Source organism: Lutra lutra, chromosome 7 (assembly GCF_902655055.1).
Source record: "Lutra lutra chromosome 7, mLutLut1.2, whole genome shotgun sequence".
Lineage (NCBI taxonomy): Eukaryota > Metazoa > Chordata > Mammalia > Carnivora > Mustelidae > Lutra > Lutra lutra.
In genome coordinates, this window is record NC_062284.1 from 80,364,309 (window position 1) to 80,508,487 (window position 144,179).

The window sequence follows — 144,179 nt, forward strand, 5'->3', positions numbered from 1 at the left end:
GCACGCAACGGGGCTCCCCAGCTTTCAGACTCTCTGAGTGAATGCTTTATTTATTAGAGCGGCAGTGGTTTTTAAAGGCTAGGACAGACCTCAGCCCCCCAGCTTCCTCTCTGCTCTGAGCCTCCAGCACCTGGGCCCTTTCATTAAGCTTGAAAATCTAAGATCAGGGAGACATATCATTTGCTGGCATGTCACCAGACAGAAGCGTTTATAGATCACATTATACCCCAGTGGCTATAACTAGAGAGAAAGGAATGAGAAGTCTTATTTGGGTTTCCATCCCTCCCTTTCTTCAGTTCCCCCAGTGCCCTCATGCTCCACAACAAGGGTGGGGGCTATTGCTGTAATAACATTAATAAAAGCTGACATTTATTGAACACCTTTTACATGGTAATCAACCTTAGCATCAGGCACTGTACTAAGGGTCTTCCATGCATCATCTCATTTAATCCTTATATCAGTCCTATGAAGTATTTATTATTACCATTATTTTTTAATACTAATATTACTCCCATTTTACAGATAAAAGAATCAAGGAATGCCCGGGATCACACACTACTACAACTCTTGAGGCTGGAATTCAACCCCAAGCAGTCTGAACCACCAGAGTCCACATTCTCATCCCCAACACTACACCCCCAACATAGGGTGTGTTTTATAAGGAAACAGGGAAGTGACATGTTTGTACCAATTGTGCTAACACCTTTGGCTTAACATTTTTTGTTCTTATATTTTGATACAAACTGATCTTGAAGCAAAATAATAGAATTCATCATCAAATTCCATTTTCTTTCTTAAAAAGAGGTAGGCAATTAGTGTGTTTATCCTGCTGCGTTGACGCTCTCTCCCTCATACCTTGGAACAATTCCTCTTTGGGAGATGAAGCTCAGGATGCTCACTGCTTTGTGGTGGGAAGTTCTTTCTGAAGCCATGTGTCCGTGTTCCCACTCACCAGGTGCTACAAAGGGGCCACATGGCCTTCCAAGTTAAGGCAATGGATCACAGCCTTCTTACCTTGAGGAATCTCAACTTACTGTATTTTAACATTGCCAGGGCTAATTCACCAGGAGGCTGACAGAGAATACTTAGGCACTGTAGCTCCCAAATTAAACATACATCTTGAGCTTACCTGTGTGCTGAAGTCCTCCATTCCTCCTTCCAGGCTGAAACAGACCAGGTGAGGAATCTATCTAGAACTGCTTTTCCTGATACTTTCCTTCTTCTCTCTTCCTAGATATTGACAATGGGGGAAAAGATAAATCAAGGCAAATTAAAGATAGTGCCAAATTCTTTGAATGCCCTCCATCAAGAGAGGAGATCTCTCTATCATCCCCTTGATTCTGGGTGGGCTCTGTGACTACTCTGACCAATAGAATACAGTGAAGATAATACTAAGCCCATTTCTGGGCCAGTCCTTAATAGACTCCAGCATCCAACCTGTAAAAGAAGTCCAACTACTGCGGTGCCTGGGTGGCTTAGTGGGTTAAGCCTCCACCTTCAGCTCGGGTCATGATCTCAGGGTTCTGGGATTGAGTCCCGCATCGGGCTCTCTGCTTGGCAGGGAGCCTGCTTCCTCCTCTCTCTCTCTGCTTGTCTCTCTGCCTACTTGTGATCCCTCTCTGTCAAATAAGTAAAATCTTTTAAAAAAAAAGAAGTCCAACTACTCTGATGGAGAGACCATGCAGCGAGGCCCTGAGACAACAGGGAGAGGGGTCCAGCTGAGTCATCCAAGAGACCAGATATGTTAATAAATCTGTCTTGAACTCTCCAGATCAGCCCACATATCAGCCGAAAGTCACCAAGTGATGCCAATCAAAGCACATGCGATAGAAGTGCTTGAATTCCTGACTCATGAAATTATGAAATATAATAAAATGCTAGCTGTTTTACAGTTGTGGGTTACATAGCAAAAGAGAACAGGTATAGATACATAGGTGCCTGACATGGATCACTTCAACTTTTAAGGCTCCCAGACTTTTGGCATGTACTCACAGATGGAAGGCTGCTCTATCTAGCCCAACTCAATGCATTCAAGCATAGGGAAGAACACACTGCTTTCCCCAGATAACTCTTGATCTGTGACTTGATACCATTTCTGGAAGACAAACACTGGTGTGCTGTCCTCTGGGGAAAGTCTTCTCAACTGATTACACAATATTAATAAAGTATTAATCTTTTAGTAATTTGCGCCTCATAATTCATAGGCCACTTGGAACCCAGGCATAAGTTAATCACACTGAGCCTACGCTTTGTTTTTCCTTTTAATTTCCTCAGTTAGCACATTATTTTCAACAGCCAGAAGGTAAATCTTTTCACGTCAGAAGAAGTACATAGAAAGCCCTGCTCCTAGGTAGATAAAGAAACACATTCTTTGTTGTAAGGCCTAAGAATTATGGTGAAAGACATAAAGGTAGGCACTTTTAGTTAATGGCTTCCAAATATAATTTCATTCTTCTATTTAATTATATGTATTTCAATGCATATTCTAAATGACTGTGAGAAGACAGTGTATTCTGGAAACATAATGCACTTTTTTGAGTATCCACGGTTTATTTGTCAAACCATAACATACTTTCATGGAGATGAAATAAATAAGAAACAACCCAAGAGAGAGAAGTAAAAGAGCCTTGACAAGAAGCTTGGTTTTATCCTCAAACTACAATGGCCCAAAGTCTTTTTTGAAGTGAAACAATTTACTACAGATGTGCTTATTTTCTGTACTAAAGTTTTTGTTGTTGGCTTGTTTGGTTTACTGTCCAACAGACAGAAACACAAAAGCATAAGAGAAAACTTTATTCAAGAGAATCCCATCCTAGGATTCTAGAGACAGATGTGCCAACCCTTGACCTTTCAAATGCAGGTTAGCATCTCTAGAAGTTTAAAATAGAGACATTTATGAAACTTTTATTTCAGACTTACCCTGACAATCACAGATCACAGAATTCAGAGATCTTCACTGGCATGGAGAGATCAGTTTCTGCATTTGTAAAATGAGATTGATTATATCCAACCCATAGGTTTTGTTTTAGGAATTAAATTATATTTTGGAAGGAAGAAGAGGAGTTAGCCAAAACACAAAGAAAGGAAGGGATGAATCACCAAAAGGTAATGTCACATCGAAGTTAGGGAGGAGGATAACAATGTTTTATCTGGGTGGTGGGATTTAGGGTGCTTTTTGTATTCTTTGTATTTTGTATGGCTTAGTTTTTTGTCATTAACATGTGTCTTATATTTAAAAAAATAAAAACAAGAAGTCAGGAAACTAGAAAGTCAGGAAAAGAAAATGTTTCAAGAAAGTTTGGTCAAAAGGATTTATTAAAGAGGCCCAGAAATCTAAGACAATGACTTCTCAAATGACAAATACGCCTCATTCATCCTAAACCTTTTTGTGGTGCATTGCTAGATGCAGGAGAACCCTATGAGGAGCCAAACCAAAGAATGACTGGAAATACCGGTTTCTAGGAGTCCCCCTTTAATGATTAGTTGCTGTACCTTATACTCATGAGGCTCCCCAATTTTTTCCATTTTAAACAAATCTCTGTATGGAAGAAGCTTGGCCATTGTAATAGTCCAGATTCAAAACAACTGGAGTAATTTAGGATAGTAATGCTATTTCCTTTTTATACAACTATAAAGTTTTCAAGATTTTCAAGACAGAGTGGATAAAATCTAAAAATAAAAACTTCATGTAATGTTTTTCATGGTCTGTAAATGCTATTCAATAAGTAGTTAAAACTCATTTTATCATAACACAAACATAGCCCAAATATATCAAATTCATCTTATTTTATTTTATAAAATGTTTTGTATTTTCCTCTTCCCATTAAAAAATAAGCTTTCAAAAAATTTAGGATGAACAATTTTACATATTCTGCCTTAAAATTTGCAAGAAGTTTCACAAAATTCTTTAGGCTTCAGGGGTTTAATAAAAGACATACAGGTTTTGGACGCAAAAAGTCCTGGGTTTAAGGGCCAGATTTGCCACATAGTGGGTGTGTAACTGAGCACAAGTTACTTCAACGGCATTCCCTTAAAAGTGCAGACTGAGGGCGCCTGGGTGGCTCAGTGGGTTAAGCCTCTGCCTTCGGCTCAGGTCATGATCTCAGGGTCCTGGGATCGAGTCCCGCATCAGGCTCTCTGCTCAGCGGGGAGCCTGCTTCCTCCTCTCTCTCTCTACCTGCCTCTCTGCCTACTGTGATCTCTGTCTGTCAAATAAATAAATAAAATCTTAAAAAAAAAAAAGTGCAGACTGAATATTCTTTAAGCAACAGGCATATGCTAGCCACTGACAATACAAAGATAACAGGGTACAAATGCTCCTCCCTCATAATCTCTTTGGGTCTCCCCTACATAAAACACCTACCTGATAAATGGCTGTTGTAAAGACGCAGATGTATTGTGTAGGGCATTCGATACAAAGTTGGGGCGGAAGACAAGCTATATTACTATCATTGTGATTGCCAAGGCAAAGGGTAAAAGTTCGTCCCCTGCATAAAAACCATTGATCTCCAGGATGGGAAAATACAAAGGAAAGCAGGAATGGCTTTCTGTCCCAGAAGCCTCAGCTCCTCTGAAACCACCTTCCCATTCCAGAACCGAAGCGGCAACCAGCGAAACAGGAGGAGCAGAACCACGCATGCGGCCCACACGCGTTTCCCATCTGCCCCCGGGGCTCTACACCCGCCCAGGCGCAGTCTGCACATGCCGAGCTGTTAGCCCCGGAGAAACGATTCCTGGTTGTGGGGAATGTGGGCCGAAGCATAAAACACCATGTTTTAAAGGCTCTGTCGGTAAGACCACTCAGACAGGGAGAATCCACTGGCCCACCGTGGGCACAAACCACAGTGTCATACCTTCTCTGTTTCACTGTCCCCGGTCGCACTCCTGACTCCGACCTGGATCGCTTCCCTAATGAATAAGAGGCATGCAAGTCCTTGTCTCCGGCTTTGCGTTGGAGAGAAAACAGCCAAAATTCTACCTATGGTAGGAAAATATTAACAGCAGAATTTTGTTGTTGGAGGAATATATAAAAATGGCCATGCAATGAAATAATATGCAGCCATTAAAAAGAGTGAGATTTGGGGTGCCTGGGTGACTCAGTCGGTTAAGCCTCCCACTCTTAATTTCGGCCCTGGTCATGACCTCAGGGTCCTGAGATCCACCCTGGGTGTGAAGGCTGATTAAGATTCTCCCTCCCTTGCCTTCTCCCCACTCCCCCAAAAAGGTGAGGTAAACTAATCAAGTTGACATCAGAAGCCTTTTTTTTTTCCCCCTGAGAAAGAGAGAGAGCAAGTGGGAGGAGGGCAGAAGGAGAGAGAGAATCTCAAGTGGACTCCACAGAGCTCAGTCTCAGGACCCTGAGATCATGACCTGAGCCAAAAATCAACAGTGGACTTACTGACTGAGTCGCCCCAGCGCCCCTTAATCAGAAACTTCTAAGACATACTGTTGCATAAGATAGGGAAGATGCGGGGCGCCTGGGTGGCTCAGCGGGTTAAGCCGCTGCCTTCGGCTCAGGTCATGATCTCAGGGTCCTGGGATCGAGCCCCGCATCGGGCTCTCTGCTCGGCGGAGAGCCTGCTTCCTCCTCTCTCTCTGCCTGCCTCTCTGCCTGCTTGTGATCTCTCTCTGTCAAATAAATAAATAAATAAATCTTAAAAAAATATATATATATATATAGGGAAGATGCAGAATAGTGTTACGATACAATGTCATTTTGTAATACAAAACAAAAATAGCTCCTCAGAAAGCTCCATATCTGTACATAAACATCCTTATTTGCAAATGTATATGTAAACATTTATTTTTAAATTATGTATGAATATATACTTTAAAAAGGATACATGCTAGCTTTTTAAATGTGTTTGGGTATATGGGAATAGAAGAGGGGAGGTTAGTGAAACAAAAAGAGGTCTTTATTTAAAAACCACATCTGTGACGTATTATTCCATTCAGGTAAAACCATACAAATATGAGTACGTGCTTACGACAGATGAAAGAGAGATAGTCACCAATATAATAACAATAATCATCTCTGAAACATGGGATTTCAGGTAGGCTTTTACTTTCTACCTCACACTTTTCCTGTTTTAAGTTTTTCAGTAGTTGTAGATTAATAACAAAATATGGAGAGGCAGTTTGGCATAGTGGTAAAGAGTACAAACTCTGGGACCTGACAACTATATTCAAATCTTGGCTCTGTCACTTATGGTTGTGTGACCTTGGACAGGTTATTTCATTTCTTTGGGCTTCAGTTTCCCCCTTTGTAAAATGGAGATAATATATTACCTACTTCATAGAGCTGTTAAGAAAATTAAATAGGAAATACAGGTAAAGCTTTCAGAATGGTACCTGGCACATAGTAAATGATACATAAAGACTAGCTATTATTATTTCTTTATAGTTGACTGAGAAGGAAAATAGCTGGAGGGCTCAAATACACCATTAGTTAGGCAGGGAGAAAAGATATGCCTCACTGTTATTCTGGCCTGGGTAACCACTCACATGCAGCCACTCTGCTCCTGTAAGTAAGCAGCCTCTACTTCCTGGAAGAAAGAAAAACAAAAAAAGAAAGAAAGAAAAAAGAGAGGAAGAAAGAAAGGAGTTAGAGAGAGGAAGGGAGGAACAAAAAGAAGGAGGAAGGGAAAAGGAGGAGGATGACAAGACAAGGAAAGAAAGAAAAGGAAGGAAACGACCCCAAAGGTTCCACTTGGATACTGATGCGACAGGGCAAACCCCCCTCCTCCCAAGTGTCTGGTCTAACCTGAAGGATTCTCTTTCCTGTTTCCTGGTAATCTCAGTTCTTCAAGAAGTGTGCAAGTCCATGTTGGTGGTCTATTTTTTCTTAATTGAGATATATAACTGTTAGTATATACATTTTGCTGACATTCATGTCACTATCCTAGATATCAGATTAAAAAATACTTTTAATCAGTTATAAATGAGAATGTATACACAATAATTTTAAAACTGTATCTTCATCAAAGTTTGCTTCCAAGTATGATACATGTGGCTTTAGTGCCAATTCTTATTAACTGTGCAGCGCAATGTGCTGACACCCATGACACATTTCCCCTTCTTCAGTCACAAAAATACTTCTAATTAGCCGTAAATGAGAATGTACACACAACATTTCCAATAGCTACTCTTCCTATCAGAGTTCACATCAGAGAAAACTTAAACTGTTGCCACTGAGCTGCCTTGCTCTGATTCCAGCAACTCTTATTTCAGAAATGCTTAGAAAATTGAATCTTCAGATCTTGCTGGGTAAACAGATCTGAGGTAGATTTATTTCAACCCAAGTCCTTTATTTGAGATATGTGTGCTCCTGAACCCAACTAAAATGCATACCATAGCCATTTCAAAGGCAGTGATAAAATTACTTGGTTAAATATTTTGGCTAGATTTCCTGTTTCCAGAGGCCTGGGCTTTGTATTCTGTGGCTTCTGCATTTGCCCGTGGTGTTGGGGTATATTAAATGGCACCACATCTGCCAACCTCCATAAATACCAAGTCACACAGGATAAGCCCCATCCACCCATCGCCACTGTGAGCCACACAGACAAGACAACGCCACATCTCAATTACCACCTTCAAAGTCTCAGATCTTTTTGGCTTTCTTCAGGAATCTAGGCTATAAGTTTATTAGGATATCACAAACCATAACATAATTCCTCAGTTGAGCGTGGAGTCTATAGTATCACCTTAGTTATAATTCAGATAATTCTCCAAACTTGAGGCTGTGAAGCATTCTGATCTGCTCTTAGATTTCTCTATAATCTCTCCTTCGTTTTATAACAGGCTTAGTCTTCTGTTGCTGTGTGCAAATGGCAGTCCTTTACAAGTCATCAGGCCATGATTTGTGCATGGCCTGATACATTGAGGTGAAAGAGAAGCTTTATGTGAGGGGAGGAAAAATGGTTCTATTAAACTTTGCTTACTTTCACTACCTTTAAAAACTCATTAAATAGGTTTCTGCCTTCTACTTGCCCAAGTGTTTAAAACCCTTTTTAATGAAAAATTCTAATCCTATATAATCACACCATAAGTACTTTCTTTCTGTTCAAAGAGGAAACAGTGTTAAATTTTAATGCATACCTCTGGCAAGCTATAATAAAAGTGTTCAGTCAGTTTTAAATCCGATTAGTGTAACTGTTACAGATTAGAGAAAAATCCCAAGTGATTGAAGCAAGTCCCCAGCTCAAGGAACTAATTTAAGGTCCAGGCCTATCACACCAGAATCAAAGGGAACATGAAGGCTTTTGCATCCAGTTTGCCCAAATTTGTTCAGAAGCTAATAAAATAGATATTGCAGCAATATAAAGACAAGTTTTCAAACAGGAGGCTGATAAGGCATAAGGCAACACTAGACAATGTGAAATGAGGGAAAGAGCAAAAGTGAGGAGTCCTCTAAGAGAATTCAAAAAGGACAGAATCACATGCCAGGGAGAGACTTCTTAGAGGATGTAACTTCTAAAAGAGGATTTTTAGGACAGACAGACTCCACAGATGAGGCACGGTTATCGCTGCTAAGGTGAGAAAAAGTATAAAATTTTCCAAAAATTTGAGAAACTTTGTTTAGAACTTTGAGAAGGGCAGGGAATGCCACTTTGTTGAGCAGAATGTTGAGCAGGCACTATACCAGGCATCAAGATCTGTTTTCTCATTTACTCCCCACAGCATCCCAGTGAGCTGGTTATTATCCTCATTTTGTAGGTGAAAAAAATGAACCTCAGATTGTCAAACTTGCCTAATGTTGAACAGCTAGCAAGTGGTGGCACTCAGAAGAAAAATATGGTTGAGCTTCTCTCAGTATTTAGTCTCAGGAACTCCCTGAGTCATACATTCCTCTTATTCACCATTAAGGCCTGATTTGTTCTAAAAGACTTCCCTGACCACCTGAGTTAGAAATGGTATTTCTGGTCTCTGAAATCACAACATTCTTATTGTCATTACCCAAGTGGCATCTACTGTACCCTGGCTTCTATTGTTATTTCTTCCAATGCAGTTGTTGGTTGGGCAATTGTGTAGAGCAGGAATATCAAAAACATCTGAGAAGAAATGCATATATATATTTAAATATTTATATTTTTGAGGTTGTCCTTCCACCCACCTCACTTTACCTTCTTTTTTTTTTTAAAGATTTTATTTATTTATCTGACAGACAGAGATCACAAGTAGGCAGAGAGGCAGGCAGAGAGAGAGGAGGAAGTAGGCCCTCCGCCGAACAGAGAGCCTGACGCGGGGCTCGATCCCAGGACTCTGGGACCACCACCCGAGCCGAAGGCAGAGGCTTTAACCCACTGAGCCACCCAGGTGCCCCCTCACTGTACCTTCTTCAGTTGTCTAAGACCATCTAGAGGAGAGGGTAGTTATCTAAACCCCAAGAGTTTATGCCAGAACACGTAAAGGCACCAGCAATAAGCATTTTTAAATATTCCCTCGGTGGTTCAAATTCCCACCCCATCCCCAGTGAGAACCAGTAAGCTAGGTGGATTGAAAATCAGATGATTACACTAAAAAAAAAAAAAAAAAAATTAAATTGAATTTTTAAAAAATCAGGTGATTTGATATCAGGTCCCAGCTCTGCCCCTTACTAGTTGTGTGATCCTTACCATCTTTGAGACCCACTCTTATCATGTATAAGTTGGAAATCTTTTTATCTGCTTTTTAGGATTAATGTAAAAGTCAAATGACTAAGTCTGTAAAGTCTTATATCATGGGATGGTATTAACATGTCTGGATTAGAAACATCTTAAAATCTGGACCCTGTTTGCTCCTTGCTTTTATATATACAAACTAAGTGATTGCACTTAGTAGATACTTAATAGTAGGTGTTGATTCACAAATGTATGTCTCAGAACCTTAGGAAAATAACACATTCAACTAAGATGTCAGGGAAACATACTGAAATGTCTTCCACCTGGGATACCATTTACCTCACAACTTTTCCCCAACCTGGATACATTTTAAGGACAATGCCTATTTAAAAGTCATGGCTGTCTCTGAAATGAGGAGCTTTGGGCTCCAGATTGTCATTATCTACCATCTTTCCTCTCTCACACTCTCCATTCTATACGTCCAAACCAAGATGCTCACTTATACCTCTTTACAGTCAAGGTGGAACTCTGCCTTAATAAATTAATGATTACTAAAGAATAGAGGACACTTTTTACCTTTCAAAACAAATCTCCTAATGAATGATAAGAAAAATTAATTTCCTCGTTAAAAGAGGACCAGGAAGGGGAAATGAAAGCCAAATACAAACCCCCTACAGTAAGAGAAAGGATAGCAAAGAAATAAAAACAAGGATTCATGAATGCAGGAAGAAATTAAAACAAACCTGCAGGCCCTCATAAATACAGCAATCAGGCAGCTCCATGCATGCATCCCATATTTGAATTTTTATTTTACATGAAGTATTTTTGTATCTGCTTTGCCTAAATTTGGCCTCTTACCAAAGCCTAATGACTCTACTTTATGTTAAGCTTTTCGAAGGATCTAAACTTAAAACTCGGGGGGAAAAAAACCTGTTAATTTATCTTGTAGGAAAAGGTGTTATAATTTGAATGAAAAACAGCAAGCAGACAGATAAAAAGGAGCTGGCACAAAGCTCAGGCAATCAGTAACGTTTTTTGTACCTGCAGGCTGAGAAATTGTCTCCAGTGTTGTATGATGTTATTACCATTGCCTATTTTCACTTGTACATTAGGTTCAAGCATAATTGTGTGAAGATTTGAATGTTCTCCACAGATTTACTATTTTAATAAGCTCATAATGTTAAAACACTATATGTGTTGACAGAGGTACTTACACTGTATTAAGCAAACAAATCAAATCATTTTCCTTAAAATGCTAAGCAGCCTAATTTGACCTTTCTACAAGCCCTGGTCAGTTCGGAAATGGTCCCAGATAATAGTCTTCTCTGACTCTCTGTCTTTATTCCATTCATCAGCAAACATACTTGTCCTCACAGACCATATGCCCTTATCACTCCAGAAACTGCTTCTACTTTATTAAAGTTTATGGGGCAGAGTGGAGCCATTATGCTCTATACTCCTGAATATTCATGGTAACCAGAAGTAAGCTCAGGTACCAAAAAGCAAGTGTGTCATCTAGTTCATAAATCTATTTTTTGAAGTAAAATTTAGGACTTGGTAGGATGTGGCTGTATTAAAATAGGAAACATTAAATCCATGCAACAAGCAAAAGGGAGACTCGTTGGCATAAGTAAATTCAAGGTCAGAGGCAGCTGGATGTTGACATTGAGTTCAATATCGAAACAAAGAAAAAGTAGTGTCCCTAGTTTTAGCAGGTCATTTTGGTCTCTTCTTTATTTGAAGAAATAATTTAATAACTTTTTTAAAATACATGTCCTTTTCTTTAGATTTAAAAAAACACATAAGCATGGAAAAAAGAAATCAGTGATTCTCTCTCTCAGAAATGATCCCTGTTGATTTTAGATCTTATTATTCCAGGCTTCTTCTGTGCATGTTTGAATAGGTTAATCTGACACAAACTGATTTTTAAGTTGGTGTTTTTCTTTCCACTTAATGTTTTGTTAATATCTCTCCATGTGATTAAATACTCTCCAACTTCAATAACACATTAATAGCTGTGTAGTATTCCATTAAGGAATATTGTGTTGCCTATGGTGGGATATATGGGTTGCCTTCACAACCCAATTAAGATGGTAATGAACTTATAGCAAGTTCTTTTTTAATATCAAAGCCTCCGTCTGCACTCCTCATAAGACATTTTACAGCTCTAAAAGCCTTTAACTCTTGTGAATTTAGTTTCTTAGACTTTTCTATTGACTTCCATTTAATTTTAAGGATATATTACACAAAACATCCCTTTTATCTGAAAACTTGTCAAAAATAATTACATCTGCATCAATTAACATTTTACTTCTATAATTCCATAATGTGTACTTCATATATATTTGTTTCTGCAACATCATCCTTAGAATAAATATATGAAATAATATACACACTTAAGAAGCATTGCACAATTACTTCCACCTAATCCAAAGACAATTCTCTTTTATTTACTGATTCATTCAACAAGTACTTATTAGGCACCTACTGCATAACATGTACTATGCTGCATGCCACTGGAGAAATATTTAAGCATCTACATTGGGTATGTCTTTACTTCAAAGTCAAAGCCACTAGGAAATGTTTATGTTTTTCCTATATTTTCCACAAATATCAGAGGCAATACTTAATTTATGTTATATAAAGATGTTGTTCTACTTTTGAGTGGCATGTGGACCTTTATCACTTGTTGACCAATTAACTAATAACAAGAAAGTCTAACAAATCTCTCTCTCTCTCTGTGTCTTTTTTTTTTTAAGATTTTATTTATTTGTCAGAGAGAGTGAGCACAACCAGCGAGAGTGATAGGCAGAGGGGAGAAGGAGGCATCCTGCTGAGCAGGGAGCCTGATGTGGGACTCAGTCTTAGGACCCTGGAATCATGATCTGAGCTGAAGGCAGATGCTTAACCAAGGGAGACCCCCCAGGCCTCCTGTAACAAATCTCTCTTGACAGAAATATAATCTATACCAATTTGGGCCAAATTAACAGGGATTTTCAGCAGTTCTGTACTTTCTGTGGCCCTTAGATAACAGCCAATAGATAATCAATTATGTAAGAGGCTCATCTTGATAGGTGAGATAGGCAAATGAGCAGTTAGTTATATTAACAAACTTTTAAGGGCCCCATCACCTCCACAGTAAGTTTTAGGGCCTGCCCATCAAGATCATCCAATATCTCTCTTGCATATCCTCAGGCTAAACTATGTTCCTTTATCCCATCATTTCGCTTTTTAATATGTCTACCTTTACCTTCTCATTTTTTTCAGTGATTCGGCTATAACCTAAAAATTCACCCATTCTATCTGCCATCCTTCTAACACCCTCCCAAACTTCCATCAGACTAAACAATGACACTCTTCTAGTGAACACATCAAAGAACACTCAAAGCTGGCCTCTTTCTCAAAATCTTTCCTGACTGACTGGAAGATAAAGCAGCTTTCCAAAGAGTTCCATCTCAACAGCATGCCATTCCCCATAGAATGTGTATTTGGATATAAATAGTGTTGTTACATATGTATGAGAATATGTTTTACTTATTCACCTGCCTTTTTTCAGCCTGATTGTGAGCCCCTAAAGACTAAGAACACGTTTTCTCTTTATTCTGTAATGATCCCACCCGCACAGAGTTACACTGCTAAATGTTGGTGCCACCTTTCTTCAAAGCAGCTATCAATAATTACAACATTTTAACTAGCTAGGTCTTAGAATACAGATTTTTAGAGGTAGAAGGCAATGTTAGAGGTTACCAAGTCCATCACCTTTCTCTTTTTAAAGCTCACATTTATTTAGTATTTATTACATGCCAGATACTATGCTAAGCTCTTTATGTGAATTATCTCATGTAGTCCTCACAAAAATTTGATGGAGTAGGAATTCTAAATATCCCCATTTTTGTGTGCCTACCAAAACTCTCCTTATACCTTTCCACGATAAAATATACACAAATGAATGAACAATAATAGCTTAACCTAGGATCAGGACTAGAATAAGATGGAGGGGTGCAGGGCAAAATTTGAGGAGGCTTGCTCTTTCAGGGTTGTGCAAGCACTTCCTTAAATTTTGCCCTTTAGGTGCCTCTCTTGCCTCACCCTAGTCTCAGTCCTTACTAGACCTTATTGTATGTCAGGTACTGCTGTAAGTATATTATGTAGTTAATACAACAAACCTATGAGGTAGGTAGTGTTATCCTCATTTACAAATAAGGAAATGGAGATTAAATAATAATATGCCTGAGATCCCAAGTGACAGGGATGGTATTCAAATCCAAACATCCTGGTTGCAGATAGATAATTAAATGAATACATGAAATAAAGAATGAATGACTATTAAGGGTTAGGCAGAGCTGAGCCCCAAATCCTGATTTCTGTCTCAATCTAGTACAATTCCCCCATACCTTTCAATATCAAAATTTCTTTGGTGACTTATCAAATTAAATGTAAGCAATTGTTGACTTTTCTCTAACTGAACAATTTTTTTAAAGCAGGTAATAAAGATGTTTGAATCAAGCACATGTAAAAAGTAGCAGTCTATAATTTCTAACAATACTAGACTTCTTTTTCTCCAAATTATTTAATCTCATAGTTGGGTAAAGGTCAAATTTCCAAACTATTTAAAAAATTATGAACTATAAGTATAACTGCATGCTACCAAGCTGCTAATTTTCTACTAAAAGTTGTATATCCAAGTATTAAGATCAAGTCCTTTCCTGTCCCACTTTCTAGGTAATTTCTCTGGTTCTGGTAATATTTTCATGGATTCCATGATTCAGAGCAATAGAGATTATCTTCACTAAGGGATCTAATACTTCACAGAACATTGAGTTGTTGCTGTATCTTCCATGGAGTATTTTCACTCTGCCTTAAAGCTTCCTTCTCTTTATAAGAACATCCCTACCCTGATTTTATGTTACTTTGATAATTCTCACATTGCAGGAAGTTCCCAGATGATAAAGTTTATAATACTTGCTTGTCAAAAAAAAATCAGGGAGTCAGAAAAATACTGCCACTTTTGTTACCATTGATACTAGGTTAGTTTTTTAATTTCCTAATCTTCAGTTCTAGGAAATGAATCTGATTGACCCAGATCATCTTTCTAGGCATGCAAAATCACCTATGACTAGCTGCCTATGGACTAACTCCCCTTAAATTAAAGATCTTCCAATAATCTAATCAGATGAGGCCAGGGACGGGGACCCATAGAAGAGATCTTGGCAGTTTAGGGAAGCTTCATATAAAATGGTACAGATTGGAAATAAGTAAGCAGTGAAATAAATAAGCAGAGCAAGAAATTTTTTTATACTTTGATATGTATTTCAGAAACAAATTGGAATAGGGAAGTTTATGTGAATTAGTAAGAAACAAATTGGTTTTTAAAAACTCCTCAGTGAGTGTTATACTCTAAAAACTGGAACAATGGGAAAATTTAGAAAATATCAGAAAAATGTTGTCTTTAGGAAAATGTTGAAGAGGGCTTCAGTAGCAACAACTGTCATGAATGGGTTAGAACATGTGACATGCTATGTACTGTAATACCTAGATATAAACACATGAAACTGACAGTCCTAAGAGTACATCCAAGAACTTCATGGACATACCTAATAAAATTTCACAGTTGTATTGAGTGTCTAAAACATCAGCCACTGTTTTTTTTAGACTCCATTTATTTATTTTAGAGAGAGAGACAGAGACAGAGAGAGCATGAGCAGAGGGAAGACAAGCAGACTCCATGCTGGGCACAGAGCCCAACACAGGGCTCAATCCCAGAACCCTGACATTATGACCTAAGCAGAAATCACAAGTCAGATGCTTAACCAACTGAGCCACCCAAGTGCCCCAACAACAGGCATTTTATTTGAATGAATTTATATCTGTTTCATGTCCTTTTAGAATAATAGTTTCTGAAGATAATGCTTTGCTATTTAAGATTTGCCTTATGCAGCACCTAACCCCATACATCAATCCAGGCAATAAATAAATAGAACACTATAAGATGTTGGAAAATATAAATATCTTTATTTTTCTTTTTTTTTTTTAATTTCAGGGAAAAAATAACATGAGACCCTATAGTGAAATGGAACAGCTATAGATTTTGAAGCTAGAGGGGACAGATTGAACAGTGCTTCTGGGAGGACTTGGGAAATCAATTATCTGCTTTAACCTGACTCATCTCATTTTGTAAATTTTTATGAGGATTACATAAGAGTATGTAAAGAACATGCCATGTCAGAACTTGTCAAGTCCTCAGGATAAGGTAACTTTTATTACTTTATCATATATATTTTTGGAACAGTAGAATCATAGTATAAAAACTATGACAGATACATATAATATATCTAATGTAAAATGTGGCCAACATAGACAAATCGAATATTGAAGAATTGTGTATCAGTCAGGGTAGGCTAAATCAACTAATTAATTTAGCAGAGGTTCAGCTTCAGCTACTCAGGGAGTAAGGCTGACAAAGACACTACCTTCTAACAGCTGCTTCCTCTGGAACATATAGACTCTTCAGTCACCAGCACCGTAAGAGGGCACTGGAGGGTCTCACATTGCTAAGCATGTATCAATATTAGAAATGACATGTATCACTTCCACCCACAGCCAATTGCAAAAGCTAGTCAACATGGTCCCATCTAATTGCACAATGGTAGAGAAATGTAACCCTCTCATATACTTGGAAGGAAAGGAGAATCAGATACAGTGAACATTAGAAGGCCTTACCAAAAGACTTATCCTTAGCTCAAAAGGCTTTCAGAAAGGAACCATATAACTGAGTTTTTAATAAGGTGGGCTTTTTTTTTTAAGAAATGAATTTTATCTTCATGGTGATTTGGCATATTTGGTTGATTTGAGTGTGGGGAAAACATTACAATTAATCATTGTCGGAGTTGTCCTGAGTATGGCAAAATAAAAGAAGTTGCCATCCAGAAAGGAACTTTGCACAACAAAATGTTAAATGAAATACTACCAGGCAAAATAAGGCAATACTCTTTTGCTGTCTAGCACCACACAAGATGCTAACTAAAAGAGTAAATAAAAACATTCAACATGCATTTAGCTTTCATAATTTACCTTCTGCAAGGTTGATTTAGAGTATGCAGAATATGCCACATTATTTAAGCTGTAAAAAGGAGCTGCTTTACACTACCTGCCATGTACAATTATAATAATCTGTCAGACAAATATAATTACAGAGTGTGATGTCTGTTTGAGTGTGAAGGCTTTGATTGTGTGGTATTGTCTGCTCCACACTGTGGCACAGCATAAACAATTGTACTCTGTGGTAACTCTCAGCCAGAACTGATGCTCACATCAGGGACGCCCCATTAAATAGCACAGACGGGTGGGTTTGGGTTGAAGATTGTTGACTTTGTTTGATTTTTTCCCCCCAACACTTTTCCAAGGGCAAACTTGACCACAGTAAGTTTTCTGCAGTACAGTATGATAGGTCTCCAAGATATTGTTAATAAAAGTGAGTGGGAATGGGAGGCTAAGGCAAGGTATGGCCAATTAACAAGGGCCAACCATTTTAATGATGAAAAGTAGGTTGAGAAAAGAATGCATGGGTCACTTTAATGATGAAAAAATAATTAGGTGACACTTCATGGATTTAAAAGATTAAGTTGGTATTTTATAGAGTAAGTTATTATTGTAATTTGTTACTGGACCTCACACCAGCTGACAAAATAGAAAAAGTAACCATCATTATAGCCTCATAATCGTATTAAAGAAATTAAAGATGGGTTTGGCTTTAAATTAATCGTTTCCTCGCTGTACCTTCTATACTAAGTTGGATCAAGCTATCTTTAATTTATTTTTCAACTGATGATCTCATCACTGTGACTGTGACCTTCATACTCAGATATTTTGCTGTGGGACTTCTCTACAGGGTACACCTTTTGTTTTTTAAGATGAAACTTGCCTAGAAAGGATTTAAGAGCATTGGCTTATCAAATTCTGCTCTGTTATAATTCATGTGGTAGAGAAGTTTTATATTATAATCCAAACTCTACACCTGAACACATGGTCAGTCCAAAGTAAAAACCTGGATTTGGCTTCTTGTTTTCTTTTAACTTACAAATATATAATGTTCTGATGATATCTGAAACAGCTTAGAAAGATCAAACAAATTTTCACTAACAGCACAAGTTGCTTTCATCGATAAATGAGCACTAATATCCTATCCCTTCTGGCCATATGGGAAAAGAATTCCAGAGATTAGTTAATATAAACCTGATACCTTTGTGCTAGAGATGTGAGTTTTCTGGATGAATCCACCATTGAGAAGAAATAGCATTTCTATGATGTTTCAGTGTTTGAGTCTTCCAGTGTAGGCTCCATGGACAATAACAAATCTATCATAAAATAACCACAGAATCTTGAAATCTTTGCACTGGAAAGACCTCGACCAAATAGAAATGATACTTCATTCCTTGGACCCTAATGTACCCTCTGTATCTTTCTCTCATGGTTATTGGAAGGATAAGATGCCTACTTATATTGGTGTACAAATTCCTTAAAACCAAGAATTATAATTTACTCCTCTTTGTCTCCTGAATGCTTACAATAGGACCTAGGGTAGCATGAATAGCTGAAATGATAGATGAATAGAAAAAAGAAAAAAATACTATATTGCAATAATGGATATTTGTTGGACCCTCTCCAGTATCTACTCCCTCCCTTCCTTTCCAACAGTTCCAATTTCTGTTTGAAGATTCAAGTGGTTTCAGAGAAGCTCTTATTATCTCCAACTCCAGGAGTGGAATATGTAATCTAGGTTAAACCAATTAGCACATTCCATCTATCTAACAAGTTTTTGGCTCTGCCTTGAGCACATGACCTAACTAAAAATTTTCATTCAGAGTGAATCTCAGAATTATTTCTGGGAAGGAAGAAACAAAGATGCTTTTTGCTGGGTGTAAATGTGGAAGCATGCAGTCCTAGAGTAGATGACAGCCACTCAGGACCATGAGGAAAGCAAGTCTTAGAATAGAACCAACGTTAAGAAAGGTATAAAGCAGAAACAGAAAGAAACTGGAAGCCTCATTCGAACCTAATCTTATCTCTGGACTTTTCAGCTACAAAAAAAGAAACAAAGAAAATAAAATTCCTTTATTTTTCATGTTAGCTTGGTTCAGATATTCTGTTTCTTACAACACAAAGCGTCCTGATTCACTTGTAAATAATGCCATTGAATAGATGTGAGCTGAACAAGCACCATGTACTTCAGAAATATTGGCAAGCCCTAATGCAAACCATTCCACAAACAAACTACAAACCAAAAGTGATGAACACTCCTAATTTCCATTTCCCACTAAAAGGAACCAAGGCTTCCTAAAGAAATGGTTGATTTTCCAGGTCTTGTGTAGGAAATGTACAAGTTGAGACAGGGACATCTAGTTATGTCAAAAGGCATAGTTAGTTCTCAGAAGAGATAGTTCTCAGAAGCGATTATGCTAAAGAACAAAACCAATTTGAAACGACTCCCACCAGCTAAAAGTGGGACAGCTTGAGCATCTAATAATAATAATAGTAATAATAATAATAATTACTATGGATCAAACGGATCAAATATGTTAAATATGATGCTTTCATAGTGGTACTAGAGTAAATAAACTTCATTGATCATAGAGAGTATTAGAAGACAACCTAAATAAAGAGAAACAAATATTTATTTTGCCTTTCTTGTATGAACTCTGCTTTAGGGAGTTGTTGTTAATAGTTGTTAAGGAAAAGTTTCTCACTATACTACATTTCCTAGCAAAGAAATGAAGAAAACTCCTTGTTGCAAATACTTAATGCAATAATAGATCTGGGCAATAAACATGAGTGGATGCTTACATCCCAAAAAATAAAACCCACACATTATGCGCCTCTTGATGGAAGTGTACCATACCACCCATGAAGTATTCTTGTCAAATAATCAAACCTGAATCAGATCAAGCCTCTTAGTCTAACTACTATTCCATAGGAAATAAAAGAGAGATGCAATCAACAAAATCCAAAGTGTGGGAAGCTCTACAGAGAAAAAGACCCAATTTTTATAAATAAACTGCAAGGAAAAATAGAGATATAACTTATAGATTAAAAGGTTCTTAAGAGATATAGCAATCATTTGGTAACATGCAGACCTTGTTGACATTCTGGTTTGAATAAACCAACTATAAAAAAATATGAGACAATCAGAGAGATTGGAATCCTGATTAAATATTTGATGATAGAGGGAATTACTATTTTTATAGGTATGATAATGTTACCATTGTGATTTTTTAAATTTCTTATCTTTTATAGATTCGTACAGAAGGAGTTATGGGTGCAAAGATGTCTAGTACAACATTATTGGGAAGAGGAGAAATAAAGGTGAAATAAGATTGACCATGAATTCATTATTGAAGTTGAGTGGTAGGTATATGAGGGTTCATTATACTATTCCTTCTGCTCTTCAGTAATATTTTAGATTTTCCAAAATAAAAAAATTTTTAAGTATGTCATTCCATTATCATTCAAAATCATATATACATGCCAGCCTTTCTTGCTTTCACATGAACAGGCTGTCATCCTTCAATCATGTTTTAATTCCTCAACATTGTAATTCACCCAGTCACCAATATCTGCATGCCTTCTTCCCAGAGACTGGGCATTATCCCACACATGCACACTCATCTCCATGGAAGTGTTACAGGAACTCCATCACTCTCCCAGCTTAAAAGACTTCACTTTTTTTTTGTCTTATTGTTATGTCCAGCTAGCCGACATATAACAACATCATTAGTTTTTGATGTAGTATTCAGAAGTTCATTAGTTGCGTATAATACCCAGTGATCATCACAACACATGCCCTCCTTAATAGCCATCCACCCACCCACCCCTTCTGCAATCCTCACTTTGTTTCCCAGAGTCCAGAGTCTCATAGTTTGTCTCCTTCTCTGATTTCTTTCCATTCAATTTTCCTTCCCATCCCCTATGGTCCTCCACGCTATTCCTAACTGGAGAGGATTGTGCTAAGTGAAATAAGTAAAGCAGAGGAAGACTTCATTTTCATAGACATGGTTTTCTTCCATTTATTTCCTTACACCTCTATTCTACTTTAATGGCACTATTTATTCCAATTCCTACATCCTTCTTTAGGAATGAACCATACTCCCTAACTCATGCAGACAGACCTATAGCTAGCCAGTGCTATGTTGAAAAGTTCCAACATCTACATTTCTCTGGGCCTATATACATAATCTGGTTCAGTGTAAACCTCTTAAGTGAAATGCTCTCCTGGAAATAAAACCTGCTCTCTATGTTCTTCTATTTTATTTCAAACTCAATACAAAGCAATGGTCCCCAAAGAAAAGTTATGCTGGAGTTAGGTTCACACTATTTCCCTGAAATGTAATAGGAGATTTAAACACAGATGATATGACTGGTTAATAAATGTCACCATTGAGTAGCTTTGTTCACCTAATAATATCATTCCAATCATTATAAACAAATTGAAGGGGTTCTTATGTGAAACAAACACGGCAGGACTTATTCTTGCGTAACACAAGACCAAGCCAGGGCAGCCAATCCTAACGGCCTTCAAGAAGGGGCAAGGCTGGCGTGCAGCTTTGTGGTATCCCGGGAGGATTTTATTTCCAAATATAAAATTCATGCCATGCTCACAGGCAGAACCTTAGAATAGTCATAATGATCTAATGGCAGCATTACTATGGAAGGCTGCTACTAATACTTTGAACTACTGCCGTTCTATACAGATCCAAGGATATGATTTCAAAGCTCATGTGGAATGAAGACTGCCCCAACTGAAAGCAATCCACCTGAGTAAAAAAGAGAGGAAAGAAAAGAACAGGGCAGAATGCAACCGAAGCCCACAATTTGGGATTTCTAGGATAGGGAGGTCAGAGCTGGTTCTTTGATTATGGGGTTTCTTTTATTATTGTTGTAGTTTGAAGGATTGGCAAAGAAAGAGAAATTGCTCTAAATTGCATGACTGACTTTTTGAATTACCTCTAACTTAAAGATTATAATGTGTTTATTTTCCTCTTCCAAGAAGAGAAGGATAGGAATTGCTCCATCACCCTCATGCTCTTTTCCTTCTGCTATCAAAGGAACAAGAATTCATTGATGACAACTCCCTTGTGCTCAATCTTGCTTCAATACTGACAGCAAAAAGAAAAGAAATAGCATATTAACTGCAAAAGGGGTCCAAACCCCTATAAGTCCAACCTTATAAAACATCCAAGGCCTGTTGGGCCTGTCACTTGACATTTAGACAAAAATGGCTGTTAGGCAGAAAACTGCCTAACAGTTAAATGCCTGTATTTATAGGTAATACTCGCTCTTTCAAACCTAACCATGCAATTCTTGTGGGAAGAAGTTCTGACAGAGCTAACAAGCCTGTAAAATATAGATAGATAGATAGATAGCTATAGATATAGGTATAGATATACAAACACATATACATGTATGTATGTGTGTGTATATATATATATATATATATATATATAAAATTTTTAAATGCTTTGGGAATCTCCTTTCATTCGTTCAATAATTTGCAGTTGGAATTCATAATTTTGGCAGTGTTTCTCACATACAATCCCAAATTTGGAAACACCTATTTAAAGTATATTGTAACATGTGTTTAAGATACATTGAATCTTTGGAGAAAAGTGCTATAGAAATTTAATAAATGAAAGCTCAGTTTTGAAACTTTATAAAAATACATGCATTTGAATTAATTTTTAGCTAGACAATCTCCTTGGCAGGTAATATGTAGTGATCCCATATGCCCCAGATTTTAAGGTTCTGGAGAATGGGAAGAAAAAGGTTATGGCCTAAAGAAGCTCATTCTGAGAGTGGAATAGTTCTTGACAAAAATCGGAGTGGGAATGTCAATTTTGGCCTTGAAAATGCATTCACTTATGCTATTTGGAATGTGAAAGAAATTTGAAATATATAAAAAGTAGAGTTATAAAGGGCAGCTGGATTCAACCACATGGTCAAATTTGAATCAGCAAACTGACATTCTCTGAGATAACACACATTATGTCCTTTAAAATTAAAAAAGGAAAACAAGAGCCAAGTATCATTACTCATTTGTAATTTTGTGAGCTGGTTCAACTCAAGAATACATAATTTTCTGGTTATAATGCAAACTAAGGAAGGATGAGAGCCAGATATAAACAATCTCTTCCTTCTGGAGTAAAATATATAGCTATCTAGGGAATCAGTGTGATTATGAAGAGACCAGATGCTTTGATTCTTGGCTGCTATAGGACCTGGCCTGGCAACCTACAGCTTTATCATCAGAGAGGTAAAGATGAGTCTAAGAGATAAAAAAAAAAAAAGATAGAAATAACATTCTTTATAAGTAAGCAAAAGTGGGGACAACCTTTTCATAAGCAAAGTAAGCTGATGAAGGTACAGAAAAAGGTTTCACCAGAAAAGCCACTGTGTTATCATCTTGCTTAAAGCATGACATTTGAACCTTCACATAGAAGCATCAGTTTCTAATGCATTAAACTTTGGGGTTATATATTGGACAAGTTCTGGTTCTTGTTTTTATTTTTCTTTAGTGATTTGTTGACTATTATGTATTACCAACATATACACAGCATATATAGCATTTGATTAATATGTGTATTTTGTAGAGATGTTTTATTTAAGCCAACTAAATAATGTCCTTCATACATAACTTCCAAATTTAGGACAAATATAGAAAAGTTATTTATGTTAATATCATGTATTACATTGAAGTTGCCAGATCATTTAATTTCCCTGTTTGCTAGAGTTAGAAACGTTTTACATACACCACAAATGACTTGATCTTCCAAGAAATCTTATTTTGTTATTTCGAAAGTATAATAAGGGATTGAGGGCAAGTCTGGGAAGATGACAGAGTAACCAGATCTTAAGCTCACCTTGTCCATGGATACAACTAGATAACACATTAGTGTAAATAACCCAGAAAATTACCTGAAGACTAGCAGAACAAACTCCACAACCAAAGATAGAGAAAAAGTCTCATTGAAGAAGGTAGGAAGGGTAGAGATGTGAGGGGTAGTGGGGAGCAAGGGGCATGGAGAGGGGAGAGAAACAGATTATCACACCAGGGGGTCCACATAGGGACTATGAGTCCCTATAACATTTGGCTTTGAAAGTGAGAAGGATTGAATTGTGTGAGTTCTTACAACCAGCAGAACTTAAAACCTGGAATTTTAAAAATCATTGGCTCAGATCTGGAAGAACCCAGAGGGTGATAGGAAGCCAGGTCCCCATTCCTAGAGAGATAACACAACAATCAGTCCAAGGAGATACAGTCTAGAAGCAGTAGTTTGAAAAGCACCTAGTACATATAGGAAGGAGAGTAGTTTACTCATTTCAGAGCACATCATGGAGGGGCAGGGATTGCTAAGGGACTTCTCCAGGAACAAATTTGCTGGCAGGCACAATCTCCCTTCTCTACCCACCAGGATAAACACATGGCCACCTGCAGGAACCAATGCTGAACTGGCATTCACTAACTCTTACACCAGGCCCTACCCCCTCACACTTTGGCAGATCCACCTTTCTGGTCACTTTTGCCTCAGTCCCAGTGTTGTGGGCCCAGAAGACCTGTGCAAAGCTTACCAACACCTTGTTTCCTGACCTGCATGCTTTGTGAAGCCTCAGTCCCACTGGTGGTGGAGACAGCTGGCCCCCAAGGTGGGCCCTGAGGCACACCTTGTTAAAATTGCATGTCCCACCCCATCCAGGGACCAAACACTACCCACAATTAACAAAGAGAACCTCTGCAAACAACTGGACCATAGGAAAATGTGGCCAGGGCACAACAGCAGTGTGCACACAACACACGCAGGAGACATCCCCTGAAATGCCAGGTTCACCTGAACAAGGGACACCACACTACAGGGCACATAGGACCTCATCTTCATAAGGCCATTACTTTCAAAAGCAGGAGATACAGCTGACCTTTTTTTTTTTTTAAGGTTTTATTTATTTATTTGACAGACAGAGATCACAAGTAGGCACAGAGGCAGGCAGAGAGAGAGGAAGGGAAGCAGCTCCCCACGGAGCAGAGAGCCTGATATGGGGCTCGATCCCAGGACCCTGAGATCATGACCTGAGCCGAAGGCAGAGGCTTTAACCCACTGAGCCACCCAGGTTTCCCTACAGCTGACCTTCTTAACACACAGCAACAGATAGAGAGTTAGTCAAAATTAAGAGACAGAGGAACATGTCCCAAATGAAAGAACAAGACAAAACCACAGCAAAAGACCTATACAAAAAATGTATAAATAATATGCCTGATAGAGAATTTTAAGTAATGATCATAAAGATACTCACTGGACTTGAGAAAAGAGTGGTGGATATCACTGAGATCCTTAACAGAGTGATTAAAAATAAGAACCAGTCAGAGATGAAAAACACAATACATGAAATTAAAATACACTAGAAGAAATAAGTAGAAGGCTATAGGAAGCAAAGGAGCAAATGAGTGACCTGAAAGACAGGATAATAGAAACTATTCAAGCTGAGCTAGTGAGGGGGAAAAAAATTATGCAAAATGAGAATAGACTTCAGGAACTCAGTGACTCCATTAAGCATATTATTTGCCTTATAGGGATCCCAGAAGAAAAAGAGAGAAAAAAGAAGGCAGAAATTTTATTTAAGAAATAATAGGTGAAAATTTCCCTAATCTGGGAAAGGAAACAGATATACAGATCCAGGAGGTACCGAGATCCTCTGACAAAATCAACCCAATGAGATCTGCACCAATACAAATAGTAATTAAAATGGCAAAAAGTAGTGGTAAAGAAAGAACTTTAAAAGCAGCATTAGAAAAGAAGATAGTTACATACAAGGGAGATCTCATAAGTCTATCTATGGATTCTTTCAGCAGAAATTTTGCAGGCCAGAGGGACTGGAGTGATATATTCAAAGTGCTAAAAGGAAAAAAATCTGCAGCCAAGAATACTCTATCCAGCAAGGCTATCATTCAGAATAGAAGGAGACATAAAGATTTTCTCAGACAAATAAAAGCTAAAGGAATTTATGACCACAAAACCAGCCCTACAGAAATGTTCAAGGGGACTCTTTTAGTGGAAAGGAAAGACCATAAGTAAGAGTAAGAAAAGTAGGAAACATAAAAGCAGTAAAAATAAGTGTACCAGTCAAGGGATTCACAAAATAAAAGGATGTAAAATATAACACCATATATCTAAAATGTGGGGTGGGGAGAGAATAGTAAAGAACAGGTTCAAACTTAAGAGACCATAAATTTAATATAGACTGCTATATGCAGAAAATATTGTATATAAACCTAATAATGGTAACCACAAATCAAAAACCAGGAATAAATATGCAAAAAATAAAAAGGAATCAAAATATATCATTAAAGAATATCAGCAAACCACGAAAGAGCATAAAAGAATAAAGGAGCAGAGAAGAACTACAAAATCAACCACAAAACAAGAAACAAAATATCAATGAATCCATATCTGTCAATAATTACTTTAGGGGCGCCTGGGTGGCTCAGTGGGTTAAAGCCGCTGCCTTCGGCTCAGGTCATGATCTCAGGGTCCTGGGATCGAGTCCCGCATCAGGCTCTCTGCTCAGCGGGGAGCCTGCTTCCCTCTCTCTCTCTCTCTGCCTGCCTCTCTGTCTACTTGTGATCTCTCTCTGTCAAATAAATAAATAAAAATCTTTAAAAAAAAATAATTACTTTAGAATTTAAGTGGATTAAACACTCCATCCAAAAGACATAGGGTGACAGAATGGATTAAAAATAAGACCCACCTATATACTGCCTACAAGAGACTCATTTCAGACCTAGAGACACATGTAAATTGAAAGTAAGGGGATGGAGAAACATTTATCATGCAAATGGATATTAAAAAAAAAAGCTGGGTAGCAATACTCATTTTGGACAAAATAGACTTTAAAACAAAACTGTAACAAGAAACAGAGGACACTATATAATAATAAAGGGGACAATCCAACAAGAATATATAACAATTCTCAATATTTATACACCCAACATGGGAGCACCAAAATACATAAAAACAGTTAATAACAAACATCAAGAAACCAATCAGTAGTAATATAATAATAGTAGAGGACTTTAACACCCCACTTACAACAGTGGACAGAATATCCAAACAGAAAATCAGTAAGAAAATAGTGGCTTTGAACAACACACTGGAACAGATGGATATAGCACATATATTCAGAACATTCCATCCCAAAATAGAATACACATTTTTTTTTCCAAGTACACACAGAATATTCTCCGGAATAGGTCACATATTAGGCTGCAAAAAAGGGCTCAACACATGCAAAAAGATCAAAATTATACCATGCATCTTTGTTGACCACAATGTTATGAACCTAGAAATCATCCACAAGAAAAAATCCGGAAAGAGCACAAATACATGGAGATTAAATAATATGCTACTAAACAATGAATGGGTCAACAAGAAATGAAAGAAGAAATTAAAAATTACATGGAAACGAAGGAAAATATAATGGTCCAAAATCTTTGAGATGCATCAAAAATGGTTCTAAGAGAGAATTTTATAGCAATACAGGTCTACCTCAAGAAGCAAGAAAAATCCCAAATAAAAAACTGAATCTTATACCTAAAAAGGCTAGAAGAATAAGAATGAACAAAACCCAAAACCAGCAGAAGGGGGGCACCTGGGTGGCTCAGTGGGTTAAAGCCTCTGCCTTTGGCTCAGGTCATGATCCCAGGGTCCTGGGATCGAGCCCCACATCGGGCTCCCTGCTCGGCAGGGAGCCTGCTTCCTCCTCTCTCTCTCTGCCTGCCTCTCTGCCTACTTGTGATCTGTCTGTCAAATAAATAAATAAAATATTTTTTTAAAAAAAGCAGAAGGAAGGAAATAATAAATATTAGAGCAATAATAAATATTATGGAAACTAAAAAACAAAAACAATAGATCAATGAAACCAGGAGCTAATTCTTTGAAAAGATCAACAAAATTGATAAACCTTTAGCCAGACTCATCCAAAAGAGAGAGAGAGGGAGGACTCAAAATCATAAATGAAAGAGGAGAAATAAAAAATGACAACACAAAAATACAATGATTGTAAAAGAATATCATGAAAAATTATATGACAATAAATTGTACAACCTAGGAGAAATGGTTAAATTCCTAGAAACATATAACCTATCAACACTGAAGCAGGAAGAAATAGAAAATTTGAACAGACCAGTTACCAACAATGAAATTGAATCAGTAATCAAAAAACTCCCAATAAGCAAAGGTCCAGACCAGACAGATTCACAAGGGAATTCTACCAAACATTTAAGGAAGAGTTAATGCTGATTATGAGAGCTTTTCCCTGAAGATCAGGAATACTCTCACCACTTTCATTCAACATAGTGCTGGAAGTCCTAGCTACAATAATCAGACAACAAAAAGAATTAAAAGGCATCCATATTGGTAAGGAAGAACTAAAACCTTCACTATTTGCAGATGGCATGATACACTATATGGAAAATACAAAAGACTCCACTGGAAAACTACTAGAGCTGATAAATGAATTCAGTAAAGTCAAAGGATGCAAAATCAATGTATAGAAATCTGCTGAATTTCTATGCATTAATAATGAAGCAGCAGAAAGAGAAACAAAGAAAACAATCCCACTTATAATTGCACCAAAAATAAAATACCCCAGAAAATAAATCTCCCAGAAAATAAAATAACAAAGAAATGTATAGTAGGAAATAAATGAAAGAAAATTAAAGACTTGATCCAAGAGGTCTGCATCTAAATTCAAAAAGAACAGAGAAAATAGTGTGCTAGAAATTACAAAAAAAAAAAAAAAAAAAAAAAATCCAAACTGAAGTAAGTCTAAAGATGGGAAATTGCCTCTGAGTGTCCAGCAAAATGAGTAACAACAAAGACTCAGATGAAAGCACATCATCCTGAAATTTCAGAACAATGTGAATATTAACACTATTATAAACAACAACAAACTTCATTAGAAAATAAATGTAGAGGCATATGGGTGGCCCAGTCAGTTAAGCATCTGCCTTTGGCTCAAGTCATGATCTCAGGATCGTGGGATCAAGCCTGGGATCGAGCCCCATGTCAGTCTCCCTGCTCAGCGGGGAACTCTGCCTCTCCCTCTCCCTTTGCCCCAACCCCCTGCTCATTCTCTCTCTCTCAAAAAATAAAATCTTTTAAAAAACGTAATCGTGACTTTCTAGGTGAATAATTATGGTGTCTGACTAGAAAAAACAACGCAGGGGCGCCTGGGTGGCTCAGCGGGTTAAGCCGCTGCCTTCGGCTCAGGTCATGATCTCAGGGTCCTGGGGTCGAGCCCCACATCGGGCTCTCTGCTCAGAAGCCTGCTTCTTCCTCTCTCTCTGCCTGCCTCTCTGCCTACTTGTGATCTCTCTCTGTCAAATGAATAAATAAAATCTTTAAAAAAAAAAAAAAGAAAAAAGAAAAAACAACGCAAATCTGCCAGAAAGTTTGCTTTGCATCAGCTCAAGGATTAATACTACCACAGGTCCCCATACATGCAACCTCCTGTTCTATCTTACTTGCTGGTAGTCAAGTGTCCTGATTAACTGGACAACATCGTTAGTCAGCTAACATCTGAAATTCAGTATTTTAGGAGTATCAATGTAGGATGTGTGAAAGCATGGGTCATATGTGAGACGATTATTTTACGGAAGTTAAGGGTGGTCTGTAATAATAACACTAACAGTTACTGAATTACTGCATTCCAAGTGCTTTCCTTGATTTATTCCCAAAGATGAACCCTGCCTATTATCAGCTCCATTTTACAGATGAAGAAATTGAGCTTTAAAGAAGCCAGGCAACTTTCTCAGAGTACTATGGCTCAGATTAGAATGCAGACAGTGTAGTTTTAGAGCCTGCGCTCTGGACTACTGATCTCTTCTGCCTTAATACCTACTTAAAGAAATGCTGAAGGGGATAGAAATTTGGAAAATCGAGGAGGAAAGAAGTCTTCTCTGGTGGAGGTTGTGGTAGAATGAAGTGGAGTAATGCCAGACAGCGGTAGTCAGGAGGGAGAGCAGGCAATGTGTCAGAGTTGAGGACTCAAAAGAATTGAGAACTGATGTGATTTCGTTAATGATTCATTTAACTATGGAGATATGCTGATAAGCTCCTTTACTGAATAGGGCAAGAATATTGGCATCAAAATGGATCTTTCTTCTGAGACTCTCCCTTCATCCCTTTCATGTCTTTTTACTGCCATTTCTTTCCCTTCTCATTCCCTTTAATCACCAGGCTTCACATTACAAGCAGAGAAACCCAGGCTTGGGTTTCTTCTGTTCTTCTGTTTTAACTTTCCTTCGTTTATATTTGCCCCCAGGAGTCTTGGCAACTAGGCACGGTGACGGTGACAGCAACCTGAAGGCAAAGAGGACCTGGTTCTCCCTCCCACCCCCGGCCTCATTAAATATGGTGCAGTTCCTACCAAGAGGGCTGGGGGTGGAGGCTGTGTGGGCAAAAGACACAGCTTCCAAATGTTCCTGTAAATATTCATAAAAACATGTCAGTGTTGCTAAACCCACAGCAAACGATAATCATCCATCCCCCTCCACCCTGCATCTTTTTGCTGTTAATCCTTTTGTCCATGTTGAAATCCTTCCCACAATTGCTTCTTTATCTAGCCTTGTGTTTTTGAATTGCTGCTAGCAACCCCAGCCTTTGCAGCCCTTCATGCAAGTCTGTGGCACCATTTTAAAAGCAATGGTCCTCTGCTGCCAGCAAGGGATATAAATGACATAAGCCATCCTAGGGATGTTGCTTCTTCTCATCTTGATTCCTTGCTCTTGGGGAACACAGCAATTATTCTGCCCAGGAACTGATGGGAATTTCTGAGCAACCTGGCACATCTGAAACATTTTTCTGACTCATTGAGCTGGCATATACTGCTAGATCAGCACTGGCCCTGCTCCACACAGCCTGTCACCAACAGTGGGTGTTGTTGTAAGCACTAGTTTTGATTGTGGCAAGATGGGCTCTCTGACTCTCCTCTTGTTCTGTTGAGTTCAGAAAAGGCATCTGGACTCCATTCACATTACATTTGACAGGAGTCCAAAACCTAAATGAATGTTTCTAATAAAGAACTGTAAGGAAAAAACATGTTGAGAACTACTGAGTGTATTCAACACATATCAAGCTTGGAGCATGGGGAAGGGGAGGAGAATAAATGCACTGGGTTAGGATCACCAACTGGAGGGCGAGAGCTCCGGGCTCTGTTCCTGGCTCTATCCAAGAATTGTGCCTCGGATTGCCTTCTTTAAATTGAGAATGCTTTATGGTACCATAGAGACTCCACATAAACTTGCAAATGTTTAACTCTGCTGTTGGTCAACTAAGTCTCAAATGAACTAGTATTAATTGAACAACCACTCTGTGTCTAAGTCAATGGCTGCCAAGGGGTAGCTTTAACTCCTGCATAATCTTTACTGGCTCCTTCTCTCCAAATTCTTTGATCTGGATAACTGGCATGTCCTCTTTCTTTTATATAGTACATTCAAACTTGGCCTATACCCGGGTCCCTTTTATCTTTCACAGGCATATCTTTTGTATTTCAAACTCTATCTTGGTACCAGAAGACAAATGCACAGAGGAGGGTTTTTTTGTTGTTTTTGTTTTTGTTTTAAGATTTTTACTTATTTATTTGAGAGAGAGAGAGAGAGAGAGAACATGAGCAGGGAAAGGGGCAGCGGGAAAGAGAGAAGCAGACTCCCCACTGACCAGGGGGCCCCATACAGGTATCAATCCCAGGACCCTGTGATCATGATCTGAGGTGAAGGCAGACATTTAACCACCTGAGCCACACAGGTGACACAAGAAGTCACCTAAATGTTGACTAAATGTCTAAATGGAGTTGGTCAGAGTTGGCTGAAAAATGTAAATACATGTAAATTTTAAGTATCAACAAAGACCCCCTTGAACGGTGATTATTTTCTGTACTATCTTCTAAATCTGACTTATCTGCAAAATATACATATACCACAGTAACTAAATGAGGAAACTTTTAAAAGACTATCTTGAGTTTTAGGATAATAATAATATATATTATTATAGTTAAAATTCTTCTTTCAAGTAACATTTAGCTAAAATAGAATAAAATAAAATGATGGAATCTAGATCACCTTAGATTGATAAAAATCATATTATCTGTATGTGAAACATTGCCTGCCTTTATGTTATCTAATATAGAGGAAATATGCCTTGGTCATTAAGAAGTGGTGTCACATGGGGCGCCTGGGTGGCTCAGTGGGTTAAGCCTCTGCCTTCGGCTCAGGTCATGATTTCAGGGTCCTGAGATCGAGTCCCACATCGGGCTCTCTGCTCAGCAGGGAGCCTACTTCCCCCTCTCTCTGCCTGCTTCTCTGCCTACTTGTGATCTCTCTCTGTCAAATAAATCAAATAAAAATCTTTAAAAATTAAAAAAAAAGCATAACTGTCTAAAACTGATCATTTCCAGACTCTTCTTCTAGACAGTGTTGATGCTTTTATTTTTAGAGAGAGTGAGGGGGGAGGGACAGAGAGAATCTTAAGCAGGCTCCATGCCCAGCATGTAGTCCCATGCAGAATTTGATGCCATGACCCACTGATCATGACCTAAGCCGAAATCAAGAGTCAAGAAGAGCCTGCTTCCTCCTCTCTCTCTCTCTCTGCCTGCCTCTCTGCCTACTTGTGATCTCTCTCTGTCAAATAAATAAATAAAATCTTTAAAAAAAAAAAAGAAGTGGTGTCACATGAATAAGAAACAAATATTCCTGCTGAATATTTTTAACTGCTTTGTCCAGAGAAAATTTCAACCATCTAAGTTTTTGCAGAAATATTATGATTAAAAAGTATGTTTTTAAATGGATTACCAGCCTGTGCTATAATGTTATGATTATATTTGTGTTAAGACTCTTTAGTTTTAGCCCATACCTCTGAGACCTTAACCAAATCAGTCTGAAGACTAGGAAAAGTAAAAAAACAAAAACAAAAACAAAAAAAAACCTACAAATAATCTAATGCTGCTCTTGGTAGATTATTTTATGGTAGATAACCATGTCAGCAGCTTTTCTGCTCCACAGGTGAAAAACTGGGCCAGGAATTCAGAGTTGTGATGTGTCAAGCAAGCATGTAGTACACAGTGTTGATGGAACATATAATAAAGTATTAGCATATTATTTTGGGATAATAGAAGGTTGCCCTTTTTGAGGATGGAATTTCTATGCTTAGATATAGCCATGCGTAATTTACCCTATCTGAACAAGCAAGGACTGGAGCACAACATTCAGAACAACCTGCAAATATCTCTATAGGTAAAAAGTTTTAGTAAAGTTGGAAAAATATATTGGCTGACTTAAAGGGGAGAATAGTAATGAGTACAATTGCACATGTGTTAAGTTCCAGGTGTTGGTGAAGCAGTCAAACATCAAAGACCCTGAAGTCAGCTAGAAAGGTAAAATTACAGGTTGAGGGATAGATTTGGGATTCAGCTGCTGAAACTGTGTAAGCTGAGCTCTTAGAGAAGGAGCATATGCAGGACAGAGCAAGAGTCAAATGACCTGAAGTTTGTGGGATTCTTGTGGCTATAAGTCAAGAAAGAAGTTGACAGAAATGTGGAGACAAGTCAAGGAAGAGGAGAATTGAAGAATGAATCTCATATTTGGATTAGAGCAGATCACTCATTTAATCATTCAGACATTAAACCAGTATGTAGAGTACTTATTTGTACCTGAACCGGTGTCAGGAGCTGGAGATATAAAGAAGGAAGTTGTGTGTCTTGCCTTTTAGTACTGGCATAGAAAACCAAACAATATTACATGAGGTGACAATTGTTTTATTATAGAGATACTCATGGAGAAATTGCATGGAACTTTTTGGGGGAGTCTCCTTCAACCCTCGATTCCCTCCCAATTAACCAAATCCCCTCTCTCCATCCAGACAAATTTTGACACTTGCTATTTCCATTTCTTTTTTTTTTTAAGATTTTATTTATTTATTTGAGAGAGAGAGAGAGAATGAGAGGGGAGAAGGTCAGAGGGAGAAGCAGACTCCCCATGGAACTGGGAGCCCGATGTGGGCCTCGATCCCAGGAGTCCGGGATCATGACCTGAGCCAAAGGCAGTTGCTTAACCAACTGAGCCACCCAGGTGGCTCAACTACTTCCATTTCTTTACCTCTTACTCCTCAGCTCACTCTATGATAACTTTATGCAGCCACCACTCCACCAAAGTTGCTCTCAAGTTTCTCTGCTAAATTCCAGGATAATCTTCAGTCCTTATATGCTTGACCTCCTGGCAGGATTTGATACCTTTAATCATTCTTTCTTGTCAAAATCCTTGCTTTCTTTAGCTTTCCAAGATGACACATTTTCTCCCACTTTATTTATTGAAGACCCTTCTTCCTCTACCCACACCATAAATATCAGGGATCTCTGGAGCTCTCTCTCTTATTATGTGTATGCAAATTAGTTCTTCACCATATTTATTGTTATTGTTATCATTGTTATTTCATTGTCCTTCCTGCCAGTCACTGTAAATTTGCAAGGCCAGGATTATATCACTGCTCTATTTCCAATGTTAGCCCTAAGCTTGACACAAAGTTTGTGCTTAATAAATATTGAGTGGAGCTCCTGGGTGGTTCAGCAAATTAAGCATCCAACTCTTGATTTCGGCTCAGGTTATGATCTCAGGGTTGTGGGATCAAGCCCCACGTCAGGCTCTCACTCAGCACACAGTCTGCTTGAGATTCTCTCCTTCTGCCACTCCCCTCACTTGCTCTCCCTCTCTTTCTCTTTCAAAAATAAATAAATAAATCATAAAAATAAATAAATATTAATTGAGTAAATGAATAGTTAATTGAGTCTAAGAATCCTTTACCGTAAGGTTGTACTTGAGTTGGAGTTTAAAAGAAAAGTGGAAGTATCAAGAAAGAAATAAACGATAGATGATTGTAGACATTTGTGGATTTTGAGCAGATGGGTGATATACCAAGATTTGATAGTTGGATAACTCCAGTGGCAGTGTTGGGGAAAAACAGGAGAAGGGGGGTTAGGACAACTAATATCACAATATTTTTAGCAAGAAGGGCGATGGTTATAAAGTAAAAGGTAATGAATGGTTCAAGGCATAATTAAGAGGTTGAACCAATAAACATTAAAGATGGATTAGCTACAGGGAGTGACAGAGAGGAATTTTGGATGCCTTGGATTCCTTCACTAGCATAGGAAGCACAGGAGAAAAAGAAATTCGGGAGAAAAGATTAGGACCAAATAAGCCTTGAGTTTTTAAGTGTTCCATTATGGGTGCAGGAGTTAGAATTCATTATAAATTCTAGGAGTTCAGGAACCATGTCACTTTAATCACATAGTTCATCCTAATGTTGGTGCTTGATAAATTCCTTTGATGGTATTGATGGAATACCACATTGCCAATACTGCATTACAGTTCCATCTAGGGGATCCCCTTTATACAAAGACGTGTGTTTATTTACTCATCTTTGTGGGGCTTTATGACTAGGTTGCCCTTTAGATGAACATTATCTATTTTTGCAGATGCTGTTTCAAAATTGATTAGTTCTCCGACCCGCCCACTGGAATCATCCAACCTATTGAAGAAGCAGAATGGGATGTGGATTATAGGGTTTCAGATAACACCAAGTCCCTTGTGAAAGGTATGTTATTTCATTGCTTTGTTCTGCTTTTGGAAGAGTGTAGCTGTGTTTTCTTTTCTCCAACTGTATAGGTCACAGCAATTTTTTTTTCCACCAGGAATTACAAGCTATACGGAAGATTTCCAGAGTAGAATCACAGTCTCACACAAATGCTAAATACAACTAATCAGGGCCTGGAAGGTACACAGAGGGTAATTAGTAGGTTATATTTGGGTCAGCACTAAGGTCATTTATGAGATACTACAAGAAAAAGACTGTTTGTCTTTCTGTAGGGAAAAATAGAAATATCTTCATCTTGTGCACTGTAATAGATGCATTAAAATGGGTTAAAGGCATTTTTGGTAATTTCACATGTATATGTATCTCTGTATGTAAGATGGTTTTAAAGTACAAACTGAAACGTTTTACCGTATTCATAATGAGTATTAAAATTGGTAACAAGAAATTGCGTAAATTTTCCCACTATGCTATAACTAGTAGCATTGACTAGTAGCATTGCTAGAATTGACAAAAGGGGATGCTTACTCTTAAATTAGTAGGCTTTCCGCTACTAAAAAGATATCATTTAGTAGTCGTAAAGCCTTCACCACACAACTATCACTAATGAATTTATAATAGTAGAACATCCCATGTTTACAGTAGATCTTAGTTCGTGGCCTATATAGGCTATTCAGGGCTTCCCTGACTTTTTTAAAAATTTTTATTTATTTTTTAAATTTCTTTTTTATTTTTATTTTATATAATAATATATAAATAAATATATAAATAAAAAATATTTTATATTTTATTTTATTTTTATAAATTTAATTTCTTTAAATTTATTTTTTAAATTTCTTTTCAGTGTTCCAGAATTCATTGTTTATGCACCACACCCAGTGCTCCATGCAATACACGCCCTCCACAATACCCACCACCAGGCTCACCCAACCTCCCATCCCCCTCCCCTCCAAAACCCTCAGTTAGTTCCTCAGAGTCCACAGTCTCTCATGGTTCATCTTCCCCCTCCAATTTCCCCCAACTCCCTTCTCCTCTCCATCTCCCCATGTCCTCCATGTTATTCCTTATGCTCCACAAATAAGCGAAACCAAAAATTAACAAGACAGTAAACAACATGTGTTGAAGAGGATGTGGGAGAAAGGGGAACCCTCTTACACTATTGGTGGGAATGTACGTTGGTGCAGCCACTTTGGAAAACAGTGTGGAGATTCCTTAAGAAATTAAAAATAGAGCTTCCCTATGACCCTGCAATTGCACTACTGGGTATTTACCCCAAAGATACAGATATAGTGAAAAGAAGGGCCATCTGTACCCCAATGTTCATAGCAGCAATGGCCACGGTCGCCAAACTGTGAAAAGAACCAAGATGCCCTTCAATGGACGAATGGATAAAGAAGACATGGTTCATACATACTATAAAGTATTATGTCTCCATCAGAAAGGCTGAATACCCAACTTTTGTATCAACATGGACGGGACTGGAGGAGATTATGCTGAGTGAAATAAGTCAAGCAGAGAGAGTCAATTATCATATGGTTTCGCTTATTTGTGGAGCATAAGGGCTTCCCTGACTTTTATGAACACTAAATGAGAGAAGATAGTGTTAATTCAAAGTGTGAATGTAAGATATATATTTAGGAATTGTTGAATATAGTGTAAGTTTATCATATTGGTGAATTACAGGAATAGATTAAAAATAAAAGCCATTAAAAAAAAATCTCTTCTTCACATACTCACATAAGGATCTCATTTATACCCACTGTTTCAACCACCACCCTCCTGGAATATATTTCTCATTACTTTCTCTGTCTAGGTCAGACCGTCTCTCTTAAACTCTAGACACACAGATCCAACTACCTTCTATATCTACATCAGTTTCTGTCCAAATCCACAACCTTATCAGTGTCTTTACATTTAAGTATATTCAAAGTTAAGCTCATTATCTTCTCCCATATCTCCCATATCTTCTCCCATAAACCTCTCCTTCTTCTTGCTGAAGTTTCAAATGAGCCAAATGTTCAGATCTGGGTATCATCCTCCTTTCCTCTCTCTCCATCACTACTAGTGTATAAACTGTCACTTCTTATAATAATTTAGCTTATAAATATCTATGGAAACCATTCCTTTTATTCCCTCTGCCACTGTCTTAATTCAGGTCTTCATGATTCTTTTCTGCCTAAATGACTCCAATGATCTCTTAATGGGTATCTTAGCTTCAGTTTTTTCTGATCTCTCTTTAATTCATTCTTTGAATTTCTACCAGAGAGAGCATTTTAAAATACAAATCTGGCCATGTAACTCTCCTCCTTAAAATCCTGGTCTTTCTCTCTTACCCTTAAAAAATGAACCTGAACTTCTACTTCTCACATAAAGTAGAAGGCATCAAGCATGAGTGCTCTTAACTTTACTGAACTCTTCCCATGTGCATACGTATTTTCAACTATTCCTATCTTTGCCTTCTCATCTTCCTTCTTTCTGGCCAAGGCAAAGTTCTGGGCCCTTGATCTGTGTCCTTTTGCTTTCTGCTTTCTCAGCTCTCAGACCATCATTTATAGCCAGTCTCCTCATTCTCTACTTCTCTGCCACCTCATTCCTCTTGACATACAGAGTTTCCTTGACATACAAGTTTCCTTGATCTTAAACAAACAAAAATCATTCCTCAGATGCAACAAGGCCAAAACAAAACTCACCATTTCCCCATACCATACCATCTATGGTTAACTGGATTTTGTCCTTCAAAACAGAGCTTATGTTGTACTCTCCATGCTCACTCTGTGTTATTATATCCTTTTGAATATTTACCTATAAAACACTTCACATATTATAGTTAACTATTTGTTTGCTTGTCTTTATTAAACTGTGAGCTTCTTGAGTGTGGAAACTGGTATAATTATTATCATCAATTAATTAATTAAGTAATAGTGAGTACATATGTCAAAACATAATCTCGGGGGCGCCTGGGTGGCTCAGTGGGCTAAAGCCTCTGCCTTTGGCTCGGGTCATGATCCCAGAGTCCTGGGATCGAGCCCCACATCGGGCTCTCTGCTCAGCGGGGAGCCTGCTTCCTCCTCTCTCTCTCTCTCTGCCTGCCTTTCTGTCTACTTGTGATCTCTGTCAAATAAATAAACAAAAATCTAAAAAAAAAAAAAACATAATCTCGGGTCTGAACACTATTATTTTTCTAAAATTTCTATTTTTAGCTCTCATTTTGTCAGAAACTAAATTTAATCAGTCGGATTTTTACCCACTTCCCTACTCCATAGAGAACTGTGTGTAGATTCTAGGTAGGTATGAAGTACTGATGCTGGTGAAGGTGGGGCCTTGGGTATGTCTGGGCCCAAGTTGGCCAGGCTGCATCCTCAAGACTTCCCATTCCTGGCTCGTCTTCATTTAATGTACGTTCAAATGCCTATACCCTCCTGATCCAGACAACAAGCTGACTTGGCTTTCTCTCAATTCTCTTCTCTTAAGAGACATGTAACTGGAATTTCTCTTGTTCTTTTCCCCTCCCCCACCCCGCTACCCCCAGAGATAAGGACAGTGGTTGAGCACTGAGTGGGACCTCATTTCTTAATTTCTGTCTCTCTCTCTCTTTCTCTGCCCTCTGGAATCAGCTTTTAAATCAAACTGGCTTTGAACTTTCTTTCCAAATCTGTTGGCATAAACTAATTGCCCTGAGTATTTCAGGGATTAGGGTTTTGAAATTCCAAATCCTAGTGTATCAGTTTGATCCTTTCTACTGAAGAAAAAAAAAAAAAGAATACCTAACTAAAACATAGCTTCACTAATGAAAAACTTTAATGATCATATGTAAGAGGAGATTCAGCGGTTAGGGACAATTCTTGGGTTGGCTCACAGAGCAGTAATGTCAATGATTTTTCATATTCTTGCCTTCTCTCTGTGACTCTATCTTCTGTAGTATTGGCTTTTTTTCTCAAATTTGTTTCCTCATGATCTCAAGATGGTTGCCTTTCTCTCTTATTTTTAGGGAGCTATACTTACCATATATTTTTGTTTTATTTTATTGTATTTATTTATTTAAATTAATTTTTTAAATTTTAATTTCAGTATAGTTAATATACAGTGTTATATTAGTTTTGGTTGTACAATATAGTGACTCAACAGCTCCATGTATTACTCAGAGTTCATCAAGATAAGTATACTCTTAATCCCTTTCACCAGTTTCACCCATCCTTCCATCTACCTCAGTCGCCATCACCTATCCAATGCATCCCCCCCCCACCTCCCCTCTGGCAGCCATCAGTTTGTTCTCTAAATTTAAGGGTCTGTTTTTTGGTTTCTCTCTTTTTTTGTCACTCATTTGTTTTGTTTCTTAAATTCCACATATGAGTGGAATCATATGAAATTTGTCTTTCTCTGACTGGCTTATTTCATGTATCATTATACTCTCCAGACCCATCCATGTCATTGCAAATGGCAAGATTTCATTCTTTTTTATGCCCAAATAATATTCCATTGTATATATTTATATTATATCTTTTTTACTCATTCATCAATCGATGGACACTTGGGCTGCTTCCATATCTTGGCTATTTTAAATAATAGTACTATAAACATAGGGGTACATGTATCCCTTTGAATTACTGTTTTTGTGTTCTTTAGGTAAATACCTAGTATTGCAATTACTGGGTCATAGGAAAATTCTTTTTTTAACTTTTTGAGAAACTTCCATACTGTTTCCAGAGTGGCTGCACTAATTTGCATTCCCACCAACAGTGTGTGTTACTTTTTCTCCACATCCTCACCAATACCTATTGTTTCTTGTGTTGTTAATTTTAGCCATCCTGACAGGTGTGAGGTGATACCTCGTTGCAGTTTTGATTTGTATTTCCTTGATGGTAAGTGATGACAAACATCTTTTCGTATGTCTGTTGGCCATTTGTATGTCTTCACTTGATCTTAGCCAAAAGGCCGAGAAGCGATGGCCATTTGTATGTCTTATTTGGAGAAATGTCTTCATGTACAGAAATCTGTTGCATTTCTATACACCAATAATGAAGCAGCAGAAAGAGAAATCGAGGAATCAATCCCATTTACAGTTGTAATGAAAACCGTAAGATACCTATGAATAAACCTGGCCAAAGAAGTAAAAGATGTCTGAAAACTGTAAAACACTGATGAAAGAAATTGAAGATGACACAAAGAAATGGATTAGAAGAATTGCTCATTGATTAGAAGGACAAATATTATTAAAATGTCTGTATTACCCAGGTCACTGAGTGGCTTATTCATTTGAGCATTCAACTAGTGGTTTCGGCTCAGGTCATGATCTCAGGGTTGTGAGATTGAACCCCACATCAGGCTCCATGCTCTCTACTTAAGATCCTCTCTCTCCCTCTCCCTCTGCCTCTCTCTCTCTCACTCTCTCCATCTCCCTATCTTAAAAAAAAAAAAGTCTGTATTACCCAAAGCAATCTACACATTTTTTTTAAAGATTTTATTTATTCATTTGACAGAGAGAGAGAAAGCACAAGCAAGGGGAGCAGCAGGCAGAGGGAGAGGAAAAGCAGCCTCCCCACTGAGCTGGAAGCCAATGCATGGCTTAGTCCCAGAACCCTGTGATCATGACCTGAGCTGAAGGCCCGCACTTATCCAACTAAGCCAATCAGGTGCACTGCAATCTACACATTTAAAGAAATCCCTATCAAAATATGGACAGTATTTTGCACAAAACCAGAACAAACAATCCTAAAATTTGTATGGAACCGCAAAAGACCCCAAATAGCCAAAGCTATTCTTGAAAAAGAAAAACAAAGCTGGAGACATCACAATTCCAGACTTCAACTTATATTACAAAGGTGTAGTGATCATGGGCGCTGGGGTGGCTCAGTTGTTAAGGGGCTGCCTTCGGCTCAGGTCATGATCCCAGGGTTGAGGCCCACATCCGGCTCCTTGCTCGGCAGGAAGCCTGCTTCTCTCTCTCCCATTCCCCCTGCTTGTGTTCCTTCTCTCTCTGTGTCTCTCTCTGTCAAATAAATAAATAAAATCTTTATTAAAAAAAAAGGTCTTTTGGTACTGATACAAAAATAGATTCCTAGATTGATAGAACAGAAAAGCCAGAAATAAACCAACAATTATATGGTCAACTAATCTTCGACGAAGCAGAAAAGAATATCCATTGGGAAAAGGACAGTCTTTTCAACAAATGGTGTGGGGAAAATTGGACAACAACATGACTACAGATATTTTAGAATAAGATAATAAAAAAGCTGACTATAAGCCTTTATTGACCAATACAATTTTCTCAGGAGTAATGAATCAGAAAACCAGACTTTTCTTTAGGAGACCACCCAGATTTCAGTATTCATAGATCCTTTCTCAGGAGCTGGTCTCTAATCTTCTGCCTGGCATATATACACTTGGCAGCCAGCATTACTGGAGCTTAATAGCAGAAGAGGCTGAGAAGGTCTTCTCCCTTTCTACTATAAAAACTTTTATTCAGTCTTCCTGTTTTTAGTGAGTATCTCACCCCAGCATTCCACCGTACCTAGTGTGCCAAAGTCACAACCTTATCTGGTTCAATTTCTCTAATGAGTAAATAATGTAATATCTCATTATATATACATAAGTATTATACTATTCACATTGCTCTTAATGTTGCTCCTTTCCTTTAAAAACTTGTCACAGATACTTTTCTATGTCAGTACATGTAACTCTACTTGTTACCCAGAGGCATCATCCTTAAAATGAAAATTTTATCTGAAAATCATGTTACCTCTTTAAGCAAAAATTCCCAATCAAGTGAAAACTCATTTGCCTAAAAATTGGTGTATGATATTCAACAGACCAATCATATCCAACATTATCTTAAACAAGCAGTAAAAAATAAAAAATTTTCATAATTTGTTATGTTTTCATTGATATAAGTTATATTTATGTTCCTCCAACCCTACCACCTTTCCACTACTCCCCATATTACTACACTCTGAGAACCCAAAATCTTTTCATGAAAAATCCAGTGAGTACCCCCATGCCCCATGCCTCTATTTTAATCCAAATAAAGATTTCCACATAAAGCAATGAAAAAAAATTTTTAAGTAGGAGGGGGTACAGACTATATAAATGTCTTTTAGTCTTTCGATTAAATGTTTAGTTGAGTAGGTTAAGAATTCCTCTCTCCCCAAAACAAAAGAGAAAAAAACAAATTCCAATTTTTCTTTAAAAAACATCTAATTTTTGCATTGTTTTTTCCTGAGGGGTTTTATTGGTCAAGATGTTTGGAGGCAGTCAACAGAATCCACTCTCACTATATTAAGCAAGTAATTAATATATTCAAGTACATTAGGTAACTTACAGGGAAGACTAAAGAAACATACTTGAAGGTAATTGTCTAAAATTAAATCATGCCAGTAAGTGGCCTGAGGAAAAACATGCCATTGTAGGGGCACCTGGATGGCTCATTTGGTTAAGCATCTGCCTTCGGTTCAGGTCATGATCCCAGGGTCCTAGGATGAAGCCTTGCATCATTGGACTCCCTGTTGGACTTCCTGCTCAGCAGGTAGTCCGCTTCTACCTCTGCCCCTCCTGATACCACCCCTACCACAGCTCATGCTTGCTTGCTCTGTCTCTCTAAAAATAAATAAATAATACCCACCACTAGGTGGTGGGTATTAAGGAGGGCACATATTGCATGGAGCACTGGGTATGGTGCAAAAACAATGAATCTTTGAACACTGAAAAAATTAAATTTAAAAATTTTTAAATTTTAAAAAATTAAAAAGGAAGGAAGGAAGGAAATCTTAAAGACAAACAACCACCAAAAAAAAAAAAAAAACAAAACAAAAAAAAAAAACACAAAAAACAAAAAGAAAAAAACCCTGCCATTGTACCATTACCCTCCTTGATGCCACTTCCTTGTCAGGAGTTCATCTTTACAGCCACTGATATCCCCAAAGCAGGATACCTCTGACATAGGCCAACAAAATGGAAGCTATTCTATTTTGTTGCTCATCTCTAAATTCAAGTCTCACTCAGATGATCTGTGACCTAGATCTAGAGTGGCTGAAGATTTTTTTTTAATAATAAGTATGTGTATCAAATGTTTTCTAAATTAGGCTGTTCTAAGTGCTTTACAAGTATGAAATCATGAATGCAAACACCACCTCTGCTCTCATCTTTAACAAAAAATTGAAATACTCTTCTTGTCCCTTTAAAATTTCTTTTTTTATTTTTTCCTTTGGTTTTGTAATTTTTTTCAGCTTTAGTAAGTTATAATTGATAATGCAGTAAACTGCACATGCTTGAGGTATATAATTTGGTTTTTTGACATATTTATGTACTTATGAAACCATTATCATAAAACATCATGATTCTATCCCTAGTCCCTAAAAGTTTCTCCATACCATGTGTAAGCCATTCCACCTCCCTCATATTTCCCTGTCCCAGGCAATTACAAAATTGTTTTCTCTTGCTTTAGTTTTCATTTTCCAGAATTTTATATAAATGGAATCATTATGTATTCTTTTTGTCTGGACTCTTTCACTCAGCATAATAATTTTGAGATTAATCCATGTGATTTTACGTATCAACAGTTCATTCCTTTTCATTTCTCAATAGTAGTATTCCATTGTATGGATATAGCATATTGCATTTATCCATTTATTATTGATGGATATTTGGGTTTGTTTCCAGTTTGGGACTATTACAAATAAAGCTTCTATGGATATTCATGTGCAAGTCATTGTAGAGATATATGGTTTCATTTCTCATGGGTAAGTACAAAGAAGTGGAATGGATGGGTAAATAGTAGATGTATAGCCTACTTTTTAATAAGTTGCCAAATTGTTTGCCATAATTGCTATATCGTTTTACATTAACACAAGCAGTCTATGACACAGTTCCAGCAACTTAGCTTCTCATCAACAGCTGACATGGTCAGTCTTATTAATTTTAACCATTTACTGGGTGCTTATTATAGTTTTAATTTGCATTACCAAATTGATTAGTAATGTTGAGCAGATTTTGTGTGTTTAATTGTCATTCCTCTATGTTCTTTGATGAAGTGTCTGTTCAAATCCTTTGCCATTTTTTTTAAAGATTTTATTTATTTATTTGACAGAGAGAGATCACAAGTAGGCAGAGAGGCAGGCAGAGAGAGAAAGAGAAGGGAAGCAGGCTCCCTGCTGAGCAGAGAGCCCGATGCGGGGCTCGATCCCAGGACCCTGGGATCATGACCCGAGCCAAAGGCAGAGGCTTAACCCACTGAGCCACCCAGGCACCCCTCCTTTGCCATTTTTAATTGAGCTGTTTGTCTTAATATAATTAAGTTGTGATAAGTTCTTTGTCATATAAATGTTTTACTAATATTTTCTCTTATTCTGTGGCTTGAGTGTTCATTTTCCTAGCATTGTCTTTCAAAGGGTGAAAGTTTTTAACTTTTTTGTTTGTAGTTTTATGTTTTTTGTGTAGTACCTATGAAATCTTTGCCAAATTAATACATTTTCTATTGTTTTCATCTAGGAATTTTAGTTTTACCTAAAATAGTTTCACCTCTTATATTTAGATTTATGATCCATTTTGAATTAATTTTTACTTATAGTGTGAGATCAGGGTAGAGATTCATTCTTTTGGATGGACAATCCATTTATGCTAGCACTGTTTATTGAGAAAATAATCCTTTTCCCCACTGAAGTTTCTTAGCATATTTGTCAAAAATTATTTGACCAAACCTAATTAGGTCTTTCTGCAGAATCTCTATTCTATTCCATTGAATTACATGTCTGTCTTCATACCAATACCACACTGTCTTGATTATTATAGCTTTATAATAATGCTCCTGGAATCAGATGGTGTTATACTCCAACTTTCTTCATTCTCAAGGTGTGTATGCATGTGTGTGTATGTGTGTGTGTGACTATTCTAGGTTCTTTCCATTTCCATAAAATTTCAGAATCAGCTTGTCAATTTGTATGAAAGTGTGCTGGGTTTTTAATTCTGATTCCACTGAATATATGGATCAACTTGGGTCAAATGTCAAATGACATTTCAAGATGTCATAAATACAGTACAGCTCTCTATTGATTAAGGCTTTCTTTAATTTCTCCCAACAATGTTTTGTAGTTTTCAGTGTACGTATCTTATACAAATTTTGACAAATTTATCCCTAAGCATTCCATATCTTTGATGCTATGATAAATGGATCATTCTTATTTTCATTTCAATTTCTGATTATTTACTGCTAGTATATAAACATACAATTGGTTTTTGTATATTGGCATTGTATTCTGCAATGTTTCTAAATTTCCTTATTAGTTCTAGTAGCTTTTTAGTCAATTCCATAGTATTTTTAGTATAGATAATCATGTCATCTGTGAATACAGACAGCTTTACTTTCCCCTTTCCAGCTTACATACCTATTTTTTTCCTTGCCTGGCTAGAATTTCTGCTTCACTGTTGAAGAGAATTGGCAAGGGATCTAGGAATTCTAATTTAGGTAGGCAACAGGGTAAGAATTTTCCCAAATATGCAAAAACTAGTTAAAAGGGGATGGAGAATCATAAATATGACAACCACTGGGAGAAAGGAGAGATGGGCAGGAAACAGAGAAGAGTGGCAGTTTCCCATGATGTGTTCCTTAATAAATGTATTTTGTACCTGTTTGTGATATATGGGCATTCTCAGGTATAGGGTCCAGCATTGGTCTCTTTAGCAAATGTCAAAATCTGGTGCTCTTAAGTATTTAGTAAAGGTAAAAAGGCAGTAATTTATATCCTATCATATCACATCATAACATATTATATTAGGTATATAACTGGCTCATTCTTCATCTGGTTTATCCTTAACTCAAGCCATTGTCCTAAGTCAGCAGCTTCATTCTTGTTATATGTCTCTATTCTTACTTATTTACAAAAATTCAATGCTCCACTTTTACCTTTTAAATATGTTGATAACTGAGCAATTTCACATGGTTTTTTTGTGGAAGCCAGATGAGTCATTTGATTTATTCTAATTTTGTTTGCATGTTTATCAGCTAACACATAACTTATGGCTATTAATTACATGTTTTGTCTAAAAGAAGTATTTTATCAATTGATTGAGTTGATCGATAAACACACTATGCCAGCATATTTACTGAAGTTATTGATTAGAGTTAGCTAAATGAATGAAAAAGCCAGAACTGAGATATGTGTTGCATGAAAAAACAAAAAGGGAGGAAATCAGCATCTCTTTTTTCTAATTTACACCAAGCCAATATTTTCAAAGCCATACCTGATTACACCGAACTAAAACCTAGAAAGATGAATTCAAAGTGAGTTTAGAATCCAGGTTCCTGACACTCAAACAGGCCAAAGTATTTGAGAAAATTAGTGCTTCTCCAGAGATAAGCCATGACAGGTTGATCATGACTGAACTTCTCAATGCACCAAATGCACATACAATGTCTCAATGAATTTTCACATTCTGAATTGAAATCTGGGTTGTTAATGGCTTTGCTGCATAATATCCACAGAGAAGCCTTGATAGTGAGCAAATGATCAAAATCAACGTCAATGTGCAAAATAATTTAAGTCAAAATACATATGACCCAAACCTTTTAGCAGGTAATGAGTTGTTTTAATCATTTCAAATTATACTTCAAAAAGTTATTCAAAATTCTGAGTTAGTAAAATACCTTTTTTCTTTTAAAATCTTTCTTTTTTCATATTAGCTTGTCAAGGCCAAAATGAAATATCGTTATACACCTCAAATATGACTGCTTTTCAAACACAAAATGTCTACAATAAAAATCAGATTTACTTGATTAAATTAATACTAGGGCTTGTGAAGAAAATTTTTTCGGTAAAAGACATATTTTAAAATATAGTCACTGCTTCACACCAGTCACTTTCTATAAAAATCAACACATTTCAAATAAAAGTATTCAAGTATTATGTTCTTAAACTTAACGGCAATGAATTTGGATGTTTTCTCTTATAATTGTGCTCCCAAATTATGAATGCATGAACATTTCGCCAGTATGAATGGCAGTTCTAGACAAAACAAGCATTATAGTCATAGCGGTTCTAAAAATAGGTAAGCAGTATTCCCACCAACGTGGACACTTTCTCTACTTATACAATAGCCACAGACATTCTGAGAACTATATTTCGCCAGGTGTGGGGGTGACAGGAAGTGACCTGCCCTTCTCTTGACAGTCCTTGACCAATCAAAGCTGTTAGTTCTGCTGCTGCTCTGACAGTATAGTACTTTATGCAGTCACAGATATTCAGAAAATCAGAAGAGAGGAGTAATGGGGAGGGAGAGATTAATTGCTGAAGAACCTTATAACAAATTAACTTAGAAAAATATAAGCATATGCTTCTTAATAACAAATTTTACATTTTAAATTGTTTTAACTATGATAGCTTGAGTAAGAAAACATAATATGTAAACTGCGTGGGTTTTGTTTCCAAACTCCTTCTGTGGGCAGGGGGTGTTCACACCAGGGTGAGGAAGTTTTATAAACTAGCAGATAAAATGAAAATAGTAAACACCCACAGTCCTCCAAACAGAGACAATACTTGTGCTGGTTAATTTCTGTTTGCACCTCTAGATCCACTCTCCATAGTTTTCTGCCCTGCTCTATGTGACAGAAGACTGATCTCCAAGGAAACTTACTAGGTTTCACATATGCTGTGTGCAGTGGGATATCAGATCACAGAACAGGAATAAAACTCGTTTCGTATTTTCCCCAGCTTCAGCTCTGGTTACTGTTCTCTGCTTTTGCCTACCTGGGGACTAATGCTGGCCACCCTACCCTATGTTGCTAAGTCCCTGGATGGCTCTTAAATCCTGCCCACACTTCTATAAATCATCCCTTCTTTAGACTTTGTTCAGCTAAACCCTATTGGGTGTACCATCTGTGTCCTACTAGGACCCTGAATAGTGGATTACTATTAATATGTTTATTTTTTGTCATTTAGTCTTTTAGGTGTGTGTTTTCATTTTGCTTTATGTATTATAAGAATTTCCGTTTATTATGGAAAACTCTTTACAAACATCATGTGCAACCTAATTTACTTAACTTTTTGTTGAACTACTCAGATTTTCAATAACATAAACAATGCTACAAAGAACATCTTTGAATACAAATAATTGTTTTGATTGTTTCCATGGGATGAATTCATAGGATTTAACTATGGGATCAAGAGTAAGAACACATTTTTTTAAAAAAATTTTTTTAATATTTTGTTTATTTATTTGACAGGCAGAGATCACAAGTAGGCAGAGAGGCAGGCAGAAAGAGGTGGGGGAAGCAGCCTCCCTACTGTGCAGAGAGCCCGATGCGGGGCTCAATCCCAGGACTCTGGTATCATAACCTAAGCCAAAGGTGGAGGCTTTAACCCACTGAGCCACCCAGGTGCCCCACATTTACAATTTTTGATATGTGCTTTCACATTGTACAAATTGTCACAGTTACCAGCATAGCATTCATCATGCTACATCCCTGACAGCATTGAATATTATCATTTTATATCTTTACTAATTTCATAAGTGAAAAGGCATCTTTTTCCACTTGCATTTTTATATTACTTATAAGAGTAAATCTTTTTAATATTAGTATTTTTCCTTTATTTTTTTGAGCAGTCGTGTTTGTATTTCTATGTTTTAATTGCTTAAAAAATGCTTTATTCTGGAAAAATTTAAATATAATTTTTTAAAATAAGAGAAGATGTTCTAATGACCTTTCTTATTTTTTTTATTTTTTTTTTAAGATTTTTTTATTTATTTGTCAGAGAGAGAGGGAGAGAGAGCAAGCACAGGCAGACAGAATGGCAGGCAGAGGCAGAGGGAGAAGCAGGCTCCTGCTGAGCAAGGAGCCCGATGCGGGACTCGATCCCAGGACGCTGGAATCATGACCTGAGCCGAAGGCAGCTGCTTAACCAACTGAGCCACCCAGGCGTCCCTCTAATGACCTTTTTTAAAGATTTTATTTATTTATTTATTTATTTGACAGACAGAGATCACAAGTAGGCAGAGAGGCAGGTAGAGAGAGAAAGGGGAAGCAGGCTCCCTGCTGAGCAGAGAGCCCAATGTGGGGCTCAATCCCAGGACCCTGAGATCATGACCTGAAGGCAGAGGCTTAACCCACTGAGCCATCCAGGCGCCCCCTGTTCTAATGAACATGATCTAGCACTAACATCATCAATACTTACACTGCCTTGGAAAAATTCTTAAACATTCCTAAAGATAAAGAGCAGAAAGCAGGATTCTGTAAAAAGCTAGTGTTACAACATTTCTAATGCCCAGGCCCTAGTGCCAGTCACTCTCTACTAGATTAGCTGCTTTACATTCTGCTCCCACTTAAGCCTCCCATAGTTCTTCAAGCCCAGCAGGATGTTCATTTACAGATTCATTCAGGGTTACCTGCTACCCATTCAGGAGCTAAACCTAGGCTAGGCTCAGAGATGAGGCCAAAGTTTCCTGACTAATGAGAACCAGTTCTAAAGGAACAGCTGGCTACTCTTCCATAAAGAAATGCGATGGCTTTAAAAACAGGCAAAGCCACTCATCCCCAAGAATGGCCACTCTCCTATTTTAGTCTTTTTTCTCCTCTTTTCATCTTAGAATGAAAAAATTTGAGCCAAAATGAGACCCTGTGGCTACTCCAAACCCCTTGAGCCATCCCCTGCACTACCTTTATGGTGCTGATGATAAAGAAAGGAAGGGAGAGGAAGGTCAAAGGGATAAAAGCCACCCCAGTGGCTTTCTGGCGTTGCCTTGCCTCAGGTGGGGCCTGACATCTTTCCAACTGACTGTGGAAAATGCTAGGCATTTGAGATGGCAGGAGGAAAGAGAAAACTCTGGTTGAAAAGCCTTCTTCCCAGTACTCAGGAGAGGTGAGGAAGGCCAGTGTACTAGGTGGGAAATCACAGGGCCCATTGTTTCCAGACAAGGGCCAGGCTGAATGGAGACCTTTCTGATGCTAATTATTTTTTTGCTCCCACCACACTCTCTCTCTCCCTCTCTCTCTTCCCCCAATATAAAAATATATAGAGAGAGAATTATTTTTATGTCATTTCTCCTACAAATATTTCCCTAGCCTATATTTTGTCATTTAATTTTGCTGATTTTATAGCTTTTTTAAAAAATGTGGTCAAATCTATCAAGAATTTACTTTATGATTTCTACCTTTTATAAGGCTCACAAAGTTCATCTTCACTTGGAAATGAAAAATATATTTACCTAAAATATATCTATGTATATTCACTTATATAATTTTTTTATAACTTTTGTTTTGAAATAACTTCAAATGTACAGGAAAGTTGCAAGAATAGCTTAAAGAATTCTCATACGCACTTTATCAAGATTCACACATTTTTAACATTTTGCCAGATTTCTTTTGGTTTATCATCTCTCTCTTGCGTGCTCACTCCACTTGCCTATTGTCTGTCTTATGTATGTGCACGTGTGTAATTTATTTTTTCTAAACTATTTGAAAGTAGATTGCATACATCATAACCATTAACTCTTTAATATTTTAATGTTCATTTCCTACAGCCAGGAATATTTCTACAGCCACAGTACAATAATGGAGTTCAGGGAATTTAACGTCAACACAAGACTTTCATCTAATCTGCAGTATATATTTCCAATTTTTTAAATGTCCCCATAATGTCCCTTATAGCATCTTCCCCCTCAAGCACAGAATCCAGCCAAGAATCATGTATTGCATTTAGCTGTCTGGTATCTGTAGTCTCCTTTAATCTGGAACAATTTCTCAGTCTTTATGTCTTTCATGGTATTTTAATTTTTCAAAAACATAAGCTTGTTATTTTATAAACTATACCTCAATTTGAGTTTCTCTGATGTTTCCTCATGGGTTGGGATGTGTCCTTCTCATGGTACACAGTATCCATCTAAAAGTACACAGTATCCATCAACTTTCTTTGGCAATTTTAATTTTAATTTTGATTACCAGTCATGGTTGTATGATTTTCCTACTGTGTGATTAAGGATTTTTTTCTTTTACAATGAATAACAATCTGCAAAGACATATTGAGACCAAGCATCATCTTCATCAAACTTCCCCTCGAAGATTAGCATCCACTAATGACTCTTGCTCTAATCAGTCTCCACCATGTAGTTGGAAAACGCTGATTTTTTTTCCAACTTCACTACTCCCTCTACATTTATTGTAATATTATTTCTGTTGGACAGAAAAAAATCCTCTTCTCTCCTATTCATTTGCCCATTTATCTATTTTTATTAGTATGTCTTCATTTTTATTCAGTGTTTATTCTCATTGCTTGATTTTAAATCTTTATCTGCTTTGTTAATTTTTAGTACAACCCATTTTATTATTTATTATGGAAAAGCTTTATTCTTAGAGAATTTGCAGAGGTATTACTGTAATTTCAAAATATTTTCATAATCATTATCTATTTTATCCCCATTTGAGTTGTCTATTGCTGCATAACAAAGCACCTCAAACACAGCAATTTATCATTTCTTATAATCCTGTAGGTGGTTGGGGCAGTTCTTCTGCTAATCTCTCATGGGCTCACTTATGTGGCTTCATTTAGCTGACAGGACGATCCTGGATAGGGTCACTGAGATCTGGGTTATCACCAGGGTCCCGGTCACCACCAGTTTTAGACTGGGCTTCTTCACATGGTGGCTTCAGGATTCCATGAAGGCAAGAGTAGAACTTGTAAGTCCACCTATGGTCATCTTGCTTGAAAGTCACATGTCACTTTTTACCATATCTTATTTGTCTGAGCAAGTCGTCAAGCCAGCCCAGATCCAAGAGACAAGGAAATAGATTGTTTCTCTTTATGGGAGGACCTGCAAATGTTTGTAGCCAATTTTAATTCACCACAATCCTAGAAGTGATTCTGAAAGATAAAGAAAGCCAGTTATTGTCTTCCCTCTTTTGTAGATCAGGAAACTGAGGTACAAAGAGGTGCATTAGTATAGTATAAAGCAGTGCTACTTTTTTTTTTTTTAAGATTTATTTATTTATTTATAAAGCAGTGCTACTTTTAAAAAGGCCCATAATCCAGCTCCATGACTATCATCTGGGGGTTGTTAGAATTGCAGATTCTCAGATCTCACCCCAGGCCTACCAAATTAGCATAGAGATACTATCTAAATAACAGAGATATTATAGTAATAGATACCATTAGTATTATCCTACAGTAATACACATGTCATGCTTTGGAGTAGGTCCCAGGAATCTGTGTTCTGGTAGTGTCCAGGTGATACTTATGCACCCTAGAGTTGGAGAAGTAATGACATCAGAAAAAATGGATTGGAGTGAATGGAACAAAACCACACTCATGTCCCAGTTTTGTCACCTGCTAGCTAGTTGATCCTAAGTAGACCACTTAACCTTTTGGAACTTCAGTTTTTCTTGTCAGGAAAAAAAAAAAAAAGGTAATGTTATCTGCTTTGCCTACTCCAGCAGCCTATTATGAATATCAAAAGAAAGAAGATTCTGCATGGAAAAACAGCCAGTAAAATAATGATGAATATGGTAATGTTGTCCAAGATCACAGAATTTATTAGTAATAGAATCAAGACTATAACAGCTGGGCTCCTGGTCTTAAACCTCTTCAGGGATAAACACTAATTGGGCCAGCAGCTTTTTAGTCTTTTCCAGATCATCAGAGTTATAGCAAACTGCAATACTGATTACAAAGAGCAGGCAAACGGTGAATGTGACACACTCTCAATGAAACAAAGAGCCCCTTCTCTCTCCTGTCTCCTTCCTTAGTAGCACAGACCCCTCCATGCCCTAAACAAGCTCACACAAGGCCATCACAGCAGGGCATGGCCATCTTTTTTTTCCTCTTCATGGGTAAAGATTATTGAGTGGGAAGTGTTTGGGATGAGTGAGTGTTACTGGGGAGTGGGAGGTGGAGTGACAATCCTGGCCTAGATTCTGTTTTTCAAGTTTGATGCATGTCAGTGGAATGGCATCTACAGCCTGCTGGAGCTTTTGGAAAGTCAAAATTTGAGAGCTAGTGGGTGAGAAATTGCAATCTCTTGCTGATTATTCACCTCCTCCAACCTATATTTTTAATGCACCCACTCTTAATTCTGATCTTCCCTACAAGCAATTTTCTAAAACTCAAGAAGCCAAGTGCTGTCTTATCAGCTTTCTCAGTCTTCCTCAAGCTCAAGGAAGTAATGAACTCTGGAACCCCCTTACCCTACTTAACTGAAAACCCAATTTTGCAAATAAGTTGACAGAAAAAAAATGTGTCTAGGCATTAAAAAAAAAAAGTGCAACATATAAAAGAAGATAACAAAGACTCCCTGGGTTCAAAGCCCATCTCCATTCCTTACTGGCCTTGTGTACTTACTCTGTTCTCCATTTCCTCTTCTGTGAAATGAGAATAATGATTATAACACATAGATATTATGAGGGCTCCATGAGTTACTACATGTAAAGCCCTTAAGAACAGTGTCTGGCACATGCAACTACATGGAGCATTACAGATTTTGCCAACCATACTAGATTACCACAACAACTGCCTATCTAGTCTACTGCCTTTAATCCCTCCTTGCACCTAACTTATCCTCCCATGATTAATATTCCTCAATCACCAGTAACACCCTTTTCTCCCACCTTAAAGAATGTATTGCCTATTGCGCAAACTCTAAGCTTTTTGGCTTACATTTAAGACACTTCTCATCAGTTCCTTCCAACTCTATCCAACCACATTACCCAATAGGTTTAGAACAGGGTTTTTCCCCTGGCACTACAGACATTCTGAACTGAATAATTCCTTGTTGTGGGAAATTGTCCTGTACATGGCAGGATGTTTTTAGCACCATCGTTCCCTGTCTTCTTCCCACTAGATGCTAGTAGCAACATTTCCATTCTGACAACCAAATGTGTCTCCAGATATTGCCGAATGTCTACTGGGGATAAAAATCTCTCCCAGTTGAAAACCACTGCTCTACGAAGACACCTTCTCTTACTATGCTTTCCTTGCCATTTCTCAAATATGCCTGGACTAATCTCACTTTGCTTCTTTTACTCAAAGTACATTAATTTTTTTCTTACGGTAAGATATATGTTAAACTTACTATTTTAAGTGTATAGTTCAGTGGCATTAAGTATATTCACATTGCTGTGAAACCATTAGCCGTCTTCATAACTTTTTTTCATCTTCCCAAACTGAAACTCTGTAGTCATTAAACAGTAACTCCCCATTCTCTCCTCCTTCAACCCCTGACAACAACATTCTACTTTCTGACTCTGAATTTGACTACTCTACCTCATAGAAGTAGAATCATGGAATCTTTGTCTTTTTATGTCTGGCTTATTTCACTTAGCATAATGTCCTTAGGTTCAACCATGTTGCATAGCACGTGTCAGAATTTCCTTCCTTTTTGAGGCTGAATAACATTTCACTGTTTGTATATACCACATGTTGTTTATTCATTCATCCATCAATGGACATTTGGATTGTTTCTACCTTTTGGCTATTGTGAATAATTCTGCTATGAACATGGTTGTACAGATGTCTGTTCAAGTTATTGTTTTGATTTATTTGGGATATATACTCCAAAATGGAATTTCTGGAACATATGGTAATTCTGTGTTTAATTTTTTGAAGCATCATACTATTTTCCACAATTCCAAATGACTACACCATTTAAATTTCCACCAGCTATATATGTGGGTTCAATTTCTCCATATCTATTCCTTATCAGCATTTGCTGTTTTCTGGGTTTTTTTATGATAGACATCCTGATGGTATCTCATTTTTATTTTTTTCTTGAATTTTCTTAATGATAAATAATGTTGGGCATCTTCCTCTGTGCTCACTGATCATGTGTATATCCTCTTTGGAGAAATGTCTATTCAAGTCCCTTTCCCATTTTTTTAATGGGGCTTTTTGTTTTTGTTGTTTTTGTTGAGTTGTAGGAATTCTTTATATATTCTGGATATTAATTCCTTATCATATACATGATTTATAAATATTTTGTCCCATTCCATGGGCTGCCTTTTCACTCTGTTGGTAGTGTCCTTTGATGTACTGAAATTCAAAGAATCTTGAATTTTAGTGCCATAAAATCTTTGAAAGAGGTGTCTCAAAATAAACATAAATCTTCAATATGTAATTTAGTACTATGCACATAAAATGTGTATTAGTTTTCTATTGTTGCTGTAACACATTCCCATAAATTTAGTGGCTTAAAACAATATATCTCTATCATCTTATACTTCTATAGATTAGAGTTCTGAAGTGGATCTTACAGGGCTAAAATCAAGATGTCAGCAAGACTGCATCCCTTCTGAAGGACCTAGAGGAGAATATGTTTCCTTGCTTTTTCTAACTGCTAGAGTCCAGCCATATTCCTTGTCTCATTGTCCCTTCTTCCATTTTCAAAGCTAGCAACATTGTTATTACCCTCTGACCATTCTTTCATAGCTATGTTTCCCTCTGACTCTCATTTCGGTCAGGAAAGGTTCTTTTAAGGATTCATTTAATTAGGTTGGACCCACTCAGATAATCCAGGATAATCTCCCCCAAATCAAGGTCCTTAATCCCAATCACAACTGCAAAATTCTTTTTGCCATGAAAGTTAACACATTCACAGGTTCCAAAGATTAGAGATCTTTGGCGTCCTATCATTCTGCCCATTACAAAGAGTTTAAAAAAAAAATGTGAAACATAAGTAAACCTGAAACTGGTATTATTATATGACTTCTGAGCACATTTTCTCCCTCTCATCTTAGCCAAGCAGCATAATAAGTCTTCATCCTCTGGACTTTTGGATGCTAACTGAATTTCTATAGATTCTTATGACCATCTGCTTTACTGACCAAGATATTTCATGAATTCACACTCTCTTTTCTGGTTTAGAATAATCAATATTAGAAACAGATGGGGTGAAATTTTTCAAAGTTTTATCATAACTTTAGCAAAGTAAGAAAAATCAAGCAAATTGAAATGCTACCTCCATATTAAGTATTAGTATGTGTATGTATGTATATTAAGTATACATATTAGTAAGTATGCTAATTATTTATATCCTTCTTTAAGTAGCAGGTATTCAGCCAAAAGTGGGCAATGGGATTCTATCCTAAGTATTAGTGTCCTGGAGATACCTATCACTAGATAATGGAGGCAGGGTCATCATATTTAATCACGTGGTTAGTTTTCAGCACAAGGGACCCCAATCTATCTTGTATTCCATCCCCAATCCATGCCCCCGAACTATGGTCATCTAGAATAAGAAGAATTTTTTTCAAATATTACAAAGGTGCCATATGAACTAATGGTAGCCTTACCTGGAGGGTATTCAGAAGGAGGGAGGTGCATGTTTGGCAGCTCCTTACTGGGTCACAGTTATGCTAGGACACTGACAGAAGTTACACATACACTATCCAAAGTATTCTAGTTCATAGGATGCCTGGGTGGCTCAATTGGTTAAGCATCTGCCTTCAGCTAGGATCTTGGGGTCCTGGGATGGAACCCCACATCGGGCTCCCTGCTCAATGGGGAACCTGCTTCTCCCTCTTGCTCTGCCTCTTCCCTTTGCTCATGCACTCTCTCTCTCTCAAATAAATAAATAAATCTTTTTTAGAAAGAAAGTGTTCTAGTTCACTGCTGGAAGAGCATAAAGCAGACAATAGGTACATATAGCACATACCCTTGCCAGGGTACCCTTACACATATAGCACATACAGCTTAGTATGACATATGGCTGAAATATTCTGTACAGAGAGAATGTGGCCAGGGCAAAGTCAAGCTCTGACACACTCTCCATACTTAGACATCAATTTATCATGGCCTCCACTCTAGCTTCTATCCACATCCACCCATTCTATATCCATTTTCATCCAGCTCTACCATGAGCTATTCATTTTAACTCAGTGGTCCCCTTACTAATTATTATACATAGAGCATTAGATACAACTGCTTTCAGACAGAGATATTGTTGGGTCCCCCCAAAATTGGGTACCCCAATAATGGGTCTGTGATTAAAGGAGCGAGACTGATAGAAAGCAAAGGTCAAGCAAAGCTTTATTTCGCGCCAAGCATCAGGAATCAGACCGACCGTCAAAAAGACTTGTCGGGGCCGCCCCTACAGAGAGGACAACCCCTCCCTGCTTTTCAGACTAACTTTTATAGAGCAAAGGCTATGTGGTTGGGCCTGGCCACACACAGGTGGCCAATTAGATTGTAACACACACAGGAAACTCCACAGTGATGCTAGGTGGCCAATTGAATTACAATTTACCCTAGTAGACATTTGAACCAGCCTATCACACCTTGGTTAGGATTGGCACCAAAAGGCTCCCAAAGGGTGGGGGCCCATACTCCTTGGTAGCTAGGAGACAGTATGCATGGCCCCACTGATTGAATACCTCCATCCGGCCTGACCCACCCTGTATTTGGACTTTGTTACCTGGGACTGGTTTCCCGGACTTGCTTTTAAATAAGTTCCCCTGGGGGGGGACAAGGTCAATTTAAGCTTTACAGCAAAATGGCAGTTCAACTGGGGTGGGGCTGCTCTGGCTGAGTAGGCCCTTACAATATAAAAATATCAACTTATATCTAAAATACCTCCCCAGAGTGACAAGGAACTCTACCATAGTAAATTCTACTTAAATTGAATCAATTATTTTTCTCATTTTATTTAATATCAAAATATTTTTTACTAATCTCAACATTAGCTAGTTTGGAACTACACACTAGCATCAAGTCTGGAGACATGGGTTAATAAAAGATCTTATTGATATTGTAATACATAATAAAATAATGTTATTGTGTTTTCAGACATTATGGCCACACTGTAGACAGAGAAGTGAGAGGGGGGTGCACAGAAACAAGTCAGAGAGAGAGAAAGATGCATTAGAAATCACCCAGTATAACCTCTTTACAAAGATAAAATTCATCATCATCAAAAGAATGCTGCAGCATGCTCTTTGTTAAGAGCCCGCAATTTGCTTGTTCCCATGCAAGAATGCACTATTCAAACATTGACAAACAATATCTAAGAATCCCTAGTACAGATAATAATACAGCATTGGCTTGTCATTCATTTTAAGGATTTTTTATTATAAAATAGGAAAGATCTGATAGAAATGATTATGGTTCTGTAGAAATGTATATTATAGTAAAATCACACACATTTCTATAGATCCATACACTGAATGTTTCTTTTAGAAATCAAATACAAATAAATATTGGTGGAAAGAAATGTATTAAAATTCATTTTCAAAATCTTTCTCTTCTTTTTTTGTATACATCTTAAAAGAAAGGAAATAAAATCCTTTACAGAGGCAATGAAATGAGAGCTTATCCTACAACTCCAGGATTTTGACTAAGAGTACACTCTACTCGATATTCAGTAGGCAAATAAACATGTAGTTCAAAGCCTGCCCACAGCCTTGGGATTTCTAGACTCCTGCCCAGCCTCTCTCCATTCATGTCATTGTGTCTCTAAGCACACTAAATTTCTCACTGTTCCCTGAATTTTCTGACTTTCATCCCTTTGGACAGACTCCTCCCATTATCTGGAACCTCTTTGCCTCCTTCTCTATGTGACAAACTCCTATTCATCAACAAGGCCCCACTGAAATGCCATCTCTTATTAGTTTCCCTGGCCTCTCTTATTCCATTTCCCCTATTGCGACTGCAGAATTACTAACATGTGTGTTGTTTCCAAAGCACTTGAATTACATGTGTGTCTATGATAACACTGCATAATGCATTATTACTTGTGTATGTGTATGTATGTATGTATGTATCCAGCACAATCACTGGATTTGTTCATCATTTTTCCAGTACTCAGAGACTAGCATATTACATGGCATAGCCTGATGAGTAGAATTGAATAGAGGAAACACATAAGAGATGAACTTTCTTTTCCCTGAGATGATATCCGTTCCAGAGAATATAGAAATATCTTTACAAGACCAATAATGAGCTTAATGGCACTTAATATCAATTATGTTCAATCTTCAATTTTAGAAATAGCTTTAGATGTAGGGTTTTTTACCAATGGCAGTTAAACAAAGATGTTAAAGGAAATTTTATTGCAGCAATTGCTCAAGTTGAAACAGGTTTGAGAACAAATCCAATTTAAATACATACCATTTACTTCTATTTACCTATAAGATGTTTAAAATTGAACACGTTGGGGCAGAATTATAAAAGTCTTCATCTTCAGTTGTGAATTGTGAGGATGCTTTTCAAACATTGTACTGTGGTTGGTTATTCAGAAGTTCAAATTATGTCAGATTATTCCACCACCATTCGTCACTAACTATAATGTTCATTCACATGAACCTACCTACCCTCTATGGAAAGCTCTTGTTCCAATGGATTGGCTGTAGAGTTCCCCAAGATGGCACAAATTAGGATAATTTCTCTAGATCATGTTCTGTGCAATCTCATGCTCCCATGGTGATGGGCAGCAACAGAGGGCATTCATTGGTTGATGAGGAAGGCTGTACCTCCTTCATCTGAGTTTTTGTTTAAAGGTCTGAGGCTGCCAGAAATCTTTAAACTGATAATTCCCAATTAGTGAAGTTTGGGGAAAACTAGCATTCCCATAATATTTTGATGAGCTTGGGTAGTATAAAGTAATAAAACTGGTCTGGAGGAGCAGTCCTAGAATATATATCAAGAACTTTTTCAATCTTCGGGCTCTTTCTATTTTGCCCTTAAAACTCTCCCATAAAGATCTGAATGATGATGTTTCTAGCTGATTTCTGAGTCTTTGCTGTGGTAATGCTTAGGCTTCTTTGTGCTAGTCTCTCTCCAAAGAATAAGTTCATCCTCTATTTACCCAAAGGATCTTGAAGCAAGGCCTGTTATTTATGCTGGCACTGCGGCTTTTCCTCTGGAGTTAGCTTTTCTCTCACTTGAATGGTTATGTGAGAATATTCAGTCATTATTTGAATTTCTTGATCATATTTTTTTCTTTCACTTTTATAATAATATATTTTGCATTGTATCATGTGTAGCTTTAAACTTAAAACCAGGTTTGATTTCAGAGTAAACCAAATTAAGTTGTTCAGCAGATAGCATTGGGAGAAAAAGGGAAAAAGCAAAAGCACAGCATATCTGGGATGGGAGAAGGAGTGAAGAGTTCCTGAATATCTTATAGGTCCCACCTTATCCCTTCTTCTGTTTCTGGAGCTTCCCTGAACACACTATGGAAAAACACTATCTGTAAGTTTTTTTATTTTTTTAATTTAAATTCAATTAGCCAACATATAATACATCATTATGTCTGTAAGTTCTTAATGGAGAATTGAAATGTCTTTTTTGGAGTTCTGTATATTTAAGTACCAAGAACTTCCATTCCAAAGCACTTCTTATATAGAGACCAAGAAAAATGCATAAGTACATAAGTGGACATATAACATACAAGTATATACTGCTTGTATTTTTCCATTATTTGAGTTCTTAAACAAAATACTGCTTTTCTTTATGTAGAGCTTCACTCTCTCCAGCAGTCTGGATCTTCTGGGATGTCCATTTCCCTTGTCAGGTCATAAGAGAAAGAGAATAGCAGAACAAAGACATATATGGTCAGAAGACTAGCATGGCTTCACCTTTATCACCATGTGACCATTACTAAGCATCCACCTCCTCTTGTGTTAATGAAACTAATAATATCCATGTTACAGGGTTCATATTTGCATTTGATTGAATTAAATCACATTGAAAGTAAATAGAAGTGAATTTTTGCTGTCCACAGTGATCATAGAGTTGGAGGATTTTACAGCAGTATAAAGGATGCAAGACCATCTTTAACAACCATTGTTTTAACCGCCACAGACTGATTCTGTATCTTTTAAGAGACAATAGGCCTAGCATTATCCCTCTTCTTATTTCCTGGGGAGAATGTCATTCCTGAGAATCCAAGGCTACTTCAGGACCCCTAACCCTGTGAACCAAATGTACTTCCCAAGATTCCAGAAGTCAAATTATGAATTGACATTAGTCACCCATCATCATTAGGACAATTGTCCACTTTCAAATCTCTCCTTCTCCTACACATATAAACTCAGGGGAGCTTACCTATCTTTTATCTCATCTCTTCAGAGTACCCTATGTTGCTTAAATTAATACAGAATCCATCTATTTTTTTAAGCTAAACAAGTCTTTATTTTTTTAATTTAATTTTATTTTTCCAGTGTTCCAGGATTCATTGTTTATGCACAACACCCAGTACTCCATGCAATACGTGCCCTCCTTAATACCCACCACCAGGCTCACCCCCACCCCTCCCTTCTAAAACCCTGTTTGTTTCTCAAAGTCCACAGGCTCTAATGCTCCATCTCCCCCTCCAATTTATCCCAATTCACTTTTCCTTTCCTTCTCTTAATGTCTTCTTTTAAAATCGGTTCACTTCACATTTAACTGTTGTCCTCTTACTATTTTTACCTTCAGATTAGTCTTTCTCATCATCACTTCACTTACCTCCTCAAACCTTTAATTTCCTCTTACTTTAATTCTAATTCTAATGCCCTGAATCTCTTGACATTACTCCCAACTATCCAAAAGTATTTTCCACTGTTCTTGGTGGGTTCCTGCCATTCAGGTCACTACCCCCCAATATGGAAGTCTCCTTGGATGACCTCTCTGCTTCTGTCCACTTCCTAAAATCATACCCTCTCTCAAGGACTACTCCTCAGGCCCTGAAATCTTCCTGCTACTCTAGTCCTGCTAGACCTTTCCTCCTCAAACTTTCTATAGCTCCTGGAAATGATAACACATAGTTTAGTTCTTAACTACTGTCTTGTCTTTAATTTTTGTTTTACTGTCTCATTTCTGCCTTATCTCTCTAGCTACACTATAAGCTCTGAGATAAGGGTAATACATGTCTGTGTCTCTTACCTACCTAACATGTGATAGGAAATGTTGACAGCTTGTGTGACTTGCTGTGCCTCAGCACTTTATGGTAAAAGTCCTCATAACTACATAATAGAGGAAATTTCAGGCCAATAGGGAATGCTTAAGAGAAGGACAACTTGGCCTTCAGCAACCTCCAAGCAGGCTATATCCTCTTCTTTCCAAATAGAGGTCAGCCCTTACACAAAGTGACATTGCTATGGCTCTAAGAATCACTATTAATTAACTATAGCTATATCTCACTGGAAGTTTCCTGGAAGAGGTGAGATTTGTTTGACTGCTTTACAATAATGTCTCAGCTATCTAAAAAGCATGAGTAACAAATGAGACTCCATAGTTTCATTTCCAAGTAAGCAAAAATTTACTCTTAAATTTAAAGCATCACATCTTTTATGTTTTAACCTTTAATGGAAATTTGTGCTACAACCTAAAATGTTTTCTTAAAAAGGCTAACATGGACTTGATTTAACACTAACAGACCAGTATCTCTCAAATTTTTCTATAAAATTTCTACCAGTAGAAGAGAGTAAACATCTGTCACCAAGAGAATAGGCATGTAATGTCCTATTTTTATCTTAAGTTACTATCTAAATTTTGCTTTTCATAATATATCTTTGTTTAAGAATGAAGTTAATTATTTAAATCAATGGTTCCTTCACGTGTACATAGATTTGACAGTGTTTGTTTTATTAATGACCTCTTTTTGAAAGGTTTGTTAAATGTTTGTTAAATTTGGTTAATGTTAAAATACTCTTCCTTTATGAAATGATATTGATAAATAGCCTTAACAGACCGAAAAAACCCCAAAAACAAAAATAACAACAACAACAAAAACCTTGAGACCCTCTCCTTTTATTTTATTCAAAAGTCTGGACCTACTATTTTAATTTACCATAAAGTTAGAAAAAAATGTTTCAGGGGCTCTTGGGTAACACAGTTGGGTGACCAACTCTTGGTTTTGGCTCAAGTCATGATCTCAGAGTCTTGAGATTGAGCCCCATGTCAGGCTCCCCATTCAACATGGAGTCTACTTGGAATTCCTCTCTCCCTTTCCTTCTGCCCTTCCCTACTACACTCTGTCTCTCTCTCTCTAAGATAAATAAATCAATCCAAAAAAAAAAAAAGTTCCAGAAAGATGTTGCACATGAGTCCCATGTTTCCTTTACCACTCAGCATACTACTCTATCACCCAAAAGTACTCATCTTTATGAACCTGAGTTTGGGAGCCAAGCTGGAAAGCAGTGAGGCTCTCAGGGCCTATGGAAGTAGGTGGGGTTTCTGGTCCCTCACTGAAAATCCCAGACTGCTATACTTGTCGTGTTTCCCCACTTGCTTTCAAGTCATAAGCTGTCTTTGTGTTTCCTTTCCTGTGCCTGATGTAACAGCCATTGTCTCACTTTTACATTGCTTCTTACACACTGTCATGATTAGGACACCAAATTACAAAGATTTTATATTGAATATAAAAATCAGAATAAATATGCCTGAGTAAGTGTCTGAAGATTTCTCTAAATAAATAAATAAATGTTAGTGTCTGGACACTATATCTACTTTGGCCATTCAGAGATTCTTTTTTTCTCTTCTGGCTCTTGGCTGTATTACAGAAAAGTGAGAGTTCAGGCAGCTAAATTCTGACTAGATGAACCATTACAAAACTTAAATGATAGGGTAGACAATGAATATCCCACTTTAATTAAAATATAGTACTTCAGGGGCGCCTGGGTGGCTCAGTCAGTTAAGCCTTCAACTCTTAGTTTCCACTCAGTTCATGATCTCAGGGTAGTGAGATCTAGTCCTGTATTAGGCTCCATGCTCAGGGTGGACCCTGCTTCAGATTCTTTCTCCCTTTCCCTCTCCTTCCTGCTCTGCTCCTCCCCAATTGGTCACTCTCTCTCACTCTCTAAAATAAATAAATAAAATGTTTAAAAAATAAATAGTACTTGACAGGAAAAGCTATGTTGTTATCTGTTGCTGCATTTGTTTTAAAAAATCAGACCCAAAACTTATGTTTGCAACAATAAAAATTTATTCTCATGCTCAGGGGTTCTCAGGTCACCCAGGATTCAGGTCATCTAAGCTGGACTTGGCACGTGACTTTGCTTCTATTGTGGGTCTGACTGGAATGAGTCCTTGCTGCAGGTTAGACTCAATTCTGTTCCATTGCATTCATTCTAGGATCCAGGCTGAAAAGGCAGCAGCTACTGGGGCAAGCTCTTTTGGTGATGCACAAGAGGGCAAGCCCATCTACATAAGCACATTTCAAGCCTTTCCTTATGGCATAACTGCTAACATCCCATTGGTCAAAACAGTTCACATGACAAAGTTCCAGCATCAAAGGGCAGGAAGATAATCCTCACCTACCATAAAGTCACAGCAAATACCTCTACAGGAAAGTGAAGAATTGTGGGAAAAATCAATCTACAAGAGGCTGGATAACCTCTAACCACAGCCACTAATCACATTCAGCTTCCTAGAAAAAAGAAAAAACAAACTTTAAGGCAATTTCTGAAAGAGGAGAAAAGGTCCTTGTGAGATATAGAGTGAGAGATTTCAAATATGATTCATTGAATAAAGGACATTATGAAAGAAGTGGAAAATAGTTCTTCTTAATGTGGCAGTCACATTAGGATGCATGTAAAACTGAGTTTGCTATAGGCTGGTTTTATAAGTGATAATTGATTGCAAATTATATTGACAGTTATTGAACATAATTATTCACCACAGGAACCATCCTTAATCAATTAATCAGGGCACAATTCACCTTCACTTCTTGCACATGGCAACAACCAATCTTTCTTTCTTTTTTTTTTTTTTTGCGTTTTTTCTTTAACTACTTTGTTTGCTGTTGTTGAAACATTTTAACAAATTAATTAGATGTTAATTCTTAGCAATAAATGAAACCCTTAACGTGCTTAAATTGTAAACTCCACAAGAAAACCTGTTTATTCCCAAAGTTTTCCTCAGACTCTGAATAAATACAATCTCCTCCAGAGATTACACCCCAAGAATCGTTCCAGGACCCTCCTCACTGATACCAGCTAGGAGAGACATCTCCAATGATTTACTGTTATTCAAATTTTAATGAAATGCTTTAAAAATGACATAGAAATGATGCTTTTTGAAATTTTAGCTGAACCAACTATGGTAACTTATAAGACTTACACTCAAACTTCTGAACAAACTGAACAATATAGAAGCTTACAAGACAAAACTTAGTAAGAATAAAATCATACCATGTTCTCAGTGGTGGTATATAACCAAAGTCACCTAATAGGATAGGGGATAGAAAGCAAGACCCACTCATATGAAAATAATCTAGCTGTTTTGATTAACATCAAATAACAGAAATCAACATTGAAATGTAACTCCAGAAACATTGGTGAATACGTGGGCTGCATGCATATCCAAAGAGTTCAAAATAAGAAAGGTAATATTTCCCTTACTCTGTTTTGGCCAGACTCCAGGAAAAGTATTGTATTTGTTACCAGTGTTACAGTTTCCAGAGGAAGTTGAAATATGGGAATATATATACAGAAGATTGTGATTAGGGGAGAGCTGTGTTTCAACACCAGATCACATGAAGAATGATGGGAGGAGAAAAGATACATTGAGGAAAGGAAAAGGTAGGAAAGACAATAGAGTGGACTTTAAGTATTATGGGATTGGCCTGAGGGAAAGGAATGAAGATGGATTTTGAGCAGCAACTACAAAAACCTGAAAGAAAATTAATTGACAAAAACTTCAGGAAGTGTCAGCTCCATAGAAATCTTAGATTTCCCCTTGCCAAACTTTCATCTCATGGAGGTGGTCCTTGGTCATGCCAGTCTGTGACCTAAAGCGCATTCCAGCCCCACAGTTCTAGGATTCTGTACAGGAAGAACAGATGTGTCAAATTTGTTATTACACTGAATTTTTTAAGTTCTTTCTTCTATTGAAAAATCAAGTACATCTTTGCAAAATAAAAATAGAATTTTATTATAGCAGTACAAACATTTTATGCCATTCTTTATAGTTTCAAAACTATGAATATCCAATCAAACTTCATAATTGCTTTCATAAGTGCCTAATTAAACTATAAATATTATTAAATATATCTACGTACAATAAGAAATGGAAACATCTGGATGAAAAATGAGAAATTTAGACAAGCAGCTGGATATTTTACCTACACAATTGCTAGACACCATGATATTCAGAAGCATCAAATGGCTGATAGAATTTTGGCATGTCATCTGGATATTTGACTGTATCTTCTACTTTATTTCACATTGCTTCTTAGTTTCTCAGTTTCTCTACTTCTTAATGGGAATATTTTATGCACTCCTCCTACTAAATAACATTATCCAGTGTCAGATAAAACACTGTTTCTCCTTTCCTGTAAGCTGACCCTCTATTCTGACCTCTCCCCCTTCACTTTACCATTTTACTGGAATATCAGAAACTCAAGAAAAATCAAGTTAAGGGCTTTTGGAATGCACCTCCCCCTCCATCCTCTCCTTTCCAGCCTGTAATGACTATCAGAAAATTTCAAGAGGTGCACGTAGGTGGCTCAGTCAGTTAAGCTTCTGACTCTTGGTTTTGGCTCAGGTCATGATCTCATGAGTTATGGAATCAAACCCCATGTTGGGCTCTGTGCTCAGCAGGGAATCTGCTTGAAGATTCTCTCCCCCTGTCTCTCCTCCCCCAAAGAAAGAAAGAAAGAAAGAGGGAGGAAAAGAAAAGAAAGAATTCCATGAATCTGACCTCAGAACTCTCACTGTGAAATGTTCCTCAAACTGTCGTCTGCCACCCCAACCCCCTATCATGTTTGTATCTTAGATGCCAGTGATCCCTTTCCAATTCAGTATCTTTCTCTGACCTCTTTCCAGGGCACCTGGTCCCTTGATTTGCCTACTGGCCCTGGACTTCACAGAGCTTAGAGTGAAAATAATAATAATGAAAATACTAATTCCAACTTAATGAGCACCTACTATGTTCAAGCATTTTTTCAAGTGGTTTATATTAATTAATTCATTTAATATTCACAACAACCCTATTGAAGCAGGTGCTGTAATTATCTTCATTTTGCAAATGAAGAGAGACTGAGACAAATACATTTAACAATTTGCCAAAATCCTCATAGACATTGCACCCCAAACCCCAATATGTATTCAGGTATTCTCACTTTGGAGCCTTAACAACTATGCCATACTGCCTATTTAGTCAGTCTACTCTAATTTCCAAACATTTCACCAAATTTCAAGTGTTCTCAAACTCAAAAAAAGATGGTTATAATAGATTCTCTCCATGTTTCAAACATGTGTACTTCATATCAGGAAGATGACATTTTGTTCTAATTAAGAAATTCAAACAACTGCCTTCCTAGTATAAAAAAAGCACTTGTCCTTTTCTTTTTCTCATTGTTCTCAGAACAATGTAAGAGCAGCAGGTAATCTTCCACCATTTAAATATTTTTTCTTGTTTTATAAAGGTTAATCCACATGAATGAAATATTTCATTCATTTAGTTAACAAATATTTACTCAACTATTATAGGCACTGATGATACAATAATGACTCAGTGAAAAATCTACACCCTCATGGAACTTACATTCTTTTAGGGAGACATGATAAGCAAGGTAAATATATAAATTATATGATATGTAAAATGATGGCAATGCTAATGAGAATATAAAGCAAAGAAGAAAGATTTGCAGTATCAGGGAGGGGGTTTGAAATTTAGATACTGGTGTCCATCAAAAGCATCATGAATGCTTTTGCATTCATGCTTTTGCATCATATCTTTAACATAAAGACCTGTATGAGTGAGGGATATAGCTGTGAAAATAAATAGGAGAGGAGGCAGGGGACAATCTAAGTTGTGAGTATGCCTGGCATATTCCAGAAACACCAGGAAATCAGTGTGGCTGGAGGAGAGACTATGAGGAGGGAGTGGGAATGGAGGGTCTGGTGGGACAGAAACAGAAGATAAGGTCATACAGGTAGAGGATGTTGGGAGTGGGGAAATAGAGGTATTCAGATCATTATACATTATACATATCATTACAGGCCATTATAAAGAATCTGGCTTTCATCTGAATGAGCTGGGAAGCAATTGGAGGGTTGTGAGCAGAGGAATGACAAGATCAGACTAATGTTTGAACAGGATTATCTGGCTGCATACTGAGAATAGACTGCAGTAGGGCAAGGGTAGAAGTGAAGAGGTCAGGTAGGAGATTATCACACTAATTCACGTGATACATGTAGTTGGCTTGGTCCCAAGGTAACAATAAGAGAGATACGAATTGATAGAATTCTGGATATATTTTGGAGGTAGAGCTGACAGAATTTATTGACAGATGTGGGGTATGAAAGAAAGAAGTCAAGAAGGACAATGAGATGTTTTGGTCTAAACAAATAGAAGAGAGTTGATTAAAAGCTCCTTGAAGAATCAGCCACACATATTCACTTAACACATAATGAATATAAATTTTAAAATACTGAAATAAATTGAAATTCCTCTGGAAAGTGTTAAGTATGTGTAAAGCAAAAATAGGATAATATGAAGGTGTGTTATTAAAATATAGGATGTGTCTCCATTTAAATATGACATTGATAGCCGCTAGTACCCAGTAAATAAAAAGAAAGGCTTAATTCTTTCCACAGTGATGTTCAGATAGCAGATACTGAACACAGCATAAAATATTTGCCAGAAAATCTGATAGTCAGATTTTGATATTTATTAAGGACTTTCCATATTGAGTTTAATTAAGGATTTGATTATGAATTCTACCTTGAAGGCATGATTACTACTTATCTCTTCACTCTTGGACCAAAAAGAATTATAGATGCTGAATATCTCTCTACTGCATCTATGAAATAGTCATAAGTTTTGAAAGGCATCTCTTTTCTTAGTGTTGAAAATTGCCTGGAGAAATTTAACTCATTCAGCTTTTATAGTTATCTTATAAGGAATCCTGGGTGTATTTTTAATATTATAACTGAGATGATAGATGAATCATCACAACTAATTTCCTGATAAATATACAATTGTCTTTTATTACCCTTTTATTATCACATATTAGGCTTTTATTCCTGTTAATACTGGAATAAGTATAATGGAATATGATAGGGAAATAATGAGTATAAAATTCACTACCCACTTTCATTATTTAACATAGCCGCTTCTTTTCCTAGCTTTCCCATTTCCAACATGTCAATGGAAAAACATCACCATGGAATAGAAGACTCTCTCTTTAAGGAATCCTACTGTTAGCTAAATACCTTGGGTATCAAAAAGAGCTGAAGGGTTACTGCAGTCCATTTGAGCTCTTAAAACTTTTGAAACATGCTGTTAAGTGTATGAGGAATCATATAGCTATTCAACAAAAGGAACTCCTGGGATATGGGTGGTGTCTCTTTCCTAAGGAATTGAGAGTCTAGAATATCATAAACTGGCAAATCACAGCAGCCCCACAGTCCCTCAAAAAGTAATGTTGTTCTGTCTTTTTCTAATTGAACACTCCTATCTTATCTCCTCTCCTTTCCACCAAGGTCTGCTGTAATCCATTCTTAGCATCAGAAATATTTAGAAACCCTTGTTTCCTTTGAAGATGGTAAGAATAGTTAAAGAAACAAAAATCACATTGTACAATCAAGCATCAGAAAGGGAAAACAAGCAAGGATGAATACCTCACCTTGCTCTCCCTTTAAAAATAATCTGGAGAAATTAATCCAAATGCTAGTGAATTATAAAAGCATCATGTAAAAACTAGTGACCAAGAAAACAATGATCAAAACTGAGTTAAATCCAGTCACTTAAGACGGATATGAATTTAAGCCCTGTACTTGGATGTGTAAAAATTATAACTTGATTAATTTTTTTCTAAAATACCTCAATTTATGTTCAGATACACCAACGGTATGATAAAATGGGCTTGTACCAACTCAAAAAGCTGGATTATTTTCATTTCTTCCCAGGTTCATACTAAATGACATCATGTTGGTAGTTTAAAATGGCCTCTGGTAGGAGTATTTATACCATGGAAATCATCTATTACAGATTTGGGGTTTGTTTTGTTTTGTTTTGTTGCAGGAGAATCAGCTGTTAAACATTAACCATCATACTACAGCTCTCCCCGATGACAGAAATGTAATCCTAAGCAATTATGGATAAACTTTCCCTTCCTCCTCTTTTCCCTAGAGGAACGTTTACAATCTAAGGGGCTTCTGTATCATCCATGCATCTGGAGAAGATCTCTAATCATCAACTAACATCTGCCTACTATGGCATCCTCTGAGATGTTCATACAATACCATCCAGTCCTCAGTTAACATCTCCTTCCATGGTGACAACCCACATGATATACCACCACTCCTGAACTGTGTGGTCCAATCTGCCTTCAACTATAGTGTCCCTTTGTCACTACTGTGAGGTCTCTTCAAGTTCATCTCCTCTCTCTTGACTTACTTCTGCACACCTCTCTCAGGGAACAGGAAAACATGGCAATTCCAAAATGCTATTCTTCATCTAGGAAGTGCAAATTTTCATGGATTATCTCACACTCTTTTCAGGCCAGACATAATCTTGTCATCATAGGCACTCTCTTGCTGCTATACCTCATGTCAGAGGTATAAGGAACTCTAGGCCTTGTCATTTTCTGAGACACCTCCTAGGAGATAAGACATGCATCTTCATTGCTCAGATTGCCACCTATGTAAGAGGGCTCAGTTCCTCTGCCATGGGAGTTTGCATAAGGAGATGGCATGATTCTTGATCACTTCAGGTTTTATTATCTATTCTTTTCTCAACATCTGTCCATGAATTAAGTATCATTTATTAATGACTTCTCCCTCCATTTCAAACAATTTCAGGCAAGACTCTAGTAACCCTTTATAACCTGCTTCTCCAGAACTATGGCCTAGTTTTAATCCTTGCTCTTTTCTCAGTATTTCTGTTGGGAGCCAACACATATTCAGATAGTTTTTCCAATATTCACATTAATGGTTGGTTTCTATACTATTCCTTTTACAAAGACAGCCTCATCACAATACTGGAAGTAACTGTGTTTTCAGATGTTTCTCTAATTGTCTTTCATGCAATAATAAATATATTTAAAAGAATAATAATAATAAATTGCAGTACATCCATTTTGAGTATTAAAATTAGTAGAATCAGTTTTCCTACCAATATTCTTCTTTGGGAATCACATTCAGAACTTAAACTTCAAATGTTTATTTTTATTGAGGAAAGGTAGTTTGTTAAATATATTTAATATCAGGAATAAATATGAATTTGTGATAGAATTGATTTAGTGCCAATCATGTGTCATTGTTTTAAAGGTAAATTAGAGAGCTTTTCCTAAAACAAATTTAAATTAAAACCTACCTCTTTTTCTCTCTCTTAGACAAACACTTAAACATAAATATGCAAAGCAAAAGATCCACTCATCTGGGTGAAAATGTATGCTGAAAATATTAAGAATAAGACAAAGTATATCCCATGCTAAGTGCCAAATGTTTGGTAGCAACAATAGAAATTATTGACCACAGGAATTTAGAGAAAGAAGGGAGCACTCCAAGCTAAGTCTGTCAAAAGAAGGCAGAATTTGAGGTGGACTTCATAGGATAGGAAGAATTGGAATAGCTGTAGAGGAAATCAGAGTAGGGAGAGTAGCATTACCATGGTGAGCATACTTAGTTGTTTTTAAAAAGTACAAAGTGAATGTGTCTCATTAAAATGGGTAGAATAAGAGTTCAAGAAAGGTAAAACTGGGGGCACCTGGGTGGCTCAGTGGGTTAAAGCCTCTGCTTTCAGCTCAGGTCATGATCCTAGGGTCCTGGGATCGAGCCCCGCATCGGGCTCTCTGCTCAGCGGGGAGCCTGCTTCCTCCTCTCTCTCTCTCTGCCTGCTTCTCTGCCTACTTGTGATCTCTGTCTGTCAAATAAATAAATAAAATCTTTAAAAAAAAATGAAAGAAAGAAAGGTAAAACTGGAAGATAGATTGGGAACAGATCTGGAGGTCTTTAGATGGCCCATGAATGGGAACTTTAAAGGATACTGTCTAGAAAGTGAAAAACCACATAACAGGAGAAAATATTTATAAATCATTCATCTGTTAAGGGTCTAAAATCAAGAATATATAAAGAACTCTTACAACTCAACAATAAAAAGACAAACAGTCCAGTTAAAGTGGGGAAAGTATTGGAATAGACATTTATCCAAATAAGATATACAAGTGGCCAATAAGCACATGAAAAGATGCTCAGTATTATTAATCATTAGAAAAGGGCAAATCAGGGGCGCCTGGGTGGCTCAGTGGGTTAAAGCCTCTGCCTTCGGCTCAGGTCATGATTCCAGGGTCCTGGGATCGAGCCCCACATCGGGCTTTCTGCTCGGCAGGGAGCCTGCTTCCTCCTCTCTCTCTGCTTGCCTCTCTGCCTACTTGTGATCTCTGTCTGTCTAATAAATAAATAAAATCTTTTAAAAAAATTAAAAAAAATTAAAAAAAGAAAAGGGCAAATCAAAATCACAATAAGATTCTACCTTACACCCACTAGGATGGCCAGAACAAAAAAGATAAATAATAGCAAGGGTGAGCAAGGATGTGAAGAAATCAGAACCATCATACACTGTTGGTGGAAATGGAAAATGGAAAAAAGTTTGTTGAAAACAATGGAAAACAGTTTCACAGCTCCTCTAAAAGTTAAACATATGTGTATGGTGCCTTATGACCCAGCAGTACCACACCTTAGTATACACCCAAGAGAAATAGAAACATGTTCATACAAAAGCTTGTACACAAAAGTTCATAAGAGCATTATTTATAATTACCAAAAGTTAGGAACAACCTAAAAACCCACCAAGTAAAGAAAGAATGAATACATAAAATGTGGTATATTCATGCAATGGAATACTATTTATCCATGAAAAGGAATGAAGTGTTGATAACTGCTATAACATGTAAACATTATGCTAAGTGAAAGAAGCATACTTTACAAAAGGCATACATTATAATATTCCATTTACATACAAAATGTTCAGGAAAGGCAAATCCACAGAGACAGAAGGTAGATTAGTGGTTGCTAGAGGCTGGGAAGAGAGTTTTAAGGGAAGATGATGAAAATATTCTGAAATCAGTTAGTGGTAATGGGTGCACAACTCTGAGAATGTACTAAAAACTACTGAAATATACATTTTTATTTATTTATTTTTTAAATATATATATTTTAAAGATTTTATTTATTTATTTGTCAGAGAGAGAGGAGTGAGAGCAAGCACAGGCAGACAGAGTGGCAGGCAGAGGCAGAGGAAGAAGCAGGCTCCCTGCCAAGCAAGTAGCCCGATGTGGGACTCGATCCCAGGCTGCTGGGATCATGACCTGAGCTGAAGGCAGCTGCTTAACCAACTGAGCCACCCAGGCGTCCCTGAAATATACATTTTTAAATGGAGACTTTTATGGAACATGAATTATATCTCAGTAAGAAAGAGAATCTACAATAAGAAAAAATAAGGGATTGTATCTTTTAAACCTTAAGCAGCTATAGAATATTTTTGTAAAGAAGAGTATGTTCACCTTTGCATTTTAATCTCTCTACCTTATCTTGTCCTTTGACTTACAACAGCATTTCTCACAGTGAAACTTTCTTTCCTTTTCTACGCAGCCTCCAATTCCTGACCCAGTCTTGCTCCCTGACCCTTGCCATCTGGCACCCAGTTTCATCACGTTATTAAAGTTACTAAATACTTCTTTGCTACTAGTCTAGTAGGTAGATGCTTATTTGTGCTCAAGAAAACAAATCTTTTTATTTTGTGATTATGATAACTACCTTTTCTTGTAATTCCCTGCTCCTTGCCTCTCTGAGGTAAGGAGCATTTTCCTCCTTTTGCTTCATAAGTGCAAGGTATCCCCCTCAAAGATGTATTTTTGACCGTTTGATCTTCTGGAGCCCTTGGTGGTCTTATCAAACCCATGATTTCTGTAGGATTTGAAACTCTGCCCCAACATTTCTCCACAGCTCTAATCCCTCATTTTTTACTGCTGGCCACACCTGTACACCTAAATAGACTGAAAAGGTTGCTCAGTCTCAATTCGACCTAAACTAAACACAAATTTTCTCCCATTTTTTTCTATCTGTAATGATCTTAATATCTTCACAATTACTCCAGCTCAAAAGTTATAATAACATTTCCACACTCTTTTCACTCAACCAGTTGCTAAGACCTACTAATTCTCCATTCCTACTCCCACTTCTATGCCTATTCTTCATTCCCACTAAAAACAACCTAATCCAAGTATTCACTACATCTTGACTGGAATATCTTACCCTATATCCATGTGTCATATCTATCCTTCCATAGCTGGTTCAAACACCGATATCTCCATAGTGCTTTCTCCAACTTCTCTACCTAGAAGTGATCTCTCCATCCTCTAAAAGTTTACCGTGTTCCATCTACATCCTCACAGTTACAAGAATCCTCATAAGATAAGGTAGAAGGATAAGGTAGAGAATACTAACTTTCCCACTACAGGCAGCTCCTGAAGTTAAGAAACATAACCACTAGATATACTTTGCAATTTAATATTTCTACTACATTGCTTTGTGGTAGTTCCTAAAGGAATTTAAGATAGCTAGTGCTTTATACAAAGTAAGCCCTTGGCACGCCTGGGTGGTTCAGCGGGTTAAGCTTTTCCCTTCGCCTCAGGTCATGGTCTTAGGGTCCTGGGATTGAGCCCCGAATCAGGCTCTCTGCTCAGTGGGGAGCCTGCTTCCCCCTCTTTCTCGGCCTGCCTCTCTACTTGTGATCTCTCTCTGTGTCAAATAAATAAAATTAAAAAAAAACAAAAACAAGCCTTCAATAACTATTTGTTCAATGAATAGATGTTCACATGATCTTTCTTTCTTTCTTTTTTTTTTTACATGAACTTCTCTTAAGTATCACTGATAACTTGCAGTCGGAATTCAGAAGAGTAAATGAAAAAAAAAAAAACCTATCACAGACTAACTTATCTCCTATACATGCAAATAGGACCCCATCTACCCTAAAATAGGAATTCCCCTTCCCTCTGCTGTTACTGCCACCACGAAGTTCTTACTCCGCCAGAGGGAGAAAAACCACTGCTACTTCACACCCTCTTCCTGCCATGGTCAGGGAATTGGTCAGGATGAGGTCAAAACTTCAGGCTCTTAGGGATTATCATTTCCCCCAGCCCTCTCCTTTCATCCCTCTAACTGTGGGTATCTCAGATCCCTGCCTCCCATTCTAGTACCTCAGTCATGCTGGTTCAACCCATTATCCTGCTTAAAATTCTTCTCTGGCCATAGAAACCACCACTGGTTCCTTGAATCCACAGCACTCGAAGTTCTGTGGTCACAGATTGGGGAGGGAGTGTTTCTGCTCCTACCTGGGATGGGGAAAATGACCTGCCCTCACATTCTAGGGCACTCTGAATACATTTTCCCATAGAAATATTATTAAAAATAATAATTACCTTTCACATTTCAAATATATTTCATGTGACAACCAAGAAACTCAGTAACAATTTACTACAATGTTTTCATGGGAAAATGGCTTCAGAGTTTTAAAGATGAATTTATAATGAAATTCATTGTAGAAAAAGATATGTATTTTGGGGGAACTTCATTTATCCTTGAATAGAATGGTGTTATTTTTATTTTTATTATTATTATAAATCCTAAACTCTAGTCTATGGTTTTCTTGCTACCAGCTCAAGAGACTAAATCAATGCAATCTGAGAAAGATCCCTCCAGTTAAACTTTTAGAGATGAAATTCAGAAAACTGTGCCTTGGGGTCCTTTGGATAAAGTGAGCAAATATTTTGGGTGAAACCCAAATGGATACTTGATTTTCCAACTAACTTAAATGTGTGAACCTTTGTAACTGAAATCATTCAAGGTTTTAATATTAAAATGATGAGAAATTTTTAGCTGCCTTTCAATCTGCTTTAGATTTCTCTTCACCTTAGGAAGATGTTATGCTGCTGACAACTAGGTGTGATTTTTGTCACATCAAAATACATATACACCTGTGCTTAAGACAAAAAGGTGATTGTGAATAAGGCTCACAGTTCGAAAATACAGCAGGATGGTACAGAGCAGAAGGTTTGATAATGAGAAATTATAGTTTCCTGCCATTCTTGAGGACTGAACGGAGGGAATTATTTGCTTTATCCTGGCAGCAATTTCCCTAAACCCTGTGACATGGCATAGCTCAAGCTGTTGCAAATGTAGACAGAGAAGCTACCAGCCACAGCTCTGAACTGGAGCAAGATTCCCTGGGGCATGAAATATATTGAAAAACCTTTCTAAATAGGATTGATCACTTAATTTGACTGTTTTAGAGAAAATCCTACCTAGTCTTCAATGTCTAGCATTTGTTCACAGCTTCTTGGAAACTTAATAATCATTTCTACCATACATGTGTGTATATATATTCATGCATATTTTAATTAGATAATCTAATCATGGAGATGATCATCAACACACCATATTAAAAGTGTTAGACACTAGTTATAGAATATTCCTTCGCTTGGATTTCACAATATGTTACCATAAGCAGCAAGCTCTCCCTCTGAGAAAAAAATTAAATCTTCAGATGCCTGTTTGTGTCTTTTCTTCCAAGATAGGTGAGGTGACATCGACCACTGCCACTAGTCCTCAAAACAGAGCCACCACCAGCACAAAGAGGACCATCATGTTTAAAAACAGAGAAGTTGATAACAGTTTTGTTAGCCGCACACTTCATTTCGAGGGGTTAACTTTTGCCTCTCACTTATACTTTTTCTTTCATGAATGAGCAATTAATTACTTAGCTGCTGTCGCTGTTTCAGAGCTTCCGTTTACAATAGCCTTTTGTTTTCTTGCAAACGAAAGAGCTTTGAAGGATTTCAATCTTCAAAAACATAGAGCACTTTCTTTATTTCTGAACACAAAAAAAGTGTCTATTCTTATGTATATTTAATAACAGGCTTCAAAAAGAGCCTTATTGTGCTCCTTAACATGATCTGATTGATTCTTGCAGCTAAGTCAAAGGAACACATACAAATCTTAACTCTGGGAAACATTTTCTATTTAAAATTTTTAAAGTGTAAACTTTATAATAAACTAGGGGAGAACATGTAAATATGTTGTATTTCATTTTAAATACAGTTAAGCACAGTTTAAACACAACCAACTCTTTCCAGATGATAATGTGACTTGGATAATGAAGTGCTTCATCTTAAGTCACAGAAAGTTCAGTGCTGTTGCAGTTTACAGTTACAGGGAAAACTCTGTGTTCCTTATTTAAATACGTTTATCTCTTGAAAACAAGGAGATGCATGCACTTATGTAAACACATACATATAGTCTTCATAGACAGAAGAAAATAAAATACTGAGACATTATCTGGTGGAATTAGTGGCTGTTGATAATACCTGAGCCATAAATCCCTCATATGCCCCTTTATTTCTTAAAAACAGATGTGGGTAAGAAACAATGAATTTGTCTTGGATAATAAAACATCCATCCATTTTGAATTTATTTTTTTGTATGGTGTAAGAAAGTGGCCCACTTTCATTCTTCTGCGTATTGCTGCCCAGTTTTGAACACTGGGTGTTATAGTTAAGTGATGAATCACTAAATTCTACTCCTGAAACCAATATTACACTATATGTTAACTAACTAGAATTTAAATAAAAACTTGAAACAAAAATAAATAAAAATAAATAAATAAAAGCTCAGATGATGGGTAGCATTTTTCTGCAATAAAGTATTTTTTTAGTTGTTAAAAAAAAAACTTCCATTATCTAGAATGGTTATGGAATTAAAATGTCCTAGTTAATTTAATAGTCTAATTAATTCAGCATTAACCAGTACATACTTTCTATTTTAACCCATTAAATTAAAAATATGAATAATTCAGTTAAATATATAGAATATTTTCCATCCCTGATAAAGAAGAACTAAACTTGGAATATATCTTTGTCTTGATATTAAAAAAACTATAGCCCCGACACATTGTTTACTGTTATCACTTCTTTCTCATAATATTGGTGAGATTCCTGTGGGTACACATACACACACACATACGCACATACAAACACATCAATAATGGAGGACTTTAGTTAAACTCCAACAAACTGAGAATATACCATAAGTATCCCAGCTTTGCACATAATTTTATGTTTTAAAAGTACAGTATTTTGTGCTTTAAATGTTAATGTTTTCCTGGTCTACTGGAGAACTTAATAAAGCATACTTCCAGCATTTACAGCAAGATCATGTACAATGTAAGACAGCCAGGCCAGATGTATACTGACCTGACAACCCATTATGCAATCAGCTCTTGGCTCTGGTAGTCAGAAACAGCTCACAATCTGGTAGTCAAGGTGACCACTGATGATATTCTAGGCTTTGGACTTACCTTCCTCTATCATCCTTCATTCAGTCAAATAGGGTTCAGAGACAGAGTCATCCTACTAGGTAAGGCCCTTGGAGAATATTAGGAATCCAGTTAGGTTAGACTGACAAGAAACCAGTTCTTCACTTATGATTACCTCTTTGTACCACCACAGTATTTAGGCCCTCCAATGAAGACAGTTGGAATTCAAGTGATCAAGAGGTTCTCCATTACGGAGACCAGGATGATTTGGTTAATTCTGGCTAAATTATCAGCTTTCCAATTTTGTACTTCTATCTTAATATGACTGCATTGAAACAGACATAAAATATGATGGACAGTTTGAAATATCTCAGGTTTTGGCTTAAATTCTGCCTAAGACACACTCTAGGGCAATTTTTAATATCTGAATCTATTATCCCATTATGTTGCCATGGCATAATTTATTTAACCAATCCCCTGAAGCTGGGCATTAGAATATTTCCATTTTGACCTTAATAAGTAGCTCTGCCATGACTATCCATGTGGTTGTATTCTTGAAAGAATAAAGCTCAGTGGTTAAGAGCATAATCTTTGGTGCCCAGCAGACTGAGGTTTGGGTCCTGTCATTTTCTAATGGTGTAATCTTGGATAAATCCCTTAACATAAAGCTTTAGCTCTTTCATCTGTAAAGGGAAGATAATTTCACCTAATTCCTAGGGCTTTTAAGAGGATCCAATGAGGAAGTACATGTAAATTCATAGTAAATAAATGTTAGTTTGCTCTTAATGTGCTACTTACATTTATTTCCTTAAGATGAATTTATATACATGGAATTATTTTATTCATTTACTTTTTAAAATGATTTTATTTATTTATTTTGGTGGGTGGGCAGAGGGAGAGAGAGAATCTCAAGAAAAATCCACGCTGAGTGTAGAGCCCAATGTGGGGCACAATCTCACAACTATGAGATCATCACCTGAGCCAAAATGTTTAACTGAGTGAGCCACCCAGGTGCCCCTCATGTACATTTTTAAGGTTCTTGATACATGTTACCTAATTGCTTTCAAAGTATACAATTCCCAATAACAATATTATATTATACAATAATATATGCATTGGTCTATATCTAGAATTAACCTGTGAACTCCTTAATAGGAGTTTGAGGTCTCATTTCATCTCTGTTTTCTGGGTGACTACAACAGGGGACAGATACACAACATATGCTCAATCAATGTTTGTTTAGTGAATAGCCATGTCTTTCCTTCTGATGTGACTAAGCACATATATTTTTTTAAACAGCACCACCTTTTCAGAGTTTCAGCTACAGCCCTGCTTCTCATCAATTCTGGAGTTCATCACTGCAAGCAGATAAAATCAAGTGGGCTTTGACTTTGCCTTTGACTGTGAAAATCAATGGCAGTGGTTTTCACCTGGGGAGCTTATTTTAAAATCCAGATTTCTGTGTTCCCCTTGCAGAGATTCTGATCCGGGCCTGAAGTTCCAATCAGGGCCCAGGAATCTAATTTTTATTTACCACCTTCCAACCACCACCATTCCTGACACAGGTAATATATATGTGCCAGTCTGATAGCCATTGGTCTCTGGAGTCTTAGCTTCATTAATACCGAAACTTTTTAAGTTTCTTCCAGTACTATAACTCAATAACGTATTTTTAAAAGACATAACCAATCAAAACAAACTCAGAGCCCTACAATTTATCCATAATGTTTGCTAATTAGTAGGAGATGCATTGTTGCTAAACTAACCAGGCTTTCTGCTGATTTGGGGGAAGAACAGATGAAACAAGAACGAATATTTATCCCAGTACCTACCCTACCCATACATGCCAAATTCCATTCTAGTACCTATTCCCAGCATAGTAGGAACTGAGTTGGCCTGTTTGATTTTGACCAAAAGGAAACCTTATGTTATCACTCCATCTCGTTCTCTTTGATCTGTATGCCCACAGGCGAGCTGGGAGTGGCCTCCAAAAGAGTGTCAATGTCAAAGCTTGTGAAGGCAGAGCAAAACAGGCTCCCTGTCTCTTGCTGTCCTTAGTGGGCAGCCCAAAACCAACAGACCCAGGTGAAGAAAGTGGCCCTCAGAAAGTTCTTCAACATCAGTGGGAAATGTCAAGGGTCACTGGCAAATTTAACAACTGAGACCTAGAAGCCAATGCTCCTGGGAAAGGAGCATTCAAAGTGAAAAGACAAATGATACTAGTAAAGAGCCACTCTTAAGCTTGATTTCATGTAGTTTGGGCTTGTGTAGTTCTTGGTACATCTTTATCCAGCTCTTCTCAGAATGGTTCCCAATTACCCAGCTCCCCCAAGCCTCAGATGAGAAAACAAATGCTATCATACATCACTTTTCTCTTCTTATATAAAATAAGGATAGGGTTGTTAGGAGGATTACATTTGATGACTTAGCAGAATGCCTGTTACATAATACAGGTGGTCAGTCATTTTCTTTCTCTTTTCCTCTCTACCCTCACCCATCCTTACTCCCAATTTCTGTCTTTCTGGGTCTGAATAGGACTGCTAGCACACATGCTTCTATGTCTTATCTTTTAAATAACCAACAAGAATTTGTTCAAAACCATCATTACATACCAACATATTTATTATGGAGTTTATAATAAAAATATAAACTATTATTTATAACCTCAGCAACTTCTCTTTCTGATAGGAAAGAGAAAACTAGCATGCATGTAACAACTGGGGAAGAAAGAAAAATTTATTAAATTTTATGTATTAATTCGATTTATTATTTAATTTATTAAAATTTAATTTATTAAAAATTATCTGCTGGGTCATACATAAGTACAATAGCAATTCAAAGAAAGGAGAAACCTATGGGTCTGAATTTCCAGAGAAAGCTTCAAGGAATAATCAGAGTTTAATCCTGGCTCTGAAATAAAAACATTTACATGTTATTTACTCTGTGTCAGTTATTATACCAAACAGAGATAGGTTTATCTTTTATCTTTATCATTACTCTCTTCCTCTTTATGAAAGTACCATTCAGTTTGCATAAGGCAAGGAAATCAGAGACATAAGGTATATAAGACAAGAACGGGAAAAGAAGCAACTCTGAGACAAGAGAACTGTAGGGATTTGTTTCATGCATTGTTCAAGCAACATCCTACTCTACAGATAAGCCCTTCCAAACCCCAACATACCAGGCTATATCTATCTATACTTTCTCTTCCAAGTCAATTATAGCCTAAACCATACCTCCTACACAATTCAAGTTCTCATCATTTCTTGATAAAAGAAGTCCATGGCATTAGAGTCTCAAGCCTAACAAGTATTTCATGCAAAATTATGGCTAGTTGCACAAAGAGTAAGAATATTTTATTCCTCAAGTGATAGTCATGGAATTAACCTGACTTTCCTTGAACCATAGGAATGTTGCCAGGAAGAAATGATACAGTGTGAAGTAGTGGAAAGTATATTGGCTTTGTGACAGGTCACCAGAATTAGAATTCCTCTAGTCCCCCACCCATTTGCTCACTTGCTGTGTCATCCTGGATAAATAATTTAGTCTGAATTTGTTTCCTTGTGTGTAAATTGAAGGTATAAAAATAATATCTGTAGTAGAGGATTTTTGTGAGGATTAAAATAATCTCATTGAATGCCTTTTGGAAATTCAAAAGCATTATAGAAATGTTATTGTTGGGGTGCTTGGATGGTTCAGTCGGTTAAGCATCTGCTTTTGGCTCAGGTCATGATCCCAGGGTCCTGGGATCGATCCCTGCATCGTGCTCCCTGCTCAGCTGGAATCCTGCTTCTCCTTCTCCCACCACCCCTGCTTGTGTTCCCTCTCTCCCTGTGTCTTTATTTTTTTAAATAAAAAATTTTAAAAATATTACTGTTGCTGCTTTTATTTACCATTTATTTATCATTTGCAGAACTAAGTATTGTTACATCAGATGAATAAATTTAAGTTTGCTTAGAAGGAAATGATTCCCATAAAATAGATTCTGAGTCTTCCTTCAGGCATACTAAACTTCACCTCTATAGTATAAGTATTTAACTATCTTTTCTACAAAAGCTTATTTGTGACTCACACAGTCTGATTCCTTTGCCTTATGAGGATCTTCAAAACACCTCTATTTATCCTAGAAAATGAAATTTCAGAAGTTGTTTTTTTTTCCCCAAACCTAATGAATTTTTTTTCATTTATCAAAGAAAGATTATACAACCAGAAGAATTAGTCTATTGCTGCCTCTTTAAAAGACTCTCTCCTCTCCATCGTTCCTGGCTTGTATTGAAACCAGATGGTAAAACCAAGACTGGAACATCCTTTGGTGTCCAGAAGGAGGCCAGTCTGGCCAAAGCATTGTCATTCTTGTCAGCAACCAGAGTCAAAAACATTTTTATAGTTAATCATCAGGAGTGCCTACTGGCTCTAACAGCCATTTATGCAGTATTTGTCAGCATGAAGGTTCTATCCACACCACAGATGACGCCATGTCGGCAAGAAATGTGTTTCAATATCCTTTAGCAATGAGCTGAGCAAATTTTTATGGCTGACTCCCAAAGCAAACAATGATATAAAATTTAGTGCCGGACTTCTTTTTCATCAAATTCTGTGGATACCAATACCTTTCATTTTTAAAAATGGACTCCCTCACAGCAAGTCTGGCCTGGAACATTCATTAAAATACAGGAAGTTAAAGAACTGCAGCAAATTACCACAAATACTTTTAAAAGAAATCAACCCACCCTAAAATGAACTTTTATTTCCAAAGATGTGGAGTGGCAGTGTTAGATTCTGAGGAATCAGAGTAATTTCATGGATGAGGGCCCACCAATAAAATCCTGTCTCTACGTACATTTCAGTAATCAGTTGTAGCAAGGAGGTAGTGAATATGAAAATAAAGTAATTAGAGTAAACGCAGTATTCCTTGGAGCTAAAATAGAGAAGTTTTGGTGGCCACAGGAAAGGAATAACATTTTAAAACATGTCAAGGGCATAGGCTTATCAGGTCTTATATATATAGCTGATGAAGCTATTCATTTTTCAAGTACTATAGAAAAGCAAATCCAGATATCTGGAGAAGGACATTCAAAAAAAGCTTCTCCACTTTACAGTTGAGGCTTGTCACCGTATCAGAGGGACTCAGATGAATATTTCATGTGGAAGATTCAAGTAGAAGAATTTGAAGGAGATGCCTAGGGCAGCAGAACTAAATTACAAGTACATACTACAGTATTGCAAGATTTAATACAGCTCTGACTTTATTCTATGATGAATCTGTACACATGTCATCAGTGAAACAGTGTTCAGGGTGCAAACCTTACCAGTTTCAGGTTGTAACTGATGAATGCTTGCAGAAACTAGAATCCCGTAATACTGAGGTTATTATTCCCAACATGGTATTTATATTTATAGCATTTCTAAATCATATTTTGCACAAAACAAAATGAGATAATAATTTGTTACACTGATCCTAATATTCTTCAGTTACTGAAAGTCAAGATCCCTGATGAGGAAGTACACATTTATTTACTTTGGATTGATTACATTTGAAATAGGATGATCGGTGTCATTTATCTTTTATTTCTTTAAAAATGTTTCCAAAATTATCTGAGATACGTGGGTGATGATTTGGTTTGGTTTGGTTTCTATTCTTTTGAAATTAAGAGTGACTATTTTCCTATAGATAAACCCATGGCTATCATCAGTAATGCTCTCTTTGTTGTTTTTGAATTAACACAGAGAATATGGTACAGTGGCCATTAAAAGGGACAGAGGAGATTTAAAATAGACAATAGTTAAAAATCCTTAAGACTAAAACATTAGCATGTTCTATTTTAAAAGAGTAACAATTGAAAAAAAAAAATTTAGTGGAAGAAAGAACCTGAGAAATTTAGTCAGAATTTTTTGTTTACAAACTGTTGTTATTCCTTGTCATTCCATGGTGAAGCATAAGAAAAATAATGTATCACATCTTTAAAAGATAGCAATAATGTAGGAGACAGTACATGGATTTCTTTCCAAGAGCTCACTGCCTAATTTATATGTCTTTTGATTGGCCAATCATTTTCATTCCCAAGCAGAAATGATTGGAAACAAGCTTCCTCCAACCCCCCACTTTAGCTGTTAACTGAACCAATCATAAAAAAGACCAGTTTTGATCCTACAGAGTAAATAGGTTCATACATTTAAAGAAACATGACTCTCTAACTGCCCTTTGTTAGACTAGAGAGATATGCTTTATTTCATTCCTCAAGGAAAAGTTATTTGTTTTGCTTTCTGAAACATAAGTGAGCTGTAAACAGCTTTACAGTAAATTAAAATGTTCTGAAAAGAAACCTAATACTGAGAGATATTTCTATTCATTAACCAAGGAGCTAGTCATTCTGAAGGATAAAAGCCGCGTTAGGTTAAAAAACATCGTTCCAAAAGGAGTTTCGCGATTCTGACCTTCTTTTGCTCCATGTATTATATAAAAAGAGAGCTTGAAATTATCTGGCAATAATAAAATAAAAATTTTAAGCAGGGCCCCTGATATCAATTTTCTCTTCACATTTATATTAAGAAACTAATAACATATAGATTAAATAAAGCCAAAGGATCCATTTAAGCCCTCACTTGTTATGTAAAGGGCCAGAACCTTATGTAATATGCATTTTCTTACTAATTCTTCAAATTTTGAATGCTTTGTGTGATACCAAGGAATACTGAATAATGGGATTTTTAATGTTTTTAAAAGCTGTTTGAATATGCAGAACATATGAGCTACTTTTGTCAGTAGTTTGGTGACATCTAGTGGAAATAATGATTTGTAGCCTACCACAAAGTTCAAATCCCATAGCAAAAGGGAGTTGTTTGGGACCAAGAACAGGGATATACAATCAAAGACATTTTCCTTCCTTCTCCTACGTAACAAAAGTAAGCACGTTTAGGTAATATTTCTGAGGAAAAGTAACTTGACATCCATGCCAATTACATTAAAAATATTCTGATCAGAAAATACATAGTCTTGGTAAAAATTTTGGAATGTGAACATACAAGAAGTGACATCTGGGTGGCTCACTCAGTTAAGTGGCTATCTTTAGCTCAGGTCATGATCAAGAGTCCTGGGATGGAGTCCCGAATGGGCTTCTTGCTCAGAAGCCTGCTTCTCCCTCTGCCTGCCACTCCCCCTGCTTATACTCTCTCTCTGACAAATAGATAAATGAAATCTTTAAAAAATAAAATAAACATACAAGAAAACAGAAATTCTCTGTAATTCTTCCACCCCCGCCCCCATAAACACTCATTGGAATTGTGTGGCTTTTTTTCCCAGGCTTACATATTTTTGTTGATTTTTTTTTTTTACTAAATTTGGATATTTGGAATATACAATTTTATATCCTTATTTTTTAACATTCTGTGAGCATTTTTTGCATGTTATCAGACATAAGAATAATTTTAATTATGAGACACAACAACATTAATATTATTTCAGAGTAGGATATTACAAGCCTATAATTTTGTAAATTCTATATGAGGATCCAGGAATGATGTAAAAACATGATTCTAATAAAGTTCTTTCATTTGAGAGAAAGAGCACGCATGATCCGGGGGTGGGGGTGAGGGCAGAGGGAGACAAGCAGACTTCCCACTGAGTGGGGAGCCCAACACAGGGTTCAGTCCCAGGACCCCAAGATCATGATCTCAGCCAAAATCAAGAGTCCCTCGCCCAACTGACTGAGCTACCCAGGCACCCCTCATTAGCACCATTTTTTTAAAAGAGCATGCTATCCAGGAGTGCATGGATGGTTCAGTCGTGTTAAGCATCTGCCTTTGGCTCTGGTCATGATCCCAGGGTCCTGGGATTGAGCCCCACATCCAGCACCCTACTCAGCAGGGAGTCTGCTTCTCCCTCTTCCTCTGACCCTCCTCCCACCCCACCCCACGCCCCCTCAAGCTCCCACTCTGTCTCTCTCAAATAAATAAATAAAATCTTAAAAAGAAAAAAAAGAATGATTTTTAAAAATAAATAAAAGAGCATGCAATCCATAGAAATATTAAATATGTGCTTTACATCAACAAAACTTTATTGAGGACATTACCAGGATATTGAAAATGAATAAAATCCATACCTTACCTATGAAACACAAGTAGCATAATAAGGAAGAATTAAGTATGTTTTAAATAATAGCACTTGTGGGGCGCCTGGGTGGCTCAGTGGGTTAAAGCCTCTGCCTTTGGCTCGGGTAGTGATCTCAGGGTCCTGGGATCGAGCCCCGCATCGGGCTCTCTGCTCGGCGGGGAGCCTGCTTCCCCCTCTCTCTCTGCCTGCCTCTCTGCCTACTTGTGATCTCTGTCTGTCAAATAAATAAATAAAAAATCTTTAAAAAACAAAATAAATAAATAAATAAATAAATAAATAAAAATAAATAATAGCACTTGCAACCAAGATATAGAACTATAACAAAGGAGGAAGTTATGATCTTTAGGGGGAAAAGAAATGGAGAAATCCTCCAAGAAGAGGTGACAGCTGTTCAGGACTTTGAAGAATGAAGAAGGATAAAGGGTGTTAATAAAGGCAAGAAGCATGGAATGGCTTGGTGTAGGTTGGCGTCTGTGGAGGAAAGTCGTTAACCATGGAAGATGTGACTAGAGAGGGGATGGCAGACGGCTAAGGATCTTTATCGTGGAGGTTATGGAAACCCACTAAAAGTTCTTTTTTAAGGACAGCAACATGATTACATTAGCATTTTATAAAATCATGCTGACTGCAGTGTGGAAGATGAATAGGAGAAGAGGGGACCAGCCAGTAGATTGCCACAACAAGTCAGGAGGGAGATGGTCAGGTCTGCATGGAGAAAACGCTGGGAGTCTCAATAGAAAACAGAGAGTGTAAGGCTGTTTAAGGGGGGACAAATAGTGGAATTTAAATATGTTGGGTGATGGGCACATAGGTGCCAAGAATGACCCTGAGTCCTGCTTTAGGTAACTAATATGTAGAACAGCATTCAGAAAATTACTAGTTATGGAGGAAACGAGTATGATTTTTAGATCGCACACTGCAACATAGTGTAAGATTGGACAAACCCTAATTTATCTTATGATCACATGATAGATAGCAGGGAAAGAGGTTTGTATGCATACCATATCAGCCTGGTCCGGGTTTTGAATAGGTTCTTTTTGACATAGAGGTCAAAGAAAAAGAAAATTTGACATGTCCTCACCACCCTAAGGATTAAATAAATAAATAAATGCCTCCACCATGGGCGAGAAGTAGTTAATGTCTCTAATTGGCTTCAGCACAGAGCCAAGACTCAGGGTGAGGGGAGTGCTAAAGAGTTTAGAGACATAACCAAGGAGATTTGAAAGAAAAACCGATTTCAGCTGTCACAGAGATTTGTCTACATGCAGTGTCATTAGGAAGAGTAAATGACCTGCTGAACTCTCTGGTATCGAGAAGACATTTCTAAAATGTAGAGAAGATCGGAATTATATTATTCGAAGGTTGTTCCTCCGGGCTTCTGTGCATATATGCCTCCATACACACAAAGTGGAGGGAGAGCTTGTAGAGCATGTAACTTGAAGACCCGGATTCTCTGAGCAGTGGTCCACCAGCAATTGAATTCACTAAGTAAACAGGAGCCACTGGCATGCACTTATGTGTTCAAGTCACCAGCTGCCAGGCAGTAGACTTTTTCAGCTACCATGGATGGAGTATTCACAGTGGGCTAAGTGCTCTACAAACATTATCCAGTTTAATCCTTTCAACAACCTATGAGTTTAACCCCCAGCATTAAGATGCTGAGGGAGATTAAGCCATTTACCCAAGGTCACTCAGCCAGTAAATGGAGAAGCTCAGATTCAAACCCCTCTCCAAATCCAGAGCTGTGCCCTTAACGTTTATGCTGTCCTAGGTCAGCACTGTTCACTCATTTAAAAAAAAAAAAAAAAAATCAAATTCTCTTAAGTCTTTTTGTTATCTAATGCTTTCATGAATACAGTGAACCCTGTGTGCCACTAGCTAAATTCTGAATATCAACGTAGTTTCATTCCTTCAGACTAGTGGCTCCACAACTGACTTTACGGTGTGCTCTTATTTTGTTTCAGAGCATACAGAGCTGCTGTGTGAGAGACAGGTGGCAGCCGGTTACTATGGCAATTGTCTGTCATTAATGATAAAGGGTAATTACTGCAGCAAATTTCTGTTTAACTTGAAAATCTGACTTGCCCCCTTTCCATAGGGGGCACAACCCTTTATACCCTCTCTTCTGTTCATAATGGCCTATCATCTTATATAAATTCTGCCTAGGTAACTTCACTTTGCTCCAAAGAGCTAAGTAAAAAGCCTGACTTCTTAAGGATTTAAGAGAAGGAAGAGGAGATGAGTCACAGAAAGAAAAAAGCTAAAAAAAGAAATTAAAGGTACACATTTCCCTCTTATACAGACTGTCTAAACTTGTTTTCCCTTAATTAAAGTGTGAAAGAAATAATCCCAGGTATGGCACAATCATGGACCAGGTTCAATGGCTGTTTGAATAGCCACATGTGGCTAATTACTAGAGGCTGACTATAAGACCGAATAATACTTTCAAAGTGACTTAGAGAACTCTGAAAGAGATGAAGATGTCCCAGAGAACATGATTCTGAGAAATCCCTGTACTCAGTATTATTCGCAAATCTTTCCAGGTCAGCTAATAGCCCTTTTGGTGGGGAAATTGTACTTAGTATGTCGGGGGCAATGTGGAGTGAAAAACTTCATTAGTACCTTTTAATTCAGTGTTCTAGATGAGATTTAAAAGGACAATTTCTACCCCTAGTACATTACAGACTGTGCTAGGTAAATATTATCATAAAAATAGATGCCAAAGTAAAAATCCCAGAAACTGGGTTTTAACATAAAATCAAACACCTATTTCATCTCTCATTTCTTCCCATACTTAAATCTAGGGTTCAAATACTTCTCCTCCTGTTAAGTTTCTTTTGAAATGCTGCACATTATTGCTTTGACATACCAGTGATGAATTCATAGGCCTTATTCTCACAAACAGGAAATCTAGTCTAAGGCCCATTTCATAATTATCTCTTTCTATGTTAATCCAATTCTCATTACATTTAATACCCAACCTGCAGATAGGTGGGCAAGCTTTTGATAAAAGATTGATAAATGAAAGACCATTCTCCACAAGAATATTCTTATAACTTAGAGACTACTGTGCCCAGATGTCCAGAATCTTATCCTCAGAGTTTGGCCTGTTTACTGAGGTCATGTTTCACTCTGTCAAAATTTTTTTATGTAGCCATGGAGAAGCTCAAGCAGAAGGAGTTTGGGTGGGAAAGAACCCAAGGGCTGACTCACCTATTGGGGCTGTGTTAATGCAAGTGGGAAAGGGGGAGGGTTCACCAGTATTTATAATCCTTGAAACTGTAACTCAGAATCACAGAGATTCAAGCACCCTGGAGCTTATAGCATAATGACCAGGCTCTTAAACCAGGGGCAAACATCTCTTTCGATCAAGATAGGATGATTCTTTTTCATCTAAAGAGCCTACAACTGATAGAAAAAAGATTGGGAATTACATACAAAAAGTCATATTCAATTCGCCTATGGCATTTCTGTTCCATGGTATGGCAAATTAAGGGCATGAAGCCTGGAGGAGAAAGAAAATTGATCGCAAAATGGAAGTGGAAGAAGGAAAGGGAATCAACTAGGTTTGAGGTATTTTAGCCTTGCAGACACTTCCTTGTTCACTGGGGCTGTTACTGCCCTAAAAGGTTGATTAACTAATTTCCAGAAGGGTGGGGACTTTTGCCTGTTTTGATCCCTGGTGTATCCCAAACCTGAACAGTTCCTGGCCATGGTAAATTCTTAATGAATACTTGTTGAATATATGAATAAAGCCACTTAACTCTATTTTCTGCCATTTTAATCCTTAAATCTTTAAATCTTTGTTTAAATTAGAGAAACCAGCAGAGCCTATCAGGCTACAAATTAGTACCTGGACTAAAGCAGCATTAATGACAGCAAACAAATCCGAATAAAATTAGGCTGAAAATGTAAGATACGGCCTCAATTTCCTTACCTGCTTCCAAGGAGGATTTAACACTGAAGCTCATGATTTCATCCTGCAATTTTCTTTGTTAGCTGAGATGAAAAACACAGATTTATTCAGCAGGCCTTCCCCTAGTGGGGGATATTCTCTAGGACCAAGGGAAAGGAACTCAGGGGGTCTCCATCAATTGGTAAGAAAGTCAGTGAGAGGATCTGAGCTATAAAATATCTTTACCTACAGAAATCTAGAGAGCCCCCAGGAACTTAGGACAAACTGGATGCAATAATTGCTTCTTTTGACTTTACCCCTCACCCTTCCTCTCTCACTGACAACAGGCTGGCTTTGTCAAAGAGGAAAATCAAATGTGGATATTCCTGTTTCTTAATACACTTCCTCTCCTTCAACCACAGGCAAATTCTCTCCTGCCGTCCAGGAGACACTTGGCAATGTCTAGAGGTATTTTGGGTTGTGACAATTAGCAGGGAAGGCTACCAGCATCTAGTGGATAGAGGCTAGGGATATTATTGAACATTCTATAGGCCCCACAACAAAGAATTTTCTAACCTAAATGTCAATAGTACTGAGTTTGAGAAATAATGCTCTCCATTATCTGGCACTTAGACTGTGTCAGGTGCTAATGCTAAATGCTTCTCTAGGCCTAATTTCATTTAATCTTTACAAGAATCTCTGAAGTGAACCTTATTATATTCTTCATTTTACACATGAAGACAATAGAGGCTTACAGAGTTTAAGTAACTTGTTCCACCGTCACACAGCCATAAGCAGCAGAGCCCATCTCCAAGCCCAGATTCACCTGACTCAGAAACCACACACTACTGCCCGTCCCAAGTCCCACCAAGCCTTCTAACAGATTATTTCCCTAGCCATGGACACGGCTCATTCCCAGAAAGGAGCTCCAACAATGGGCATGTTTAGGTACTTTCATTAGCTCACATTTCAAAAGTCATGTAATAATAATGGGCACTTAGCCCTTGGTTTGTGCCAATTTCCATTACAAGGGCTTTGCTTGTATATATTAACATACTGCATCCTCCAATCACTTGACATGGGTTCTGGTATTGTCCTCATATAGTTGAGGACAGCGAGATTCAGAGAGACGAGGTCACATAGCCAACAAGATGCAGAGGTGGGATATGGTTGTAAGATGTCCAATTCCAGTTTCTATAATCCTCTATTCTAGTTTGCCTAGGATACCTGTGAAGCCAAAATGGCGGCATAAGCTACTCACTGGGCCCTGACCCTTCCTCCTCCACAGGCTTTCTCTCCAGTACCTCCGTAGGAATTAATCTTTGCTCCCTTTGCTATTCTTTGTGGAGCTGCCAAAACCTCTCAGTAGGTGGTGATACTGAAAGTAGGAAGATCAGAAATAAACTCCTCTCCAGTTAACTAGCCCCTGAAGGCAAACCAGCATCACCCTCACTTACCGCTTTGAAATTCTCTTTCTTTGTTTGCATAAAATTTCCTTTTATTAAGTGTGGGATTCAAAAAGGTTTTCAAATAATTACTACAGTTAGTCTAAATGTAAAAAAGAAAAAAAAAAAAAACCTAGAAGGAAAACTGTTTGCAATTAGGATTTGCATAATTTCTTTAACACTGCCTAAGTTATCCACATTCGCGGCTAAAGTAAGGCAGTATTTTGGATGAAATAAAATGAAATCCATTTGCCAAGCTGACCTGACCTTTGGCATTTCTTTTAAGCATCTCAACTTGTTATGGGAACTCAAGTAATTAGATACTTGAGCACTTTTTCAGAGGATTATTTTTTATCTCCTTGCTTATTATGTCTTAAGTGAACTTTATAAAAGTAGGAAGGTTAATTTCTGGGCTTTCAAACATGAGTCAGTAGATACTGTGAATCATTTCTCCTCATTGATGGCCTTCGCGATCTCACAAATTCCACCAGGAAAACATTCAACTCTTCTCACTTAAAAAATGCACTTTTTATGGGTACCTATATATAACTATAAATTAACATAAATATATATATCGCCTACTGCCAATTAGTATGCACTTACAAGCAGTGCCCAATAACCCTGATGATAAGTGAAAGTACATCAGCGATAAGATGTCCCTGGGAAATGAATGGGAATCTCAGCAAGTATTTAACTTAAGAGTAGGTGGAGGAGACTCATTACTGGTCTGGCTTGTTGCCTTGTTCTGTTTGAAACCTTGATTAAAGAAATAACAAACATGGAATGCTAATTAAACGGCTTGACCAATTTCAGCAAACAAGCAGGTCTAATTTGGGGAGCAAAAAGAGGGGATAAAACACTACAGCTCTGCTACATCAGTTCTTTAACTCGTGCTCACCCAAAGGCCGCTAGACCCGCAGAGTAATTGATTCAAACGTAAAGCAGAGGAAAATGTGTCAACTTGGTGAAGCTTGCTACAGGCCACAGCTTGCAGGCCTCCTTGAGGTCTCAGCCTATGACTGCAGACTGTCCTGCTCCTGGCCCTTCTTCACCTAGTAGGGCATGTTGTTGTAAGTGGTGAAAAAAGTATTTAAGTATAAATAGTCTTGCCTGACTTGAGCAAGTAAAACTCTTCCTTTAGTTTGGTGCACACACAGCTTGGAGACCAGTGTCCTGGGCATACCAGTTTTATCTCCACATAAAATAAATGTCAGCAATACCCTAGTATATAATATTGTCTATTAGACAGTGCATAAAGGCCTACACTGTGTGTACATACTGTAGCCACACAGAAAACATTACCAAATGAGCCTGCTTTTAGCCTACTGCCTCATACAGTGGTAATTAAGGAGAACTGCTTTTTGATTTGCAACTATTTGCTGTTCTGCAGGAAAAACAGAGCTTAGACCATCTTGTTCCATTTGTTGTTTCCATGCTTAATCTTCTGATTCACAAGGAATTATTACACCCAACACCTATGGGGAATTTAATTGTTTGGCTCCTACTCCTCTGGCAAGTGTAATTATGGAGGAGGAGGATCTGTAGATTAACATTTTTTTAAAAGCTTTATCCAAGAAAAAATAAATAAAAGGAGGTGGAGTTTTTTGTAAAACCTTGTATTGAATAACACCCAGGGTTGGAACAATGCCAGTACTGAGCTTAAGAGAAAAACATCAATGCCTAAATGGAAGGTCAAACCAGGGCCACGAAACCCAAAAGTTTGATCCCATCACCATTAATTTGGGGACCAGCACATTCCCATCTATTTCATAAATATTTGTAGATAATTGGGATACATTTCACATGTGTGGATGAAAATATAAAATGAAGTGGTTTTGAATGAACTGGGGATAGGGATGTTTTGGTCTATTTTCATTGCTCTTTCATGACAAAGTTCTATTTTTCTGCAACCAGAGATGAAGAGCACTGTATTCCCTCCAATAGTTTGGAAAAGCAGGAAAGACGTGATGTTTGATATTGTGTCGATATGCTTTCAGGTGCTGCTAAGCAGTTGGTAAGCAGACAAATAAACGAGGATTGTAGCGGACACCATAAGGGTCCCACCCATATTCCTAGGATCCTCCTAATTCATCAGCAGACTTCTAGCTGCCAGCATCAGCACCTCTGTACCTGAGACTTTTTCCTGGAATTACAGAAAGCCATGCTATCTAAGGTGGCAGGCCAATGACTCTTGGGAGTTGATGAATAATTACCCCAGCTCCCTTACCCCTCAGATGGGATCATTTGCAACATGTGTTTTCCACACTTCTCCAGAGTTTCACCACAGGATTAAGCTCCAGTTGCCCACAGTGGTAGCTTGCTTAATACCATATTCTTTATCGGCTACTTTTGCTTCCCTGAATCACCTCCCTATTTCTCTAGAGGTATATTTTCCTCATTTGGACTCCTTGTTTTAGAATCTGCTTGTGGGGAATCCAAATGAAGACAAGGTAGCTGCCTTCAAAGGGCACCCAATATGATCAGAGAAATGAGATTAGAAAAGAACAGGAGAGGAGTGGAAAAAGCAGGAAGGAGAGAAGAAAAAGGGAAGTGAAGGGAAGGGAGAAAAGATAGAGCGATTGTATGGTAAATGTAATTAGGACGGTCAGATACCATATGCTAAGCAATGCGATATTTGTTTCTTTGTATGTGATCTCCTGTCATTAGACATTTAATTCATTCATCCAACAAATACTTATTGCATGTCTACTACATGGTGGGCAATGGCACAGTAACAAATCAAAACGTCCTAGTTTACATCCTAGCATATATACCATAGTTCACAAATCATGTGGTAATAAGTGTTGCAAAGAAAAATGAAGCAGAATGTATTAGTCTACTCAGGCTGCCATAAGATATTACAGCTAGGTGGCTTAAACAACATAAATCTATATTCTTACAGTTCTGGAGACTAGAAGTCCAAGATCAAGGTGCTGTCAAGGTTAGTGTCTAATGAGGCTTCTCTTCCTACCGTGTAAATGACCACCTTCTCTCTGTCCTCCCATGGTCTCTTCTCTGCAAACATTGAAAGAAAGATCTCTAGCAAGTTTTCCTTTACTTATAAGGGCACCAGTCCTATAGTATGAGGGCCCCACTCTGTGTCCTCATTTAACATTTATTTACTTCCAACTAGGCCCTATCTTCAAATACAGTCATATTGGGGGTTAAGGCATTAATATATGAATTCAGAGAGATAGACAGTTCAGTCCATAGCACAGGGTGAAGGAATACATTGTAACCACAGGAACTGATCTTATATTAGTCAAATCAGTGAGGAATTTAGCCCTAAAATTTATTTGGTATATGCCTAGAACAGGTATATCTGTGTAATAGTTGACTACTATCATCATTGTGGATTTTAATATGATAAAATTTATGACACAGACTCCAAACTAAAATAGAATATATTTTATTCATATGGAGTAAAAATGTTTTTTCCCCATTTCAGTCTCTTTGGTTTGTCTTAATCATGTAGCTGTGCCCTCTAAAAGTAAAGTTTTTAAAACTTTAAGAAATAAAACTTTAAAAAAATTTTAAAAATTATGCAAAGTTTTCAGTTGATAGCAAAAGAACACAATTTTATTACTTTAAAGTCATGTTCCAGAACAGAAGGAATAAGTAAAACTGTGGCATGGAATCCCTATGCCAACCCACAAGAGAACAGAGGGCCTTCCGAGCTGCCATATCAAGTCTTGATGGACTTCAGAAAACGCTGATCTTCTAGAAGAAAAGTTCCCATGTTAATTGATAAGTTGTTTGCCTGCTATCTCCAGAACATGCTTGGCTCTCCTTCAAACACTGTTCAACCTGACCAAATCAGAGAGTTGTATATAGACCACACATACAAAAAAAAAAAAAAAAAAAAAAAAAAAAAAAGACAGTCTTCACCCTCTGTATAATTATATGGTACAAATAATAGAGTTTTTGTTAACTACCAGCTCTTTTTGCAAATCCTATCAAATATCTGAGACAGTATAATGCTGTAATTGCATCTGTGAACCTGTGCAACATTTAGACAATGAGTTCCAAAGGTCAAGGTACATAATACATATCCAATATATTTCTCTGATGAGCCTCAGAAGTTTAATATGATGTAAAATGAAACTAAGAATAGAATATACGTTTCTCTGTAAGAGATATTAACTTCTTTAGCCATTACCAAATGCCAAAATAATGTTTATTTTTAAAGAATCTTATACTAATTGCTTATTTACAACTTTGCTTATTGAGATTACAGAAGGATTTGATTCAACATATGCTTGGTTTAACTTTTAGTCAATAATAGGTGGTTTAAAAATCTCAGCTATGTTTTCACTATTGATGTAGAGATCAAACCTCAGTTGATACTACCAAGCATAAGTTGCTTGGTCATTTCAAGAAATGAACTCCTTGATGTCGGAGGACCCCAGGGTTCAATCCTTAATTCTCTCTCTATAATTTTTCTTCCAGTCTCTTGGCTTTAAAATACTATCTATAGTCCAATGATTCTAAAATGTATATCTTCAACACAGCCCTCATTTCCAAACTTAGGACTCGAGGATCCAAATGCCTACTTAAGAACTCTACTTAGAAGCCATCTCAAAGACAGCAACTCCCAAATCTGAACTCCTGATTTTTTTCCACCAAACCTGTTCTACCCACAGCCTTCCCCATCCCATTTGATGACAACTCTATCCTTCCAGTGGCCCAAACCAAAAATCTGTCAATCATACTTTACACCTTGTTTTCACCCAACACATCCAATCTGCCAGAAAACCACACTGATAATATCTTCAAAAAATATTCAGAATCCAACTTTTCTTTTCCTTCTGTACTGCCTGGGTTATTTTCTACCTCTATAGGGGCAGAGGTTAATGTGTACATATTTTGTTCAGTAAATATGCAAATAAGTTTGTCCAGTGGAACAGATAACCACAGAGCTTCATGATCCTATTGGACATTAACTAATTTTGTATCTAACCTGGCAATCAATTCAATTTCTTATAGGTACCTAGCTTCTCAAAGCCCTTTGGGCTAATGTAACATCTTACTCATTCCCTTATTAGCTTATGAGATAAATAACATCTTTTCTTTCATTTTTTTTAAAGATTTTATTTATTTATTTGACAGACTGAAATCATAAGTGGACAGAGAGACAAACGAGGGGGTAGGGAAGCAGGCTCCCTGCTGAGCAGAGAGCCCAATGCAGGGCTTGATCCCAGGACCCTGAGATCATGACCCTGGCCAAAGGCAGAGGTTTAACCCACTGAGCCACCCAGGCGCCCCTTTTTAAAATTTTTTTAGTAATCCCTGCACCCAGCGTGGGTCTCAAACTCACCACCCCAAGATCAAGTCAAATGCTCTACCAACTGAACCAGCTAGTCACCCCAAGATGAATAAAATCTTTAACATGTTTTCATTCTACATATCCTTGAGAGTCAGGATGTAGCCTTTTTGAAAATTATATTTTAACATGTCAATGATCAATTATGGTATTTTAGTATTTGGGAACTACAATGAAATATCTCAAGAGCTCAGAAAAGAGAGACATAAGATTATCAGCTAGAACATAAAAGAAAACTACATGTTCATTAACACAATGATTCAATGTGTTAAAGTTGTCATTCTTTATAACTTATTCTTCTTCATAAGTTAACTTATAAATTTTTCAGAATCCTAACAAAGCACCATCAAGTTTTTTCTTCTTTTTATTTATTGTTTGATTTCTGAAATAATTCTAAGTTAATATGGAAAAAGTAAATAATAGGAAACCAATAAAAAAGAGCTATGTGGATTAGTCTTATCAAATATTAAAATAAATTATAAAGTCTCAATAATTTAAAAGGTAGTATCACAGCATGAATAAACAGATATAAGAATGTGACTAATAGAAATAGACCCTAGTACATAAGGGAATTGAAATATAGCAAGAGTGACACCTTAAATCTCTGGGTAAAGATAGCTCATTAAATGAGTTGGGATGAATCAGGGGGAATATTATGCTGTATTCATATATCACACTTGAAACCAAATGACTTCAAAATATCATTGTAAAAAATCACAGCACCAGGCACCTGAGTGGCTTAGTCAATTAACCATCTGCCTTTGGCTCAGGTCATGATCCCAGGGTTCTGGGATCGAGCCCCACATTGGTCTCTGTGCTCATGGTGGAGAGCCTGTTTCTCCCTTTCCCTCTACCTGTGACTCTCCCTGCTTGTGCTCTCTCTCTCTGTGTCAAATAAATAAATAAAATCTTCTAAAAATAATAAAAATAAAAAATAAAAAACGAAATCTCAGATGTACTAGATGAAAATTTGGGAGAATTCCTTTACATCCTTGAAGTAAGAAAGACCTTTCTAACTATGACTAAAAAATCCAGAAGCTCCTCCACCAAATAAATGCTAAACTTAAAACTCTTTAAATATGTGTATACTATGTGTGTATTTTCCTCCCACGTGTAAAACACTATATATACAAAGTAGAACTACAACAAGAAACTTGGAAAAGTGTTCATATCTTATATCATAGATAATGGACTAATCATATATATATATTTTTAAGTTGCATAAAGAAAGAATAAGAAAAATAAGAAAGAAAATAAGATAAACAATTCAATAGAAAAACAGTCAAAGTATAAGAACAACCAGCTCACAGAAAAGGAAATGCAAATGACTCTTAAATATCTATCTTCAAATCTGTTCTTTTTTTCTTAGATTCATTTATTTGAGAGAGAGAATGTGTGCTCACATGCAAGGGCAGGGAGGAGCAGAGGGAGAAGGAAACAGAATCTCAAGCAGACTTCCCACTGAGTGCAGAGCCCAACTCTGGGTTGGATCTCACCACCCATGAGATCATGACCTTTGCTAAAATTGCCAGTTGGACACTCAACTGGACTGAGCCACACAGGTACCCCTTCTTTATATCTTCATAAAGTGATAAAAGCAAAATAAAACTACCCTGAGATACCATTTTCATTTATCATATTGGCAGAAATGCAGACATTTGATAACACATTCAATTAGCAATGCTGTGGAGAAACAGACACTCTATATATCAGGACTGTAAATAGATATAACCCTATGTATGGGTTTTATGCTCTATGGAGAAAATTGACAACCCCTATCACAATTACTTATATATGCCCTTTTTTTTTTTTTTAAAGATTTTATTTATTTATTTGACAGAGAGAAATCACAAGTAGGCAGAGAGGCAGGCAGAGAGAGAGGAGGAAGCAGGCTCCCTGCTGAGCAGAAAGCCCGATGTGGGGCTCGAACCCAGGACCTGGGATCATGACCTGAGCCGAAGGCAGCGGCTTAACCCACTGAGCCACCCAGGCGCCCCTTATATATGCCCTTTGACCCAGCAGTTCCTTTCTGGAATTTATCCTACAGGTATATTTGCATTTTTGCATTTTGCACATTTGCATACGTGCAAAATGATGTCTGTACAAGTTTAATCACAACAACATTGTTTAGAACAGAAACAAATGTCCATCAGTGATGAATGGTTAAAAAAAATAAGTTAAAACCCATGGTACAGCCATACAGCAGAACACTTGGCAATCGTAAAAGAAGAATTAAGGTACTCTGAAGGTACTGATGTAAAAGATCTCCAAGATTTAAATGGAAAAAAAAAAAAAAAGCAAGTGAAACAAGTGAACAAAAAGCTTAAAATCGTAACTTTTGAGTAAAAAGATGGAAACACAGAACTTCCTTTGTGTTATATGTGAAAAAAAAAAAAAAACCACTTTGAAAGCATTTACAAGAAACTAATAACCAATGTGTAGCAGCCATTAACTTTGTCCTTCGGACCTGTTGCTGAAGGGAGCATAATTCACATATGGCCCTAGCTATGCTCCCTCTGGCTCTACCCATGTCTGTGCTAAAGCCTACTTCCCAAACAATGGCCAAGCAAGACTGGGATAAGAATAGGTAAGCCCATTCCAGCAACCCAGGGGGCTCCTTTACAAGAAACTTCCCACTGGCCTTGCTTGTCTTTCATGGAACTGTGCCATAGTCTGAAATTCGTCCTACCCAATTCTCTTTCCTTCTCTCTCCTTCCAGATAACAGATCTGCACATCTCATCCTGTTTTGGTGTCTGCTTCTCAGTGGACCAAAATTAGCTTTTGAGGGGTGCAAAATGAGGCAGATATGGAGCTAGAATGATTGTTTTTGAGCCATATAAATGTATTATGTATTCAAAAATTAAATATGAAAATACTCCCTAGCAATGTTTTTTGAAGCATTATTCTAGTATCTTCTGCAAGAGTCACTTGTCCTGGGCCCCAGCCCTGGGTTGGGGATCCAGAAATGTGCATTTAAAGGTCCTCTGGTGATACTGTAAGACATAGTTAAAGTATTAGAGGAACTATAAAATAAGCATGAACTGGACCAAAGTATAAACATGTAAAGTGAACTGATGGAACCAGAATGGCCCTACTACACAGCAATTAAACGATGCAACTCATCTAAACAATGAACATTTGTATTGGTGGAGATGGTGGCTAGAATGAAAGATCCAACAGCCAAACACAGCTCTTCTGAGCTTTTTTCCAGTACAGAGAGAACAATAATCAAGGAACTTCAGGTATTCTGGTTCTATTGACAAAATTAACCCTCCCCCCAATAAGGATGGTTCCTGATGTCTCCCTTCTGCCATTAAACATTAAATAAACTCATTTCATTTATTTGATACTGGGCCCACTGAACAACTTTGTTATGATAATTTGGGTAGCCATATCGTTGTGCCTATGGAAGGAAATTGATAATTTCTAAAGAAAAACGGAACTTTATTAAATTCTATGAGTGTGAAAAATACTGTACTTGATATATAATTTATTTCATTCAAATTATGCCATTCTTTTTACTCACTATCCATTTCCAGAAATGCTTGTTTTTACTTTTGATTCTCTAATTGTGACGTTCCAATTAAAAATCAATTCTAGAGGTGCCTGGCTGGCTCAGTCAGTGGAGCAAGTGACTCTTGATTTCAGAGTTCTGAGTTCAAGCCCCATGTTGGATGCAGAGAATACTTTAAAAAAATAATAAAAAAAATTTTTTAAATCAACTCTCTAAAAGTCTCTGCTTATAGCTTTATTGCCAAACTTATTTTGCCAAAATAGAAAACCATGTCTTATTATTTAGAAATGCCAAATACTTCTATTTCTGTTAAAAAATATAATCCCACATAGTTAATGGGAGTATTAGAACTATTACTTTAAAGCATACATTATTTTTAATTATCTGGTTTCATTGCCTTGAGGTCACAGAAAGAATGGCAGGCACTATATTAGAGGATCTCTTCTCATACGATATTTTGAATCAAACAGCTAGTGACATTTTACTATATAGTCTTCATTCTATGGGCTACCTTTATTTAACTATTGCATCTGCTTGAGAATATCAATTAATAATCATTTTTCTACTTAACTTTCCAGAGCTAGACTAGCAAAGTCTAGCCACTCAGCTTTAACTTACAATTCCACCTTTATTCCATAACTTAAAACATTGGCATTGCAGTATATTGCTCTTTAACTCAACAAAAACCATCACATTAAATGATTTCTTAAGCTACTACTCCAAATCTTCAGAGATTTTATGTGACCTTGTTTCCTCTATAGGCAAGTGAAGATAAAAATTATGTGCCTTATTGTATAATTGAATTTGGAAGGAGAGAAGGTAACAGAAGAGAGGGGAAAAGATCTCAATATACTTTAAGCATGCTTTTCATTCTAAATGTTTGAAATGAAACCCGTGATGTAGGATAGAATTCCTATGAAAGTACTGTTCTCATTATATCTTCAGTTTGTATGCAAGGCTCAGCTGTGTTACTTTTATTGCCGTTTTCAGCAAGAATTCAGGAGCGAATGAAAGGATGGAAACTCAAACAGAATGACTAAACTGTAATACAAAGATAATGAACTCCAATGTAACAGGACAGCAAATTAGAAGGCTGGGAAGTTGTTAGCCATAAAAAAGAAAAAGAAAAAGAGCTTTATTTCCACACTTTTGAGGCATTCTTTGGAAACCAGAAAAATCTAGCAATACAGTTAACCCAGTTACTGTCAGTGCAATTCTACTTTCAAAAGAAAGCTAGACTAACATTTTTTAAACAGCAATTATGTTTTATGAAAAGGGAAGAAGAGGGAGTGAGAAGAACATCAAAACCCCTAAAAGCATGACGATGAGAAACCAATCAGAAAACAGTTTAAGATCTCCATTCACCTCAGCTTTTTGAAAGAAGTGTTTCCTGTCCTTAGCACCCTCCCTTTATCAGCCTGACAAGGACCTGGGGGCTATCAGAAGTTGCCACCAAAGGGATTCATATGCTAAACTGAAACTCCAGCTTTCTAAACCAAAGGAAAAATGAAGTAAAACAAGGACCACCCACCCAGTCAAGAAACAATGTACTCTGAGTTAAATTCCTTTTATGCCTTTTTCTTCTTCAGTGACTCACCAGAAGTCTTAGAGAAGATGGGTCACCTTGAGCTTATCCTAAAAGAGTTTCCCTACAATCAGTTTTAATCTTCCTAGACACTAAATTAAGACTAAGACTCCTCTACATGGTGGACCTCATGACGCACTGGTGAATGCGCACAAGTGGAGTATTACAAAATAGTAACAAATTGACCAGACTCTGGAATGGCCTTTCATAGTTGCAAAATCCAAACCAGAAGTTACTCTGAATATTCCAAGTGATTTTTTTTTTTTTAGTTCCCAAGGAATTTTTCTGAAGGAAAAAAAAAAAAAGCCTCAAAATCCATAAGATGATCTTAACACATACTCCAGTTAAGAGTTTTAAATCTGATCAAATACAGTTAATAAAGTTACTTTTTATAGATATTTTCTTATCAGAAACACGTTTTGAGAATATTACTTATGAAACCTCTTTCTTTTTGTTCTAACCCTGCAAGCTAAACATGTTCCATTTATTTTTAAATGAAGTGAAAATTAGCCAGGTGTGTTAGATAAGCTTTCTATACACAGGTCTAAATATTGACAAAGGGAGATGTGTCACTGGAAAAATCATCAGTCTGGCAATTATCACGTTAGCATGTTAAGTGGAAAAAGATGTGAAACTTCTAAATGTGTCAATACAAATTATTTCATTTCCACCAGCTATCAGCTATACTGTGAACATCAGTTCTTTAATGTACACTAAGCAAACAGTTCAGCTAAAAAAATTTCTCTGTGCCTGAAAAAAAAGGAAAAGAAAAAGAAAAGAATCACAAGGTCTGGTGCTAAACCACGTATGTTTTTAACTACTCATTCAAATGACCTAAAAAAGGAGAAGGGAGTGCAACTGATGGCAAAAGGGCTTTTCTGTATTATTTATTTTTGTAAGAACTCTGTCTGCACTCCTCTTTCATTGAGTTATATGGGTGATCCCCACCACTCTCCTTGGTCCCAAACCCACAACCTTTCAATAAAAATAACAGTGGCATTTGCAACAGGGCATCATATTACTACTCTTACGGGACTAGGAAACTAAAATATCTCAGTTGCACATTTTAGACTCCTATGAACTGCACTTGAAGATGAGTGAAGTGCTATTAATTTTTGGTCTGTGAAACTGAATAAAGGGAAACTCATATATAATGGAATGGGATGGGGCTGCGGGGGGACACCTGTGTGGCTCTGTCAGTTAAGCATCTGCCTCTTGATTTCAGCTCAGGTCATGATCTCAAGGTTATGATCTCAGGGTCATAAGATTGCACCCCACTTTGGACTCCACACTCATCCAGGAGTCTGTTCCAGATTCTCTCCCTCTTCTGCCCCTCCCACACACTTGCATTCTCACTCTCTCTCTCTCAAAATAAATAAATCTTTTAAAAAATATTTAAATAAATAAAAATAAAAGGGAATCGGGAGGTCAGCAAGGGGAAGCTCACAACCTTACCACTCAAATTGCAGACCCCAACAAGAAGAGACTATCTTACATTTCCAACAGGAAGAAGCCTACTTCACTACTCTATCAGAAGAAAGGTAGACTTTCTCCTTATCTAGCAATAAACTCAGCCAATAAGAAAATACCACAACTCTGCCAATGGGAAACCATTACCATCTTGAACTCTTGTTTTCCTCCAATGGACTTTCATTCAAAGCAGCCCCTCCCAACCTCTGCCCTTTCTCTATAAAGTAGACTTCCTTTCCTTTAATCTCCAGACTTGCCTTGGTTTGCCATAGCTTGCATATCCTGAGTTGTAATTCCTCCACTACTCACAAATAAACCCATTTTGCTGGTAAAAATAGCTGGCTGTTTTTCTTTAAAGTTGACAGGTATTATTGAAATTATTATAGAATTGATTATAGAAAAATCAATTATAAAATTTATATTATATCTATATTATATATATTTATATATATTATAATTTATTTTATAGAATCTGATTATAGAAAAAATCAGATATATGTAAGAGTAAATTCTGGCAGTATGAAAATGCCATATTTTTTATTACCAGGTGATTAGGTAACCACATAGAACAATGATGTCCCTACTGGAACATCCTTAAAAATATACATCCTTCAGTGATACATTTTGGTCCCTTTTCTTCCCTTCCCCTTTCCATTTTTCACCCATCATTCTTCGTTCTGTGCACCAATGGAATTTGTGTTTACTAAACCACCGCTCCATTTCTTCCTTATCGTTCATTGGATCTAACCTTGCTGCTAATCACAACTCTTCTCTGGCTTCACCAAACCCCAAATATTAGCTTTTCAAATTTCCAAAAAGTATGGAGTTAGTTCTCTTATCCAAGAGTGGCAATTCAAAGTCCTAGTGAGTTTTCAGGATTGCTTTTTTTTTTTCCTTCTGAAGTCCCATTAGTTTCAACTTCGTATTTGGTTACAATTGTGACCATTTACTCACTCCCTAAACTTTTAAAATTTTGTCTCTGCCCTGTCACTTCACTGAAATTTCTCCCTTAAAGGTCACCAACTACCTCATCACAGAATCTGATGATACTGGAAGACACTCATCGTTTTCTGCAGAACTAGATCCTGTTGACTCGTTGTTGACACTTTCTTGTTCCTTTCCACACTGTAACACTGCATTCTCGTGCCCCCCCCCCCCCCCGTTTCTTATTTCTCCCACTTCTAGAAGGTAAGAATCTCCACAATTCCATTCTTGACTTGAGACATTGAGTCCCCCTGTAGCCTCAACCAATGTCACAGCCTCAGGTTCACTTCTAGTGTGATAGCCCCAAAACTCCCCTTTCTGACTCCAACCTCTCATAGATAAGAAGGCATATTTCCAAATGTTTACTGAGAATCTTCAACTAAGTGTCTTTCTAGCATCTCAAATTTAGTTATGTCCAAAATAAACTCATCATCAACCCACCTCTCCAAATAACCTTCTACAATAACTTCCATTAATAGAACCACCAAACATCAAGGTCTGAATTCCATCATCTTGGACTACCAACTTCATTCTCCATATCTTATTAATTACCAGGGCATGCAGATTCTTCCATTTTGATGTCTTTTCATCCTACCACCACCATTCAAGTTCAAGTGTTTATTTCTTTTGCCTGGACCAGTTAGTCCTCAAAGTGAACCAACAGCATCAGAATCACCTGGAAACTTACTACAAATAAAAATTTTCAGCCCCCAGCCCAGATCTATTTAATCTGAAACTCTGATAGTGAGGCCAGCAATCTGTTTTTAACAAGACCTCTAGTTCATTCCAATGTGTGGTAAAATTCAAGAACCATCTGACCTGAATTATTATCGATGACATTTAATTGGCCTTCTTATCTCCAATCTTCCTTTTCTGTACCCTCTCACATATTTTTACTCTAAGAATTACCTTTCTAAAGAATAACTCTTAACATGCCCCTTCTTTGATAAAAATATTTGACTCTGGGACGCCTGGGTGGCTCAGTTGGTTAAGCGGCTGCCTTCGGCTCAGGTCATGATCCCAGCGTCCTGGGATCGAGTCCCACATCGGGCTCCTTGCTCAGCGGGGAGCCTGCTTCTCCCTCTGCCTCTGCCTACCACTCTGTCTGCCTGTGCTCATGCTCGCTCCCTCTCTCTCTCTCTCTCTCTCTAACAAATAAATAAATAAAATCTTTTAAAAAAAAAATTTGACTCTGTAGTGTCATCAAATAAAAGTCAAAATCCTCATCATGACCTCTGAAGACTTCCAGGATATTTAAATGAGGTATAATCAAACATAAATAAAGTAAACTATAGTAAATTATATCAAGAATCCATCTTAAGTAGGTTCTAAAGTCAAACATATGTTTCTCTAATGTTTTTTCCACATTAGCCACCGTTAGGATTCTACCACATGCTATTTATCATTTGTTAAAAATAACAACAGAGTAAAACCAGTAAATGGATTGAAGGAACTGAAAACCTACCAAAATGGTATAAGTGTAATAAAGTGAAAACTTCTGAGCTATAGCACATGCAAAAGGAAAAATCTTATCTGATTTTTTTTTTTTTAAATCTTTGTAGAGCTTTATAAGGGTCAGCTACCACCAGCTGCCTCCCACCCCTAGGAGGTCTCCAGTCAGAGAAAGCTGACCTTGGGCACCAGGACATTCCAAAAACAAAATTTGTGTAAACAAGCATCTTCAGAACCTTCCAGCATATGAAGCCTTAGCCTCCCTCCACCCCATTAAGCTGGCATATAAACATTTTTTTTTTAAGATTTTATTTATTTATTTGACAGAGAGAGATCACAAGCAGGCAGAGAGGCAGGTAGAGAGAGAGGAGGAAGCAGGCTCCCTGCCGAGCAGAGAGCCCGATGCGGGGCTCGATCCCAGGACCCTGAGATCATGACCTGAGCCGAAGGCAGCGGCTTAACCCACTGAGCCACCCAGGCGCCCCTGGCATATAAACATTTAATCCTAACTGTAAGTCGGTAGAAGAAAAGCTTTCTTCCCAACAAAGTATTCATCTCATCCATTGATCTTGGTCATGGGGAAACATACTTATGAACCCTAAGACTAGCTAATTTTAGAGGCAGTATCTTGAAAGTGACTCTTTTTTTTTTTAAATTCTTGTGAAAAAATTTTAGTGCTCATGAGGGTTTCATATCCATCTTAAGGTTCCAGGAATATGTTCAAGGAATAAGTTTTAAAACTGAAGCGGCTGTTAAAAAAATAAATAAATAAAAAGAATGAGACATAAAATCCCTCTAATCCAATCCAATAGAGACTTCAGAAGTTGTTTTGATGACATTTTCCTCAGTAACATAAGTCAGAAAATCAGAGGCACTTGCCTCATTAACTTTTTATTACAGTCTCATATACACTATCCATGGTTGTTCAAAACATGCCAGATCCATTTAAAACACATAATGGAACTCCAGCTACAAAGGAGTGAATAGAGCAACAAATCCTCTCCTCCAGAGCAACTATTAAACTGGAATACATTTTCAGAAACAACCATTTCAAGGCTCTGGAAATTGACCAAATAAAAGAGAAGTATATATTCAGAAAAAATAAAATACTGAACTTTGTAAGGACCATGGGAGATAGTGGTGTTCTTGCCTAAAGCTTCTTGTATCTTCTCCACAATTTCCAACTCTGCCAGTGAGGTAGTTCTACCAGGGTGGGGTTAGTGGTAAAAAAAAGAATTTCACTGCTTTCTAAAGAATGAAAACTACAGACTAATTTCCTTCATGAATATTGATGCAAAAGTCATCACCAAAATATTAGCAAACCAAATCCAACAACATATAAAAAAGATTACACACCATGACCAAGCGGATTTATCCCAGAAATGCAAGGTTGGTTGAATATCCAGGAATCAATTAATGAATATATAGTATTAATAAGATAAAACACATGATTATCTTAATAGGTACCAGAAGAGTATTTGACAATGCAACACCCATTTACGATAAAAACTTTTGGAATTAGGAATAGAAAGGAACTTACTCATCTTGACAAAGTGCATCTATGAGAAACTTATGGCTAACATCATACTTAATGGTAAAAGACTGAATGCTTTCCCCCCAAGATTAAGAACTAGGCAAGAGGGGCACCTGGGTGGTTCAGATGGTTAAGCATCTGCTTTCAGCTCAGGTTGTGATCCCAGGGTTCTGGGATCCAGCCCCATGGCGGGCTCGCAGCTTAGTAGGGAGTCTGCTTCTCCTTCTGCCTCTGCCTCTCCCCCCTGCTCATGCTCTCTCTTTCTCAAATGAATAAATAAAATCTGTTAAAAAAAAAAAAAAGAACTAGGCAAGATATTCACTCTTACCACTCCAATTCAACATTATACAATAGGTTGTATCCTGTACAGTCAGGCAAGAAAAAGTAATTAAAGGAATACAGATAGAAAATAAAGTAAAACTATCTTTATTCACAGATAACATGATCCTATGATATCTGAAAGAAAAAAGGAAAGAAAAAAAGAAAGAAAGATTCATTAGAACTAATATATAAATTTAACAAAGTCACAGGATATAAGATCAATATACAAAATTAACTACTTTTTTTTTTAAGATTTTATGTATTTATTTGACAGACAGAGAGCACAAGCAGGGGTAGTGGCAGGCAGAGGGAGAGGGTGAAGCATGCCGCTCAATGGAGCAGGGAGCCTGATGCAGGGAGCCTGATGTGGGGCTTGATCCCAGGACCCTGGGATCATGACCTGAGCTAAAGGCTGACATTTAACCAACTGAGTCACCCAGGCACACATTCTGATTGTTTTCTTAGGGAAAAAGAAATCCAAAAAGGAAATTAAGAAATAATTTCATTCTTGATAAAATCAATAAAAATGAATACTAAGGATAAATTTAAACAAAAGAACTGGAAGGCTTATACTCTGAAAACTATAAAACATTACTGAGAGTTAGTATCAACAATAGCCAAACTATGGAGAGAGCCCAAATGTCCATCAACTAATGAAAGAAGATGTGGTATATATATACACAATGGAATATTACTCAGCCATCAAAAAATGAAATCTTGCTATTTGCAACAACGTGGATAGAGCTAGAGTGCTGTGAGTCAGAGAAAGACAAATGCCATATGATTTCACTTATATGTGGAATTAAGAAAGAAAACTAATGAGCATATGGGAAGGGGGAAAAGAAAAAAAAGGAGAGAGGGAAACAAACCATAAGAGATGATAAACAAGCTGAGGGTTGATGGAGGGAGTGGTTGGGGGGTGGTTGAGATGGGTGATGGATATTAAAGAGGGTACTTGTTGTGATGAGCTCTAGGTGTTGTATATAAGTAATGAATCACTGAATTCTACTCCAGAAACCAATATTGTACTGTATAGTCACTACTTAAAATTTAAATTTAAAAAAAAACTGAGAGAAATTAAAGATCTAAATAAACAGTTATATTCCATGTTCATGGACTGGTAAGGTGGCAATTTTTCCAAAATGGTCCATAGATCACTATAAGCCCAATCAAAATCCCAGGCATTATTTTGTAGAAATAGCCTGATCCTAAAATTTATATGGAAATGCAAAGGACACAGAATAGCCAAAACACTTTTTTTGAAACAACAAACTTAGAGAATATATGCTATCCAATTTATTTTATTTTTTTTTAAGATTTTATTTATTTATTTGACAGAGATCACAAACAGGCAGAGAGGCAGGCAGAGAGACAGAGAGGGGGAAGCAGGCTCCCCGCTGAGCAGAGAGCCCGATGCAGGCCTCAATCCCAAAACCCTGAGATCACGACCTGAGCCAAAGGCAGAGGCTTAACCCACTGAGCCACCTAGGTGCCCTGCTATCCAATTTTAAAACTTACCATAAAACAACAATAATGAAGATAATGTGAGTAAGTATAAAGACAGATATATAAATCAATGAAAAAGAATTCAGAGTATGGAAATAAACCCTTACTATTCTAGTCAATTGATACGGTGGGAACATGATGGATTTTTTTAACACATATATATTGCTGGGACAAGTGGCTATGCATCTGCAACAAAATTAATTTAGATTCTTGGGGCGCCTGGGTGGCTCAGCGGGTTGAGCCTCTGCCTTCGGCTCGGGTGGTGATCTCAGGATCCTGGGATCGAGCCCCGCATCGGGCTCTCCGCTCAGCGGGGAGGCTGCTTCCCCTCTCTCTATGCCTGTCTCTCTGCCTACTTGTGATCTCTCTCGGCCAAATAAATGAATAAAATCTTTAAAAAAAATTAATTTAGATTCTTACATAGAACTTACACAAAAATTAAAACAAATCATAGAGGGGCACCTAGCTGGTTTATTCAGTGGAGCATGTGACTCTTGATCTTGGGATCATGAATTTGACCCTGATGTTGGGCATAGATGTTACTTTAAAAAAAAAAAAATCATAGATATACTTGTAAGAGCTAAAGTTATAAAACTTCTAGAAGAAAACAAAGGAGAAAACTTGGATTAGGGAAAGAATTCTTGATATATCAAAAGGCTTGATATAGGGGCGCCTGGGTGGCTCAGTGGGTTAAAGCCTCTGACTTCGGCTCAGGTCATGATCCCAGGGTCCTGGGATGGAGCCCCACATCGGGCTCTCTGCTCAGCGGGGAGCCTTCCTCCTCCTCCTCTCTCTCTGCCTGCCTCTCTGCCTGCTTGTGATCTGTCTGTCAAATAAATAAAAATCTTTAAAAAAAAAAAAAAGGCTTGATATATAAAAGGAAAAAATGACAGATTGGACTTCATCAAATTTAAAACTGGCTTTCAAAAGTTACCAATAAGAAAAATGAAAAGACCAGGAGAAAGTATATATAGATCATATGTCTGAAAAGATACATAAAATATATAAAAATCTTTTACAACTTAATGAGAAGTAAAATAACCCAATTAAAAGTAGTCAAAAGATTTGAATAAATATTTTACCAAAGAAAATACACAATTGGTTAATAAGCAAATAAAAACATTTTCATTGTCATTAGTCATTAGGGAAATACAAGGTAAAACTACAGTAAAATACAATACCTACAAATTAAAATTACTTTAAGCAAAAAAAAGTGACAATAGATGATATTGGTAAGGATACTGAGAAATTGGAACTCTCATACATTGCTGGTAAGAATGTGAAATGGTGGGGTGCCCAGGTGGCTTTGGCCCAGGTCATGATTTCGGGGTCCTGGGATTGAGCCCTGCGTTGGGAGGGTGGGAAGGTGTGTGCTCATTCTCTCTCTCAAATAAACAAATAAAATCTTTTTAAAAAATGTTTAAACTATATGAAATGGTATATAGCCATTTAGAAAACAGTTCAGCAATTTCTTAAAAGGTTAAGCCTAGAGTTACCCTGTGACCTGGCAATGCCACTCCAGAATATACCCAAACGAAATGAAAGCATATGCCCACACAAAAACTTCTAAACAAATGTTCACAGCAGCATTATTCATAAAAACCAAACAACAGAAATGATACCAATGTTCTTTAATTGGTAAATGGTGAAATCAAATATGGTAGGTATATTCATACAATGAAATACTACTGAGCAATAAAGAAGCAATATCAGAATAAACTTCTGATACATACAAATTGGATGAATCCCCAAAACAGGATGCTAAGTCAAAGAAGCCAAACATAAAAGACTACATATTAAATGGTTTCAAACATATGAAATTTCCAGAAAAAAGCAAATTTACAGAAAGCAGAGAAATGGCTGCCTAAGGCTGGGAAGGAGGTAACTGCAAATGACCTTGAAGAAACTTTTAGTGGGTAAGAAAAATGTTCTAGAACTGAGTTACAGTAAAATTTACCCTGAATTCTATAAATTTGCTAAAAATTATCGAATTGTCCACTTATACTGGGTGAATTTTATGGCATAAGTTATATCTCAATGAAGTTATTTTTAAAGGAATTATTTTTAAAACTAAAAAACACACACACATGAAATTAGCTACAAAATAACATGAGTTCTGTTCTATTTATTCTGCAACAGTGTAAAAATCACATATTTCATCAAGATTGAAAAGAAATATGGAGAAAATTAAGAACATTTGGTTATAAATCAACCAATGATGGCACTTTATTACCAAGTTTCTTTTCTATTTAACAGCTTATATAAGCTAATTTATTCATGCCCATATCTAAACAGCTTTTTATCATTTGGTAGAAATTTTTCTTGCTTTAAAATTTTAGCCATGGTCAATTAAGCTTTCTTACTAATTGTGATTATTTGGGAAGAATGTCTAAAAGATAGGTTTCTTTCTCTGTGATAATCTCCCTGGAGCAATGTCCCATAGCATCTGTACATTTGTGCCTTATTCTTTATTCTCTTTCTTCTCCCCTAGTCTTCCCTTTTTCACCTGATTCAGAATTTCTGAGACATATAGGAAGAATTGATAATGTCCCCAGGTTAATGGAAACAATTATGCTTTATGCAGTTTTCTTTCCACTCCACCACATTACAAATACGATGACTAGAAACTAAAGGAAGTAAAACTTATAATAAGAGAAACCTAAAAAAATGAATCACATAAAATGCATTTTGCATTGTGAGATCATTGCAATGACTAGGAGAAGCTACTGTTTACCTAGGCAATCAAAAGTTCCTAGGGGCACCTGGGTGGCTTAGTGGGTTAAAGCCTCTGCCTTCGGCTCGGGTCATGATCCCAGGATCCTGGGATCAAGCCCCGCATTGGGCGCTCTGCTTGACAGGGAGCCGCTTCCCCCTCTCTCTCTCCCTGCCTCTCTGCCTACTTGTGATCTCTCTGTCAAATAAACGAATAAATTCTTTAAAAAAAAAAAAAAAAGTTCCTAGAAGTCTGGCTATGTCTTCTAAATCCATGCTGGTTCTACTTGTACTTTGTCACCAACTCATTGAGGTTTTCTACTCCTATTTAAATTTCAGTAGAGACCTTTTTGAACTCTATGACCAGCTAGAATTGACAGAAGAGTGACAATGATTCCAGGAATGCCCTGATTGTTTATACCCATTTCATCAGCCTGGTCTAAAGGGATGAGATAGAAAGAATACTGAAAATGTAGGGACTTTTGTCTCCACTTCCCAAAAAGAACTACCTGGATATTTCCAATTAATCTTGCCCTTGTCTACACTTTACATCCTTCCTCCTTCCCCAGAAGATAAGAATTTAGCCCATTCAGCTTGAGAATGGGGGCTCTGGGGAGAACAGGAGCCAATTTCCAATATGTCATATTGTAAGGACCTATTTTATATTTTTATATTTTAGCCAGAGGCTTCCATTAAGGTTAAACAATAACCTTGTGGTTTAACCCTTAAACTGTCCCTGCTCCCCTTCCCCCAGGGGATTTACTTAAAAACAAGTCCCGGAAACCAGCCCCAGGTAACAAAGCCCAGATACAAGGTTGGGTCAGGCCAGGTGGAGACATCCAATCATTGGGGTTGCATACTGTCTCTCTAGCTACCAAGGAGTATGGGCCCCCGCCCTTTGGGAGCCTTTTTGGCACCAATCCTAACCAAGGTGTGATAGGGTACTAGGGTAAATTGTAATTCAATTGGTCACCTAGCATCACTATGGAGTTTCCTGTGTGTGTTACAATCTCATTGGCCACCTGTGCGTGGCCAGGCCCAACTGCATGGCCTTTGCCCTTAAAAGCTAGTCTGTGAAACAGAGAAGGGTCGCCCTCTCTCGTAAGAGGTGCAGCCCCAAACGTTCGGTTAGATTCTTGATACTTGGTGCGAAATAAAGCTTTGCTTGATCTTCACTTTATATCAGTCTCGCTCCTTTAATCACAGACCCATTATTGGGGCATAACAATATCTAAATCATATCATCAAGTATGTAACTATAGAGTTTTACTAAACCTAATAATCAAAAAAGAACTTGGAATTCAGTATAGAAAAGTTACTTGATTTCTAATTTAAAGCTAGAAAAAAGCTACCATGTTTCTACTAGTAGTCCATGTGGTTGACTTACCATGATGATGTATACAAGTAAGTCATAGTAATCCATTTCTCATTTTGGTTATTAATTTGGAATAAGCAAAAGATCCAATCCAGCTATTGAGATATGAAAGAAGTGGGGATGGAAGCTTCTGGAAAAGCATTCTTCACACCTAAAAAAGATTTCAAGAAAGAAATACATCCACACGAAGTTTACTAGTTCTGGATAGGAAGCGTGGAGTTGCTGAAGCCATCTTGTGAATATAAAGGGAATCAATAACAAAGATTCTTTCTCTGACCAAACATTAGTCAGGCTCTTCTGAGCCCCGGGCTGGACCAGGCCCAACATTGGCCTTCTATCACCATACTTCTAGAGAGACCAGAATTCTATTAAATTGGTTTATCTGGAATCCCCCATACTCCATACTTCATTAATCCGCTTTTACTACTGTCCAGCACTGCTTTTCTTTGATACCAGTCTCCTCAGGAAGCCAGCAGTGAGGACAGCAGAGCAGGCAGTTGAAAGGGACTTGGGTCCTCAGGACATCTGTGAACTGCTCATCATACAATAATATGTTTGAGTCAGGGGTTTTTGTTTTTGTTTGTTTGAGGTTTGTTGTTGTTGTTTGGTTTTGGTTTCATTTGATTTAGTTCTTGTAACTTCCTGCTAAAAGTATCTTAACAAATACTCTGTGGTGATTGAACCTGGGCATGCCATCCCAGATTATGATCATTTTTATAGGTTTGATTATATGAAAGAAATAACATTCCAAAAGAAAGTGGTAAAAGGGAAGAGAAATTGGTTCAGGAAAAAAATGACTTTCTATTTAATCATATGATATCCTTTTCCCCCCACATTTTTCCAGAATAAGAACTATATCAGCAGATGCTCTGAAATTAAGAGAAAACAAAACAGAAATAGTAAAATTGCCTGTAGCCATAGGGGTCCCAGGCCCTGGGTTGAGGCATATGTAATTTCATATTACCTGGCTAGCCACACAGAGTGACATGGGACTCTGGGAAATTGCTACTGATCTGGGCCCAGCAAGGGGCCAAGGAGACTCTCCTTCCAACATCAAGTTAGAACAGCACAGACCCTTGAAGAATATATTAAATGCCTTGCTTTTGTAGAACATTTTTAACTTGCTACAGTACTTTCAAATCCATTAGCTAATTGCAATCTTCAAAACAGTGCACTAAGGTAGACATTACCCCCATTTGACAAATGACAAGTACAGAGTGCATGGAGAAAGGGAAAACATTTGCTTAAAATAACTAACTACACTACGAATAGTCCATAGCCTTAGATTGCTTGCTCAGAAAAGCAAATATTCTCTGACCCTGTTATAAACAGGATCTGTTCAGGATTTTCCAAGGACCAAAGGGCCACAGTGTCTCTGAGTATACAGTGATTACACACTTACCCATCTTTAAGCCTCTGCTATGGCCACTTTCTGTTTCAGGCTTACCAATTCCTACTTCTCTATCCTCTATTGCTTTTCATCTAATCATCATGACCAAAAGATGCTGAAACTGTCTGTGGGGAATGTTTAACAGAAAAGCCAGAAAGGTACCTCCAGGGAAAAAGTCCTCCAGTTGACCGAAGAGATCAGCTGCAATTGGAGAACATGCATCTTTTGCATCGATGAGATGACTAACTCGATTCAATTTTTCTAAACAGTGCTTTTTTTTTTTTTTTTTAAGTAAGCTCCAGGCCCATTTGAAACTTGGACTCATGACCACAAGACCAAGAGTTACATGCTCATCCAATTGAGCCAACCAGGTGTCCCTAAGTTGACACAGTTTTGTTTTTTTTTTTTTTTTTTTAGATTTTTCTTTTTTATTTATTTATTTGACAGAGAGAGATCACAAGTAGACGGAGAGGCAGGCAGAGAGAGAGAGAGAGGGAAGCAGGCTTCTTGCTGAGCAGAGAGCCCGACGTGGGACTCGATCCCAGGACCCTGAGATCATGACCTGAGCCGAAGGCAGCGGCTTAACCCACTGAGCCACCCAGGCGCCCAACACAGTTTTTAAATAGAGTTCAAAATAGAGCAAACTGCTAAAAATAAGACAACAGGCCCAAAATGGAGTCTTTTATGCTAAGCCCCACATCACCAAACTGAGACTTAATTACAGTTTGGCTATCCCAGAAATGGAATCTTAAACCAGTCAATCAGGAATCACCTGATTAAAAAAAAAAAAAAAAAATCACTTGATCAACCCTAGTCGCGTCATCTATCTGATATTCCCCTGCTTTCCCCTGAAAGAAAGTAACCTTACAACAACCAAAGTACTTTTTTGCCTAGTATAACTTTCTTGTTTCTGCTCCCTTCTGCCTATGAAAGTCTTTCATTTTATATAGCTCCTCAGAACTCCTTTCCACCTGCCAGACTAGTTGCTGCCCTATTCATGAATCATTGCAAAAAGCCAATAAGATCTTTAAAAATTTACTCAGTTGAATTTTGTTTTTTGTTTTTGTTTTTGTTTTATTTATTTATTTGACAGAGAGATCACAAGCAGGCAGAGAGGCAGGCAGAGAGAGAGGAGGAAGCAGGCTCCCCGCTGAGCAGAGAGCCCGATTCGGGGCTCGATCCCAGGACTCTGAGATCATGACCCGAGCCAAAGGCAGCGGCTTAACCCACTGAGCCACCCAGGCGCCCCTGAATTTTGTTTTTTAACAAAACCCTTAAAAAGGAAAATGCACTGTTTCATCTACTAGTCTACACACTTATGTGACAGTAAGTCTGGTTTTCACACCAAGCAATTCTCCAATTCTCTGCCAATGCCAACTAGATGTCCTGCAGTTCAATTTAGTTCTGACACTATCACTCTGGTGTTAGCATCATATCCCACAACTTAAAGGCTCAGTCTACAGGACTACCTACGCTTCAGATACTGATCATAAACCCCAGTTTGTCACGGGTACTTCTGACTGGCAGGCCATAAGTTGGGGGTTCTACAACACTCCCCTTGGGTTGGAGAATTTGCTAGAATGGCTCACAGAACTTAGGAAAAGAGTTTATTTACTAGGTTATCAGTTTATTATTATAATACAACTCAAGAACAGCCAGATGGAAGAGATGCATAGGGCAAGGTATACAGAAAGGTACACAGACAGAGCTTTCATGCTCTCTCCAGGCATGCCACCCTCTCAGCAGCTCCACATGTTCACCAACCCAGAAGCTCTCCAAATCCCATACTTCAGGAACTTTTATGGAGACGTCATCATCTAGGCATCATTGTCTATCCCCTTTCCTCTCCCCGGAACATGGGAGGTGAGGCTGAAAGTTCCAAGCTTCTAATTATGGCTTGGTCTTTCTGGTGACCATCCTTCATCTAGGAGCTATGTAGGAGCCCACCACACATCACCTCATTAGAAAAGATGTTCCTATCATCTAGGAAATTCCAAGAGATTGAAGACTTCTGTATTGGAACCAAGGTCAAAGAAGAAATATTGGAACAAAAGAACCTTCCACACCTTTACTGCTTAGGAAATTGTACAAAGGTTTTAGGAGCCCTGACCAGAAGCCAGGGATGAAGACTGAAATATATATTTCTTATTATACACAATATCATATCTTAACATCACATATTTACAAAGAAGCCAATTGTAGTCCTACCAAAACAACAAATTAAGGAAGAAGGAAATTGGTCTCTACTACCTAGAAAGTTTTAAAATGAAGACAAAAAGTCTCAATAGTCTCAAAATATTTGTTGTTAAATGTAGTCCTTTTATTTATTTTTTTAAAGATTTTATTTATTTATTTGACAGAGAGAGACACAGTGAGAGAGGGAACACAAGCAGAGGGAGTGGGAGAGGGAGAAGCAAGCTTCCCACAGGGCAAGGAGCCCAATGCGGAGCTCCTTCCCAGGACTCTGGGATCATGACCTGAGCCAAAGGCAGACGCTTAATGATTGAGCGACCCTGGCACCCAAATTTAATCCTTTTAAAGATGGAATTCAAACTAAGTCCAGGTACTAGAAAAAAATATTGGAAGTGATTGCCACTACTCTGAATCTATTCTTTCTTTGATTACCATTATAGCACATACCTTTTTAAAATACTTTTTTGTCAAAATTTTACTGGTCCAAAAATAAAATTTGTAGTATAGAGTGTACTTTCTCCATTTTTCTGTGATATAAGCCCCAATTAATCTTTTTATTCCCCAGACTTACTGGAAACTGGTATTTTTCATATTTAAGAGTACCTTAATAATGTTTGATTATGAGGACTCCTATAAGGAAAATTTTTTCATATTCAATTATATGAAGACTTATAACTGGTTTGCCCTTACTTTTTCATTAGGTATTATATAATATGTTAGAGAGAGAGGTTGGCCAGGAAATTACCTTTAGAAATGAGAAACAGTAATAAATTCTTGGCAAATCTTTGAGCAAGAAGCTTTAGAAAAAGACCTAAGAAATTTTTTAAAAACCCAGTAGGGAACAAACTGAGGGTTGCTAGAGGGGAGGTGGCTGGGGGATGAGGTAAATGGATGATGGGCATTAAGGAAGTTACTTGTAATGAGCACTAAGTGTTATATGCAAGTAATAAATCACTAAATTCTACTCCTGAAGCTAATACTTCCCTATATATTATCTAACTAGAATTTAAATAAAACCTTGAAAGAAAAAAAAAAAAGAAATAAAAACTTTTAAAAACTCCATAGTAAGGGCTGTCTGGCTGGCTCAGACAGTAGAGCATACAACTCCTGATCTCAGAGTCGTGAGTTTGACCCACATTATCTATATTGGGCATAGAGCTTACATTAAAAATTACAAATAAATAAATAAATAGAAACTACGTGGTGATCAGAGAGTACTATTTGCAGTTTACTAGAAAGTTGACTAAGCAATTTCTGACAAAACAGTTTTTCCACTCCTATAAGACTCCTGCCAAAGTGTGCAGAATCTTATAAATACTTAAAAAATTTTAGTTACAGTATGTATTTTATATATACTGTATGTATACACCATAGGTGTAAAAGTTTTCCTACTGTATGTATTGTAGTAAATTTAAAAAGTATTTAAATGCATAATCACTGCTATTTAGTAACTTTCTTTATAAAGAAGTTTCTTGAACATATTTCGGTAGTAATGTATTTTCCTGTCATAATGTTAAATGAGGTCAGTCAGGGGCACCTGCCTGGCTCAGTCAGTGGCACCTGCCTGGCTCAGTCAGTAGAGCATGAAACTCCTGATCTCAGGGTTTTGTTTATTTGGTTTGTTTGTTTTGGTTGCTTTTTTTTTTTTTTTCAGGGTTATAAGTTTGAGACCCACATTGGGTATAGAGATTACTTAGAAAAATAAAATATTTTCCAAAATATTAAACAAGATCATTTATATGAGTCAAAATTTCATAATTCTATATATTTTTCAAAAGTCATATTTAGAGCTTCTAATGAAAACATAGGAATTTGAACAAACAGAAATAATGCATACAACATACAGCAAAAGAAAAGAAAGAAAACCCTTTAAAATTATAATCAATATTTTTAAAGAAAATTATATATCCATGAAATAAGAATAGGAAGCCACGAAAAGAGGAAAATCAAAGGATTTCCTAGAAATTAAGCCAAATTTAAAATTTTCCTTCTTTTTTTTTTAAGTACTCTCAAATGCCCAGCATGGGGCTCAAACTCATGACACCAAGATCAAGAGTTGCATGTCAGTTGCATATCAACTGAGCCAGTCAGGCACCCCCCAAGTTTTAAAATTTTAGTAATAGGCTAGGCAAATAAAACTGGTAAATCTCCCAGAGGATATTCCAGAGGGAAAAAAAAAACCAAGGGGAGGAAATTCTCAAAGATAGAACACAAGAAACTTTCTCAGAACTGAAACACATGAGTCTCTAGGGGAAAAAAGGTCTACATAATGAATGAAGGAAGACTCTCACCCAGGTTCATCATTATGAAATTTCAAACCACCAAAAATTTTAAAAGGTTGTTCAGTGGTAATATGAATGCTACACAGTAGTGTAGCAATGCCTTCAAAATTCTCAGAGAAAATTACTTTTGACTAAAAATTATATGCCTGATCTATCAGTTAACTGTAAGATTAAATTAAATTCAAACATTCAGGAATTTAAAATTTTTCCTCCTATCTGCTATCTTCTAGGAAGCTAGTGGAGAATATTCAGCAACATGGGAGAAAGAGGAAGACTTAGATTTCAGAAAAAAGACTCCAACACATGAGGACAATGAAGGGAAATCCAGGTTTACAGCTATGCAGCAGCCTAGAAAGCAACTAGTCCAGATGAAAACAAGAGGAAAGATGGCTTCAGGAGATATAACTCAGGGCAGGAGCTTGAACTGTCCTACTGTTTAGAACTGTGTTTTAATATATTGTTCTATAATTAAAAGGTGTATGACAAAAAAAATAGTGATGAATACATAGAAAAATTTAAAGGGACAATTATTACTCCAGGGAAAATAAAAAGTTGCATGAGAAAAGAATCTACTTGTTTCTGTAGTCAACAATGATTGTATAAGATCATGACTTTTGGTAAATTTGATTACTGAAGTAACAGTATTATATAATTATTTGGAGAGTATGAAGGAGAAGACAAGGGATAGAGGGAAGTATAAAAGAGTTAAAACCTCCATTACTGTCATACAAAATCTATAGATAATATCAAAGTTTGAAAAGTTGAAATTAGCAGGAGGTAGGGGAGGGTCAGAAACTGATCAGTTTCTTATAAAACTCTGAGTTCACACTGGAGGCTTTGGCAAGTGGGTTAATGCATTAACTTAATAAAAACAAAATCTAGTTTTCTAAAAAGTGTTTAAACTCTGGCAAGAGTCTAGTGTGGTGATACAATGGGAGGCAAGAAAATGAGGTCTAGTCCCAGCTCTGCCAACTCCAAAAAATTGTAGCCAAGTCTCTTTACTTTGGTTTCCTTATTTAACGACAGAGCTTTAAATATTTCTCTCAATTTTACACTTATATACTCAAATCTGCCCATCTTCAGTGAGGCTATTTCTTGTGTCTCCTTTACAATGATTCATTGGCTAATCAGAAAAAAATCCCAAGTGAACAGCTTCTTTTCCAGGATCTTAAATAGCCAGAAATAAACACATTCTTCTCTGACCCGGAGACTTTATATGCTAGAGAACTACAAGAAATAAAGCATTACCAGGTAAAAGGAATGCAGCGCTCTGACAAGATCTTAATTGACTCACTAAGTTATGGAGATTTTAGGCAACAATTTACCCTGTTCTTAAATTTTAAAAGTAGTTGCCATAGCAACTCCTAGACACAGCATATGGTATGTCTGGTACCTCCAAGATAACAGAGCAGATTCTTGATGAATTTTCCTTACAATATGTTGTGAACTTCTTGTACTTTTTAGTGTTTCAGTGGGCAATGCTATAAGGTGCTAGTATTCATTATTATCTATATATTTTGAAGTCTATCTTAAAGCATTTTTCACTTACAGAAAAACAAACTTTTAATGCTTCCCATATCCCTTAATATCCTTTCTTCATAAAGAATAAAAAGGAACTACAGACTAGTAGAAATATAAGCAAATGAACAGGTAATCATGAAAGAAGAAAAATGTAAATAGAGAATAAATCATATGGAAAATGTCTTGCTCACTTACAGGGAAAGGAAGGAAACTTAAAACTAGATACTATTTTTCCATTTATCAGATTGGACAAATAGGACAAGTTTAAAATGGTACTGCCATTCTGGTGGGTAATTTGGGATTATAAATTCAAAGCCTTTAAAATGTTCTTGACATTTGACCTAGGAATTTCCCTGCTGCTGGTCTATCTTAGTGGCTTTTTTTTTTTTTAAATACACAAAGATCTCCGTAGAAGAATTATTTGTAATAGTTAAAAATTAGAAATCATCTTAATATACAATAAGAGGAGATTTAAAATTTAAAATTATATAAGCGTTCTCTTATCAGGCATTTAGATTTGATGCATTGTTTTTATAATACACATTTTACTACTGATACATACTACTGATATATTTTTATTGCAAATTATGGCATTATCATATACTATAGTACATAGGAACATATATGTACTTTATTTGTGTATATTAAGTAAAAAAGGTTCTTAATGAATATGGACAAAAGGTGAATGTCAATTTACAGTATATTTGTAATACACTGTATGCAGGCAATCATAGAAAGAGGCACAGAAATTATGTCCCTGCAAAAATAAAGTGGCTGTGGTAGACACCCTAAATTGATCCCCAGTGAGTCCTGCCCTTGTATAATCCCCTTATCCTTGATTGCTTACAGAACTGATGGCTTGCTTCTAAACAATAGAATATGGCAAAGGCAATGGATGCAATGTCACTCTGGTGATTATGTTACATTATATAAGACTCCATTTTAGCAGACTGAAGAGAGAAATATTATCCTGCTGGCTTTGAAAATTCAAGGGGCCGTGTGGCAAGGAACTGTGGGGAGCCTTTGGGAACTACAAGCAGTTCCTAGGGCCTGAAGGGCGCCTCCAGCCACCGGTCAGTAGGAAGCCAGGGCCCTCAGTCATACAGCTGCAAAGAAGGGCATTCTGCTGACAATCTTGAATGAGCCTGGAAGCAGATTTTCTCTAGATGGACTTCCAGATGAGAACATAACCCAGCCAGCACTTGGATTACAACCTGCTGAGACCCTGAGTAGAGAACCCAGCTATGCTGTGCCAGGACTTCGAACCCACAGAAACCGTGAGGTAATAAATGTGCTGTTGTAAGCATCTTTTGTGGCAATTTATAATTCAGCATAAAAAACTAATACAGTAGCTGTCTCTAGAAAGTAGCCTTTTTTTTTTTTAACAAATTTTCCTTTCTCATTTGTTCTTTGGTACATTTTCTAAAATGTTATAATAAAAATTTCATTGCTTTTAAAACCAAAAGATGTTATTTTCAACAAATCATCTGGAAACAAAAAGTAAGTATGCTTTGCAAATTTTTAACTGATTTTGAATTTGGCAAAAGAACATTTTTTAAAGTGTACAATAAAAATATAGCACCAAGATTACCCCAGATTTCTATTTTTTAAATGATCTTAACAGAATATTTTATTTAAATCATGTTAACATAGACTGTTTCTGAAATTTTAAGCTTTCTATATTTAATAATGCCTGCTGGGAGAAAAAAAAAAAAAAGAAATCATACTTTTAAATTTTCCTTTCCAATTTTGACCATGATTTAAAATGGAAAAAGTTATGTTGATTGTGGCTAAATGTTCTCATTTTTATAGGCCATTATGCGCTTTAAATTCACTGTTGGCATTTTAATTTCATTTTACAAAATAAATCCCAACTGACAACAGAATAAAGCAAATTCTAAGTCAACTAAGCGAAAAAGTGTCACTGCAAACAGAAAGAACTTTGCAAACTGAAGCAACATTTCATATGGCTCCTGAACCTAAATTTCCAAAGTTTCAACAAGAAAAAAAAGTGTGTGTGTGTGTGTGTGTGTGTGTGTGTGTGTATTGGGGGGTAAGTATTGACAAATGAGACCATCTCCACAACTTACTGTATACAACATGACATTACTATTCAACTGTGTGCATTAACATAAATTTACTATTGTAGGAAGTTCATGCCCAAGAAGATAAAAATTGCAATAACTATAGCTTGTTTCAGGAACTTGCCAAAATTCCATTCATCTGACCACTGGACTGCTCCACTTACTGTCATTAGAATAAATATCCCCTTCTCCAGACAACGGATAGTTTAATTAAGCTCCTCAAATGACTATTCATTCTTGAAGATTTTCTTTGAAAATAATACCTTGCTATATTTACCAATTTGATACTATTATATCATGAGTTTTGCCCAGTCCTGATGAAGCATTAAAAATCTATCTTAAATCAAACCCATAAACTTCATAACTCTGCCACTGTTACTATCTCCTCTGAGATATATTGCTAAGACTCTGTTAAGGTAGTGATCTCCCATACTGCAGTAAACACAAACATGGCTTTTCTTTACCAACAGGCTATTTTGATGGTATTTCAACAGTCATCACAGTCCCATCAAGACACAGTAGAAGTCTGTTCACCACAGTGGCTTAACCATCCTCAAAGAAAGAGTGTTCCTCAAAGGCTCATAGAGTCTCTTCTCTTCAAAAGTCTCCAAGATGATTGTGTTGAGTTAAGTACACCTTGGATTTAAACTTTACTTTCTTTCTTTCTTTTTAATTTCCCCCAATAGCGAGTTTATTTTGACTCCCTTGCAACAAGAAACCCTTTTTAGGGTTAGATTCTTTGATTATTGAATCAGATTTACAAAACCTTTGCCCTTAGTGGAAACCTGACTAATTACTAACCATAATTATTTATCTTTGTCTATTCTTAATTTTTGTTGTGTATCTGTGAGAGAAAAGTAATAGGGAAGAGAAAGGGAATAGTCCATGATAAGACCATTCATTGAGCTGCCCTGGGAATGGAGAATTTCTGAAGATTTCTTCTCAGACTGGTATCCTGTGGACAGACTCTACCCTTGGTCAATTACCAAAACATCATGGGAACTTCCTTCAGTCCTGAGATGTCCCTGAGATTGTCAGATTTCCTCTAAACCTTTCCTTCCACCAGGAATTATAAGTGAGTTGCGTTTTCCATTGGTGTAAAGAAAAAACAGCTTTTACCACCTTTCTGTGTAGAGAAAAAAACAAACAAACAAACAACCAAAAAAACAGTTCTTCCTTACTGTGTTTCTTTCCTGTTTGTCTCCTTTACTACTCTCACAGAACACTTCTGACCCTTGTGGTCACCAAATGTGTAGAGGTTTTTCCCTACACCAAGCAATTCACTGCGGTACCAGCTAGGTGTTTCACAATGTAACTGATTCTAACATTATCAACACAGAGATAATATCAGATTTCACAGGTTAAGGGCTCAGTTCCCCTACCCAACACACACAGACACATACACACACACTTCAGATACCAGTTGAAAGCTCAGGTTCTCCCTGCGCTTTTGAAGAATCAGTTAGAGATCAGAGCTTCCAAAAACCCCCTCCTTGGGTTCAATTAATATGCTCTCATGGCTCGTAGAACTCAGAGAACCACCTACCTACTAAAGGAGTAGAAGGCAGGCAGTACCCAGATGGGCCACTTGGGCATGAAAATTATTCTGAGCCAAAGGCAATTGAGACCCTATGGGCTCAAGAAAAACTTGCTTCTCCTTTAACTACATGGAACAATCTAAATTGGGGGTCTTTTTCAGAATAAGAGTTACTAGCGGAGATACATTTTATCTGAGTGACCCATCTATATGGCAGGGCAAACATCTAATTACCAAACATCTGCTTTTCTTATCACCTTGTGAATTACATTCCTCTCCTCTGAAGTCCCAGACCACTTAATTCAGAATGATATATATACCTCATTTTGCCTCTTTCCATGTCTTTATAGGTTTCCCATATGTACACTATTAAATTTAATTGTCTCCTGTTAATCTGCCTTGTGTTGATTTGATTCTTAGCATAGCTAGAAAGAACCTTGAAGGGGACAGAAATTCTTGCTCTCCAACAGTAATGTTGGGGAGTTCATTAAAAGATATGATAAAAGATACAGATGAAGTGGGGTGTCTGGGTGGCTCAGGTGGTTAAGCTACTCCCTTCAGCTCAGGTCATGATCTTGGGGTCCTAGGATTAAATGCTGCTCAGCGGGGAGCCTGCTTCTCCCTCTTCCACTCTCCCTGATTGTCCTCTCTCTCTCTCTCTCTCTGTCAAATAAATAAATAAAATATTAGGGGGGAAAAAAAAGATACAGATGAAGAGCCAGATGAAGAGATACATAGGGCAAGCTCTGGGAGGGTCCTGAGTCTAAGAGCTTCTGTCCCTGTGGACTTGGGGTATATCATTCTCCAGGTATGGATGTTTTTACCAAACTGGAAACTCTCCAAACCCCATACTTTTAGGATTTATGAAGGTTTCATCACATAGACATTATCAATTGTGAATTCCATTTTCACCTATTCCCTTCTCCAAAGAATGGGGAGAATGGGGCTGAAAATTCCAAGCTTCTAAATATGGGTTGGTCTTTCTGATGACCATCCCTCATTCAGGAACCCACCCAGAGTCACCTTATTAGAACAAAAGACATTCCTATCCCCAGGAAATAACAGGTGTTTCAGAAGCTCTGCATCTGGAAGAGAGGTCAGAGATTAATATTAGAACTAGAGATACTCCTAGTGTTCTTATCCCTTAGGAAATCACAAAGATTTCAGGAGCTCTTGCCAGCAACTGGGGGCAGAAACCAATATACATTCTCTATTATAGCACAGTAGGAGATGGTATAGCCATTAGGCTGGTGATCCAATTCACAAAGTACATGAGCAATAATTTTGACTATTCCCAGATGCACATGGATTAGTCTCAATCTAAATCTGTGACATCTACTCTGGGCTAGACTCCTTCTTCTCAGGTGTATTTATGCTACATCTCAAATTATTCTACTTATGTTTTCAAGTAATATAATTTCACCAATGTAGAATCTATAGTGGCCATTTTGGTGAGCTTTAGATATCAACAAAATTACTCATTTGATAGGCATTATAGAATGAAAAGGGAACAAAATGCTAAATGCCAGTGGTCAGCTTGTTTGTATTGTCTGAGGAAGCATGCCAAAGAAATTCAGATTCCAGAACTGCTTTATTAAGAGATTCCTTAGCCAAATCAAAATTTGAAAAACTTAATACTAGCTCTCTTCAAGATACTTCAAATCTCAACTTGAAGTGAAAGATTTTTATCCTACTGTTCTTCTCTCATCCTATGCTTCTGCATATTATTCTATTTCTATCTCTCCTTCTGACCTACTTCCCTTCCTGTCCTACCAGCCAGTAACACCCAAAGCTAATTACCTCTTAAAATTACTCTTTCCACAGGAAAATCCCTCATGGTTGATTATATGGCCTGTTACCATTTTAAGTGATGAATCATTGCCAAAGACTTCCCAAAGCCTAGACAAGATGGAGAGAAATTTACAGAAAAATTTAGTAGTATAGTTTTAGGAACATCAACTTCAGAGCTCACAAATCTATAACAATTGATTTACATATTTGTGAGAACCTCAGATTAAAAAAAAAAGTTTGGAAAATCTATAGATGTTGGAGAAGATTTTTTGGGAGACTTTCACAAAAGCATTTCATATAGAAATAGAATGGGACTCTAATTCAGTCCTATAAGCAAAGAGAAGAGAATCTTTTGAAGGGGAAGATCCCTTAGTGGTACCAAAGGTTCTCAGTTTGAACTTTACAAACTTTTTACATAAAATTACTTCCCACGGTTAAGAGAAAATTCACTGTGCAATCTTGTGGTTAATGATGGGGGCTATAGAGTCAGCCAGATGGAGGTTTGACTTCCATATTGGCCACTCACTAGAAAGGTGCCTACAGACAACAAGAACCAAGAACAGACCACTCCAAGATGGGCCACTTTTCCATGAAGACTCTTTTGACTTAAAAAGAAATCAAAACCCTGAAATTTCAGGAAAAGTTCTTTACCTTCCCCTCTACTGCCTACAAAATTTTTAGATAGAGAACCTGCCCAGGAAGAGAGTTATCACCATGGATAATAACTACATTATGATATAAACTAGTAGAGCAGACAATGAGGAACCTAGCAAGACCGCTTTGATCAAGTTCTCTCTTTGTCCTTTGTCCCATAGTTTCTGAGTGGCCCAGTAAACATTTGTTTACCAAACATTTCATCTCTTTTACCTTCCTATAAATTGTATTACTTTCCTCTAAGTACCAGGCCCCTACCTCTCTTGCCTTCAGGATAACATATATATCTCATTTTGCCTATCTTTGCATGTGTTTGATTATCCACGTCTGCATGGATTCCCAATATATTTACTATTAAATTTTATTTTCTCCAGTTATTTTCTCCAGTTAATCTCCAGTTAACCTTCTCCAGTCTCATGTCGATTTGATTCTTAGTCTAGCTAAAAGGGCCTTGAAAAGGACATGAATTCTTGCTCCCCAAAGGACAACTTCTCAACTTTTCTTTCTACCTTTCAAGACCCTAAGACTCTGTCAAGGTAATGATTTCCCTTACTATAAAAAAGTCAGCTGTATTTTATTAATAGGCTGTTTTGGTGGTATTGGGGCAAAAGGGACAAGAGTCAAATACCTTAAAGCTTGGTAGCTTTGAAACTGTACCCCACAGGGTTAAAGATGTTAAGACTGTCACCAGCAAGACCCCCTATAACCCCCCTTCCTCTTCATAGGAATGTTAACCTTACCTTTTAGAGGCAAACAGGAAGAGCTCCAGTGGCCTACACCAGTTTGAGCTCCACCATGAACAACTCACACTTACACAAATGGACAATGGAATGAATAGCCAACAGTTACATCTACCTCATTATAATGTTAAAATCTCCACCACAGGGGGAACCCAAGCTTCATTAGCATAGCAGGATGCATATGGATACAGGTATTTGTTGTTGTTGTTGTTTTTAAAGATTTTATTTATTTACTTGACAGACAGAGATCACAAGGAGGCAGAGAGGCAGGCTGAGAGAGAGGAAGGGAAGCAGGCTCCCTGCTGAGCAGAGAGCCCAATGCAGGGCTCGATCAGAGGACCCTGAGATCATGACCTGAGCTGAAGGCAGAGGCTTAACCCACTGACCCACCCAGGTGCCCCCAGGCATGTTTTCTAAGTATGCCTGTGCAACCTTATGCCCTCCTTTGCATGCAATGATAAAACTACCCTTTCTGAATATTTATCCTAAACCTAAATGAGAGAAATCCACTTACCCCCACTAGAGGAGACACAGCCTTGGAAGTTTTTCCCACGATCTCCTCATTTGCTCCAAATAAAGTTTCCTTTGCATGACAACACCTGGTACAGCCTCCACCTGTAACTCACCAAGGAGTGAACTCATGTTAGTTCAGTTACAGCTTGTGTTAGCAAAATAGCCTAAAATGACACAGTAAAAGACCCTGAGCCAAGCCTAGCCAATAGATTTCTAATGTTCATGCAACAGTAAGATAGACCTAACTTAAATATATAGCTTGAATTGAAAATCTTTTAACTAAAAAGAGAAATCAGTAGAGTTGAATTAACATGTTTGCCAAGTAGCCCCCAAATGATATAAATATCATATTCTAGAAGTAGTAATTTTAGATGCTGAGCAAAATTATCTTTACATGGGATGTAAAGTCTCCTCATAAGCCAGCCCACATAATTATTACAGGAAAGTAAATGGATGAATACATAAACAGTCACAATGAGTTAAGCACTACAGGTGGCAAAAAGATAGTGCTTCAAGGTCCTAAAGGAGAGAATTTATGAAAATAGGCATTTCTGGGGCACCTGGGTGGCTCAGTTGGTTAAGCAACTGCCTTTGGCTCTGGTCATGATCCTGAAGTCCCGGGGTCAAGTCCCGCAAAGGGCTCCCTGCTCAGCATGGAGTCTACTTCTCTCTCTGACCCTATCCCCTCTCATGCTCTCTCACTCACTTTCTCTCTCTCTCTCTCAAGTAAATAAAATCTTTAAAAAAAAATAGGTATTTCCTTTTCTGGTGCCCATTTTCTTTAGAAGATGCTTATTTATAGAAGTTTTCTTGGAAGATAAAAAAAGATTTTCTTTGATAACTGGAGCAAAAGCTTTCCTTTTCTTTAAAAAAGCAAACTAGCGGGGCGCCTGGGTGGCTCAGTGGGTTAATCCTCTGCCTTCCGCTCAGGTCATGGTCTCAGGATCCTGGGATCGACCCCCACATTGGGCTCTCTGCTTAGCGGGGAGCCTATTTCCCCGTCTCTCTCTGCCTACTTGTGATCTTTTTCTCTGTGTTAAATAAATAAAATTAAAAATAAATAAATAAACTAGCCACCAATCAACCCTAGGGAAAATTAAAGAAGCAAAGTTAGAGAAAACTAGTAAAATAAGAGGAAGATGAGGAAACCATGAGAAATGCTCGAGTAGATGAAAAGACAGGTAGGAACTAGGTGGGGAAAGGTGAATGCAGCCCTGGCAGAGAGCAGCGAGGAGGCCCAGAAATGCAAGTTTAGAAATAAGTGTCAAACAAACTCAGCCATGCAAAGGAACCCGAATCTTAGAAGAAACTCACTTGAGTACTCCATCAAGGAAGAAAAGTCAGGGGTTTTAAATGCTAGGAAGCAGAGAGGGAGGACAGTTTATGGTGGCTGAGCTAATTAAGAATTGAAAAGAATCTCTGACTTTGTAAACCGTAGTGAAACAAAAATAATAAAGGGTAGAGGGAACACTACCCTTCTGAGTTCTTGGCTGAGACCCCCCTGTAATAAAAGACAGATTAACAGAAGAAAACAAAAAGAAGTTTAATAATATGGATACCTCCTGTATTCATGGGAGACACTCAGGAAAACTGATTAACTCTCTGAAATGGCCAAGCCATCACTTTAATACGTCTTCATCTAAAAACAAAAGAAGATGTTGTGGAGAAAAGGGAGGCCATTTATGGGAGGATACGAAGAAAAAGCACAGTAAACAAGTGTATGGTTGTTATAGAGGCTTAAGTCTCTGCTTTCTCTTTGCTAAGAGTTTCTAGAAATTTAGGATCCTCCTCTTCCCGTACAGAGAGGGAGACACCCTGCACAAATGGAGATTTCCCTTATAAATGTAAATTTCCCTCACAAAAAGGCAACTTCTATTCTGTTTTCAGAAATATTCCTGTGTCTGCTGTTTCTTAAAAATAATCAGCTCAAAATAATCCTTATGTCAAAGAAGAGTATTTTGGAATGGCATATTCTGCTCCCCCTCAGTATAACTGGTTAAAACAAGCTCCTTTGTTTATTAGTCAGGAGAGAGTCCTCAGCCAGCTCTGGTTATTGCCAGCAGGAGGGGCTGAGGCGGGGCGGGGGAGGGGTCGTCTCCAATCTGCACTTTCCTTTATCAGCTTCAGGTAGTTAGAACCAGCCATAGTGAAATACAGTAGTCTGTCAGGTTCACAGGAGAAAAGCCATTCTAATTCTATAAGTAAGCCCCACAAAGATAAGAGACTCCAAAAAGATTGCCAAGCAACTGAGCCTTATATACCATTCTGAGCTAAGGAAAGGTGTAGAGGTCTGGGGCCTCAAATTGGAAGGAAAGCAAATCACAGGAAGATGAGAAGAGGAATTATCTGGTATAGAAAATTTGCCCTGTGGTGCAGGTAAATCTGTACTTACCAGTGTTATTTCTGGTAACAGCTTGCTTCCCAGTATTGGCCCTCTTTCTAATGTAAATTTCCTTTGCAAAGGCATAACTTCTCTATTTTCAGAGACTCTTTGGTGTCTGCAATTTTGTTACCAAACTCAGAGTGTTGGTGCATCCTGAGGCCCAGTAAGCTAGTGTCTGAGACACAGGTCTTGAAGCAAGGAGCCCTTTTTTATCAGAAGGGTAGCCCAATGAGGAAATGGGAGGTCATTCCTAAAAGTGCTTTGCCCTGTTGAGCCTAGGGACAGCTTATTTAAATATTTGGGCGGGACGCCTGGGTGGCTCATTCGGTTAAGCAGCTCAGGTCATGATTCCAGCGTCCTGGGATGGAGTCCCACATTGGGCTCTTTGCTCAGCAAGGGAGCCTGCTCCTCCCTCTGCCTTTGCCTGCCTGTGCTCGCTCTCTCACTCTCTCTCTCTCTCAAATAAATAAATAAAATCTTTAAATATTTGGGCAAGTGAAATATATGAGAGTGAGGAATGTCTTTAAACCTTGTAAGGCTGTGGGGAGTGGGTCCTTGACACAATCGGGAGGTTTGCATTCTTCCAGACAGTGAGGTGCCATTGGGATGTGGTACATTAAATAATTTTAAGACAAATGCTATCATCTATTTCCCCATTAGATTCTTTTTTTTTTTTTTTTAATTTTTTTATTTTTTCAGTCCCCATTAGATTCTTATAATCAATGTGCAACCGAGGGGAAGAGTCAAAAGGGCAAAGGTAAAATGATTAATAGTACATAGTACGTAAAAAAAAAAAAACAAGTAGGGAACAAAACAACATAGAGCTAAGTTAATAATATAACTAATACAACTATAGTGCTGCTTATGCTTTCAAAATAGGTCCCAGGAACCAAGCATCCGGCCCCAGTTTCTCAAAATACCCCATATGCCACAAAAGCGTATTTTGGGGTATCATATTCTGCTCCCTTTCAGCCCAAAGGTCAGAATACTGAGACAGCTAAGGAGGTCAACCAACATAATATATGTGGGACAACCAGATCCAGTGGAGGCCTGCAGCTCTGCTGGTGAAAGCTTTACCCAAGGGGCGCCTGGGTGGCTCAGTGGGTTAAAGCCTCTGCCTTCGGCTCAGGTCATGATCCCAGGGTCCTGATATCGAGCCCCGCATCGGGCTCTCTGCTCAGCAGGGAGCCTGCTTCCTCCCTTCCCTCTCTGCCTGCCTCTCTGCCTACTTGCTATCCCTGTCAAATAAATAAATAAAATATTAAAAAAAAAAAAAAAAAAAGCTTCACCCAAGACAGAACAAACAAAATAGAAGTTTATCGAATGTGCTGTAAGGGAGCGGCGGCAGTATAGCAAAGGGAAAACTGTCTACCAGGAGCTAGTTTTGGGGGGCAAGAATTAAGCTGGTGAGTGAGGAAGTATGGGAGCAGATGGAATTTTACTTTTTTGGTACCTAGGCCCACTTTTAAGTAGCCCATTGGTCAGCTAGGGCCCATGGATGTTTTGAGGCGGGGTGAGCTGCCTTCTGAGCCTATTTGCATTCAATCCAGTGGCCCCTGTGGGCATTTTTACCTTACTCAGCTTACCCCCGTTGGAGCCTACTGCCTAAAAACAGCCTCTACAGTATAGTTAAAGTGGAAATACTGGAACACACATAACAAGAAACATGAATATAATAAACTTAAAGAGGTAAGGTGATACATAACATAAAACAGAAAAAATACATTATTTTTTTTTTTAAAAGAGCAGCATCAGGGGTGCCTGGGTGCCTCAGTGGGTTGACTGTCTAACTCTTGATCTCAGCTCAGGGTTTTGATCTCAGGGTCATGAGTTCAAGCACCACCCCCTCCCCCACGTTGGGCTCCATACTAGTCTTGGGGCCTACTGTAAAAAAAAAAAAAAAAGAAAGAAAGAAAGAAAGAAAGGGAAAAAAGTTGCACCAATACCTTAAAAGTGAACATTAGAGGTTTACCAAAAATATGGCCAAAATTAGCTCCTTAAAGATCAATTCCAGGGGTGCCTGGATGGCTCAGTCCTCAAGCGTCTGCCTTTGGTTCAGGTCATGATCCCAGGGTCCTGGGATCGAGCCCCGAATCTGGGTCTGTGCTCAGCAGGAAGCCTGCTTCTCCCTCTCCCTCTGCTCCTCTCCCTGCTTGTATTACCTCTCTGTCTCTCTCTCTGTCAAATAAATAAATAAAATCTTTTTAAAAAATCAGTTCCATATTAAGGGGAATAATAGATGTAAGCATGTTATTTTACTTCTTATCTAGTCACATTATGGTGTTAAGGATAATCTAGCTGTGAATTAAAATTTTGAAACAACTAGAATTATGGGCCACAAATAGGATTGAGAGATTCTGTTTAGGCTTTTTTTCCCCCCACTCCCTGAATATCTTTAAATAAAAAAAAAGAAAAGAAAAGAAAGAAAACCCAAAAGCCTCGCTGATAGAGGTGGGAGGGGGCGGGGGTGTGGAGAGATGGATTTTCCTCTACACTTCAAAGGTGTTCCAGTTACTCTAAGAATTAAATTGATATGAAGCAGATTAACAGGAAAAAAATAAAACCGAATCTCGTATGTATAGGAACCCCCACATACATGAGAGATTTAAAGACAAACAGGTAAAATGAGATATATATGCCATCCTGAGCTAAGGACTGGGATAGGGGCCTGGGACTTTAAAAGGCAGAAGAGCAATGCACAGGGCAATAAGAAATGCAGATGTTTGGTAATTAGATGTTTGCCCTGCCGTACAGAAGGGTCACTCAGATTATCTCTGATAGTAACTCTTATTCTGAGAAAGACCCCCGATTTAAATTCTTCTAGGTAGCTAAGAGAGGGGCAAAAGTTTCTCTTGAGGCTGCAGGGTCTCAACTGCCTTCAGCTCAAAATAGCCCACATGCCAAAATGGAACATTTTGGGGAGACTTGATCCGAACCTCTTTTTTTTTTTTTTAAAGATTGTATTGGGCACCTGGGTGGCTCATTGGGTTAAAGCCTCTGCCTTCACCTCAGGTCATGATCCCAGGGTCCTGGGATCGAGCCCCATATCGGGCTCTCTGCTCCGCGGGGAGCCTGCTTCTACCTCTCTGCCTGCTTGTGATCTCTGTCTGTCAGATAAATAAATACAATCTTTAAAAAATAAATAAATAAAGATTGTATTTACTTATTTGAAGGAGAGAGAGTATGAGAGAGAGCAAGAGCGCAAGCAGCGGGGCGGAGCAGAAGGGAGAAGCAGGCTCCCTGCCAAGCAGGGAGCTGGACAAGAGACTCCATCCATCTCAGGACCCTGGGATCATGACCTGAGCCAAAGGCAGATGCTAAACCAACTAAGCCACCCAGGCACCCCTTCTGAACCTCTTAGCTGGCATCTATCTGGGGGAAAAAAAAAAAAACAACAACTCTAGAATAAAAACTTTTGTTTTCCCTATTTCCTATATTGAAAACATACTGCTTTTGTCAGAAAAGAAAATGTTAGTTTTGCAAAAGAGTCAGGGTTTCTTCACCTCCCTTGGAAATGAGAGAGATCATTTAATTGTGACAGTCCATTGATCCCAGATTTTATCTAAACCTGCTGCCACTACGAATCAATGCTAAGTGAGCAATAGGTAACATTTCCCCAGGCCCATATTTGATTTCTACAATTACATCCATCTAAACCAATATTCGCACATTACAATGCACTAATGTAAGAAAGCCTTTGCCTTTTTTGTTTTATTTTTTGAATTGAACTCGCAGTATGTGCTCCACTCTGCATAAGTGATCCATAGCAAAACCACACAATAGCTTTATATGTAATTTCCTTTAAAATGTGATTTGAAATGACTATGGTCATTATTTAGTGGAAAATACCAATAGGATTGCCCAAGGAAAATCTAGAGAGATTCATAACAAATAAATCAATAGTATCACATAAAAAAAACTGTAGGTCTAATGACTCTGAAATATAGTACACATAAAAACCTAATTCTGTTCAGGATTCTTTCTTTAAAAAGCTTGATTCCCATGTAAGTAATTTGGATGATGATAAACAGCAACATTGAACTCAGTCTTCTCTTTGCACCCTCCAATTTGGGTGTCCTTCAGCGTTCCCTAACTTAATGACTGACATCACCATCCCATCAACGCCAGAAGTCATCTATGACTCTTCTCTCCATCCCCATATCCAATCCATCCCCAAGTCTTGTAGGTTTGCCTCCAGGATATATCTCAAATCTATCCATTACTGTCTGTCTCCACTGCCACCATTCTAGAGCAGGCTGTTACCACCTCCTGCCTGGACTGCTGCAATAATCTGACTTGGCTCCAGGAATCCACTGATTCTTCAACACATCCTCCACACTGCAACCAGAGAGGATGTATTTCTGATTGAAATATCAAATGACCCCATCACCCTATCTCTTACTGTCAAAACAAACAAAAAACATTGAAGCGAAAAAACTAAAGATCAAATATTTTCTTGCCAGGCAAGGAAACACCTGCAAAGAAAGAAATCCTGGCTGGGTCGAGGTACCTCAGAAGTACCAGAAAGAAAGAACTTAACGGTGTTCATACTAATTCAGCATTAAAAGCTAGCATTCTGGGTTGGATAAAATGAGTCTATAGGTCTTTACATAATTGGCTAAAACAAGTAGTCCCATTCATTGGTCATCATTAATCAGAAAAGAGTCTGCAGTTAGATCTAGTAAAGGGTCTGATATCCTGAGGTGGTGGGGGTGGGTGTCACTCAAATTCACGGTCCTCTATCAGCTTCACCTGGTTAGAACAACTGCAATGAAGTGGGAGTATCAGTTTTAACTTCTCCCATGCAAGTATTGCTATTTGAAGAAAATTCTTCTTTTATATTACTCCTTCATTCCTGCTCCTGATATTGCAGGCTTCTCATTATTCTATGATCTGATCATTTATTTTACTTCCCCAGCCCAATCACAGTCCTCTTGAAGCCCTCCCCACACTGGGCTTGTCTCCTCTCTCAAATACCTTGTACTCCCTTACTGTGCTTGTAAATACTGATTCCATTTTGCCACTCCCCATTTAGTTTATTTAAATAGGCATTCTTAAGATCTAAGCTCAACTGTCATTTCCTTCCAGTTTTCCCTGGCCCTCGGTGTAGGAGGATTCTTTTTTTTATATACCTGCCAGCAAAACTTGGTTTTTGTTCCTCAGGGCACTTATCTCAGTTTATCTGACTCTTAGGCTTAGTTAATTAATATCTGTCTCCTCTCCTTGACTAAAAGCTACCTGACCACAGGGATTGCATTTTCTTTTGTTCACCTCTGTGTTCACCAGTATCTTCTAATATTCCAAACAGAATTGGTGCTTAAAAAATTGGTGCTCATTATTTCCTGGATGAGTAAATGAATGAATGAGTTGATGGAGTGACAAATGAATTTATCTTTGGGGCTGGAGGACTATAAGCTAACAGAAGTAAGGAAAATATTATGAAAGTCTTAGCTTGTTCTGATTTTCTTAAGGTTTAATTATATAGATTTGAAGAAATTTAATCTGTAGTTTAAATAGAGCATTTGGTAAGATGGGAAAGGACATGGAGAAGAGAAAAAAAAAAACACAACAAGAAAAGACACAGAACTTTCAATTATTTCCTTAAAGCTGACATTATCTTGGGATCTTGAGAAATCATTCTTGGACCATCCCACCACCTGTATTACCCGATGCCATCATTCTAAGTCCCATCCTCAGGCATAGAGCGATTATACTTCAGTCTATACTACCAGCCTAAATTCCCAATTTCATTAATTGTTGTCAGTGGATTTCACAACTTTAGTGTTAATTAAATGTAGCTGTTTTTGTCCTTGTGCCTTTTGTTTCTAATAGCTTTAGCCTTTTTTTTTAACCAAAGCCCATTCTCTAAACAGCTTCCTGTAAATATGCTTTCATTAATTTAGTGATTATCTGATGCAAATGGACTTAAGAGAGAAAAAGGATGCCTGAAGTTATATAAGGCACTAATGGCACTAAATGAACCTTAAAATAATCGAAGCTCAAAATGCTGTCTGAGTTTATGAAATATTTCCCTTAAAGAAGTATGTTATTGGGGTGCCTGGGTGGCTCCATTAAGGGTCTGACTCTCTATTTCAGCTCAGGTCATGATCTGAGGGTCCTGAGATCCAGCCCTGTGTCAGTCTCCCGGCTCAGCATGGAGTCAGCTTAAGATTCTCTCTCTTCCTCTGCCTCTCCCCCTCCCTCCCCACCCACCCCCAACACTGCTCATACATGTGCTCTCTCTCTTTCTCAAAATAAATAAGTACAGTTTTTTAAAAGTACGTTATTATAGGAGAAAATTAGAATATATAATTTATTAATCTATCGTCTTCCAATATTTACTATCGTTATAGTTAAGCACATTTTAGAAATTGCATTACTGGTACACATGGCAGATTAAACCTAAGTTTATTCCAGCTCTCTCTGAATGGCAGTGTCTTAGCCCATTTGGGCTGCTATAATAAAATATCACACTGGGTAGCTTCTAAACAACAGAATTTTATTTCTCACAGTTCTGGAGGCTGGAATTCTGAGATCAGGGTGCCAGCCTGGTCAGGTGAGGGTCCTCTTCCTCTTGCAGAACTCTCTTTGTTTCCTTGCATGGCTGAAAGGTCTAGGGACTTCTGTGGGGTTTCTGTTATTTTTTTTTTTAAGATTTTATTTATTTATTTGACAGACAGAGATCACAAGTAGGCAGAGAGGCAGGCAGCGAGAGAGGAGGAAGCAGGCTCCCTGCTGAGCAGAGAGCCCGATGTGGGGCTCAATCCCAGGACTCTGGGATCATGACCTGAGCCGAAGGCAGAGGCTCAGCCCTCTGAGCCACCCAGGTGCCCCTGGGGTTTCTTTTATAAGAACACTAATCCCAAGGCCTGGGTGGCTCAGTGGGTTAAAATTCCAACTCTTGATTTCAACTCAGGTCATGATCCCAGGGTGGTGAGATCAAACCCCACATCAGCTCCACTTTCGGCATGGAACCTGCTTAAGCTTCTCTCTCCCTCGCTCTCTGCCTCAACCCCCCCCCCCTCCAATCACTCTCTCTCTCTCTCTCATAAGTAAATAAATAAATCTTTTCTTCTTTAAAAAAAAAAAAAGTAAAAATAAAAAAATAAAAGCATTATCCCATTCTTGAAGGCTCTACCCTTATGACCTAACCATCTCCCAAAGGCCCCACCTCCAAATACCTTCATATTGGCCACTACGATTTCAACATATACATCTGGGGGGGGGGGGGGCACAAACATTCAGACCACAGCAGACAGTGAAGGAAGATAGCACAAAAAGGCAAAGAAAACAGAAGAACTGGACAAAAGTTTGGAATCTAGAAAGGAAATAAACGATGGTTCTGAGTTAGCAGGCCAAAGGAAGTATAAACTTAAGCTTGAAGGAGGATGATAAGCAGCAAGAGGTTTCTTCCTCTCCCCTCAGAACCTCATAAAGCCTTAGGAGTTAGAAGCACCTGGAACTTTGGAAAGCTGGAGAATTTGTTGAAAAGTTAAACAGCAATGAAATTTCCACATCTCCTCCCCAAGGAAAAAGGTGGGTTCCTCTTTTCCACCCAGGCAGATACTACTCTCTGGGGAAGTTAAACCTAAAGAACTCTGGTCTTGGGTCATCAGATACTGCTAAGGGCAGGAGTGTCATAAAACAGAGAAATTAATGAAAAGTTCATCTATGAAATGGTAATACCCAGAACTGTCTTCCCTATTTCACTTCCAGAACACTGGCAGCCAACTTTTAAAACTCCAGGGCAGGAAACTGGAAGAAAATGATCAGTCCAAAAGAAATAATCTATAGAAACTATCACTTGAGGACTCTTCAAAGAAAGGATCAGTGCATCCCCTAACATTCTACACCAGTCAGTAAACAAATTCAAAATTTAGAACATCTGGGATGTCTGGGTGGCTCAGTCAGTTAAGTGTCTGACTTTAGCTCAGGTCATGATCCCAGGGTCCTGGGATCAAGTCCCACATTGGGCTCCCTGCTCAGTGGGGAGTCTGCTTCTCCCTCTGCCACTCCCCCTGCTTGTGTTCTCTCTCTCTCTCTCTGACAAATAAATAAATAAATAAAATTTTTAAAAAAGTTTAGAACATCCTGTCAGCATGAGAGTGCATCATTCTCAAATGTGGATAACCAAGGAGTATTTGTCAAAATTCTATTTCTCTTTCAAGGTCCTCTCACATGTCACTTTCTCCGTAAGTTTTTCCCTGAGCCACCGATTTAATGTGGCATTAACTATAACCTACCTTCTCATATAGTCATTCTACATGTTTTAACACCCATTAGATTAATGGTCTCCTTGACAGCAAGTACATACCCAAATAAACAGTTACTTCCTAAAGAGACACTTAGATACCTCTATTTTCCTCAAACTTAGCATATCCAAAACTGAACTCATCATCCTGCCTTCCAGGCCTGGGTTCCCTGTCTCACCAAACAGCACTCCATCTACCCAATTACCTCAGTCAGAAATCTAGCCTCTCCTCTACTTCATCATATACAATCGTTCAACAAATTCTGCTCATTTTATTTTATATATATATATCTCAAATCTCTATTTTTACTCCCTTATCCAAACTCCTTAAAAATACTGCTGATATCCTGCACAGCATGACTTCTGCCTTTCATTCCAGCTTCAAATACCCTACACTCTCCAGAAACTGAAACTTTGCAAGGCTTTTCCCCTCTACCCTGGAGTGCTTTTACTTCTGTTCCTTCTCTGGCTAACTCCTACTCATCCCTTAGGTCTCAGAGAATTCTCCCCAACAAAATATATCAGGTACCCCTGTTATTCTTTTGCTTGGTAGCCCATAGTTTACCTTTATAGCATTTTTATTTTGTAGATAATATGTGTACTCTAGGAAAGATCATTCATTAAATATCTACCTCAACTATGACCCTATAAACTCCATGAAAGCAAGACAATAGATGTTTTGCTTGCTATTATATCCCTAGCACAAGGCATAGTCTATGATATGCACTCAAATATTTATTGAATAAGCAAATGAATATTTATTGGATAAATAATAATGATTTTAATTTACTTAAAAGCCCAATGCTGGTGCATACAGGAATGGAAAAAATAATGAGGTGGGAGGGCCATTATCAAAATTGAACCTAACAAATGGCAACAGAATGGATGTGAAAGACAAAAAAGAATACAAGATGGATCTTAGGTCTGCTGACAAGTGACTGGGAAAAGGACAGGGCCACTAAAATAAGTAGGAAAGTTAGAAAGAGCATTATGTGGATAAGGAGATGATGAATTTGGGTTTAGACATGTTGAATTAGAAGAGCTAATTCCATTTATGTTGGAACTGCAAGTGTATAATTGGGAACATAGCTCTATAACTCTGAAAAGAGGCTGAGATTAGAGCTAAAGCCATTTTGGAGTCATTATAGTGGGGACAGATATTCCATCTACAGCTCTTCAAAGCAGATACATAGTCTTGATGCATCCTGGACTCAGCTTTTGTAAATCTTCTCACACTTGTAATACCTTGTTTAGTGCATGTCTTTCCCAACTCAGTTGTAAGTTTCATGAGAATAGTATTGCTCTATCCTTAGAAAGGGAACCAGTAGACTCCTTACAGTGCAGGGATTCTGGGAAGAGGTAGTCGGGAAAGCCACCCTTCAGGCTGTTGAATGGAAATATCCCTTTTCCAATGGTGGTAATGGCAGCCACACTGGAGAAATTGCCATAACACAGTGGCCCACCATTTTTCTGCCAATGCAATAAACAAATTATTTTAGATGACACAGTTGGCCAGAAGCACAGTTGTAATTAAGAGTTGTGGTTCTCTACCCAATAGCCATTCTCTCTTATGTACAACTGCAACATATACTTCTATTAAATACCTACGTCAATCTACCAGAATGTAAAACAGATTATCCCACTATCTCAGGTTTATTGTGGATATAAATTTGCCAATTTTGAAAGTATGTTAAAGCTTTGAGATACAATTTGATATTTAGAATCCTAGACAGGCTTAAACTTAGAAAGTATCCACCCAAGTAGAGATTCCCCAATATCTTCTCCCTCTATACTTATGCACAAAGATTTATATCTTGTCAAGATCATTAAAATTGGTTCTGAAGTTCAGGTTGCAGACTATTTGATTATTTTATGTAGATAAACTCAAAGAACTTCCCCAGAAGTTCTAAATATCAGGGATGGTAGATAATTTTTGTGACTAACACATCTGCTATTTACAGATAATATGGCAATACCATAAACTTATTTTATATAATTTAATCTGATGAAAACATATCAATAGTATCTCCCTTTATTAATGATTTTGCTTCTTGACTTCAATTAAATTCACTGAAACATATGCTTGAAGCATGTAAGCACACAACAAAAGACCTGAGAAGTACTGTATTACATCTTTCCCCATTAATGGAAATAAGGTAATATGGAGCCCACATTTAAACAAAAATCTGAGATTCCTACCATTAACATGAATACAGTGCTAAGCTACTTCTCATTCTGTTTTACTTTTTGTGAACTGTGCTATATTGTGAAACCTAAAAATCAGTGTTGAAAAAACTAAATTATATGCCTACATTTATATAAATTATATAATTATTCACATGATGGATTATTACAGAATATTACCAATTCATTAGCTACAATAAACTTTTTTTCCAAAGAGTTATATAAAACACACATGGAATTACTTCATTTTTAGTTTTTCCCCCCACAGTATAAATCATTTTTCTCTGCCTAAGATATCACTATCTCTCCAGCAGGTTAATCCCAGGAGGTTTAGCAACTACAATTACTACATTTAAATATTCCACATATCTGTCAAGCCTTAAAAGAATTCTGTGGTGTCAGTTTAAATATAAATATATATAATTCTAGTTAATCATCACTTAAGGCAGTTTTGAAAACCACATTACTTACTGCTGCAAATTTCAGTGTTATATTGTGTATGTTGTGTAGTTTGCAATATTCCAACTCTCTCTATTGATTTATTGGTTAAGAAAATGTCCATACTGATTCTGCCAGACATAAGTGTTCTCTTTATGGGGAAAATACATAGTTTCTCACTGAGGTAAACTTGTCAAGATCATTTCATCTAATCGTCGAAGAGAAAAGAACACCAGAAAAATCACTTTTGTGCTTTACATAGAGCTCAAAGTGAGGTTGGAAATCTCATATAAATATAGTATTTCAAGAAAATGCTAGCAAAACATATTACAAGCTTTTCATTTGTTTCCTCTGCTTCTGAAGGAAACCTTTACATTTACCAGTGACCATACTAATGGTCAATAGCTTTCATTCTTTTTTTGCCTTTTAATGTAAGTACAGATTTTGTGCATTTTGTAATTTCATCTTATAAACAGCTTCAATGACCCTGCAATGAAAATCAAGCATTTTGATGGTATGGTAACTACAGCTACATAATTTTACACTAGGATGGGTCATAGGGTTGCTATATTTACCTTTAAGTTAGGTCTGTTCCTGTGTCCGTATTTATTTACCCTACTTGAATAGCGCTTACAGTGAAGATAAAAGTGTAATTATTTTTACAACAATGAAAGATTCAGGGTGCCAGAACCTAATATCCTAGTGCCCAGCAACCATAACTAGCACCAGTGAATAACACTTCAAGGCTTTTAATCTCCATGACAACCTACCTTGCGTTATTCAATAAAATACCACTTTGCATGCATACAAACATATTCTTTATGCACACAGTCTACTTGTTAATAAATATCACCTGCACTGAACACACACACACACACACACACACACACACACACAGAAAAGCCCTTCCTTTTAAGAAACTCTGAGTTCTCCCCGTAAAACTAATTAACTGAACTGAGAAATAACCTAATTTATATCTTTACATCTATAGCACACCTACATAATAAGCCAACCAAAAGACTTTCTGAAATAGATGTTGAAACTGATCCTTTCTTTAATGTGAAATGCTATGGAGACACTACCCCCCAAACCCTCTTGGGTGTTGTCTCAGTAATACTTTCTTGTGGTGAGTAGGTAATTTCACTTTAGACCTAGTTGTTGCTAATGTTCTACCATGGGGGAAAATACACCACTACAGACTTAGGAGTTTCTGCTTATGCTCTTAGTTGTTAAGAACAATTTTCTCATTTTTTAGGGTAAGACTGACAGGTTTGTTAATTGTTCTTGTTCTCGATACTGCCTTTGAGAGACAGTTTTTGTTTATTTTGTTTTTTATTAGTTTTTTTTTCAATCAAGAATGGATCAGGAAGAATTGGAGGGGGAAAACTTGAAACTTCCAGGGGGTGGTTTTCCCTTCCTCCTTTACATAGGTGTAAGATAAAAATAGTATCTAAAGTGAGATTTGAAACTCTCTGTTGATTTCATTTATCCATATCTCATTTTTGGAGAGGAACAGAATGGGTTTATTGCATAGAATCTTACTTTCTTTTTAAATTGTCAGTCTAGGGGCACCAGGGTGGCTCAGTCATTAAGCATCTGCCTTCAGCTCAGGTCATAATCTCAGAGTCCTGGGATTGAGCCCAGCATTGGGCTCCCTGCTGGGTGGGAAGCCTGCTTCTCCCTCTCCCACTCCCCCAGCTTGTGTTCCCTCTCTTGCTGTCTCTCTCTCTGACAAATAAATAAATAAATCTTAAAAAAAAATTTTTTTTAAATTGTCGGTTTGAGGTGGCTTCTGCATAAACCCAAGGAACATCAGGAGAGAAAGATCTTAGGGACGACTGGGTGACTCAGTGGGTTAAGCACCCAACTCTTGATTTAGGCTCAGGTCATGATCTCAGGGTTGTGGGATCAAGCCCCACACCCCGTGCTAGGGATAGAATGTGCTTTAGATTCTCTCCCTCTTCCCCTCTGCCTGCATGCTCTCTCTCTTTCTCTCTCTCATAAAATAAATAAATAAAATATTTAGAAAAAAAAAAGAGAAGAGAAATATCTTGGAAATCGGTGAACTTGATACCATATGCAGACCATTGAAAGTTGCCCAAGATACCACAATTTATTTTTTAGATGATGCTTTGCTTTCTTAGGAAAATTACTTCTCCTTTTATGTTGCTGGTTCCTTTTTCAAATGGTTTCTTTACTCTTTTACCTACCTACTTAGCAAACCAAGGTATTGCTAATCATGTATTGATCACATAAAACTCTTAGTATATTTGGCAAAAGTATTTTGAGTATAATAACCCCTATCTAAGAAAACAACTTAAAAAAACAAAAACAAAAACAAAGAAAACGCTCTACTCCCAGCTTCCCTAAACTGAAATAATGTGGAAGCAAAACCTAACCTTGGATGCCTGGGTGGCTCAGTCGGTTAAATATCTGTCTTTGGCTCAGGTCATGATCCCGAGGTTCTGGGATCAAACCCCACATCAGGCTCCTTGATCAGCAGGGAGC

General features: G+C 37.5%; 1 long non-coding RNA gene across 1 annotated transcript; it reads left to right on the forward strand.

Moving 5' to 3' along the window:
- The first annotated feature begins 4,542 nt into the window (after positions 1-4,542).
- Positions 4,543-120,014, forward strand: LOC125104986 (uncharacterized). Its single transcript, XR_007128777.1, has 5 exons — positions 4,543-4,790; positions 5,956-6,053; positions 15,640-15,849; positions 35,166-35,284; positions 119,806-120,014. It is a non-coding gene; the product is annotated as an uncharacterized LOC125104986 (long non-coding RNA).
- Positions 120,015-144,179: the final 24,165 nt, after the last annotated feature.